This window comes from Urocampus carinirostris, chromosome 1 (genome assembly GCF_059441175.1).
Source record: "Urocampus carinirostris isolate Australia breed hairy pipefish chromosome 1, RoL_Ucar_1.0, whole genome shotgun sequence".
In the NCBI taxonomy this organism is placed as follows: Eukaryota; Metazoa; Chordata; class Actinopteri; order Syngnathiformes; family Syngnathidae; genus Urocampus; species Urocampus carinirostris.
Window position 1 is genome coordinate 16,095,801 of NC_142349.1, and position 112,483 is coordinate 16,208,283.

Consider the following 112,483-nt stretch of genomic DNA (forward strand, 5'->3'; position numbering starts at 1 on the left):
AATATGCTGCCACCTACTGGGATGAATGAATGTTACAGTTACTTAGATGATCAGTAGGGAACAAAGCAAATATATTGTACAATGGCTTATTATATTGTTTGCGAAGCTAAAATGGGGCAATTGCCGGCGACACACCAGCCGAGGTCCCACGGCACATTAGTGTGCTTTGACACACTAGTTGAAAAACACTGCTATGGTGTGCATGTGGGTGATCTGACTCATCTATCTGTCATATCCAAAGCCATTAAACAAGAGCCCGCTCATATCTGACAGCATGTGAAGTCATAGTTTACTTAGATTGAAGGGAAACATTGTTGTGTGAAGAAAATTTGGGACAAGAGCAAAGTTAAGATGAACTGAACGACCTACAAAACCAAAGAAAGGTTGAGAACAGAACTAACCCAAAAGGATACGAAATATAGTTGGAAATTTCCCAAACGCTTGTGGAATATTTGCATCTAATCTCCAAGGGTATTTTTGAAGAAACCCAACCAAAAGGCACGAAATGTCAACATTCCGAAAAGTCGTGTAGGAGTTAGGTACGTTTTGGTTGGTTGTCTTCAACTAAATCTAGACCCCGGGGTGGTTCCAGGTGCCCCTGATGGACTGCTGAGGTGCCGCGGACTTGTTATGAAAATAGCTCACCCAGCACTGGTGATTTACAGTAAAATGAATTTTTAGTGGTTGGTTGAGACTAGTTAACCCTACTTCCAATACTAAATCTGGTAATTAAATGGTAATTTTGGTTAAAAAAAAATTCACATGCCGACATTTCTTGTGTAAATACCATGTAAATTATAACTATAGCCTTATCCCCCTTGTTTTATAACCTTATCTTCTCTGTTCCTTTATCTTCTTGGCTCATACCTCACTGTAAAACTGGAGTGTCATGCCCAATTTCGTTGTCACAATATGTTAACCCATTTTGTAACAATGACAATAAAGGTATATTCTATTCTAACAACATAGCCATACCAGGATAACTTGCTATTTTAGAAATAATAGGTTCAAAAGGTTGGAGATCCCTGGTTTACAAGCTCAATTGATGTTGAAACATTTAAGAACAGTTCAAAAAAGAAGTCAGTGCTGGCACATAAGCTGGAATACAAAATTCCTTTATACAAAAATGTATTGTTATTTATTCAATATGTACATTATATTCCAGGCAACCAACGAGGAAAATCTGTTTTCCAACTAAATGGCAACAAACTGTGACATTCAATGGGGCTGTGACAATACACTCAGTCGACAGCCACTTTAGTTACACAAGTATAATCTAATGACTTTCACACAAGAGCTGCTCCCTCTTCTGCCATGCGAACAACATATGTAACGTTCTGTTTCTAATCTGTGGAATCTGTACAGTAATGAGCTTTCAGTTTACAGTTGTATCAACATGTTATCATATAGAATTGAGATTATTTTTCAATGTTCAAAAGCTCGGATTGAGACTACTTTTACATGGTATCATATACAGAGTTATCTCGTCCGATTGTCAAGGTTTACAACAAAGGGTATACATCCATCCATCCATCATCAGTAGGGTCGCGGGATTGCTGGAGCCCATCCCAGCCATCTTCGGGCAGTGGGCAGGGGACACCCTGCACTGGTTTCAAGCCACTCATAGGGCACACAGAGACTAACTCACTTGCTCATTCACACCTAGGGACAATTTGGGCCAGTTAAATAACCTGACATGCATGTTTTGGAATGTGAGAGGAAACCGGACTGCCTGGAGAACATGCAAACTCTAGACAAGAGGTTCGATCTCATGACCTCAGAACTGTGCCTCTGACCACTGCGCCGCCGTGCTGCCCTCACTCCACACAATGGAATACACAATGAAATACAATTCATTTTTCCTTATTTCATGGATTTTTATCAACTTATTCTTTTGTACACTCGGTATGATTATAGTTTAACTATAATTTTACAAGGAATATTGCATTTGGAACTATTACAAATACTTAAATGGGTTTTGTTAGTGTTTTTTGGGGATACTAAAGTCTACAGGCACCTGTTCAAATCAATTATTGTTTTGATTTAAAAACAAAAATTCTGCTATTTCCCCACTGTTTCAGCCAAATAATCGACATATAACATGTATGAGCAGGATTTAAGTAAAGAAATTCACAACACACATGCCACTTTAAAATGCCTCCTAGCAACCATAGATTCGGTTATGGTGTTATATTAATATTTTTCTTAATTCTCAAAATGTTACTTTTTTGTGCCGTCAGCAATTTTAAACTGTTCTATTCCTTCCACCGTATATAAGGCATCAAAGAAAAGTTTAATCCTATTTTCTTGGAAATACACTTACAAGACTTAACCTTTAAAAATCTAAATTGGGAAAAATATTCTAACACACGCGAGTGAAAGTGTCAGCCAATGAAAAGTATAAAAACTGGCGTTTCAATTTAGTATTTAAATACATTATAGAAGTACTGTAAACACTGTGTGTTAGCTTTTCTTCTTTGGAGTTAGAAACTCGAGAAAAGAATGAACACAATGGCTAAGGGCAAGATGTACGGTAACAGAAAGACTTCAAAACTAGTTTGACCTCTCTTTCCAGAGTTTTATTTGCTATTAGATTCAAAAACAGCACATCTCATATCAGGGTCCAATATTACAAGGAACTTGAATGATGACAAGGTAGTGCAAAGCTTTAAGAAATATATTAAGATTAAAAAGACAAAGAAACAGACAGTGAAAGTTAGGCCAGCCATAGTTGTTAAGACAGCTAGTGTAGCAACACTAAGCACAATGAGAACATATTTGGGGGCTTAACTGCAAAGTCAAGCTGGGTCACAACTCCGGACATGTGACTCGCTGTGTGCGGCTCTCGTGAACATAAGTCATCATCAATGTGTTCACTAATTAACCAAAGTGAAATACTTGGAATGAAATATGGAAAGGTTCCGCTTGAAATGAATGGAATAATAATTTAGAGGAAGGAATCATATTTACACTCTGAACCTCCTGACAAGATAACACATGATTGTGTGACGTTAGGACCGTGTTCCATTGTCTCAATTTTTAAATAATAGCAGTAATCATCACACTAATATTACAAATATTAAAGCAACCTACTGACTATAGTTTCAGTTTATACACCAATGAAACACACAATTTAAAAAAAAAAGGGTTTGGATTCGTCATTTTGATGGGGACACTGTTCTATTTGGTCCTCACTTAAAAAACTAAATTACAAAGGTGTATGTTAGGGCCACACTGATAAGAGAAGTTGCATTTTGCTAAACTTCTGACCTTGTTCTTTCTGCTCCTGCTTTAGCTTCAACCTAATGGATTAAGATTAAAGAGGAAAATCATGTTTAGCAGATTAAAACCTTTGCTTGTAAACAATTCAGTATATTTTCCAAGATAATCCATGATACATATTAAAGAAGATATTGTATGATACACCAAAATCCCACCACATCATATTGAATCTAAAAAATATGAATATTTTTGCCATGTATTCAACACACTTTTATCTAAAAATATTTTCTTAAGAGCACACTTTATATTGTCTTTCAGTATGGCCTGTAGTAATCTTCCATTGAAATCATGTGATTGCAGTATGATGTCTATTCTTCATTGAAAAAAAATAACACATTGTCATTCACATATGTAACTTGTGACCATAGAGTGTTTAAAACTAAGGCAACACGGTGTAACAGTGATCATCACATCTGGATCACAATTCTGAGGTTCTTTGTTGAAATCCTCATTCTGCCACCACTGTGTTGAGTTAGCTTAGCATGCCAGAAACATACTCCAGAAGACTCCATATTTTGACACATAATGAGTCCAACTTAAGAGGTAAATTTGACTTTCTCATCGTTCCAGTGTATTCACAAGCTTCATAATAACATATTTGGTTCCTATAATCTTAGTTCCGACATTTTCAACTATGGGTCAGCCTCACATCAGCCTCCTGTCAGGGAGCTCGGCCACGCGCCCTGTGCGCTGGTGGCGCACCTCCAGGTGTTTGCTTTGGACGCAGTCGAAGTGGCGCAGCAGCTCGTTGTAGTCCATTTGAGCGTGCGGGGCGCGCTGGCGCTCCAACTCACGTGCTTTGGCGTCTGTACGCTTGGACGCGTCCACTGTCCGCATGAGCTCTGGATTGGGCACACACTGAAGGCGGTGTGAAAGAAGCTGGAAGGCCTGGCTCTGGGGCAGAAGCATCAGCAGCCCATAGAGTGCCTTGATCAAATATGGATTGCTCTCCACGTCCAGCAGCTGAAGGCGGAGGTATGTAAAAATGGGGCTCTCAACCAGCTGCACGAGCTTGTCCACCTCCATCAGAAAGTCCACAGTCACCTCCAACCCGCCAAACTTCTGGATCAGGTCATAGGCGTGCTTGTAGTTCTGCGTGAGGAAGCACAGCGACACGGTGGCTACAGGGTTGTGACACCACGAGCGGTAGAGGCAGCAGAAGAGTGTGCGGCTCTCAGCCGTGCGCAGATCTTTCAGTTGGTTGCGCAACTGGAAGAGCTCAGCCGATGTGAGCAGGATGGTGTTGAGCGTTTGCACCATAGTCGAGGCGAACTTGAGGTCCTCTTCTTTAAGGAGGATGTCCGCCATGGAATGGAAGATGTTCTCGGCGTGGAGGAGCAGGCAGAGCTGGCGAATGATGAACGCTCCTCGACTTTCCAGGAGCTTTCTCTCCACACTGAAGCGTTTCAGGAGGTTAATCATGAACTTGTAAAAATAAGAGTTCATGCTGGGGGTGGAAGGGGAGGATTCAGAGCCGCTGGTCTTGCCAGCCTTGTCAGGAACCTTGAGAGCCGGTCTGCCTTCAACCCCGTCGCAGGTCAGCGACACATCAGTTTGTCCGGCAGGCGATGATGCGATCTCGGCCAGCACCTCCAGATCTTTGAGGATGACCTCGTCAGACTCATCGGAGAGAGTCTTGAGCAGCATGGGGAAGAGGCTGTCGGTGTGACGGAACATCTTGCGTGGCGTCTTGATGTAGAGGTGGTAGAGCCACCTGAGCACAGCGATGCGTGTCATCATACCTGTTGAGGAGTCATGGAGGTGGCGGTCCAGCACCTGTACAATACCATCCAAGTCTAGAGTTACCGGAGACTTGTCTGTGCTCGCCGGGGCAAAAAAGCTGATGTTGGTCAAGCCCATTGCTTCCTGCGAGGAACTTAGCACATCGCCAGAATCTAGTTTGTCCTCTTTGGACAGCGATTCACCATTTCCATTTCTCTCTTCCTCTTCCTCTTCCTCATCGTCATCCTCTGGGGTGACGAGCTTCATCAAGCTGTGGTTGCAAGCGCTCGCCGCCTCCTTGGTATTTTTTTTTCGGTCATCATAAGAGAGGCACGGCAGCACAGCGGTGAGGATCCCAGACGAGTAGGGCAGCACTGCACGGCCCGCCAGCTGGATGAACTCCCTCATCCACGTCATAGCAGTCAACTGGATGAGGTCGTTGGTCACTTTGCTCTCGTCGGCAACCTGGCAGTGGATAACCAGGATGTTGGCCATCTCTGCAAATTTCACGCTGGATGGTGTCTTTTTTATCTCCTTCAGAAACTCACCGAGCACAACCTCGCACGTTCGGCGGATCTCCTTGCTGTTGTCCCCCAGTATCTGGAAAAGGCCATCAAGGATTTCAGGGAGGTAATGCAGTAGGTTGATATCAGGTACAGACTCTAGGACATGGATCCAGGAGATGATGAACTGCCGAGCATACTGGTTATTGGAGTAAATACGCTCTCTTAACAGAGGAACGAACGCAACGAGATCAAACTTGTTGCTTTCAGTCACAATGTCCTTCAGGAGTCGGTCCAAAAGTTCCGAGCCGCTTTTGACATTGGGGTCTGGATCCGCAGCGAGCTTGCTCAGTCCGTCAAAAAGTAGGTTAAAGTGGGGCAGCACTGCACCCCTGGCCACCTTGACGATATTATACAGAGCCTCGCAGGCGTAGTAACGCAAGCGGCTGTCGGAATCGTTGAAACAAGTAAGCACCGGCTCAATGAGCTCCTTCAAATAAATACCCGAGTCCTTGCCGAGCGCGATGGAGCAGGCGGCCAGACCGATGAGTCCTCCTTTGCGGCTGTGCGGATGCTGAGACAAGGCAAACTCCGAGGCCAAGATCTGGATGACGTGACGGATTTGAGTAGAGTTGTTCTGAGCAACAAATTCGCGTACCAGCTTCTCGATTTCCAGGGCCGCCACTTTCCGCTTCTCGTACAGTTTATCATTGAGCGCCCGGACGATATTGGGCGTGAGCGGCGTAAAGTCCTTCTCCGTGTTCATGGTGGCGGCGAAGGTCCGAAAATAAGTATTTGTTCAATTATTTCTATTAAATGAGTGACGCCGGGAAAGAAACAATGCATTTAGAACGATCTGTCACGAGAAACGATCGGTCTGACAATCCAGGAAGCGGCAAGAAAATGCGACGCAGCTGACCGCTTACTTCCGGCGGAAAGAAATACGTCACGTTCGTGTTTAGCAAACACAGTTTATTTATTTACTACTTGTGATTTTATTCAACTGTTGATTTTAAATTATGATTGCAAGTGGGTATTTTTCTGCATGTGTTTTTGTTTTCTTCCATTATCCTCCTTTTCAAACTCCAGCGGTGGTAATGTGCTTTTGACAGCTTTTACTTGTCCTACCTGTCAATTAATACGTTTTCCCCGTATTGTATACGTTTTTCTGGATCATTTCAGAATCAAAAATCAAAATGTAGCCCTAATTATCTAAATGTTTTCAACACATGTTTTTGGGGTCAAATATTTTAGTCTAAGGCTGCTTTATTTTGAAGCGAGACTAAGTCTTTTATATGCGTATACACTTCCATACAAAAATTCCACTGCCTAATTTTGTCGTCAAATTTGTTTTATTTTTGATTAGATCTTTAAGTTTGATAAACATAACCTATGTCCAACTGATGTATAAGAAACATTGTGTAATATTTAGTGCCTCCTAGTGGTACAAATGACTTTCATTCAGTAAAAAAAATGATTTGGAAAATTACAATAAGTTAAATAACAATACTAAAATGCCAACAAATAGTATTAGTTTTAATGGGCTTCTGTTTGTAGAAAGCTTTATGGACAAAATCAATTGTTTTACTTCACATTAAAAAGCGATTAAAGATATTTCCTACCCGTAAATTTGCAGTGGTGAATGTAGAATTTAGCTATAATGATAATGAGATTTATCAAGAAAATTTTTCTTTTGGCTTTAATTCACACGTTTCGGAATCTTAAATGAAAGTCACAAGATCCTTTCAAAATAATTGGAACCCATTGTCGAACTTATAAGCTTTAGTCTAGAGTTATAGATTTCAGACAGGGAATTTTCACTATGGGGCAGTCTCAAAATAAATGCGTAACAGTTTTAGAGTTACCAGAACTAAATTCCTGCATTTAACATACAGTATACTTATTAAAGGATTTCTGACTTCATGGATCGGATTAGATTTCCGTTTTAGTAAATTCATCACTTCCGGTTTAAAACACGCAATGTTTCATTTTATTATTATTAATATAATTATTATTATTATTATTATTATTATTTACTATTAATGAGATGGGGGAGCAAGGCGGCGCAATAGTTAGCGTGTGTGCGGCACAGTTCTAAGGTCTCGGGAACCTTCTGTGTGGGTTCAAATCCAGCTACCGGACTTCCTGTGCGGAGTTTGTATGTTCTCCCCGTGCTTGCGTGGGTTTCCTTCGGGCACTCCGGTTTCCTCCCATATTCCAAAAAACATGCATTTCAGGTGAATTGGCCGGTCCAAATTGTCCCTAGGTGTGAATGAACGAGTGAGTTGTCTGTCCCTGTGTGCCTGCGATTGGCTGGCAACCAGTTCAGGGTGTCCCCTGCCCACTGCCCGATGATTGCTGGGATGGGCTCCAGCACCCCGCGACCCTACTCAGGATAAGCGGTGTAGCTGATGAGATGAGATTAATGAGATGGACAAATATAGGGGGCAATAAAATCCACTGCATTCTAATGTCAAAGGGTTAGCATGTATGGGGTCCTGTTTATTATTATTATTATTATTATTTTATTTCATTTCTACGTAATTCTGTAACAGTTATTGTTCTCTTGAAAATCAAAGCCCAGGTGTGTAATATTAGACCACTAGATGGCACTGTATTGTGTCATGCGAACAAAAACCAGTGCCAAATACAACAAAAGGCCAGACGAACATGGTGGTAATTTCTCTTAAGGGGCTCCAATGTGTAAAATAAAAACAAATGTCTTCCCCTTTGATTTTTATACAAATGAACACCGTTATGATAGTTAACTCATTCATTTTAAGTATCTAAAATCAATGTTTGTTATTTTAACTGGATTAAGGTTTTTGTAGTATTTCCCAATCTTAATTCTTGCAGTCTTCTTCCAGATACAGCAAGCTTGTAATCCTACCACAACAGGGCAAGGTTGAAGTTATCGACACAGGCATAGGTGCCGTCTTGCAGATTATTTTGAAAAAAATATGTGAAGCGATCTACATTTGTATTACCGGTACTGTATAACATAATGATATAATGTGTTAATAGTACCACATGCAAGTCTTACTGGAGTATTAGTCGCACCCCTGGCCAAACTATATAAAATATGGTATATATCCATCAATCCATCCATTATATGCACCACTTTTCCTCAGGGTCGCTGGGGTACTGGATCTCATCTCAGCTAATTCAGACAGTGGGCAGGGAACACCCTGAACTAGTTGCCAGCCAGTCGCAGGGGCACATCGAGATGGACAACTCACTCGTTCATTCACACCTAGGGACAATTAACCTGAAATGCATGTTTTTAGAATGTGGGAGGAAACCGACGTAAACACTGGGAGGTCATGCAAACTCCGCACAGGAAGGCTGGTATCTGGATTTAAACACATGACCCCAGAACTATGCAGTGGACACGCTAACCACTCATCTGCCGTGCCGCCCCATCCTACAGCCCATACACACACATTGTACGCGAGAGAGCCAACAAGCTCTCTTGGTGCGTCGTGTGATGGGAACAATTTGAGGAGAAGACCCAGTTCAAGGAACACAAATGCAAACTGGTCCACAAGTGACTTTGGTCTTCCAGGCGGGCCCTGTAGATGCACATGGTGCTGCTTACAGGGATAAACAATTTGTGTGCCACTTCTTCCGAGTGTGGTTCACGCAAAATGGCAATATGAAAACCCACCTTGTCCAGCTCGGACAGGCTCCAGCACACCCGAAACCCTGCTGAGGATAAGCGGTGCAGAAATTGGATGGATGGATAAATCCCAAGGGAATCAAACTAGGGTCGCAGCAGCGACAGTGCCAGATCCGGATGACACATGAAAAGGCATTAGGTCTTGTCTCATTACTTTTAGTACTAGGTATGTTAGAGAATGTGGAAAACAGAATTTAAAAAAAAAATCGGTATAAAATTTAGTTTCACTTTTTTTCAGCTCAAACCAAGCAAACTTTTTAAATTCGCTAGGCCATGCGTTTATGTCTTGCAGGACAACCAAATTACTTCCCACATTGCCTTTCTTTTCTCTCAGATCAGAATCTCGTGTGCTTCGTAAAACTTCGGCGACACATCTCTGTTTCGGCCTTTTCTGTACCATGGACCAGTTAAGTATATACTAATTGGCTCCTTGCAGCAGATGTCAGCCGCCACTTTTATATTCATTTTGGCTTATGGTGTTATCGGTGGTACTTGAAAATTCCTGTATTAGAGGTAAGATTTTAAGCCCAAGCCCGACCCGAGTCAGGTCTAAAATGTCAATCATTATGCTCAGGTCAGGTCAGGCTTCTCTTTGCCTTTTAATCATCGTCCACACGGCATTGGTCTTCTTCCTCTGCCTCTGTCACTTTAAGTGCCACGTTAGAATCTTAAGGACTTAAGGACAACCTCTGCAGACACATAAATACAAAAGATGTAAATGTTAATACAGTCTTGTTTAACTTTTTTGTTGCAAAACACAATCTTTAATTTATCATTAATCACCTCTACTCTTGAGTAGTTACAAACCTGACATTTTGGGTATGCTTCAACAAACAGTCCAACAAATCAGGTTTATCGGTCAGGCTCTGGCTGACACAGCCTTTAATAACCACGAGCCTGGGTCGGGCTGAATTCTTTTCAGGGATGATCCTGTATGGAGTCATGGGAGTCTCCCAAAAAATAAAACTGACTGGATTTTAGTATCTTGAATAACTGGCAGAAGTTGGACTTATTTTAGAGGCAAATTTTGTCCATATAAAAAACAGTTTCAAAAAATCTGAATATTGTGTTAAAGTTCTTAAATTTCTGTGATGCAATTAAAATAGTAAGGGAGTCATATACTCCAGATTGAATACAAATCAAATTATATAATGAGTGTCTTTATACTGCTGATTATGGATTATAGCCTACTAGTATACTTTCTATTATTTTGAAACGGATTATTTAAGTTCTCGCCTTAATCGACAATATTAAGACATTAAAAGACATGCAATATTTTGGTGATTTGTAATGAATCCATCCTTTTTGACATTTTTACAGCATGACAGAAAATAAAGGACTTCATCTCTAAATTCTAATTTTCTGAGAGAGTTGTGTAAGCATTGTTCCCCCCGGAAAACATGACAGGCCCAACTCTTAAAACAAATGTGTTCCCTATAAAAGAAAGAAATAATAAGCTACTGGTACTTTGCATAAGAATCGAACTCCAATTGGTTTCACTTATTGATAGAAAAAACACATTTGTGCGCCCAGTTGCCTTTAAACTCCTTGGTGAAGAAAGAAAACTGACATTTAAATGAAGTCGTGTCTTTCAGATGGAAAATTTGCTGGTTAATTGTTCAATGGTGAAATTAAATACATTTTCATATATGCATCTGTGTTTAAGTGCTTTAATCTGCACAATAGCCATCAGTCTCCATTTAACAAATAGATTAAATGAAGTATCCCTCAAAAATACAGTGCCAGTGTTCTTCATTTTGAAGAATTCCCTTTTTTTTAACTCCAAAGAACTTTTGTACACACTTTGTTGAACATTTTGGCCAGCTTAGACCCGTTACAGCATGCAAGTACAACACAGATCTATAATTTCATTTGGCAAACACAACGAGCAAAACGAGGACATTTTACAAGGTCTATTCCAAGACAAATTGTAAACACTGGCTTTGCTTCATAACAAAATGTTGTAATTTTCGTATAACATTTATGGACTGGATTAAGAACGGTAAAAATGAATAGCCACTAGCGCATTGAATCGTCCCGTCGATGATCCATGACATAGTAGTTTGCTACAATAAATCTCGAATACAGCTTCAGAAAATACAGTTTTTTCTCATTTCTATCAGATTGATTTGCTTAATGTGGTTCAATATTCCAAGATGGTTATTTGGAGGTTTTTATTTGCCATAAGAACAAGAATAATTTGACTGCACCAAATAATCAACTGTGTACATGTGAGTCAATATAATCAGTGCTTCTCTTTTTAAACTACTTAAATGAATCTCTTTCCATAATAATGTTGGCCCAGTAACTTAAAACCTTAGTACGTTATTGGAATATCAAACTCTAAGTTCTTGATAAGATTGATTTTTTCTTATGTTTTTCTTTTTGGTGAACGGGGTTCAAAAGACAATCATGATTAAGGCTAATGGCTTTTTTTTCATTGAGATGGATCTATTTAAAAATGTGGCCCTAATGTGTTTTAATTTTGAGTTATTCTAGTAGGCTCAACACTGTTTCAATATTAGTTATTCGGATTTCAGACCAATAATGGCAAATACATGCTTCAAGATGCTACAGATCACTGCCAAAAGAAGTAACAGTATAATAAATATAAGCAGGGAGCAACTCGAAGCACCCCGTAATTCAAAAGAAAGATATAAAACATGTACAAAGCACACAAGTCACATGATTGGCTAAGAGGAAAGGACACTGTGTGTAAAAATAAATGATAAAAGCCTACATTTCGTGCTGTGACGAGGTAGTTGAGGGTGTATGCTACACATTGGCACATCCAAATTATTCCGGCTTTAGCCAGACAAGAGCTTTTAGTCAGGGGTATAGCAACCAAGACACAGCATGACAGCATGCAACGCAAATGAGGTCATTATTTCAGTGAGGTATTTTCACCAAGCTCATAAACACACCAATACTAAACAGAAGATGACTTTACATGGATTGATTCCATGCACCTCAGCAGCAGATGGAGTAACGCAGTCAAAAGTGCTGTTGCGAAGAGGCAGAACATATCAAAATGCCAATCAAAGTAATTCATGAATTCATAAATTGTTTCTTATCCTGAAGCACTGATGGATGACTATTGTTATACCCACTATTGTTATACGGCACTCTCATTCTTGTATCTAGAATATGAAAAATTGGCAGCAGTTCTAGACAAGATGGCCATCTTCTTACATTGGTAAAGACATGTGGCGTCCTATGCTTCATTTATCCATCCATCCATCCATTATCTGCACCACTTATCCTCAGTAGGGTCGCAGGGGTGCTGGAGCCCATCCCAGCTATCTTCGTGCAGTGGGCAGGGGGCAGGGGGCACCGTGAACTGGTTGCCAGCCAGTCGCAAGGCACATAGAGACAGACAATTATCTTGCTCATTCACGCCTAGGGACAATTTGAACAGGCCAATAAACCTGACATGCATGTTTTTGGAATGTGGGAGGAAACCGGAGTCCCCGGAGAAAACCCACGCAAGCACGGGGAGAACATGCAAACTCCACACAGGAGGTTCGATCTCATGACCTCAGAACTGTGCCGCACACACGCTAACCACTGCTCCACTGTACTGCCCATGCTTCATTTATACTCCACAAAATTTTACACTGACATGTTCAAATTAGTGGGGGAAATACAGCACATAAACTGTATATACATAGATTTGACTTCCCCCTTCCTAAAGCAGTGTTTTTTAACTAATGTGCTGTGTGAAATTGCTCAATTTGATCAAAAAGGACACTGTTGTTCAGTATCTTTGCTTTCTTCTAGTGATTATATGCTCAAGAGGTAGGACATTTCATTTTGTTGATTAAGCTTTTTAAAATTTCACTGCAAATATAACAATACATGATATAGTAAAAGCCATGCACATCATTTTGCTGATTACCATTTTTTGGGTGAAATAAAAAAATAAGTTAGAACGTAGTAAAACTTTCTCTATTCGACTGGCTTATAGTTGTTGTTTTTCAGTGTTATTTTAGTTGTATTTGAAATGAAAAGAGCAGGTTCGAAATGAAGTCAAAATCCAAAATTGCGGAAAAGTAAGTTTAGGTGGTCTTCATGTGGGTGAAACACTGGTGGTGGTTTAAGCCATACTTGTAGGCGTAACATTTCCCACAATCCACACAGCTGTACGGTTTTTCTCCCGTGTGCGTCCGGAAGTGGATGTTCAGCGAGCTCTTCTGGGAGAAACTGCGCCCGCAGTTGGGGCAGCTGTAGGGTTTCTCCCCGGAGTGCACACGCTGGTGCAGTTTCAGATACGTCTTTTGCGCAAAGCGCTTGCCGCACAACGTGCAGCTGAACGGCTTTTCGCCAGAGTGGCGTCTCACGTGCACTTTGAGGCTGCTCAGGTAGTTGAACACTTTGCCACAGAAGAGACACTGGAAGTGCTTGCTTGGCCTCATGCTCTTGGCAGGCAGGAGAGCCAGCTGCTTGCCAACACCGCCGTGGATGTTGCCAGCGTAGTCGGCGTAATCGGCGACGGAGGGGACTTGAGTGCCGGCGGTTTCCAGCAACGTGCTCATCGCGGCGTCCTCGATCAGCTTGTCCATGATGTCGGGTTGCGTTCGCTGAGCTTGGCTGTCGGCCATCAGCGGGAAGCTGTTAAGGACCTCGGAGTGGATCTGGAGCTCGTTGACGGAGCGATGGATCTCTGCGTCCAGTAGCGCGACATCTGCACGATAAACAAACGATTCACTTACGCGAGACAATCAGGTAAGTAGGTTAAAGTTGGATGCATCATCCTAAACGTTCTGAAAACTTTTTAGAAAGTAGAACGTTAACCCTGGAAAACACACGGGTCATTATTTTCCAAAGAAGAAAAGGGTTTTTAGGTTCTCAAGAGTTAAAGGTGAGGTGCATCGTTTGAGGTGTCTTTAATAAAAGTTAAACATTAATTATCATCTCTTTTACTTATGTGTTAACAATTCCCAAGTATATTAAAATAGCCTTCATGCTTTTTTTTTTCTACCGCGTCTATCTGCTTTTATATTACCCAAACCAAAAGCTGGCCTCAAGAGGAATGGCGGAATGGTTAATGCTCCAAAAAAACGTCATACACTTTCCCAGGAGATTCTATTGTTTCTGTTTGTTAGCGTAGCATGAAAATGGTGAAAGTAAGAAGAGGCCTGCTAAAGAATAGTCCAAACCCCGAGAAAGATGAAAATATAGCATTTATTGTTGCACATGAAATCCGCGCATCATGAACGAGCTGACAGAGGCTGCAATGATGACACAAGCCATGCAATGGCGGCCACGAGTAAAAAAAGTTCCAAGGTCCATCCAGCTCCTTTAAATATTTCCTTGTATTTGTTAATGCCCAAAAGAGTTCAAATAGCCCTTGTGCTTTTTTTCCACCGTGTCTATCTACTTTTATCTTACTTTTGGCAAATCTGTTCACAACGGCACATATTAGATGGAATGAATGGGGGCAAGGCGTTTAAAAATGACGCCATGCTCATCCCTGTGTTCTTGTTTTTCTATTTGTTAGTGTAGCATAGCACACTGCATAGAGAAATACATGACCAAGTTTCAACAATAATGAAAAATGCCGAAAGTAAGAAGACGTTACTTTAGTTTATAATGACGCCATCACTCATAACCTGCCGTCAGGTCCGACTATCCTGGGAAATTATACATAAAATATACACACCTTATTTAAATTGTCTACAGAGCTTATCTTAATGCAAAGTTTTTGGGTTTGAACAAATGTATTGACACTAATAACAGCAAACAAATAATGTGAGGTTTGAACAACCCTTCTCGACAATCTTAACAGCAATCAAGCATATTCACACACACAGTTCAGTGATTATGAAATCTCAATTAGGAAAGGTGACTTACAAATTAAAAGTTTATTCCAATCGTCTTACCTGTGTTGATGTCATTGCCTACATTGCTTTAACTATACGCATCATAAACAAGCTTGACAGAGGCTACAATTATGACACAAGCCAGAAGATGGCAAAAGCGGGTAAAACAGTTCCAAATTCTGTCCAGCTCCTTTACGGACTTGCACTGTTACTTGTGTTTCTTACTTTTTGTCAGGAAAAAATGTTAAAACGTCATATCGTCACGTCATATTGTCAGATATAAAAAAATTGTGAATATGCTTGATGGCTGTGTTTTGCTGCTGTTGGTGTCGGTGGATTTGTTCAGACCGAGGACAATCGACTTTGGCCTGGACGGATCTATTGACACTAACAAAGATGTTATATAATGAAATTGTGAATATGTTTGATTTTCGAGAAGGTTTGTTCAAACCTCACTTTGTGTTTGCTGTTAAAAACGTAATATTGGAATATAATATTGTGAATGTGCTTAATTGCTGTTGAGATTGTCATGATTGTTTTCTGTTTTTAGTGTCAATAAATTTGTTCAAACCAAAAAAAAAAACTTTTTGATAAAGCTTTGCAGGAGACAAGTTATAGATGATGGTGAAACATAATAGTGATCTTTATAGAGTAATTTTCCAAAAATAATCATCCCGTGATGTGCAGGGTGTACAACACACAGTGAAGCAACGTAAAAGCAGATTTTGCTTCTTCTCAGTTTACCTTTCCTGTTTTCTGTGAGCCTCATCTGCTGCCCAAGCGGTTGACCATCATACGTTTCTTCCTTGACAAAGATGAGGTCAGGTTCTGTGTCGATTATATCTAATACCTGCCAAAATGTCCTCATAAGATTACATGGAAAAGACCTCCTGGAGCTAATGTGACAGTACCGCAACTAACCTGCATCCCCATACTGGTCATGGCAACGGGCTCTGTTGCCTCTTTCCTTAGATTGGGGGTCCTTTTATCCTCTCTCCACAGATCCATGCACCAATCCTTTCCAAAGACTCCGTCAATAGAGGGAGCAGTCACAGGCTGATGCTGTGACTGCTGATTGTCTGAAAACATTGAATGGATTGTCTTTGATGTCATTGATAGCAACGCAACCTGTTGCCTTCTGGTAGGCACTACAGGTTCCTTTAAATAAGGACTGAAAGGCTGAGAGACAGGATCTTCCCCAGGGCCATCACCACTTTAAACAAGCACGCAAAACTGAAAAAGATATGTTGCCAAATACATTGAGACATGACAACAGGTACTCATATCTTAGTTATCAACCTTTGGGAGAATTTTTGCAGCTACTCAATGTAATTGCACTACTTTTATCACAATATTGTTAAAATGTAGAGTATGACAAATTGACGCATGAAAGTGTCTTGGTAAGCTGCAAAATTATAATTGTAACGTCACAAAGGGTGATAAAATGTGGGTGGCATTCACATCGGATGCACTATTTAATCCTGCATGCATTATCTCAGTAGCCTAGATGGTAAGGCGCCCGCTTTGAGACTGGGAGGTCGGTGGTTCGCGCCCCGGCCGAGTCATTCCTAAGACTTAAAAAGTGGTCGGCGGCGCCCTCTGTTGGCTGCGGCTGCATCGGCTCGCTACAACGGGTCAGGTGCAATCGACATTTCGTTCTGTGTACATTGTTACACAGAATGACAATACAAGGAAATTATTATTATTATTATTTATTATATATATATATATATATATATATATTATATATATATATATATATATATATATATATATATATATCCAATTGCTTTCAGATTCAAAACATGGGACTAATCTCGAATCAAATTATTACTTAAATCTATGTCAAACAAAATAATCTAACAGTAGTGTCAATTGGTGCAGCTATCAGTTTACTAACTTAAAATAACAAATACAATACATTTAGAGTCATCATCACAGATCATCCATATAATTTAATCTCAACTTTTGCATCAAGAGTTCATATCTGTCAAGCTGTACGTTTTTGCCGTACAAAGTAGGTTTATTATGCATTTTAAGACGTCTACAATGTACAAGAAAATCTGTACGGAAAAACGCAAATTTGTCAATTATGGGTACCATCCGGTATACACAGACTATCACGAAACGGCAAATCAATCAAGTCAAATGAGTTCGCCGCGGTAGCCTCTATCTCTGAATCGTTTTTTCCGTTGCAAACGAAGCGAGCGGTTTGATGCTACTGTGCGCTTGCGTCTGCTGCCTGGGGATTTCCAATCAGGCATCATTCTGTGGTAGTTGTGTAGTGAAAGGAAGTCCGTCTCTTTTTAGAGAACCGGCTTATTCGGCTTAACTCATAAAAGAGAGCCGACTCTCAAACGGGTCACTTGCTACGAATTATGTTGTATAAAAAAAGTTAAGAAAAAAAAGGAAGTATAAAAGGAGAAAATGAAAAAGGACAGGTTTGTGGTTATCCCTATAATCAGTGTATTACCGACAATCATTTAATTCAGAAAATGAATTCATATTTTGAATAAGAAAATGTATTATTCTACTTAAGTATATTTGCATGTATTTTTTCCTTCTACAGTGAAGTTCCAAGCTACATAATTTTTGAACTTCATTCATGTCGAGCAACTCAGTGTCTTACAACAAAATATTTATTAACAATATATATGATATAACGAAACAGATGTACGACATAACATGTTAAACTACATAAATAAACACTTTTGAAAAATAAATATGGTGTAAGATTATTCTGTATTTTGTAAGGGAAATACGACAGTTTGTAAGGGCATGGAACCGTGGAGGTTGACAGGTATGAGAGTTACATTTCCTTTCCCCCCCCCATGTTTGTACTAATGACATGTATGATGACACCCTCGCTCTAATTTCCCTTGGAAAAACCTCGTGTCAATAAACGCGACCTACCCGCTTTATGAGCGTTTTGACCTTCGGGATTCCTACGGCCGATGTTGTTGACGTGGGCCGGGTAGTAGTGAGCCTCCCTGGCGGCCCTGAGCTGAAGCTCCAGGGAGTAGCATCTCTTCTTCAAGGCCTCGTTCTCGCTTTTGTGCAAGGAGATCTCACCGAGGAGGACAGACGAGCACTCGTCCGCCAAGTTTCCGATTTCCATCAATGCCGTCTTGGTTAGCTTCTCCAGGATGGCAGCTAGCTGCATCCGAAAACTCCTGTTAGTGGCGTCGCACATGATCTCGTTGTGGAATAAACGCAAAAAAATTGTTTTTTTTTTGGGCCTTGATTCGTCCAGCAAGTACTTAACGGGACCCGATACGCGAATGTTGGACCCGAGCTAGCTGCTAGCAGCTTTGCCCCGGTGCATTATGGGCATTAAAGGGCTTTTTCCGAGCTTTACATGAACGCAGCAGAAGAATGAAGTTTCTATCGGGCACCTTTGCGTTGCTTTAGGTCAGGTTGGTGTGGGTTTAGCGTTGAGCGCCCGTTCCGGGACTGGGAGGTCGCAGGTTCAAGCCTAACATTGGCAGCCATTGGCTCTCGGCATTAGAGGGTCGGTCAACTCATTGCTAGTCAATAAAAAAGAAAAATCAGATACAACCAATTGTGCTTCTACCTGTATTCAATTTCAGCCCCGTGGTGTAATATTTGATCACTAGATGGCACCGTATTATCACAGCAAGGCAGCAAGATGCCTGACAATCATGGCAAGGTCTCCTAGGTAAGAATACCACAACGTAAATATAAGTTTTCTCAACCTGTTTTTTTTTTTAAATAGAAATTATGATAAATCATGTATTTTTGCCTAGTATTTAAATCATTTTTTAATTAATTCGTTTTTTTAACCACTGGGAGGCACCTAATATCAGACACTGTCCCATTAAGTTAATGGCAAGATTGATATAAGCTATATTTCAAACGAGTAATGAACGAAACAGCAAAGGTTTACAGGGCAACACCAACAACAGGTCAATTGTGTTCTATTGTAAACAAGGCAGCTTTAATTATGTCAAAGTTTATACAAAAGTTAACCAATTATTCGTCATAAATATACAATCATTTGATTAAAAAACATTTAGGACAACAACACATCGTACAAACATCTAAAAATCACTATAAAAAGATATTGATAAAAATGGCAAAAACAAAGGGCTCCGACTAAAAATATAACAAAAATACAGTACTTGAATTAACATCAATTTAAATCAAGAAATTGCATTGTAACAGTGAGACAACAATACATAGTGAGAATATATAAATATGAACGAATAAGGACATCGGAATCAGTCATTAAATTGTCAATATTACTTTGTTAATCTCACATGGGGACACACAAATGCGTGCATTCATTTAGTGGATAATTTTAAAGTGTGTTCTCATCAGGAACTTACTAATATTTTCCCTTTTCACTGACTGGGATTTAATGATATTCCCCTGGCTATCTTAACTCAACAGCTTTGAAATGATGAAAACATAGGTACACCGGAACAAATTCAAGCAAAATGTTTGCATTGTACAATTTATGAAGAACCCGATTTCAGGCAGTCAATTTGTTGTAACAAAGTTGAATGACCAAGCATAAATCAAGACTTATCCATATACCCGTTGTATGTTGAGTATTTAATCACATTTGATGACTAACTTAATTAACAGATTAATGCACATGGTATAAAATTCCATGGCCAATTAAATAAAATATGTAACCGCACACCCATTTTCTTTTAGATTATTCATTTTGGGGATATCTCGTAAAAGTTTGTTTTGTATTTAAACAGCGTCTACTGTTTTTTAAAGCCCTCTTGTCTTTTAATGTCCGACTCTCTACTAGCTATGTAATTAGCTAGCTTTCCGAGACCACCAATGTACGGTTGAATTTTGAAATTGAATGGAGTTCCTGCGAATGATGGTGCCGGATGTCCTTTCTTGCTCGTGTAACTTGCGTCAACTTTCTTTAACTTGCAGAAACCGCTCGACCTTCATTTACCATTGGACAGAGAGAGAAAGAGAGGGAGAGAGAGAAAGAGAGGGAGAGAGATACCTGCGCTTCTAACGCTCGTGGAAATTTTACCTGATACTTATCAGAGTCCTAATTTGGAGACCTCTGATTCTTACCCACTGCACCAATCAGCATTCCAGCCAAGGAACTGAAAATTACATAAGACTGGCCACCATGTTTGCGGAGATCTGGTTTAGAAATGGCTTGCTTACACTAGTGCTAGGTGCACATAGTTGCCCGTTGGACTCGAAGTGCACCATGAGGTGTTTTTTCAGATTGCAGTTCTTGGTGAAGCCCTTGCCGCACTGGACGCACACATAAGGCTTTTCTCCTGTGTGCGTGCGCTTGTGCATGTCCATGGTGCACTTCTGAATGAAGCCCTTACCGCAAGTGGGACATCGGTACGGTTTCTCGCCGGTGTGCGTACGCTGGTGCGTGTACAAGTGGCCCTTTTGGGCATAGCGCTTTCCGCACAGCGTGCAACGGAAAGGCTTCTCCCCGGTGTGACTCCTCTGGTGGATCTCCAGCTGGCTGTAGCAGCGGAAACTCTTGCCGCACTGCGGGCATCCGAACCTCTTGGCGGCGGTGCTCCTCATGTGGTGCAGCTTGACATTCCGGAGCGAGTTTTGCAAAGAGTTGGCGGGCGACGTTTTGCCTGCCTCGTTGGTCACGTGTGCCACGGCGGGCGGGGCGTTCCACTGGGCTGGCCTCTTTTCAGGCGCTGGGAGGCTCGGGGGCGCGTTGAGGCTCACGAAGCAGTCGAGGTAGACGGGAAGATGGCATTCAGAGACAGGTTTGTGGCGCCGGCTAACATCTGGACATTTTTGGATGCCTGTTGGGACGATTTACATGTTAAGAGTGTATGTTTAAAAGAGACAATGGTGCGTTGTTGGCCTCAAATGAACTGCAACTCGCTTGAACCTTCCATCCATTATCTGCACCACTTATCCACAGTATCCTCAGTAGGGTCGCGGGGTTGCTGGAGCCCATCCCAGTTATCTTCGGGCAGTGGGCAGGGGACACCCTGAACTGGTTGCCAGCCAGTCGTAGGGTACACAGAGACAGAGGAGTGACACGTTCATTCACACCAAGGGAGAATTTGGACCGGCCACTTAACCTGACATCCATGTTTTTGGAATGTGGGAGGAAACCGGAGTGCCCAGAGGAAACCCACGCAAGCACGGTTAGAACATGCAAACTCCACACAGGAGGTTCAATCTCATGACCACAAAACTGCGCCGCCTTGCTGCCCTCCCTTGAACCTATTACACTTTAAAACATAATAAACCCTACTTTCCTGACAATGTACACACAAAAACCCCAAGTTGATCAGAAATTTGAACATGCGCCTCATATACGGACAAAAGTGGAAATGCGTTACCACCTTTGTGCAGTTATTGATCAGTCGATAAGTTATCGGCAACGGGGATTAGCCAGAAAGCAATGATTACAGCGCTGATTCCTAACCACTAAGCTTCCAAGTAGAGTGCCGTGAAAAAGTATTTGCCCGCTTTCTGAATTTTGCTTTTTTGGGATATTCATCACGAAAGGTTTCAGATCCTCAGCCCAATTTTAATATCACACAGAGACAACCCAAGGAAATACAAAATGCAGTTTTGAAATGTTGATTCTATTCATTAAGGTGCAAAACAAAATCTCGGTTTAGCTGGCCCTTATGTGCCACTACCTGTGTAAAATATAGACAAAATGAAGTAGGCTTGAAAATCTTAAGAACAAATGCCACAATCCAAAAAAATGGGAGACAAAGTGATTGAAACCAATCAGTGCAAAAAAAAAATCACAAGGCAATTTCCAAGGCTGTAGGGCACCAGTAAACTACTGTCAGAGCAATTATCCACAAATGGAGAAAACTGGGAATGTTGGCAAACCCTTCCTGGTTGACCAACAAAGATTATTCCAAGTGTGTTAAAGGTTCCTTCAAATTTCAAAAGAACCTCTTAAAGCATCCCAGGAACAGCAGGCCGTGCTGGCCTTAGTTAAGGTCAGTGTTCATGACTCCACCACAAGAAAGATATTGGCCCAAAAAAAAGGCATCCATTGGAGAGTTCACAGGCAAAAAAAAACACGGCTGACAAAAGAACACAAAGGGTCATCTCACGATTGCCAAAAAGCATCTTGATTATCCTCAAGACTTTTGGAGAAACATTCTGTAGACTAATGAGTCAAATATTGGGCTTTGTGGAAGGTCTGAAGCGCGTCACATCTGGCGTAAAAATGACACAGCATTTGACAAAAGGCACATGATGCCACCAGTGTGGCATGGTGGTTGCAATTTGATGGTCTAAGGCTGCTTTGATGACTCAGGACCAAGACAGCCTGCTGTGGTTGACAGAATATTGAATTTTGGTTTGTAAAAGATTCTGAAGGAGAACGTCCGGCCATTAGTTTGTGCCTTCAAACTCAAGAGCTCTTGGATTATGCAGTAGGACAATAATCCGAAACATACCAGCAATTCCAGCACTTATTGGCTCAAAAAAAAGGGGGTGGGGATTCCCTAGAGTGGCCATGTCAAAATCCAAGTTTAAATCCAATTGAGATGATGTGGCGTGACTTTAAACAGGCAGTTCATGTTAGAAAACCTTCCAATGTGGCAGATTTGAATTCTATTTGAAGAGAAGAGTGGGCCAAAATTCCTCCACACAATTGTGCAAGACTCATTATCAATTATTGTAAAACATTTGATTTCAGTTGTCGCTGCAAAAGGTGGCCCAACTTGAAACTAGGTTCAGGGGGCAATTACTTTTTCACATAATAGATAGGTATCAAAATTTCAAAACGGCATTTTAAATTTTCTTGGGTTGTTTCTGTGTGCCATTAAAATTGGTTTGAAGATCTGAAACCTTTGTAATAAATAAGCAAAAAACGCAAAAATCAGGAAGGGTGCAAATACTTTTTTACGACAGTGTACATGGATGGTTGTTAACAATTGGATAACTTTGGACGCGACAGGAATCGAACCATGATGGAGACATGGCGTATACGGTTCCCATCCACTAGACTAGGGGGCGGGAACCTATGGTTCACGGACCAGGTATGCCTCTCATAGGTTCATATGGCTTGGAGATAAAATTCCAAAAATAAAAATTATTTCCAAATGATTCCATTATCTATCAGCAAAGTCGAGTTTAAAGCATACATACTCAACATTACACCAGATGGTTTGGTCCTGTATTTAACGGGCACTGTCCCACTAGTTTACAGTCAAGGTGTCACACCAACAGACCCCATTTAATTGTACGTCGCTAAAGAAGCTTTTGCATGGAAGCTCACTGAACAATCCATATTATCTGTTGAGACACTTTATGATGAAACCCCACAGAAAGGACCCCAAAACAACAGCTAAGCACACAGAGCAATTTGGGTCAAAGAAAGGGTGGGAGGAGCTATGCACACAGTTCATGTACCCAATCTCTGCCCAGCACCGTCTGCACAGGGGGTAAATACGTCCTTGTCCTTGTTTGCAGTATTTTGGGACATTTTTACAAAAGAACTTACCACCTGGTTTTTAAACCATCATTTATGAAAAAAAAAAAAAGGTCAAAATCAGCTTCAACGATGTTAATTAACTGAAGGAGGGAGACAAGTTTAAAGTGAGATACAGTATTTTGATAGTATGGCAACAAAGCTATAGTATTATTCTTACTTCATAAATTTGAGTTAATCATCTAACGTCACACAGTGAAATAAAAGAGCTGAAAAACTTTGGAGATTCGGTTCAGCTGAATTTCATCTTCAAGTATATGATATGGCTCTGTGAAAACAAACAAAAAAAAATAAAATAAATAATAAATAAATAAAGTTTTGCTTTTCTGTCTCTTTAGGGCAAAAAAGGTTTCAGACCCCTACACTGGACCCATAGGGATACAGACCACACTCAGGAAGTCATTAGGTTTTATCTCATCATCACATTATTTAAGTCAGGGTAACATATCAGATGTGTTGAAGATAATTTACAGAAGCGGTTCCAACTCAGGTGGCACGGCAACTGAGTGTTTAGCACGGTTCTGAACATAACCAGCTACATGCCTTTCTGTGTGGAGCTTGCATGTTCTCCCCGTGCTTGCGTGGGTTTCCTCCGGGCACTTTGGTTTCCTTGCACAATCCAAAAACATGCATGTCAGGTTAATTGGCCGGTCCAAATTGTCATTAGGTGCAAATGAGCGAGTGAGTTGTCTGTCTCTGTGTGCCCTGTGACTGTCTGGTAACCAGTTCAGGGTGTCCCCTGCCCGAAGATAACTGACATGGGCTTCAGCACCCCCACGACCTTAATGAGAATAAGCAGTGCAAATAATGGATGGATTGATTCCAACTTACTGCTTTCGATTGCTCGTTCTTTCTCAATATCTTTGTTGTCTGCCTCTGTTGGCTCTTCTTTGATCGGCGCTGCAGGTACAGTCGGTAACTGAAATGTCTAAATTAAGAGACAATTACAAACAATTAACTGCAGCGCGGTAAGTCATTGGACACACAAACCTGAGGAGCGGGGTGCTGCTCATCTTGGATTGAAGTGCTCGTCTCAGGCGAGGAGCTGAAGTTCTCCCATGCCAATTCACTAAAGTGCAAGAGTTTGAGAGTCGATACAAAGCAACCACAGTTTACATTCACCTGTAGTAGAAGACGGCCTACCTGTTTGAGCCAGATATTGTCCTTTCATTGTCCAGCACCGCGCTCTCCAAACCTTCCCTGGCGTCCTGCGGTTTTCCACGTTGTGCCATGTGGAGCAAAGTCTCCATCAAATTCAGCTTCTCGGTTAGCGAAGCAATTTCGTTTCGTCCGCGTGTGATCTCAATTTTTAACATCTTAGACTCAATCTCCACTAACTTGCCGATTTCGGCCACGGCCGTTTTGCACAACACGTCCATGATGGATGCGAGCTGTGTCTGGAAGCAGAAGGCTGTCATTTTCAGTCAATTACACAACTAAACAGGAAAAGTAGTGTGTGTTGATAAAACGTAAACTGTTAATTTTTAATGTTAGCGTTTTTCTCTTTCGACCGACCCCCATCCAAGGAAGTTCACGAGATGTATGCATGACCGGAAGTCCTGCTGCCCCTTAGGGGCCGGAAAAGATATTACATGTGAACAAAATTGTCTTATTTTTGAATTAACTCTCTTTCTACAGTCCAATAATTTAAAGTGTACGTAATATTTCACTCCCAAACAAATATTTTTTTAAATATATTTAAGTGGAAACTACAAACAAACGTGTGATTTGCGACTGTAACCAAAAACTCACAAAAGTTTTTAAATATTATCTTATATTATTATCTGTCCCGATCCCATTTGTTATTGAGCTTATTTTCAAATATAAATACTTAAGGGACTTATATACTAATAGTTTATTTTTAATGACTGTCCAATGCTAGCCGCCCATGAAAAAAATTATAAATCATCTTGTTTTTCTTTCTTTAAATTTTCCAAAATATTTTATTATGTTCTTTATGTAGACACACTGACTATTTGTTCATATGGTACTCTAAATGCATCTTTTAACGCATTACCCTATTTGGTTTTGACTCGACAGTTGAAAATATATTATACATGCGTGGGTTACCTCCGGGCACTCCGGTTTCCTTCCACTTTCCAAAAATATGCATTTCAGGTGACTTGGCCCGTCCAAATTGCCCCTAGGTGTGAATGAGCGAATGAGTTGTCTGTCCCTGTGTGCCCTGCGACTGGCTGGCAACCAGTTCAGGGTGTCCCCTGCCCACTGCCCGGAGATGGCTGGGATGGGCTCCAGCCCCCCCGCGACCCTAATGAGGATAAGCGGTACGGCTAATGAGATGGATAAACTGTTTACTAAAAATGCCGTGTGAAACATGACTACTGTCACTTTTTTAAGTCAAAGACTCCGTTAACCACAATGCAGCGCGGTTTCAATCTGGAACGTGATTGGCTGATCAAATTCGTCCAGGAAATATTTTACATCCGCCGACTGAAAACCTTCGATCACTTTTGCGTTCATTGAGTGAGTAAATCGCATTTTCGAGCAAAAAGAAGGACTTTCAGCACTCAAGGCTTATTTTTTACTGTGAGGAACAAAATGTTTATTTAATTTTCTCTTTGTTTTGTACATTTGGATGTATGTGATTCGTACGCTTCTATTGCACACTTGTTTATAATGTTCTGTAAATGCTGTAGTTCCTGTACGATCAATTTGAATTCTGTTGGAGGGGGTATTTATCTTTGATCAGTGAAAGGTGGCCAAATAAAAATACATATATATTTTTTCCTAATTTAACGATACTTTTCAAAATGCTTTCTTCATTATGCTGTAAAATAATGACATCCACAACCAAACATCAAACTACATATTTTTGTCATCGTATTCCTTCAGTGTTAGGGGGATGTTCAAATAGAAAATGAGCATTTGAGTACTCAAATAATTAAAATGTCTTTTTTTAGCTTTCTTTTCAGTGTCATTGCGGAACACAGTCTTGCCTAAAATGAACTTTCACCATGATGACTTGCCAAACAAACGTTTGCTTACATAAACCATTGCACCATTTCCTCATTTTCCTCACACAGACCTGATGGCCCACAGAAGAATCGTGGTGTTTCCCACCTCGGAGGAACTTGGTCCTGCGCTGGCCCACTTGGTGACCTCTCGGGCGGAGCGGGCGCTGAAATCTCGGGGAAGGTTCACGTTGGGTCTCTCTGGAGGAAGCCTGGTGACTATGCTCAGCAAAGAGCTGCTTGCGGTGCCTGGTCTTGACTACAGCAACTGGGTGGTGGGCTTTTGTGATGAGAGAGTGGTCCCATTCGACAGTCCAGACAGCACCTATGGCCTTTACAAGGTGAGACAAATGTAGCAGATACGCTTTTAGGCAGAGGGAAGAAAAGCTACTGGACTAGTTCTAGCTTTGATGAGTGATACAATTAAATTAGGAAACACCAGAGTTCATTTTGAACAAAAACGACCATTCAACAAACAATGGACAAGATAATAGACCTCATTTAATACAAATGATGGTAATCAAACATTCTTATTTGGTTTTCGGTGCTGGATGAAATATCATAAATTTGAGTAATGATGGTTTACCAACACTGTTTCTATTTCAGTTTAATAGATAGATAGATAGATAGATAGATACTTTATTCATCCCCGAAGGGAAATTCACTTTTCCAGCAGCATCCCTAAGCTGAGAACAATCGAAAATAACTGAGAACAATCGAAAAATAACACGGGAGCTGCTGGAGTGGCTGCCATTCGTGACGGCGCCGGAGAAACGATTCAATTTGAATCATGTACAAACAAACAAACAATTGAATCATGTACAAGAAACGATTCAATCTGAATCATGTACAAACAAACAAACAATTGAATCATGTACAACAAACAAACAAAATATTTATGTTTCAATAAGTGGAGTGTTAATAAAATGGGGGGAAAATAATTTCTGATACTGATATAACCAGGTAAAACTAATTTTAAGTTACCTGTCCAAATGACTGGTCATCTACTAATTTCAGTGAGGAAATGTATTATTAGTCACAAAATTTATTTTTATGCAAAACAATATGATTTTAGAATCAACATCATTCTGTTTTCAAGTTAGAGCTTCAAGTCCTAACAACTGAAATGAATGAAGAAGATTCCTCAAAACAGCAAGGATAACACAATTCTGGCGTTCTCCAATTCATGCAATCCCAGATCTATGAGTGTCGTTGGTTTCTCAAAGTTCAGCAATCCACAGTCAAGCTCTAAGGAATAATCAAAATCCTACCGGAACCTTGATGTGAAACTTGTATGATGAGTCAGATAATTGTTGAATCTATGGTCGGGGTAGCTCGCCGCTCGGTCCACCAAGATTGCAATGAAAAATTTCCCCAGTAAAGAAAGAAACCTGATTAAAAATCGTCTAGATCTGTTTTTTCATCCATTGTGAATCACACTGTCACCGGTTGGAGTGGAAACAAAGAAAGGAAGACATTTGCTTTATCAAATCCAAGCAATGTCTAAAAACCAATTGCTATTAATAATTTCAGGTTCTGTCTGGTGTCTATGCTGGCATGCAATTTCTACCCACAGCAAGACAAAAGCCGGGCTATCGGTTCTTCCTATGTCAATGATGAATGAATGAACAAGAAACGTTGATGTCCTTTTTTTTTTACAAAACCTTATTGAAATGGTGAATAACAATTAAAACGATGTATTTTATTTGATAGGTTTATGATCGAATATTTTCTACAATGGGTTTTCTATCAAATTGTAACATTTTGTATAAATGCTCTGATTCAATTATTTCTATCTCTTTTTAACGGGTCTTGCACAAACATTTTCCAGATTGTATTTTGAGTTTAAGTCTTTGTCCTTTTCATTTTGCAGAAACATTTCTTTTCAAAGATCAACATCCCAGAGGACGCAATCTTATCCATTGATTTCTCTCTGCCTGTGAATGAGTGTGCCGAGGACTATTCCCGCAAACTTAAGAAGGTTGAATGTCCTTTCAAAAGAAAAATAATCATTTAAGGTAAAGAGATTTTACACATTTATTCGATTTCCACACAGGCTTTCCCTAATGAAGACATTCCCGTGTTTGATCTGCTACTTTTGGGCATGGGGCCTGACGGGCACACGTGTTCTCTCTTTCCTGGGCATCCTCTTTTAGAGGTGAGGACGGATTCAAGTCATGTTCATTTGTATAGCCCTTACTCACAAGGAGTCTCAAGGAGCTGCACAGACTACAGATTATTGCAAACTACAGACTATTATTACACCCACCTAAAACCTACAAAGTCAATATGTTTCCTTTTGAAAATGATAAATTATTCCAATTAAAAGAGGTACGTTAACAGTTTTTGGCTGCACTCTGTCACTAGGAGAGACAAAGGATTGTGGCTCCCATCAGCGACTCTCCCAAGCCACCCCCAGAACGTGTGACCATGACATTCCCTGTAGTGAATGCCGCCCGCTGTGCTACTTTTGTGTCCACCGGGGGGAGCAAAGCGCCTGTTTTGAAGGTAAATCACATGCTGTAATACATTTAAAGGGACAGTGTGTATTATTTAGAGCTTCCTAGAGGTAAAAAACTTTGAAATTATGAAGTTAAGTCATGTTTATTTGTATAGCCCTTAATCACAAGGAGTCTCAAAGGGCTGCAAGGATTATTGCAAACTATTGACTATTATTTCATTGTCCCCTGATCTGAAACTTACATGAGGGTTAGGAAAAACTCAAAAACCTCAACATGAGGAAAATGAAGAAACCTAGATAAGGGACTGCACATGAGGTAATCCCCCTTCCAGGATGACCAGGCTGCAATGGATGTTGCAATAACAAATAATACACAGATATTGTCAACATAAAATATAGGTTATTCATATGCAATAGAATAGAAGTGTGTTATAAGCTTAGATTTAAACATTTCCACTGAGGTTGCAGATCGAATCTCAGGGGGAAGAGCATTCCACAGCACCGGGACCCGAATGGAGAACGCTCTTGTCTGTCTCCGCTAAGGCGCATTTATTTTGACACAGAACTTCGCCCGCCTCTACCAAATTTAACCAATCAAACGTAGCAGCCTCGTCACGTGACCATATTCAACTTCAGCAGGGGGGAAAGTTGGAACTGAGTTAAAGAACAAACCGCACCATTTTTCTCAAGGTTTTAGTTTTTGGGTGGTACCCTGAGCAGCAAAATGTCAGACAAGCATGTCATGTCCCTCTAGGTGAGGCTCATGTTATGTAAAATAAATGCAAATTTGTCAATTTTAGATTTTTTTAGATTTTGCTCGTGATTCAAACCAGAGTGTTTTTTCTAATCAATTATGTCTTTTACCATTAGAATGTCGGAAAAAGACAGAATGTAAGGGACAAAGACGACAAAGTTGTAGTTCACTTACCTTTACATGCCATCGTTGTGTACACTGCTTTTTCTCAGTAAATTATTCATGGAGAATACTTACGACAAGACAAAGATCATAGTTAAAATACATATTTTATATGTTGTTTTGTTGTTTTTTTTGTGAATGCAATCATAGTTAAAATACATACCGTAAATTCCGGGCTATAAGCCGCTACTTTTTTCCCAAACGTTTAACCCTGCGGCTTATTCAGTGATGCGGCCAATTTATGTAATCTTTCTTGCAGCCGCCAGCGGCGCTCGAGTACAAAAGGTAAGATTTACACCGGTGGAATACATGCCCCGAGGAAGACTTCAATTTCTTAGCTTGTGCAAATTAGCGTAGACATATCCTTATCATGTAGATTGCAATAAGAAAGACACATGACACAGTTTTCAAGCCATAAGCAATCGAGCAGTCCGATGAAGAAGGATACAGAGCTACTGCACGTAAATTTTGCTTTGCAAGTGTGATGCTAGCGTGCTTCTGGATAAGGGAGCGTGGGATGACGTCCATGTGTCAAAGTCTCTTTCCCATATTAGGGAAGACGACTTTGATGATGTCAGTTATAAGGAGGAAGATGAGGACGGTTTACCGTGATTCCTACAAGCACCATTTTTTTTTTTTAACACACCGGCTTACTGTGTAGCGAGCGTGTTCCTAGTAGCGTTTTGCTACCCTGGGATGAAAGTTATAATATTATTATTAAAGCTTTGAAAACTCTCTCGGTGTACCGTCTTTCTTTGTAAATATGTGTAACCATGTATAATATGTATTTGCAACTGTATATTTTTGTAATGTATTTATTTTAGAGACTTATTCTGATATGTTTTCCACGGGCGAATCAAAAACTGGGGCTGATGGGAAGTGGAGTAAAGGTGAGACGTGTTTGTGGACGCAGCGGACAATAGTGGATATATATTTTTCCCACCCTTACATTAGGAAATATACTTTTTTTTCCCTTGGATTATTTTCAACGGGACCCGGACTCTGCAGGTCTGCATCAAACTTTAAGTACCGGTATCATTTTCCGTCTATTTTGCCGGCTGTGGTTTTGGACTGTGTACATTATATTCAGTTACAATCGCGGGTCGGGTTTTGGGTCAATTTTGTGATTGCGTTACATGTTTTAATGTGGGCGCATGCGGCTTATGTACAGGTGCGGCCTATATAAGTACAAAAGCGGTTATACTCTTAAAATGTGGTGGGTGCAGCTCATAATCAGGTGCGCTCTATAGTTCGGAATTTACGGTATCTTATATGTTTTTCTGCTTGTTATTGAACTCAATATTGTTGTTTTTTTAGTGAATGCAGTTTTTTCCACTAAAGGCGCTAAGTAATACTCACCGCAGCCCTTTTCATTTGATTATTGAGTATTTCCCTGCGTGAGCTGTCCACTAAGTGTCTGAAATCCTTCACCCAAGCCAAGCGCTAAGAAATCTTTTTGGGAGCTGCAAGTATTGCTGGGATGCAACATAACCCCATCTTTCATTGCAGGAGGTTCTGGAGAGAGGTGAGGGTCCACCGTTCCCGGCAGCTCGCGTCCGCCCGACGACAGGCGAGCTTTTATGGCTCATTGATGAGCCCGCTGCAGCTGCTCTAACGACGAAGGTGGAGAGGCTCGTCTCCAAAGACAAGATTTAAAATTTTCCGAAGAGGGAGACTGTACAATTAATTCATTCCCAAATTGAGAAGGAGAGAAGTTAAATGCTCTTAGCACTTACTGGAAGTCTGTAAATGTTTGTGTCCAAAGGCTTTGGAAAGTCGTCAGCTTTAGATTTATATATCTTTGTAAAATGGAAACATTAAACCAGAGAAAATAAACTCTTGCCAGTGTTTGCTTTTTGTTTAAATTGGGCTCCTAAAAACCACTATAGTTAACAATTACTGTCCTTTGAAAAATGTTTCAATTAATATTTGTTCTTCAAATTATAATGAAAGCCATATTGTGGTTTATTTGAAGGGCTGATTCAGTTGAAAACTAGCAGAAAGAACAGGGGTGGGCAAACTTGGATTCACGGGTCACATTCAGATTAAAAAAAATTGGCAGAAAAAGGTGGTTTGATTTTTTTCTTCTCTTTTTTTCTGTATCCACCAATAGTCTGCAATTCTATACCTCGGCAATACATGAAGAAACAAAGATAATGGATTCATATCAAATTATTCCAATACTCTCATCTCATTAGCCGTACCGCTTATCCTCATTAGGGTCGCGGGGGGGCTGGAGCCCATCCCAGCCATCTTTGGGCAGTGGGCAGGGGACACCCTGAACTGGTTGCCACCCAATCGCAGGGCACACAGGGACAGACAACTCATTCGCTCATTCACACTTAGGGACAATTTGGACCAGCCAATTCACCTGAAATGCATGTTTTTGGAATCTGGGAGGAAACCGGAGTGCCCGGAGGAAACCCACGCAAGCACGGGGAAAACATACAAACTCCGCACAGAATGTCTGGAGCTGGATTTGAACCCACAACAGGTTCCCATGACATGAACTGTGCCGCACAAGCGCTAACCACTGCGCCGCCGTGCTGCCCTATTCCAATACTGTCGCAGCTATTTCATTTTTGGCTGTTTTTTGTAGACATTCCATTCTTGAAAATAATAATAAAAGACAAAAACAGGGGATATGTTTTTTTACAATGGAAACAATACATTTTTTACATCTATAAATGGACAATTTAATCAAATTAGTTAAGAAACACATTTAAAATTAAAGCAAAGAAATACATGCTGTCTCTTTGTCCAGCATTACATTTAATGATTTGCAACGCGGCTATCTCAGAAGTGAGGGTTTTTTTCTTTTCATGAAATTTGATTTCTTGATGTTAAAAATCCCTGATGAATAAATCTAAGTGAAGAAAAATGAAGCCATTTTTTCTATATTGGGGACAAAAGGGAAAAGACTGGCACCAACTGAACAGATTTTTATTAGTATTTATTATAACCATTTTATACATATTGTCCTTTTTAACATTTGGCAGGCAAATAAAATAGTCTGATGGAACAAGAGGTTTCCCGCGGGCCTTAGTTTGCACACCCCTGAGCTAAAACAAACCTGTCAAATGACAGCTGTCGAACAGACAACCAAAAAGTCCATAAAAGGTGTATAATGACTACTATGGGGATTAAATTAGGCATGGTTTGGATCCAATGGAATATGTTTGGAATCTGCTTTGGTGGGGACATAACACATTTTTTAAGTGATCACATAATGATGGTGGGGACAAAACAATGATTCCTCGGATATTGGTGGGGACACAGCCCCTCTGAGCATGCCAAAACTACGCCCTTGATTTGGTCTAAATGCTATAATGTTCTTTTACTGATTGAAAATCTGTGTCATTGGCGGTTACTTATTTCCCAACTGTGGGAAAGCGGTGGGCAGATCAATTCAAATATGAATGTTATTGCTACTAAGCAAGTAATTGGATTGATACTATTTTCATGGGATCGGTACTTGGCTCCACCAATTTACTCAATGACAGGCAAGCAGGAAGCTGAGCGTGGTGTGAATTTTTTTTAGAAACAGTTCATGCCCAGTGGTGTGTGTGGTAAAGTGGTGTGCCACTACAACAACACAACACATTTGCATAAACACATGAAAAATGCTCGCCACCAATAAGCTGTAATCAAAAATGTCAACATGTTACTCATCCAGAAAAAAAACATGTACATTTATTGACACTTTGGCAACCCTGCGAATAAGAGACAATCCATATTGTATTTGCATGACTGACTTTATTATCAAAATAATGTGTAAAAGAAGATACTTGAATTGTCCTGTTGACACTATTTGTATTTTTGTTACATTTCTGCCTTTTTGGTTTTACTCTCCTAGCTTTGGTTCTGAAACAGTTGTAATAGATATATTTCTATTTTTCTACACTATTAAAGTTTGCAATGTACTGTTGTTACTTAATAAAATGAAACCTTTTTAGTGTCAAAAATCTTTGCCGTGTTTATCTTGATTATAAACCATACCTGTCAACCCCTTACGTTTTTGCCGTACAAAGTACATTTATTATGCATTTTAAGACGTGTACGACGTACAAGAAAATCTGTACAGAAAAACACTCATTTTTCAATTATGGGTACCATTTGGTTTACACCGACTATAATGAAGCGGCAAATCAATCAAGTAAAACCAGTTCGTCGCGGTAGCCTCTATCTCGATATCGTTTTTTTTTTGTTGCAAACAAAGCGAGCGGTTTGATGCTACTGTGCGCATGCGTCTGCCGCTGTAGTGCCTAATTTCGACTCCCCTGCAAAATCCTCCCCCCCTCGCGTGGACGCGCATTCTGCTGCGCCTCTGAATATAGCAATCGTATTCTATATAATAAGCTTATTAAAACAATAGCAGATGCCACAGGTCACACAAAACAAAAACAGACTCAGAGATAGTTTCTTCTCCAGAGCCATCACCACCCTTAATACACACCGCACAAAAGAACTGAAACTTTTGCAAACACACTACCTCATATAGATGTAAAATTGTATTCATGCCTATGCTCACTTTGCACAATGTTGCCTATTTTGTACTACCGCATATTGCACTAATACGATCCCAAAACTGAATGTAACACCCTACATGCCCACACTTTCCTGTCTAAATTATAACCTTTATCTTCTTTGTTTCCTTTTATCCTCACTGTAAAATGTGAAACTGGAGTGCCACGTCCAATTTTGTTGACATATATGTTCAACCCATTTTGTAACAATGGCAATAAAGGTATATTCTAACATTCTAACATTCTAAACTAGCAAAAAGGGAGGGGTTCAAGTACTCAGTGATCGTGGTATTTCAAAGCAAAACGTATCGTTATTGAAATAGTAATGATCGATACTAACTCTATTGACATGGATCGGATCGATACCAAAATTCCCAGTACAGTATAGCCCATCCTTTTGCGGGCTAATCCTCTCACCCGCCATACAAGCCCATCCCCTTTAAAGCGAAGCAGTCCTCCCCTTTAAAACCGAACTTTTCTGGTTGGCTACTCCAGTCTAGTATTTAGAATCTGTCTTTTCTTCCTCAAGCATTTAAAATGCACCCAAAGGAGACAGCCTAATCTGGACAGCACTTTGTTGGCTCCGCCGTCCACCGCTTGCGTTCCCATCTCCATCTAAGGACTCACCATGACCCGCGGCAACTTTTGGGCTTTGCTGTTGCTGTTGTGCAGCTTCTTCACAAGCACCCTGGGCTACTTCGCCGAGGAGCGCTGGAGCCCCGAATCTCCGCTTCTGGCTCCGCGGGTCGTCCTGGCCCTCATTTGCCGCAACTCGGAGCACTCCCTGCCATACGTCCTGGGATGTGTGGAGCGTCTCGACTACCCCAAAGAGCGCATCGCAGTATGGTGAGAGCGAGAGAGAGCGAAACCCCTCCTGGCTAGACTTTTCCCTGTCATCCTCCAACTTTCTCGTTCGATTGCTTCTGTATGGTCTCAAATTGATGAAGCATTCGTTTTTCATGCATCAAGTTGTGCTCTTGTGCAGCGTCTGTGTATGTGGTGAGCATGCAATGCATTGGTCTGTATACGTGGAGAGGTGGAGGGCGGGATTTTTATCTTTGGGGGTCCAATGATACACCGCCATCTTCTGTCATAGCAGAAGAAGAGCAACATATTATTATTGAGGATTGAAATGACGACATGATCAATGATATAGAAAGATTTCCAGGGGCAGCAAGGGTGGGCAGTGGCCACGCACAGACACGCTCTGCCCACCCAGAGAAAGTTGGACGCAATACTGACGGCAGTCTGGGCATCTCATATGCTGTCCCATGCATCTAATATTGTGTATGTCAGCAGACACTAGTGTGGACTCTCCTGTGTATTCAAGACACTCTCAGCTCAATCCCCTCGTAATGTTACCTAATATTACTATGTGACTGCGCCAATGTTGCCGCGCATGCTGCATGAATACATTTCATATTTTTGGTAAAACCTACGTCCTTTGCTTCTGTGACTCTCCGTCCAGTCACAAAAAAAAATGTCTTGGAACATGTTGTTTTCCGATCCTTACATATTTTCTGAGCAACTATCTTTGGAAACATTTCCAACATATTTCTGACTTTGTTCTATAGCAGGAGTGTCAAACTCAATTGCATGGATGGCCAAAACTCAAACCACACCTTTTGGTCGCGAACCGAACAGGATTAATATTGATTGAATACACGAAACTAGTATTATAAATATGAATTGAAAATAGACAAGAATATGATTCCAGAATAAACAAACTTAAAATAATTTAGTCTTTATGAAAAGATATGTCCTGTAAAACCTAAAATAAATCAAACTAAAATGGTGAAAATATAAATACAATTTGGGCTTTACACCCCAAATATTTTGTTTTAACATAAACATGATTTCAAAACAGACAGGAATGTTATTCCAGAATAAACAAACATAAACGATAAATTAGCTTAAACTTTGCTCTCCATAAAAATATCTCCTGTTAAAAGTATATAAATTTAAAATGAGAAAAAGATGGAAATATGAATAAAATGTGTGCTTTTCACTTTGGGATTTTGCGTATCCTCATGTTCTTCCTTAGCTCTTTAACTTTCTGTATCGTCTGCCCTGAATTCAATTTTTTTCCCGCTTACTCTGATGTTTAGTCTTGTGGTACAGTTTTACAGTGAATTCCTTAATAACGGCTACATTAGCTCCACAAAGAACACAGACGGGTTAACCGGCAACATCAGTTAACGATGTCACGAACCAGGACAGGAAACAGAAATGAGAACCCAGTCGCGTAACGTTACCCACAGTTTATTGGGGAGAGGAAGAATGAGCGCACACTCGATCCGGGGATCTATGGTCGCGGAAGTAGATGGAAATCAGAACTAAGGAGTGGTCAAAATCAAACAGAACGGGCCAAAAACAAAACAGGATCAAACCACAGGCAAAAACGAAGATTCACAGGACTTGGCATATCACACAGAGTCTAGCAGGAGTTTCGCAGACGCTCTGACACCAGGCGACTCACAAGACCTGTTCAAATAGTCCGGTAGCAATCTGTCAACGCGTTTCAGCTGGTGTCAATGGGCGGGGCCAATTGGATGCCGTGGCAACCGTGATAGGACCTGGCGCCACACGGCGGGGACTAATTGGGCGCCATGGCAACGATGACAAACGAATATTCAGCCTCTCCTCAGTTTTGAAAGGCTGCTTTTCGGATCAACTTGCTCAGCCATTGTGAAGGTTTACCATCTGCGTAATCCACTGCAAACATAAACGTCACCCTGCTTTTCTCCGTTAAGCCTTCCGTTACATCGTGCTGGATAGAGGTTCGTCTCTGCTCCCTGACACTAAAGACTTGCCATTAACGCACCTGTCTGTCTTGTTTTTCAGCCGGCGTCTTGTTTGTTAATAGTTTGAAAAGTGACTGTGCTCGTTATGCTACAGCTAACTCAATTGATGCGGGAACATTTGCAGGAAGTCCTGTGGCGGCAGCTGAAACGCTGGATTGTGTGATTTGTAGCTTTTATCAGGGTTTCATAGAGCCGGGCTATTATAGTTGATGGATATAAAACGATTTCATGGGCCGGATATTATTGCACGCAGGGCCAGATGTGCCCCGCGGGCTGTGATTTTGACACCTATAGTGTTTGAATGAATGAATGAATGAATGAGTGAAAACTTTATTCGAACATCAAAATAAAAACAATAACTCAACAACAAAATAATGCTACATAAAATGTTCGAAAACGGGTAGTAAGAAGCAAATGCTTATATTCTCTACCCCTTCATCTTCCCCACCAAATACACCAATGATATAACAACAATTGTAATGATATTAATAATAAAAGTTATGATATATGAATAGCAACAATAAGACAAAATTAACTAGACGCACTAGTCCCAATCTCCCGCACCATTCATACCCCACCCTCCTCATCTCTGTATTCCGCCAGGAATGTTTCTTTGTATCTAAACCTGAACAAGTGAATAGTTGGACACCGTATGATCTTGTCTTGCAATCCGTTCCAAAGCTTGACTCCGCACACAGACACACACATACTTTTCCTGGTGGTTCTCACCTTTGGGATTATGAATTCACTACAGCCCCTTGAGTTGTAATTTCCCTCTTTCCGAATGAATAATTGACTGCAGGAATAAAATGTTATTAAGATCTCGATATCCTACCCTGTGTATGGTTCTAATTGCACGTTTTTGGAGGATAAAAAGGGGCTATAGTGAACTTTTGTAATCATTGCCCCAGACTTCTGCACAATATGTTAAATATGGCAGAACTAGAGAACAAAATAATAAGTACAATGCATTATAATTTAAAAGAAATTTGGCTTTATTAATCATTGAAAGGCCTTTAGATACCTTAATTTGTATGTGTCTGATGTGTGTTTTCCAAATTAATTTATTGTCTGTTATGACCCCTAAAAACTTAATTTCTGAAACAGTTTATATTGCAGCACCATCCATTTTCACTTCTGAATCTTGACTTGCCTTGCGATTACCAAAGAATATTACTTGGTTTTATTTAAATTCAAAGATAATTTATTTATATCCATCCATACTTGTAGGTTAATTACAGGTTACTAAATCCATATAATTATAATTTGAATAGAAAATGTTAGTGTCGTCTGCAAATTATATAATTTCAATAGTTTTGGAACATTAAAAATATCGTTAATATATAAATTAAATAACTTTGGACCCAGGATAGAACCTCGTGGTACTCCACAACAGATGTCCAAGTATTCAGATGAGAACTCTCCCATTTTTATATATTGAATTGAATTGAATTGAGTTTACTTTTATTTTCATTCTTTGTAACCATGCACACAGAACGAAATGTCCATACACCTGACCCGTACAGTTAAACTGAAGCGAGGGACCGATGCAGCCGCAGCCAAAGCGGGCGCAGCCATTTTAGTCATTAGGTGACCAAACCCCCCAATTCTAACCCTTAATGCCGTGCGCCAAGCAGGGAGGCAATGAGTACCAATGTTGTAAGTCTTAGGTATGACTCGGCCGAGGCTTGAACCAGCGACCTCCCAGTCTCAGAGCGGGCGCCCTACCATCTATGGTATATTGCTTCCTCCCGTCAAATAACTTTGAATCCATTGCAAAGCCACTCCCCTGATGCCATATCTTTCCATTTTTTTAATAGTATATTATGATTAATTAAAGTTATAATTTCCCTCTTTCCGAATGAATAATTCACAGATGTTTTCTGGCACTATGTTTTTGTTGACCTTAAATAGCAATTGTGCAGTGAAAAAATTTACTAGATCATCTAATTTTAATAATTTGGACTGCAGGAATATGATATTAGTATGATCTCGATATCCTACCCTGTGTATGGTTCTAATCACACGTTTTTGGAGGATAAAAAGGGGCTGTAGTGCACTTTTATAATTATTGCCCCAGACTTAAGCGATCATTGGAATTCCATTTCTGTCAAACTGAACTGAAAGTGTGGCTCAGAACAAGGTCCTCTGTTTCTCTGCTACGAGTTTACCAACATGCCGCAACAGCCCACCCGCACCTAAATCCCGAAGAAGTATGCTAGTCACACAGCAGCTTCACCTAATGTGGCGCCTTTCATGTGGGGCGAGCTGTTAATTGCCTGAAGTGCTGACAGCTGCGTGGTGTTGTAAACTTACACTCACTCGGGGAAAAAACCCTTCATTTGTTGGAAACGAATGTCTACATTTGGGACGCAAGCCAGGATATTAAAAGGTCCTCATGGTGCAGCACCGACAAGGTTTTGGACAAACATTTATGGAAGCAGAGTCTGGTGTCATGTTTGAGGACCTTTCATCGGCTTACCAGGTGGCTGCTACAGTGTTCTCGAGCACTTGTGAGAAATATGTCTCATTCCGCACTGTCTGAAGCATGTCCATGTGAGGAGGAGGGCGGGGGTCCGGGGGGGAATACCAATGCTGCAGCTGATGGTCGACCCGCAAGACAACTCTTGAGTTCTTGTGTATGTTGGTGCTTTGTAAAAACCAATGCAAGCAAAGAAGTTGAATGACCATTAAAATGTCTCCGTAAATCTCCTTTATTAGTGGGAATCCTGAGAGTCAAACTTCTCGACCTCCCACCCATGAAACATTTCAACCATGTCGCAAGAAAAACCCCTTTCGTGCTGAACATGTTTCCCGGCAACGCGAAATAGCAGGGACGGGTTGTCGAGGTGTCCATACAGTGGCCCGAGATTAATTTGTTCCTGGATCAAGTTCGTTTCTAGAATTCCTCATATTCTCCACATAATAATGAACTGAAAACCAGTCAATTCGTTCCTGGCCTGCCAAAATCATTCAAGTTAAGAACAGAATAGAATAGAATATACCTTTATTGTCATTGTTACAAAATGGGTTGAACATATTGTGACAATGAAATTGGACGTGGCACTCCAGTTTCACAAGTTTTTCTCCGGAGGGGGGTGAGGGACATACAGAGATGGCCGGATCCAACTAGGTGGGGGGAGGGGGGAAGCTTTGTACGCATGTTTGATGTTACTGTACGCACATTTCTGTGTTTTTTCCCCTGGTTGCTCTGTCCACGTATTGAATGAATTTGGGAAGTACAGTCCTTAAGCATGCATGATTAAAGTCGCCTGCGACGATAAAAGCTCCATCAGGGTGTGCAAGCTGCTGTTTATTGTAGCAGTGGGCAGGAGATTTAGTGCTATGCTAACGTTAGCATCTGGTGGAACGTAAACAGCAATCACAATGACCACAGTTAGCCCTTTAGGTAGATAGAAGGGTCCACACGATACTGCTAGAAACTCTATATCGAGTGAGCAGTGTGTGTCAATGATTCGGCTGTTATTGCAGCGCATAGTCCCCCACCTCTGATTTTACCGGAGTCTCTGTCTCGGTCGTGCCGGTGTAGCGTGCGTCCTGCTAGTTGGACTGCGGCTTTGGGGAAACCAAGACTCCGTGATGACAAAAATACTGCCATTTCGGACGAAGCTGTTGGTGGCGATCCGCCGCTCAAATTCACTAATTTTGTGGACGATGGATCTGGCGTTAGTCAGGAACATGCTCGAAAGCGCTGGTCTGTTGTGGTAGCCTTCTTAGCGTAGGCCCGACCGGCAGCCTCGCTTTTACTTTTGCTCCCTGCGCCGTCCCTGTCGTTGTCGGCAGCCAGATCACCCAGGTCCCGGTGTTCTCTGTATGTATGTATATATATATATATATATATATATATATATACTGTATATATACCTCGGGATGTTGTGGATGTTATTGTGGTCGTGAAAGGAGTCGAAGGGAAAATATGACGGATAAAAGAACACTACAAACAAAAAGACGAACTGGAGAGCCTGAAGCCGCTGCACTCGCCCGCGCGGCGTCTTGACTTAATCTTAGCCCTAAATAACAGTGGCGGACCGGGCAGTTTACGCCTTCAGCTCCTGTCTGAATTAAGGATGGACACACGACACATAAAGCCTGTCTTTTAGAACTGTTGGGAATTTTATATTAAAATGTATTGTTTACCAAAATTGTTTGAATAAGTTATCTGACTCCATTAACCAAACACAGCCTACATTCACCTAACAATTTACGCGCGCTAGCTTCTTGATGGAATAGATGAACAAGAGAAAGACGACATTTTCACACGGGGGCAGATTTAATTTCCTTAGCAATTTAACTAAGTGTACTCCATCGAAAATGGCAGAATTAGTCGAATAAGTGTCGTTGGAGTCTCTGGGAAGCCTCTCTGAAATCCTCTAGCCTTCCCCTCTCGGCCCACGTCTCTCCGCAAGATGGTGTGCCGGCTCCTCCCATGGGCGTGCCAATGAAGCCCAACCTGGGCGTCGCTATGTCTGGAAAACTCAAAAACAACACCGAGCGTTTCTACGTCATCAGGTCCTTGTTCTCAAAACATCGCCTGCCGTCCTTCGTCAGAGTCCTATTATCAACAGAACTAGACAAAGAATTCTGCATACGGAACGGCGCGACCTGTCATTGAGCTATAGCCTACTCGGTGAAAATCTTCATTGCACTCGATAAATGTAACTTGTATTCAATCTTATAAAATCCTTTATAGTCAAATGTATGAAATCTTTCGGAACGTAATCTAAGTTTAACCAGACTGTAATAACATTTTTGGCACGATGGTTTGAGAAATTCAGACGGGGTCGGACTAGTGCTCGGTCTTAAGACCTTACCTCTGGGCTGAAATTGGCGGACAAAACCTTTCCCCTCCGACCTGTTGCCATTAAATCAAAACAAAAGTATGTCTACCTTACTTAACAGCTGTTGGCGTGATCAATTTAGTGGATTACCACTCTAAAGTTAGTCATAGTTTGTGAAACCGGTGACATTTTCGAACTGGTTGGCTAAACCAACCGCTTTCCGGAAGACTAATATCATAGGACACGGCCTTCAGGATTTTTTGTGAAGGCTTTCAGGTAGATTTTTGAGCCTAGCAACAACACATGGCTGAAATGTGATTGGTTAAAATCTTAATATGAAATTATACAAGAAGCAATGAAAGGAAGTGGCCAGACAATTTGGAATTATTCTAAGGTATGGAAGGACAAAATATAATTAACATCTCATGATTCAGATATTTTCTAGACAAGCAGAGAAGGCCTTGCAGGCCCTTACATTTTCCTGATCACTAAAACACATTAAAATACTCAATGGACATACAAATAGGGTCATGAATTTGGTGGCATTCATGAAATGAAATGTAAGTTTATTATGAGCAGTTACCTCATGAAGGAAGTCAGTGGTTGCTTACGGAGGTGCACGAGGGGTGGTAGAGGAGTGAGGGAGCACAAGAGAGACTGTTGATATGTAAGGAATGCGATTGAAAAAAAACAAAAGCGCGCAGGTTCAGGTCCGTATGGCGGGAAATGCATGCGTTAACTGGGACGAGCTTGATGCTGGCTGTGAGCGGTCTCGAGCACTCGGCCCTCTAGTGGTTGCGTCTGGAAATTCTTAGAACTCGGATTTTCTCTCATTTGTCGGGCTCAATAGACTTCTCCTATCGTGAAATTTTCGTCATTAGAGTAGCTTGTATGTAGTTAAGGTGTTGCCTCTACCCATTTCTGTAGGGTGACAAGTAGCTGTTTTAAAGGAACGGCGTGGGAACTAGGATCGTTTGGTTATTCCTATGAATCTGGTGAAAAAAGTAGTCGCGCATATCACTCCTCTTTTCAATTTGAGGCTCCTTTCTGTCACATACACTTCTGCATTGTAGTTTGCCCGTCTTCCACAATAAGTTTGATGTGGTCGCATTGGGGCCCCGCTAAATGCTCTTTCAAATTCAATGTTCCCAAGTTTGGTGTTCTGTGCTCCCGTTCTTGAGGCTGCCAAGGTCTTTCACAAAGAGGTAACTCTCAGGGTTCTAACTCACTCTTTCTTTCACTCTTTTTCTTTCACTCTTTCTTTCTTTTATTCTTTCTTTCACTCTTTCACCCTTTTACTCTTTTCCTTTTTATTTTATTCTTTCATCCTTTACTCATTCAATCTTTCATTTACTCTTTCTTTTACTCATTTACTCTTTCTTTTACTCTTTCTTTTATTCACTCTTGCTTTCACTCTTTTTCTTGACTATGTATTTCCTTTTTCTTTCACTCTTTCATTGTATATTTTATTCTTTCACCCTTTTACTCTATCCCTTTTTCTTTTATTCTTTGCTGGCGCTGCTATCGGTTTGTTAGTGTGTAAAAGGGTAAAGTGTGAAGCACATTGCCAAGCGCTTTGGGAGGTCTTCATTGACTTGAAAAAGTGCTATATAAATGCAGACCATTTACATTTCGTCTTTTCTTTTGCTTTTTCACTCTTTCATTTACTCTTTCTTTTACTCTTTCATCCTTTCATTTACACCTTCTTTTACTCTTTTGTTCACTCTTTCTTTTATTCACTCTTTGTTTCATTTTTTTTCTTTAGTATTTCTTTCTTTTTTTCTTTCAGTCTTTCACTCTCTCATTGTTTTTTTACTCTTTCACCTTTTACTCTCCCCCTTTCCCTTTTATTTTTTCACCTTTTCTTTCACTTGTTCACTCTTTCATTTACTCTTTCACCCTCCCATTTACTCTGGCTTCTACTCTTTCACTCTTTCACACTTTCTTTTCCTCTTTTGTTCACTCATTTTAATTCACTCTTTATTTCACTCTTTTTCTTTGCTATTTCTTTCTTTTTTTCTCTCAATCTTTCACTCTTTCATTGTTTCTTTTACTCTTTCAGCCTTTTAGTATCTCCCTTTTCTTTTATTCTTTCACCTTTTAATTTACTCTTTCACTCTTTCATTTACTCTTTCACCATTTTATTTAATTGTTCACTCTTTCACACTTTCTTATACTCTTTTTTTCCACTCCATTTCTGACACTTTCTCACACTTTTTCTTTCATCTATCTTTCAGTCTTTCTCTTTTCACCGTTTTTTTTCTTTTTCCACCTTCTCCCTTACTCTATTTGTCTCTCTTATCGTGTAGAATTTGGAAGAGATTAGTATTCGCAGATGAGCGGAAAATAGCGCTTATACCCTTAGGGTGGGAAAAAAAAATACCACTATTTGAATGTTGAAAGCTCAGCGTTCGTTTCAATGCTGTCATGCATAAACATGTTTTGGGAATTTTGTGTGTTCGGAAAAGGACACATTTCAGCCTGTAACAAACTGAAAATGCTGATTCGTGCTTTCGGTGGCAGCGTTAGATGCACCGTTAGAAATATCCTAAACCAGTAATTAAAATTCGATATCAAACATCCTTTTTCATGGCGCTATCCTGTAGTCAGTTTCTTAATCCTTCAGTTACGAGATTGGTTGTATAGCCTCGTTGGCGCAGTAGGCAGCGCGTCAGTCTCATAATCTGAAGGTCGTGAGTTCGAGCCTCACACGGGGCATTTCCTTTTGCTCCTCTTCACTTTTTTTGAGCGTGTGGTCGTTCGCTGTTTTTTTCGCTGGAACGTTAAAGCCCCAGTGTGTAATGTTTGACCAATAGATGGCACTGTATTGTCAAACGAAAATCAGTGCCATGTGCAGAACGATGCCAGACAAACATGGCGGCAACTTCTAGGTAGGGATTCCAAATGTAATTCAATGATTTAAAAAAAAAAAAAGAATTAACATCGGTATGATGGTTCATGTATTGTTGCCTAGTATTCAAATCAATGCCGCTTTGACTTTATTTTTTCTAAAATTGTACCACTAGGTGGCACTAGATATGACACACTGTCCCTTTAAAGTGAGCAAAATGAGGTCAGCCTGGAAGTCATCCCTTTTATGCATTTCTGATTCTAATTTGCTCATGTGTAGAGTCACTGTGGTCTGAAAAGTTCTCATCTTAAGAGATAATTATCACACAAATAAAAAAATAAAAAAATTCAAACCCTGATCACCTGAGGCCACAAAAAAAGTTTAAATCTGGTGAAAAAAATAACAACTGTACTTTAAGTTTAGAATTTTAAGCTCTCCAAGTGGATTTTCAGTTTTAGTTTTTATTTTCAGGGTTCGTGTAGGTGCTTAAAATCCTTAAAAATTCTTAAATTTAATGTAAACTGAAAGTGCTTGGATTTTAGGGGAATTGCTTGTAAATGCTTGAAATTCTTGCCATGTTTCATGAGTCAGCTTAGAAATAAGGCCGAAACGGCTTTCTGGTGGCCTCGCTTTGCGTTGTTTTTCTTCTTTCCTCGAGAATAAACAATCACATTCACCAAACATTCATTACCCATCGCTCTTCCCAACCTGACACCAAACCTTAAGCCCACAGCAGAACAAGGGGTGAGTTACTGTGACATGCAACCCTTCATCAGCAGAGAGGGCCAACAGCATACACTGGTTTACCCCCTCCGCATCAGTCATTCTTAACTATCCTTCGCCATTCACTTCTATCCCTGGCACTCACTCTTGCATCTATTACATTAACCGACCTCACATGCAGAACACGTTTCACCCCATCCATCCAACCTTATTCAGGCTTTCCTCAGCCTTAAAACCTTTAGTACTTAAAAATGAATCCCATCTTTTTAAAAATGGCCAAATTGAGACAAATCTGATGTTTACAGAAAATACAAATACATTATTTTTTTAAATCCACATCATGCAGAGAGACAATAAAAAACCATTGGTTCGCCATGCATTATTTTCAAGCTTAAATGTTATTATGTAACTTTAGATCAGGGGTGGGCAAACTCTTTGAGTCGCGGGCCGCATTGGCTTAAACATTTTTTGAAAGGGCCAGAAGGAGAAAAAAATGTTGATTTCATTTTTTGTATACAGCGATACAGTCTCGAATACAAACCTCAGCAATACCTGAGTGTAGCTCCTATGCTGTTAGACAGAGGAAAGAAAAGCTACTGGGCTGGTTCTAGGTTTGAGGAGTGGTAATATCTATTTTGTTAAATATGTTTAATTTGGGGCAGCATGGCGGGGCAGTGGTTAGCGCGTGTGCGGCACAGTTCTGAGGTCATGAGATCGAACCTTCATGTGTGGAGTTTGCATGTCCTCCCCGTGGGTTGCGTGGGTTCCAAAAACATGCATGTCAGGTCAATTGGCCGGTCCAAATTGTCCCTAGGTGTGAATGAGCGAGTGAGTTGTCTATCCCTGTGTGCCCTGCGACTGGCTGGCAACCAGTTGAGGGTGTCCCCTGCCCACTGCCCAAGACAGCTGGGATGGGCTCCAGCACCCCCGCGACCTTACTGAAGATAAGCGGTGCAGATAATGGATGGATGGATGTTTTATTTATTTTTCAGTTTGATAGACGGTCATCTACTCTATTTTCGTTGTCAACCTATTTTTAGTAGCAAAATTTACGTTTATCTGCACTGATAGGGTTTAGAATTAACAATCAATCTATTTTGTGTCAGAATAAGTTACACAGTAATACACTTTGAATTTCAATGACTATTAAATAAGCAAAGAAAACACAATTCCAATGTTTTACAGTTCAGGGGATCCCAAATGCATGGGTGAAGAAGAAGAAAATAATAGAAAAATAAATAATAATAATAATAAAAAGTAAAAAAAAAATATATATATATATATATTTTTATATTTATTTCGCAGATTTTCACTTTTCGCGGGTGGTTTTGGTACCCATTAACTGGGTCTAAAAAATAATAATACAATTTAAAGAAAAAAAAATGTCTTCGGGCAGTGGGCAGGGGACACCCTCAACTGGTTGCCAGCCAGTCGCAGGGCTCATAGACAGACAACTCACTCCTTCATTCAAACCTAGGGACAATTCCGACCGGCCAATTAACCCAACATTTATGTTTTTGGAATGTGGGAGGAACAAGCTGGAGATGAACCCTGGATCTTTGCACTGTGGGGCTGCCACGCTCACCACTCAGCTGCCGTGCTTCTCTATTCACAAAGATTTTCATTTTTGGCTTTGAATCTGTTTAACCAGAGCCCTAGGCATAAATGAGTTAAGCGACTGCTTAGGGCCTCGCAACCTCTAGGGAGCCCTCAAGAGTGGTTAACCTTTTTTGGTGCCATCATGGTCATCAAATATAGTGCTTCAAAACAGGGACCTCATATTATATTTTGCTTTCATTCTGAAATTAAAACAATAGTATAGGATTACTACAAAAATACTACTAAAGCGATACTGTATTACAAAATACTACTACAGAATTATTTACTCCAAAATACTACAAAAAGACAACTACAGTAGTTTTACAAAAAAGAAATATGACAACAATGCTACTAGATAGATAGATAGATAGATAGATAGATAGATACTTTGTTCATCCCCGAAGGGAAATTCACATTTCCAGCAGCATCCCTGAGCTGAGAACAATCGAGAACAATCGAAAATAACACGGGAGCTGCTGGAGTGGCTGCCATTCGTGACGGCGCCGGAAGAAAAGATTCAATTTGAATCATGTACAAACAAACAAACAATTGAATCATGTACAAACAAACAAACAAACAAAATATTCACTATGGAAATACTACAAAAATTCTACAAAATACTACTAAAATACTGCTTTGGAAATACATCAATTATACTTCTACTAAAATACTAAAAAATACTAATACATAATACTATAATATAAAAACAACTAAAGAAATTTTACTACTACAAACTTGCACAATACTGCAAGTTACACATATAGTGATACTACAAATGTTCTCCGATGAAATTATCACAAAAATAAAACTACAGTTACACTGTACTACAAATATACTACAGGGTACTTCTGATATACAGCAAACATTATTACGTATATAGAAATACTACAAAATACAACAGATATAGTACACAAAAACACCCTACTGTAGTATTATACAGATATAATACTACAGTAATACTACAAAAATACTATAATCATAAAACTACTGTAATAATACAAATATATACTGCGAAAATACTACAGATATACAACAAGAATCTACTTTCGAAATACAACAAAAGTACTACAAAAATACAGAAAATATACTACCATGGAAATACTACGTAAAAATTACTTAAGAAATACTACAAAAATAGTAAAAAAAAACAAAAAACTATAGTAACACTACAAAAGACTACAGAACTTCAATAAAAATCAGACTTCATTAATACTAGGACATGGAATGAGTTCTAGTAGGTATGCAAATGATCAAGTTATAGGAATCCCCAAATCTAATTTTTCTTAGGGCCCCATGAAGGCTTGGGCCGGTCCTGTGTTTAACTGTTGTGTGAATGTAATTTTACACCTGGACCAACTCACCATTCTATACAAACTCAACTCTGCCCTCTAAAGCAAGAGAGCATTTGGCTTGCATTTAAAAAAAATCACAACTTTTGATAAATATGATATAGAGATGCGCTCCTTTTTTTGACATACTCAGAAGTTTAAGAAGGGCCCTATGTTTGACATGCCTCTTCTAAACATAGTACTTTACTTTTTTTGTGTTAAGTGAACACTTTTGGTCTATTCCATATTTGGCGTTTTGTTGTTACAGCAGAGCATTTCGATCCTATAAAACCTTGTTTGCATTTTGTTCCATTTCGACAGGGTAGCAACCGATCATAACGAGGACAACACCACAGCCATCCTTCGTGAATGGCTCGTCAGGGTACAGAATCTTTACCATTACGTGGAGTGGAGGCCCAAGGAGGAGCCCAGGTCTGTGGCCTGCTAAGGTTTTTGAAATGAAGTGAGAACCGGAAAGACAAGCTTCGGATTTCTGTTGCAGTCACTACGAGGGCGACGAAGGTCCCAAGGAGTGGCCAGAATCCCGTTACGACCACGTTATGAAGCTGCGACAAGTTGCGCTGGAGTCGGCCCGTGAGATGTGGGCTGACTATTTCATGGTAGGTGGACTGAAGGAAGTCACAGTTGGCAGTTATTCCAACCAATGGCATTTTTCATCTTGTAAAGAAATATCAACTTCAATTTTTTTCAAGGCCACAGCATGCTTGGTCATGTTAAAGCCCAATTCAATACCACAATGTATGTATCTTATAATTAAGGCAATATCTCTTCTTGCCTGGTATTTTGGACAGGGTTCCCGCTGATACCTGGATAGTCTTAAAAGGCATCAAATTTTTTATTCTAAAAATAAGGCCTTCGATGGGATTAAAATGTCTTAAATTAAATTTTCAAAAGTCTTGAAAATTTGAACACATGTTTATTAACAGATTAACATGATGCCCTAGGGGTGCTTGTAGCAGAGTGGATGACGTCACGCTAGTCCAAAAGCGTGACGTCATCCACTCCCCCCAAAAACACTCATAACAATTGTTAACAGCAGAGTAATGAAGTGATAGTGTCTTCCAAAGGTAGCCCCCCCAAGAGGTCTTTTTTACATATTGCCATATTTCAGGCTTCAAACTTATAGTTGGAAACAATTTAAAACTTTGCTAAGAATCAACAACTTGTGGTACGCAACTGTGATTTTAGATTGTGCTAACAAAATAAACATTTTTTTTTTTAAAGTACACAATGCAAAAATGTTGGCCCCTTTTGAGTTAATACTATGGTCTATCCCGTTTTGCTGCGATTACAGCCACAAGTCTTTTCGGGTATGTCTCTAAGTAGTTTTGAGCAAAATAAAGCGCGGCTTCGAAGTTTGCGTTGAGTATTATTCGGCGTAAAAAAGAAGCCACATCTCGATGCATGTGTCGGTGACGTAGGGTCACATGAACGAGAAAATGAAGCCTCGTTTTTGGCCAAGCTTGGCGAGCCGATTGGGTCACTTGACCGGGTTTGATCGATTGTTCGCTTTTGCTGATGTGTCACGCCAGCAGAGAGAGGGCTAAATGTGGTGCAAATGCAGAGCGAGTGGTGATGGGAATTCCGAGTCTTTTTAGAGAACTGTATCTGTTGGCTCGGCTCACTAAAAAGAGCTTTGCTTTCAACTCACAAGCAGTTCTTAAGTTTATTCTTTTTTCTTTGATCATATAGAACCACTTCACGGTTCACAGATCCCTTAACCACATGGGTTGTCGCGGCACACTGAGAACAGCCTTCTCCACTGTTGCGCTTGCATGAGTCTGATCTTTCATTTGACTGTAATGTTCTTGCCCCTCCAGATGGGTTTATTTCTAGAGAGTGCGTCTGTGGTTTGAGCTATTCTGGCCATGATATCTGGTTCTGACCCCTGACCCCTCTTGTGATATGACAGCTCCAAGGTATTTCAATTTGTGGACAGGTTCTAGCTCTCTGTACATATTTTGTACTTCCGCATGGTGGCCCGTAAAGCGGCTTGCCATACTCTTTAAATCATCACCTTCTTGAAATCAACATAAATGTGATAGAGGTTTCTCTGGTGTTGTTGAAACTTCTCACATAGGATGCGTATATTAAAAATCTGTTCTGTGGTGCTCCCTGAAACCTGCCTGTTCTACGGCTAGGATGTTTTCACCCAGTCAACTCAGTAGGATCTTTAGCATTACTTTACTTTCATAGCTGGTGAGACTGATTGTCCTATAGTTGAAAGTTTCCTTCTTTTGGTAGCATAATTACTAGCGATTTTTTTCCATGCAGATGGCCACTGTCATGTTTGCCAGATCTTTCTGCAAATCTTTGTCTATAGTTTGCTCACCACCATTTTGTATAAGTTCTGTAGGGATGTTGTCAATTGCTGGAGAATTTCGGTTGTTCATTGAGTGAATTGCTACTTCTACTTGTTCTCTGAGGATAGGGAAGCCATTACTTTCCCCTAGGCTGGAATTGTTAAAGACCTCAGGGTATATTACCAATTATTATGGAAAAGAAAGAAACAAGAGACAAAAAAAGAAAACAAGAAGATAAAGAAGATTAAAAAAGACAGGGAAAAAAAAGAAGAAATGACAGATTTTTGCAGCAGAGGTCAGTAAGAAATAAATGAAACACAGAGTGACAAATGTCTACCAAAGGTTCATTGGTCCATGAGGTTTCACTTTGCTCGTCACCACCTATAAGTTTGGCACATCTTGAAACAAAAATGTTCTTATACTTCCTTACAAAACAGCTCAAGTTCCTCAACTATTTCTCCCTAGGCACTGTATTGATTTGTCTGAAAAAGGACTACAAAATGATTGAGAAAATTACTGATAATAACCTTAACCTTGCACAAGCGTAATAAAGTCCAATCAATTTATTTTCGCTTCTGACACAGTTTGTATGAAAAGACATTCAACATAAAAAAATCCAAGCATCCACTCTGGTGCCTTTTTGTAGTCCAATAATAGTTACCGGATAAGTACAGGGACTTATTTAGCACTGGAAATCATATTGAAATGGAGCCTGTCATATTTGACTGCCGCGTTTAGCTTCTGGTGTGGTTCTTCCCCGTCATCTCCTCGCACTGGCACAATAATGAGCTTCTGTGAAACTTTCTATTTGTACACAAGCCTCGCCCACTCCCTGCAGTTTAAGTTTGGGCTTTAATTTAGCAGAATGCAGCATTGAGAAATCCACTTTGAGCATTTTGTACAACCAAAAATGTTCTGAAACACTCCTTAAAAAGTTTTTTTCCTAGTCAACTGCAAACCAAGCATTTATTGGTGCATGCGAACAAAACTAGCATGGTTTTCACTATGAGTAACAGATGAAGGAATACAAACCAAGCAGTATATTTCAATTAGTATAGTATACTGAGTGAGCATGTTTGTATACTTACAGAGCATACTGCCTGCATAGCAGCAGGAGAAGCACTATAAAACCATGTGTGTGATCATCTCATTAGCTGCACCGCTTATCTTCAGTAGGGTCACGGGGGTGCTGGAGCCCATCCCAGCAATCATTGGGTAGTGGGCAGGGGACACCCTGAACTGGTTGCCAGCTAATCGCAGGGCACACAGGGACAGACAACTCCCTCGCTCATTCACACCTAGGGACAATTTGGACCTGCCAATCCACCTGAAATGCATGTCTTTGGAATGTGGGAGGAGTGACCGGAGGAAACCTACGCAAGCACGGGGAGAACATACAAACTCCGCACAGGAAGTCCGGTAGCTGGATTCCAACCCAAACAGGAGGTTCCCAAGACCTTAGAACTGTGCCGCACACGCGCTAACCACTGCGCCGCCGTTCTGCCCTGTGTGTGATCATGGCAGCAAAAATGTTTGACCATTTTGCAGGTAGTGGACTGCGACAACCTGCTTACCAACCCAAAAGTCCTTTTGAACCTGATGAGCGAGAATAAGACCGTCATTGCTCCCATGCTGGATTCCCGTGCAGCCTATTCCAACTTTTGGTGTGGGATGACCAGCCAGGTTAGCACTTGCTACTTTAAATGTTGATAACAACGACGAATGAGTACAAAAGCACGTTTTGGTTTTTCTTTAGGGATACTACAAGCGCACCCCGGCATACATGCCCATAAGGAAGCGGGTGCGGAAAGGTTGTTTTGCAGTACCTATGGTTCACTCCACCTTTCTGATTGACCTACGGAAGGAGGCGTCCAGGGAGCTGGCTTTTCACCCGCCGCATCCGGAATACAATTGGGCTTTTGATGATATCATCATATTTGCCTACTCGGCACGGAGGGCAGGTGAAAACCGAGAGAAACTTACACAATCATTTTATGAGTACGGGTTCATTTTGGAAGAAGTGCCTGGGGAAAGGGAGGTCTGGGCTTCCGCGTTGAGGCTGCTGCCCCTGCGACCTGACCCCGGATAAGCGGAAAATAATGGTTGGATGGATGGGTTCATTATTTTCCTATAATGCGCCTTTTATTCTGTCATTTTATTTGGTACAACAGCTTTATATATTGTGTGATAGTGGCAGTTGTGTACAATTATTTAAAATAATCTGGAGATGATACTCAATAAATGAATACGCCCAACCTACGAACAAGTTAGGTTCCGGACGATTGCTGGTAAGTTGAATTTGTCCGTAAGTTGCTTCAGTGCTATATTTTGTATGTTTACAGTTTATATAATTATGTTTAAGGCTTGTATACGTAACCTGTATTGTTTTGTACTAAAAATATACATTTCACAAAATAATATGCTCTGTAAAGATAAATAAAGTTGAGTTTAACTTACTTTTGGAAGATGCGCTTCAAGAGGTCTTTCTACGTGGTAAAAAGTGGCTGAAAAAAAGCGTTCAAATCATTTTCTCAACCGTATCAAGCTCTCTTATTCCACTCTATTCACACCTAGGGAAAATTTGGACCGGTCGACTAACCTGATATGCATGTTTTTTGTATGTGGGAGGAAACCGGAGTGCCCGGAGGAAACCCACGCAAGCATGGGGAGAACATGCAAACTCCACACAGGAAGGTTCGATCTCATGACCTCAGAACTGTTCCGCACACGCGCTAACCACTGTTCCACCGTGTTGCCCTGCATGAGATATTAAACAATAAAAATGTCAAAGTTCTTAGCGGGCTGGAGATAGTGTAGGCATAGAATGTTAGGTCTGCATGAATGATGTCAGAAGGGCGACGAACGTCACGAGAGTTGGTGCAAGAGTGTAGGGGAGCGCAAGAGTTTATTTTTGGAGAGAGTTCGGTGTCTTTACAATAAACGGATGCTGACGGTTGTCGCTCTCCAAAGAGACCGTAAGTGTTTCTGAGTATTTTTTTCATTAACAAGGAGCAACCCATTACCCACACAAAACGACACGCTACCTTGGTGGCATTGGTGGGATTACGAGCTGGTGAAGGAGATATGTTTACACACGAACTAGGAAGAGGAAGCGGATTTCTTCCTTGGGTGGATGCTGGGTGACCTGTCACAGCGCCACACGCCGGTAGAGGCGGGAAGAAGCACTACAGTAATGTCCTGTACTCGGAAAAAGGTGCACACAATACAAAATCTAACTTACAGCAATGTTTTTCGACATCCCGGAAAAAAAATGTTCATATCTACCGTTTTGCGTAAGTCGAATGGTTGTAAGTAGGGGAGCGTCTGTAGATGTATATGACAGTTTAGCCTTAGACAAAAAATAATGAAATATCAAAAATCCACAGTAATTGACACCAACAATGAAAGCATTTAAGCAAAATGAATAGTTCACCCCCAAAAATGATTTTCAATATACAATTCCATTAAAGAAAATTCTTATAAATAAATGACAGAACGTTGTTTGTTAATTTGACTTTGTGTTTTTATTTCCTGGTCTTAGATTGGCTACAAAAAGGCAACAGACACTGTTCATAGCCACTACTGTGAGTAGGATACCTTAGAAAAAGGCTGGTGTCAACACCAGTGTTGATGCTTGGATTGAGTCATTTATGTTCAGTACGCAAATCTAAACATCAATGCTGTATTTCATTAACTAACTACACAGACAGTGAAATATTGAATGATGATAAGTGTTTTTAATATCATCTTTAAAATTATATTAATGTTTATAAAGGCCTAAAAAAGTTAGTAGAAATTCTGCAGTAATTGGCCTTTTGAAGTAATGACTATGTAACTTTTTAATTTTATTTACAATATCATTGCATTATTAAGAATCAAAAACACTTATATTTAAACACCTGTACAGATAAGAGAACAAATAATAATGTGATTAAAAACATTGGAATAATGTTAAAAAAATACCACCGATAAGTGTTGTTAGATTCACATTCGTCAGGATCTTTGTTCTAAACTCATTAAATGTTATATAAGCTATAAATAAACCAAGAGTGAAGTGAGTGTTTTCGGAAAAATGTTTGGTTGTCTGCAACTCAACATAGACAAAAAGTGTACTTGTAATAATATGCTTATAGTACCCCATGAACGCCCTTGTGGTTACATATGGTCAGAGGTTTTAGCACCACATGCTGTTATATAAACTATACATTTAAGTGGAATGTTTTTATATTCTTAAGTCCCTCATGAAGATAACGATTGTTTTTCCTTTTTCCAAGCCAACAAAATTATCTCTTTACGCGAAAAGCGGCTGCCTTGATTGTTTCACGCTGAATGTGTCCGGCATTCTGTAAATCGACAGACGTGCAGATGTTCCTGTGCAACCGAGAGGCGTACGGCTACATCCCTGTGCCGCTGCGTTCTCACAATACCTTGCAAGACGAGGCTGAGAGTTTCATGCATTGCCTGCTGGAGTTGAATGGTGAGCGATCAAATTGTTCTTGCTGCTCTAGCGTCGCAACGCCATCAACTAACTGGAGCGCTGTCTGTCTTGCTAGTGCGACAAGCGCCCGTCTTACCGTCCCAATACATTCCCGCCCCCACCAAACAACAAGACAAAATGGGTTTTGACGAAGTAAGAAAGATAACGATCTATCTATCCATCTATCTGTCTGTCTATCTGTCTGTCGATGTATGTATCTCTATCCATCCAGCTATTACTTACTCACTTACTTACCGGTAAATTACAAGTAGCGCTACTTGTGGGGCCATGTAGGTCTTCATGATCAACCTCCGGAGGCGGACAGACCGCAGGGAGCGCATGCTGAGAACTCTCTACGAACAGGAGATTGACTGCAAAGTCATCGAGGCCGTTGATGGAAAGTGAGTGCAGTTAAATATTGTAATCATAATCTATGCCAGTGTTTCCCAACCCTTTTTGAGCCAAGTAATGAAATGAAATGATCTGCATTTATATAGCGCTTTTCAAGTCAATGAAGACTTCCCAAAGCGCTTTACAATGTGCTTCACATTTACCCATTCACACACACTCACACACCAATAGTGGCCGTGCAGCCATGCAAGGCGCCAACTTGCTTATTGGGGGCATTAGGGGTTCAGTGTCTTACCCAAGGACACTCCGACATGTAACCCAAGACGAGCGCTCTACCTCCTGAGCTAATGCTGCCTCGAGACACACCTTTTCCAACAACAAAATTTCAAAGCACAATATTTTCTAACATTTTTATTCCCGGCATCACTTTCATAGTTTTAAGGCCTAAACTATCACCACAGTATTAAGATTTTTTTGTTCACAGTTGGTGAGGAAAAAATAAGGTTATTAAGTTTGGATAAAAAATGTTTCTGTAATATGGGATTTTACCATATTTTTACCTTTTTTTTTATAATTTCATTTTGTGTTTTTTTTTCTAAAAAAAAAAATAGCACGCATATTCAAAATAGGTTATTAAGTAAACTAAAGATCATGAGTACCGGTGTACATAAAAAGAAAAAAAATAATAGTAATTTGCTACCATCTACTGACATGGATGAATCTTACATTTGGCTGATCAGTGGAAGAAAAAAAAAATTAAATAATGGCATACGTTTTTGCTAACATTATACATATATATATATATATATATATATATATATATATATATACCACAGCCATATCCCCTAGTGGGAGGTGGCTAGAGTCACTTCTGACTCTTTTTGGGAGATTGATTCAGAGGAGGGGATTCCAAGCCCCCTCGCTCAACCCGTTGGGAGTCATTAGGTGACCAAACCCCCCAATTCCAACCCCTAATGCTGAACGCCATGCAGGGAGGCAACGGGTACCAATGTTTAAGTCTTAGGGGCCGGTCACACAGACATTTGCGGCTGAATCACGGCTAAAATTTTGCGGGTTTTTTTTGCCCGTGGTTGCCCGGGATGGAAAATGCGCAAAATTTGACAACCCGCCGTTCGTCTGTGGTATGGCCGGAAAAAAGACGCCGGCGACTGTTCCGCTTCCTCATCGCGTCATTTCTGCGTCATTTTCTCGTGTGGACCACGGGTATAAAAGCTCCCGAGCCGGTGTTGTGCCCAAATCCGACTCCTACGCAACACAACCACCCCCCCACACCCTCGCGTGAACGCGCATTCTGCTGCGATCGCTTTTGACCTTTTCATCCGCGTTAACAAACGCATTTTGTAGAATACGATCGCACTTTATTGTTTAAATAAACGCGTTATATAGACTAGGATCTCCCAATTATTATAATTAGCTTGCTTTATTGTTTTAATAAGCGTTTAATATAGAATACGATCGCTTCTGATGAAAGCGCAGCAGAATGCGCGTTCACGCGAGGGGAGAAGGATTTACCGTTCGATTACGTTCACAACAAAAATAAATACGGAATGGATCATGTTGTATTACATTCCCAACGAATGCAAGACGATGTGGATTTGGTTATATGTTCGCCATTACATTCCCTATAAGTGAGATAAAACGAGGTAAAACTGGTTGGAGAAGCGACGAAATGCAAATCTCGGCAGGGATGTATTTCTCGGGCTGTAGAATTCATAAACGCTCTAGACACAGTCCCGTGAATATCAAGATTTCAAGCTCTGGCATCATATGTAATTTATCATCTTGAAAAAGAAATGTCAAGAAATAGATATGGGTTAAGACGAGAACACTACGCTGAAGGGGAGGGTTTATTGAGGGTAATTGTTTTATCTATTTTGCTAATTATCGATCAGTTCATAACACGTTACAAAGCTTAGGAGCCGGGACTCTTACTCTCGGCCAAAAGGGGTTTTTAAGGGTTATTGTTCTATCTTCGTTATTCATTATCCATTATCCGTTATCGGTCAGTTCATAATACGCTACAAAGCCTAGGAGCCGGGACACTTACTCTCAGCCAAATGGCCAAGCTAAGGTCCTAGCCCTAAAGCCTTGCTGCGATCATTGCGAATGCACCGTTCCCGGAGGTACTGCAATACTGGGCCGATGCATGGAGTGGACAGAGCAAGCTCTTATTCCATCTCCGAAATGCAAAAATCAAAGATCATGGCCAAAAGGGGTTTGGGGTTTTTAAGGGTTATTGATCTATCTTCGTTATTCATTATCCATTATCCGTTATCGGTCAGTTCATAATACGCTGCAAAGCCAAGGAGCCGGGACACTTACTCTCAGCCAAAAGGCCAAGCTAAGGTCCTAGCCCTAAAGCCTTGCTGCGATCATTGCGAATGCACAGTCAAAAACTATAGAAATGATCCCTAAGAGTAAAGGGGTTTTTAAGGGTTATTGTTCTATCTTCGTTATTCATTATCCATTATCCGTTATCGGTCAGTTCATAATACGCTACAAAGCCTAGGAGCCGGGACACTTACTCTCAGCCAAAAGGCCAAGCTAAGGTCCTAGCCCTAAAGTCTTGCTGCGATCATTGCGAATGCACCGTTCCCGGAGGTACTGCAATACCGGGCCGATGCGTGGAGTGGACAGAGCAAGCTCTTAAAGGGGTTTTTAAGGGTTATTGTTCTATCTTCGTTATTCATTATCCATTATCCGTTATCGGTCAGTTCATAATACGCTACAAAGCCTAGGAGCCGGGACACTTACTCTCAGCCAAAAGGCCAAGCTAAGGTCCTAGCCCTAAAGCCTTGCTGCGATCATTGCGAATGCACCGTTCCCGGAGGTACTGCAATACCGGGCCGATGCGTGGACAGAGCAAGCTCTTATTCCATCTCCGGAATGCAAAAATCAAAGATCATGGCAAAGGCCAAGCTAAGGACTAAAGGCCAAGCTAAGGACCTAGCATCAAAGCCTTGCTACGACCATTGATAATGCACCGAAAGATTTATTCGAAATGAAGAGAAACTACGCTGACGGTGATCCATGTTCACCCCCTTGACGTCACGAGCACAATGGTGTGCTCGGCAAATCGCGCTGTATATACGCGGAGAAAGGCGTTTGACTGTCACACGCGTAACACGCTAATTTCACGTAATAACACCGCGATACAGGCGCAGAACATGCTATTACCATGCTCCGCCCACGATTACCCGCTGAAATTTCCCGTCCTACCCATGTGTAACTACGCCCTGGCCGCGGCCAGAGCACGTCGTTCCGCGTCATTTCCGCGTCATTACCTCGTGTTGACCACGTGTGCGGCACGCGGTTTAACACGTGCTCAAACTTTTGAGCAGCTCAAAAGTTTTGAACGCGGCCAACCACGTGAAAATTTCCGACCGCGAGTAAAGCACTGCTCTATCTCGTCTATATGGCGGTCTCAAAACGTCCAACAACGCTCAACGACATCTGCTTCACGGCCAGAAGTTTACGGCCGCGGTCCAGCCTCAGTCCCAGTGGCTGAGCGCAGAGTGGCATCCAGGTGTCCAAGAGCTTGTTCTGTCCACTCCACGCATCGGCCCGGTATTGCAGTACCTCCGGTTATTGATCTATCTTCGTTATTCATTATCCATTATCCGTTATCGGTCAGTTCATAATACGCTACAAAGCCTAGGAGCCGGGACACTTACTCTCAGCCAAAAGGCCAAGCTAAGGTCCTAGCCCTAAAGCCTTGCTGCGATCATTGCGAATGCACCGTTCCCGGAGGTACTGCAATACCGGGCCGATGCGTGGAGTGGACAGAGCAAGCTCATATTCCATCTCCGAAATGCAAAAATCAAAGATAGTGACTTCATAGAGAGCCAGATTAAGGTCCTAGCATTAAAGCCTTGCTGTAGGCCAAATTAAGGCCAAGCTAAGGACCTAGCATCACGGCCAAAAAGGCCAAGCTAAGGACCTAGCATCAAAAGGCCAAATTAAGGGGGTTTTTGGGGTTTTTAAGGGTTATTGATCTATCTTCGTTATTCATTATCCATTATCCGTAATCGGTCAGTTCATAATACGCTACAAAGCCAAGGAGCCGGGACTCTTACTCTCAGCCAAAAGGCTAAGCTAAGGTCCTAGCCCTAAAGCCTTGCTGCGATCATTGCGAATGCACCGTTCCCGGAGGTACTGCAATACCGGGCCGATGCGTGGAGTGGACAGAGCAAGCTCTTATTCCATCTCCAAAATGCAAAAATGAGCTCTCAAGCATAAGGCCAAAAGGCCAAGCTAAGGACCTAGCAAAAGGCCAAATTAAGGGGGGGGGGGTTTTAAGGGTTATTGTTCTATCTTCGTTATTCATTATCCATTATCCGTTATCGGTCAGTTCATAATACGCTACAAAGCCTAGGAGCCGGGACACTTACTCTCAGCAAAAAGGCCAAGCTAAGGTCCTAGCCCTAAAGCCTTGCTGCGATCATTGCGAATGCACCGTTCCCGGAGGTACTGCAATACCGGGCCGATGCGTGGAGTGGACAGAGCAAGCTCTTATTCCATCTCCGAAATGCAAAAATCAAAGATCATGGCAAGAGGTACGGCCAAAAGGCCAAGCTAGCCCTGCCAGCAGCTGACGGTGTCATCATTTACTAAATAAATAGTAGACAATTTTAGAGGGGTTTGGGGTTTTTAAGGGTTATTGATCTATCTTCGTTATTCATTATCCATTATCCGTTATTGGTCAGTTCATAATACGCTACAAAGCCTAGGAGCCGGGACACTTACTCTCAGCCAAAAGGCCAATACCCAGTCCAAAACAACAGCCGGCAAATTGAATGTAAAATGATACCGGTACTTAAGATATGACGCAGACCTGCAGAGTCCCGGTCCCGTTGAAAATAATCCAAGGGGAAAAAAATGTATATTTCCAAAGGTAAGGGTGGGGAAAAATATATATCCATTATTGTCCGCTGAGTCCACAAACACGTCTCACCTTTACTCCACTTCCCATCAGCCCCCGTTGTATTCGCCCCTTCTTTTTCATTCGCCCGTGGAAAACATATCAGAATAAGTCCTTAAAATAAATACATTACAAAAATATACAGTTGCAAATACATATCATACATGGTTACACATATTTACAAAGAAAGACGGTACACCAAGAGAGTTTTCAAAGCTTTAATAATAATATTATAACTTTCATCCCAGACCGTGTCTGTGAAAGGTAGCAAAACGCTACTAGGAACACGCTCGCTTCACAAAGAAACGGGTCTGATAAAAAAAAAAATACGGTTCTTGTAAAAATCATGGTAAACCGTGCTCATCTTCCTCCTTATAACTGACATCTTTAAAGTCGTTCTCCCCAGTATGGGAAAGAGAGTTTGTCATGTAGACGTCGTTCTACGCTTTTTTATTCAAAAACACGCTAGCAGCACACTCGCATATATTCCACCGGTCTAAATCTTACCTTTTGTACTCGAGCGCCATCTTACCTCTTGTACTCAAGCGTCGCTGGCGGCTGTTAGAAAAAATACATAATTTGGCCACATCACTGAATAAGCCGCAGGGTTGAACATTTGGGAAAAAAGCAGCGGCTTATAGTCCGGAATTTACGGTACAAGTCGAAACGTACAGTGAAAGCAAAGATGCAACTATTCCTGGGGTATTATACAATAATGAATCAAAATCATCTCAGGGTTTGAAAAAACTTTCTTGAGGGGACATATGTGGGTTTTGAATTTACATATGTGGTTTATAGTCTGGCTCAGTCTTATTCCTCTTGCCCTTGTCTGCCTGAAGGGCTTTGAATATGAGCAATGTCCAGGCGATGGGCATCCAAATGCTTCCCGGCTACAGTGACCCATATCATGGCCGCCCGCTGACCAAAGGAGAGTTGGGGTGCTTCCTTTCGCACTATAACATCTGGAAAGAGGTCAGAAAATGATGACATAATAAATTTCCTAAACAGTCTAATTTGTATTTGTAGTGTGCATGTGTTTTTTGCAGATATCCTTAATGATAATATAATTGCAATAACTACAGTATTATTTACCTAGGATTTTGAGTATGATCTCGAATAACAAAAACAACATAATTCTGATCAGATTTCAGACCGCAGCCTGCTGACCTCCCTGGTGATCGAAGACGACTTGCGCTTCGAGATTTTCTTCAAGCGGCGCCTGATGTACCTGATGAAAGAAATCGAGGACGAAGGACTTGACTGGGATCTCATGTGAGCAATCGTTGATTCCACTCCCGCAGGCAAAAACAAAACGAAGTTCTGTCCTCTCGCCCCTCTCTCTGCAGCTACATCGGCCGCAAGCGGATGCAGGTGGACCACCCAGAGAAAGCGGTCCCCAACATCCATAATCTGGTGGAATCAGACTATTCCTACTGGACTCTGGGTTACATGATATCCTTGCAAGGGGCACAGAAGCTGTTAAGAGCCGAGCCTTTGAAGAGGGTGCTTCCCGTGGACGAGTTTCTTCCTATCATGTTCAATAAACATCCAGTGTAAGAGTTTTGCACCTTTAATGGAAAAAAACATTAGCTAAAGCTTTGAGGTTTAGGCAGGTTGGGAACAGTTTTGGCTCAGAGTTTGTTGTGGACATTATTTACAGTATTAAATCCAATTTCTCGAAGCATGATGTTTGTTTTGGCCTAAACCTCGTCTGGTTTGTTTTAGACATGTCCAAAAAAGATCTAGAATTAGGGTGTGCTTAGCTCATACAACATGAACCAAATTTGGTCCAAAAGTAGTTGTTATGTTAACCTCACCTATATTGTGGTCCAAATTTAGGTCCAAATAAGTCATCTTTTCAATGTCTTCAAGAATACAATCTGACAATATGTTACAACCGAGTAAGTGTATGTAGAATGTATTTACGGTCAGCTCTGAGATATGGTTGCTGATTGTTCATAAGTTCTCCTCCATTCTTTATCAAAGCTATGATTCCTCCAGATCAGATTTTTTTTGTCTACAAGAGTGCGCAGTAACACTAAAAATAAATCCCTCGGGTAAATATGTGTCACTTAAAGCTTGCAAAAAGTATATGGAAGTCTCATTAAATAATTATATATTATGAGTAAGAGTCCTGAAAACAAAATAATGATCAACTCAACACCAGCCTCAAAGGTAGTAATGTGGTAGTACTGCACTCCCGTCATAGATAAGTTGTTAGGCGAATATTTGGTTTTCTCTCAGATCCAAATGTATTGATGCATTAAAAATGTTAACTGATTTATTTTAACAGTTGAGTCAATGCAGATTTACACCTGAACCAAATCACCACACAAATCAAACTAAACACTGCACTGTAGCGGCTGGAGAAGGCATCTGGTTTGCATTTCTGTATAAAAAATACTAAATTTTGATACAAAATGACCTAGAGACTCGCTTCATTTTATGTCATACTCAGAGATTTTTGGCGCGCCAGGTAAAAATCATCCAACGGGCTGGCCTACGGACTGTATGTTTGACATGCCTGCATAAAAGCTTTTATTTTGACTGCGCACATTGAGATGTGACTTCCTCTCCCTCAGGTCTGATTACATGGAGCAGTTTGAGACGCGAGACCTGAAAGCATTCTCAGTGGAGCCCCTCTTAGTGTTCCCAACCCACTACACAGGCGACTCGGGCTACATTAGCGACACGGAGACGTCCACTGTCTGGAACAATGAAAAAATCCACACCGACTGGGACCGGGGACGCTCGGGAAAAACACGCCAGCAGGGGCAACTCAGCAACGAAGCTCAGAACTCGGATGTGCTTCACTCGCCGCTGGACAGCACGGCGCGGGACGAACTGTGAGACACACCCCGTCTTGATGCACCAAAAGAAATACCATTTGGGGGGGTTATTATGAAATTATTATGTGACACTTTATGCTTAGGAATCATGACGGGAGGATGTAAAAATGTTGAAAGTGTTCTGCCAGGCTCATTGGAAAGGCACTAGACTTGCCAAACGGGATGGCATTTGCAGTCGCCAGCGTGTGTCTGTCATACAGAAAAAAACAATGTCCCCCTCACCCTGATGTCCTAAAATGACGTTAACACTGTGAATCAAGATGCCAGCCAACTAATTGCTTTGACATGTTTGCTTGCCTTCCTCCTGAGTCCCAACTCTCAGAGACTGAATCCAGAAAGAAACGCAAACGTAGCACTTGGTATGTTCCGACATGCAGTCATGAAAATATAAAATCAAAACTATTTCAAATGTGTATATTTATTCAGTGTGAAGATATTTTCCATTTAAATTCACAAATGTTGGATTTTATTACCGTAAATTCCGGACTATAGAGTGCATATGATTATAAGCCGCACCCACCACATTTTAAGAGGACAGCCGCTTTTGTACTTACACAAGCCGCACCTGCATATAAGCCGCATGCGCCCACATTAAAACATGTAACATAATCACAAAATTAAGCCAAACCTTACTTTGAGTCCTGCAATTTTAACTGAACATATAGTACGCAGTTCTAAAATCACAGCCGGCAAAATAACGGAAAATACCGGTAGTTAACATTGGTTGCAGGCCTGCAGAGTCAGGGTCCCGTTAAAGGTAATCCAAGGAAAAAAAGTGTATATTTCCAAAGGTAAAGGTGGGGAAAATATATATCCACTATTGTCTGCCGTGTCCACAAACACTCACCTTCACCGGTCCTCACTCCCAGTCATCCGCCGCGTGTTACGCCCCTTCTTTTTAATTGGTTAGTGCAAGACTTATCAGAATAAGTGTCCAAAATAAATACAAATAAATACATTACAAAAATATACAGTTGCAAATACATATTATACATGGTTACACATACTGTATTTACAAAGAAAGACGGTACACCGAGAGAGTTTTCAAAGCTTTAATAATAATATAACTTTCATCCCAAACCGTGTCTGTGAAGGGTAGCAAAACGCTACTAGCAACACGCTCGCAGCACAGTGAAAAAAATGAAATGATCTGCATTTATATAGCGCTTTTCAAGTCAAGACTTCCCAAAGCGCTTTACATTGTGCTTCACATTTCCCAATAGCGGCCGTGCAGCCATGTAAGGCGCTAACCTAACCTGTTTATTGGGGACATTAGGGGTTCAGTGTCTTACCCAAGGACACTTCGACATGTAACACAGGGTTGAAGGTTTGGTAGCGGCTTATAGTCCGGAATTTATGGTATTCAAAATCACTAAATTATCACGCCTTTCATATATTTACAGGGTTCCTATCGCTAAAGGCCAGTTTGACTGACAGTATACACCAGTGGCGCACACAGACAGTCAGGCCCACCCAACACACAAAGCCCTCCCTAACCTGCTCCTAACCTGCTTCCCGTGATAGCAATTGCTGCGTGCTGTCTACTTAAAACACATGCATGATACGTTGAGATCAATGACAATAAAGACAATTCAATTCAAAATCCGCGAAGCTGTGAATCAGCGATAACCGAACCACGAAGTAGCGAGGGATTACTATAATACAATTAGTGTAGCGTATTCTGCCGTCCACAGATGGAGAGTGATGCACACAATTTTCCTGCCTCATGCATAGAAGGAGGGAATAGTGAGACCATGGATTCCTATTTGGCTTCTAGTATGGTTTTCAATATTAAACAATGCAATTGTTGAAAGGTGACAGCTAATCAAGTGCAACCAGCCAGTAATGTTTGATTATTACCTTTCTTTAGCCTTTATTTAAAAAAGTAGGATTGCATATCTATCAATGCTCGCAAAGAAGCATATACGGTGTCTGTATGTTGTCACCAATCACTCAAATGTGTCATTCCACATATCATTAGGAAGGTTAAACTCTTAGGATTTAAGAAATTCCAACCATTTCTTAAATTCTATTTTCTTTTTCAATTGCAACTGTGTGGACAGCAAAGTAAGAATTTTATTGTGCAGGGAAACGTGGTTCCTTATTGTGCACATGACAATAAACAATTTGAATTAAATTGAAAAATACACTCATCATAGAAACATCAAGATCAGTCTGAAAGATACTGGGAAAATATGAAGCCGGGTTAGCTCACCAAAGTCGTCTTGCAGTCATCACGTTCAACAATAATACGCAACCATGGTCCTCTTACATCTGTGAGTGTTGTAAATCCAACCGTTTAAAATTTTTTATATACTGAAAAACACGCAACGATGCAAATAAAATGAAAAAAAATCCCCTGAGAAGCATCTGCGTCGATGGACGTTGCTTGTTGCTAGCTGTTTGTTTAGCCACATAATTCCTGTTTACAAATACAGACTACAGTAGTAAAAAATGTTTTCTCAGGGATGTAGAGCAACCAAACGTGTGACTCACATCTCTTTGGGCCAATTGCAAGCTGCGTTTTGCCCCGCTTAGCCTCTGCGAGCCTGAAAATTTATTTGAAGGACCCGCCTCCTTTACCTCTGAATACCTTTAGCCAATACTGACTGGTTCAAATGATGATTGGCACATTGGTTAGGAAATGAAACGCCGGTATATATATCCAAGCATACACCGCGGACTATTTCTCCTACGGGAAGAAAATCTAGTCGGCAGCTGCTTGCCTTAGTTTTGAGACCTTGAGACTCAATATTGATTCACATGTAAGGCGCATGGTCAGCTTTTTGGAAAAAAAAAAAAAAACGGTGCGCCTTATAGTCGTGAAAATTTGGTATTAGTAAAGGTAAGATGATAAGATTCTGAGCGTTATATTTTCAACAGTTTGTATACTACAGTAGGAGCCTGTTCTGGGTTCTTCTATTCTTAGTCCCCCTCCACTCTGCCAACGAATGGATGAATTCGCTGTAAATTCATTGTAAATCTGACTTTGCCTCACCAGATACAAACCTCGCCCAATTCACGGCTGCCACCTATGCAATTTCCCTTTCGCCACCTCATTGCAGGGCAGGGGCTTGTTGACATTGCTGCTGACTAGACGAACCGCCCACAAAGCATTTACAGATGCACATCAAACACTCGCAGGCAGCAATGTCATCTTATGATTAAACAGCCGCGATGACTTGATTTGAAGGCTCTGTAAATAAGAAGGGACGTACCGTAACATTTTCATCATGTTCTTTTTTGACATCTCGGTTCGTCGGCGCATGCTCCATTTTTCCTGCTGCAGATTCATCCACTGATATTGGAGCTTCCCAAACGCTCGGAAACCATGACAAAATAAACAAAGACGGTTTTGATAGAAATGTAATGCTTTGATCTTTCTGAGCACATGTGCACTTGATGGCCGTCTGTGAAGTTTTAATGTCACGCGAGGCACTTGTGTGTAATTATTTGCAGAAATTAACAGCCAATGGAGATGCTGAGGCATCCACCTTAAATCTGCACGGTGCGCTTATTAAATGTCACAGTAAAACTCACTTGGTGGCCCAAGTAGCAATTGACACCATTTTTTGTGTGTTTTGCTTTATTTTAAAACTGACAAGATAACATGTTTTCCTTTCTTGTTGTGATTGAGTAAATCATTTTGTTCACTTTGTTATCTGCATCTTTCTTTTGTTTTCTCAGTTGAGAGTATTGTGCATTGTTTTTTTTTCTAATCCCGACCTAATTGTATGCTTTCCAATTTTGAATAAAGATCAGAATATTCCTTTTTTGTCATACTGTTGTTTGAAATATCCTACAATAATTTTTCCCCTTTTTTATGAATATTTTTAAAAATATATTCACTCGTGATTTGTTATCATAGTTATATGTTGATGTTGGTATTTTTAAAGTAAGTGAAATTATCGTTTTCATTTGAATATATCTCTTTTTGTTTTTTATTTAGCCAATGTTCATTTTACCTCTGAATAGACGTTGGTCCCGGGGACTCGCATGCTCAAAAATCTATGGGTTCCAACAGAGATCTATGGGTCCCTAAAATGTAATGTTATCGAGGTTGAAATTGTAAATCGGCAGCAAATATATAATATAAATCTATATATTCATTCAGTTTTAATCATCACAGTTTATTGGTAATACAAATCAGTTATCACTTCAAGATTTTTCAGTTCACAACAATATTGTACATTATACGAAATAATATTGCTGAAATAATTATGTTAATCTATATTTTCATTCAGTTTTAATCAACACAGTTAATTGGTAATACAAAGCAGTCATACTTGCCTCTCTCTTCCTGCAGCAACGGAATTTCCATAGCTAATTTGTGCTTTTCATTGTCGTTGTGTTGATCCAATGTGCTTTTCTGAAAGTTCGTATTGCGAAATGATTTATGCGATCCAGTTTTTTTGTCACGCTGGGTACACGCATCACAGAACATGTAGCCTCCATTATCATCATCCTCATAGCGTAACCAGGAATATAATTTAATCCATTTTGGCAGAAAAGTCCTTTTCTTGCGAGGAGTACTCTTGTGTTTATTTTCTTCCGTCGAATCGTTTGCTTCAAACACACGTGTTTTCCTTGCTTCCGCGATCTTCCAAAGAATTTCTCCGCCGTTTTTTCGTGCCAGAATTATTGCCGCTGTTATCAATTTCTGCATTATGTTTCGACTTATTAGGGACACTGAAGAAATTACCAATTTTGTGTTGATTTTCACCTAATACTAACTGTTTTTTCGGAGGTATACTTAACGTTCACCTTCACTCGACGACAACCACCACAACAAGGACGTAATCTCGAAGCAACAAGATCTCGTTTGCCGAGATGGGCGTGCAGACGAAAACTCGAACCGCGAGACCAAAACAACAATGGCGAATCTGCCTGATGAAAAGTTTGGAGTGCGGTAAATCTTTGTTAAAAAAAAATAATCGGGTAATAATGACAATTTTGTGTCAAAAAAGTTGCGTCCTGTTGGGGTCACGTTGATTTGACACTATGCGTCCCCAGCAAAAATGATGCGTCTAGGACGCAGGGACGCGGGCAAATGAGAATACTGTTTAGCCGAGCCAAAGGTGGGGCAGCACGGCAGCGCAGTAGTTAGCGCATGTGCGGCACAGTTCTGAGGTCATGAGATCGAACTTTCGTGTGTGGAGTTTGCCTGTTCTCCCCATGCTTGTGTGGGTTTCCTCCCACATTCCAAAAACATGCATGTCAGGTTAATTGGCGGTCCAATTTCCCTGGGTGTGAATGAGAAAGTGAGTTGTCTGTCTCCGTGTGCCCTGCGACTGACTGGGGACCAGTTCACGGTGTCACCTGCCCACTGCCTGAAGATAGCTGAGATGGGCTCCAGCACCCCTGCGGCCCTACTGAGCATAAGAGGTGCAGATAATCAATGAATAAATGAGTCAAAAGGTAATGTTGACTTAATTACATTCTATAAAGATGTCAGAACCAGAACAGGATTAGGACCCAATCGCGTGACGTTCTCACACAAGCCTTTATTTTACGAGAAATGGGGAGTCATGCACGTTAGGTAGCCGGTCTGGCATGGAAAGACAGGAAGCCAGAGTCCCACGAGACCGATTCCAATTGCCAGAGTTGATATCGAACAGATGGGGTCGATACCGGATAGGAAGTGACAGACAGGATAGATAACGAATCAGGATATCGAAAATTAACAGGAGAAACTAGACAGGAACAAAAACTAGAGAAACTAACAAACAGGACAAAAACAGACAGAAACAAAACTGGGACCCAAAATCAAACAAGACAAAAATAAACGGGAACTATACCGGACTGGAGATATGACAGGAAAACAGGACCGAGTCGGAACCCACGTCTTGTGGGGCAGAATTTTGTTTGACGGGCTGACAAAAAAGCAAAAGAGCGCTGAGCTTAATATAGACAGAAATCCAATCTCTCAATGAGCCGCAGCTGGCGCCCCACGGGCGGGGCCAATTGGGCACCATGGCAACTGTGACACACACAGGCGGGGCCAATTTGGCACCATGGCAACCGTGACACACACAGGCGGGGCCAATTGGCCACCGTGACAACCATGACAAAAAAAATCAATGATTATTTTAATGTATATTTACAAACAATGAAATATTTCTTTCATTTAAAAGATTGCCTTATTTTTTTTCAATTGGGCTAAATTTTGATTAGGATGTTGTTGGTGGTTTTACTGAATAAGTGTGTCGTATGTTATGGTATTCTTCTATATATTTATTTTATTTCATGTCTTTAAACTTGGTACAAAGTTGTATTTCACTCCTTTTATTAATTTTTTGAACCAAACATCTTCTTTTCTTTTTCAAAAATCCTGACCATATCATATTTTCAGTTTTTCTTAAATATCATTCAATCTTGCTCACAATTTTCATAATTTTTAAATTTCCAACATTTGTTTTCCTTTTAGGTGCATATATTTCAACCTCAGCCTTTTTCTTCCTTTACTAATGATTGTAATTCCCCTTATTAAGCGATAGGAAACCTTACAAACACAACACGGCAGCTACAGTATGTCACAATGTGAGAACCCCCCTCACATTTCTGCAAGATTTCATCATAATGTTTAAATGAGCAACACAGACGAAACATCACTCCGACACAATAAAAGGTAGTCTGTGTAAGCTTATATAGCAGTGTAAATGTATTCTTCCTCCTCAAAAAAACTCATAATATAGCAACTGTTAGGTAAAAACCTCGTAACTAAAGTGAGTACACCTTAGAGTAAAAGTTCCTAAAGTTCAATAGTTAGTGTAACCAATATGATTTTGCGGAACCACCTAACTCCTCCAGGCCATAGATTTCACCAGAGCCTCACAGATTGCCACTTGAATGCTATCCCACCACTCCATGACAGAGCTAGGGGATATTTAAAATCTTGTGCTTCTCTACCTTTTGCTTGAGGATCCCCCAAACATTACTTTGGTTCTAGATCTGGAGAAATGCCTGGCCAGTCCAGCCCCTTTAAAATAGCCCTGTTCATCTTGTATTTAGGATCATTGTCAGGCTGGAACATTGCCTTGCAACCCAGTTTCTGGAGGGAGGGGATCGTTCCTTGCTCCATTATTTCATCTTACATGCTTGAGTTTGGGTTGTCATCAATGAAATGCAACTACCCAACTTAAGCTGCACTCATGCAGCCCCAAACCACACAAATATGTTTGTACTCCTCACTTGGTTGCCACCACACATGCTTCACGCCAAATAAATGAATCTCTGTCTCACCAGATCTTTCCAGTAAGCCATGGCCTTTGTTTACATACCTATTTTTATTGTGTTTGAGCGGTGTTTCTTCAGTGATGTTCTATTAAACATTATAATCCCTGCAGTAATGTAGTGTGATAAGAGTGTACTCGCTTTTGTGACATACTGTGACAGACTATGTAGAGTACTGTGACAATATCTGCCATCTAGGGTGACGTTGTCGTCTGCTATCAGTGACAGAGACAATCTGAATTAGACCTGAAATGGACGAGACAAAATCAGTCTCACAAAACCAACGCGGCATACACAGTTCTAAATGATCGAAAAACTTATCAAATACAGCGAAAACGCTTAAGGTGACAGGTATGCAAGTAAACACATTTAGTTGACAGAATGTTTTTGTATGATTATTAAAAGGACAGTGTGTATTATTTGACCACCAGTGTTGCTGTATTGTGTATTGCAACCTAAAAAGAGTGGTAAAAAGTATAAGGAAGAATGCAAACCACTGAGACTCAAAGTGACCCAACTGCAACATTTTTATTCTTCATATAAATGCAAATTTCTCAACCTAAAAGTATTTTAAAAATTGCACTCTTGTATGATCGTTAATATATTTTTGCCAATTACTTAGATCTTTTTTTTTTCATTGAATCAAGTTGTTTACCATTAGGGGGTGCTAAATAAAATACATTAAGGGTTTCCAACTTTTTTCAAGCTGAGAGCTAATTTTTGTTACTAATCGGCGCAAAGGTTACCCAGTTTGATATGCTTTTCTAAAATAACTAGGTGTTATGTTGTCACCATGTTGTCGTTTGATTGGTTGGTTGGTTGGTTGGTTGGTCTGTTAGTTGGTTGGTTGTATCCCACTAGCGTCGTAGGGGCACCACTTTCTGTGGTGTGTCTTGGGCAAGTACAGCCTGGTGGCGCCCATTCCTCTCCTTGCCGACATATGTTCCCACCCGGTCTCGAACCGGGGGAGCTTTCATGTGTAAGGCGAATGTGCTTATTACTACTAAAAATCACTATGACCTAGCACTAGTGAGCTATTTTCAGAGCAGTTCCACGAGCTTGTCTGCTGTCCTTAAGGGAACATCGTGGTGCCCGTGATCACCACGTTGGAAATGCCTGACATACACTGTCCCTTTTTTTTTTATATTCAACAATGTCACGGCCCGGGGTTCCCTTAACCACCTGTGCTGTTGGGACACCACTTCCTGTGGTGTGTTTTGGCCAAGTACAGCCTTGCTGTTTTTTCGGCGGTGGAGTATGCTCCCCCACATGAAACATATACAAACGGTTTCTGTGGCCAGTAGCTTTTGACAATCTATTACTGAACATTTAGTGTTTGGATTCCACAAAGGTGCAAACATCAAAAGCATCATCACCATTATTCCCATTTCACTGTGTCGCTCAAATCATTATGATTATTAACTACATAGTAGTAGAACGTTTCACCCTTTGATCTGTGCTAATTACCTGTTAAATGGCCAAACTGAGTAAACATGAATTAGCATAATAACGGATGGCTATATTTTGTACCATTGAATCTCAGTGTTTAATGGAGGTGGGGCCTCGAACCGCACTTCCTCTTCCTTTTACAGCAACAGGCCAAGCTTCACTTTGCAAAGAGAGGACGATGCATTTGAGGAGCGCGTAGAATCGCCATCCCCGTGAACCTTTTCAGGTAGTCTTCCATCCTGTAAGACATGATTGCAAAGGACATCTGACTTGTGAATAGCGAAAGGTTGGAGGTCGACAACCAACCCCCCCAACCCGCTTCCTCAGGTGTAGGAGATGGAAGAAGACCAGCATACTGCTCAGGAGGCCACTCAGGGTGCAGGTAAGCATCAAAATGATTTTTTTTTTTTCGATTTTGAATGCAAACCAATGATACAATTTGCAGTACTGTATGGTTTGAATTCTTATATTATTTTCTTTTCTTTGCGCTGCCCTCTGCAACATCCTCTTTGTCAACGCTGAGCTGACTTCCTGAAAATGACGTTGGGCTGAGGAAATGCTGTTTAATCATTATGAACAACTCTTGGTGTCTTTTAAGTCACATGCTGCTCAGACATATTTTGTTCTTATACAATCTATTTTACTTTTTTATTTTATTTTGCCCCTTCATTTACCAACTTGTCTGTCAATGTTTTTGCTAGACTTTGTTCAGTGTGTCTCTCCAACCACTGAGGATAAATGCAATAAATAATAAATAAAATAATAATAAAATAGATACAATACTTTCAAGGGACATTGTGGATTGTTTAGCGCCTCCTAATTGTAAAGAAAAACCTTAGGCTATCCATTTATATGAAGTTATTAAAAAAAGCTTAATTGACAAGTTAAATAGCACGCGTTAAAGTTTGATCACCAATTCCCAACACTATCACAAAATTGGATAGACTAGTGTATTTCACTATATAAGTACTTAAATTAAACATGAAGTCCTCCCACATTCCAAAAGAGCTTTATCACATTATACACATTATAAGTATCTAGGACTTTGCTGTAGTGTAAATTAGCCAACTTTTGTGAATAACCAAGCCATGGCTTTTGAGGAACACATTTTTTGGCCCAAAAAAGTGAAATGACTACATAATATGAAAAAAAATTCGGTAAATTGTGTCACTATAACGTTTTTTTTTTGCTTTTGTTTGGCTTTTTTTGTTCTAAATACTGGTAGTTGTTTTAATGAGTGGACTGCCCTCCGTACATGATTTTTCTATTGGCTTTGGCTTTGCATAGAAGAAGAAATAGTGTACATAATGTCTCCTCAAAAAAATAAACAATTAAACACAAAACAAATAAATCAACAAAAGGGTACATTTAAAAGCGCATTTACAACTATATATACTATATTTACAGCTAACTAGCACCGGGTTGAAGACCACTGGTTTAGATGAACTGAATGTGCAATTTTATACCCAAGCATAAGATTAACATTACTAGTCCTCCGTCCTTTTTTGCCTTTTAACATTTTCAATGTTTCATATCAGATGTCATCAAAACTGAGCAGAAATGTGAAATTAAGCGATACAGCGAGATCTTCAGAGACTTTGATAACCTAGAGTTATCTTTCATCCCCAAGTAAGTGTTAGTTTTCCATTGCTTCACTGAGATGTTTGTTTTTTACATTTATCGATTGTTCATGCTGTAAATTTAGCAGTAAGATCATAAGCAAAGCCCGAGCCCACCAGGAGCCTGAGCCCGAGCTCGACCCAAAATTCAGCCAAAACCAAGCTCTTTCTGTCGAGTTCTTACGAATAAAATTTTTAAATTCTGGTTTGTTTTGGCTAGGCCCCTCAAATCGAGTCAATAAGTCGGGCCGAGTCGGGTCGGCCTTTAATATCTACAGCCCCAGGTCGGGTTGGGCTCGATTTTTTTTATTTTTTAGGCCCGATCTTACTACCTTGTACATTCCATTCTGTAATTACAATAGTTATAACATTTATGTTGGCTTACCCTCATTCAAATGCTAAATATTTATGACAGGCCATCACACAACAAAATCCCAGAATCAATCATTTGAGGATATTAGGCCAATTATCTGAAAATGTTTTAGTTTTTTTAGACGAGAAGTAAAAATAACCAAATTAAATTTTGTTGGATCACAAACATATTCACACAGTGTGTATTATTTAGCGCCTTCTAAAGGTAAAACAAACTTCATTAACAAAAAAACATCAACAAAATTGATTTGAATAATAAGCAAAAATACATGAACTATCATATAAACGGGCATTTTTTAAATACTCATAGGTCAAGAAATTAGCGTGCATTTTACATAACATGAGCCCCACATAAAGGGAGCCAACATAATTGTATGCCATCTTACTGCTACTGGTACCCAAAAACCTCAAAAAGGCTGGACAAAAAAATGAGAGGATCCCTGTGCTTTAGCTCTTGTTTCCAGTTGTACTACACCAGTGCCTCTCGATTATTTTCTGTCACGCCCCCTCTCCTCTAACGCACCAGGATGGATCTTTTTTTTTGAGTGATCACATAATAATGGTGAAGACAAAACAAAGATGTTGGTAGCACGTCACCATGCCAAATATACGTCTTTCGCCACATATTATAAGCATTTTGTCAGCATAATTGCGTTATAATGTAAATACATTTTTACAAAGCAAGCACAACAGTCTTTGCTTTTCTCCCTCCAAGGTCGGAGTGAAGTGCTAGGCAGGAGAGTTTTGTTTGTCTTTTTACACCGTCTCTCTTCACCTGTCTCCACAACTTAAATTTATTTTTTGTTAAGAACATGCCACACTTTGTGTCTACACTTAGACAAAACACTCTACCACTGAGAACACCAGTGCCCCCTAGTGTAGTGGAGGTGCAATGTCACTTTATTGGAGGAAAGTAAAAAAAAAAGTTCCTCCATGTCAAACGCGCCCGTGCCCCCCTTGCATCACAGCCCCCTAGGGGGGCCCGCCCCACTGTTTGAGAACCACTGCACGACACTGAGGGTGTCAAACATATGGCCCGCAGGCCGGATTAGGCCAGCCAACAGATTTAATCCGGCCCCCAAAACATTGCTGGGAGAAACACTAGAAGAAGAAAAAAAACACTGTAACTGTATGCTGACTAACATTTATCAACCGGAGAACATTTGAGGGATCCGTTATTTGACTCAAAATGGAAGTCAAACACGCGCTGTTTAAACTAAACTAACCTTTTTGTCCCCAGCGATTCAAAATTGTCAACTTCCACCAGGGCTAAAAAATTAAATAGTAGCAACTGGGTGTCTTTGCAGAAGTTTAAAGAAGCTTTAGCTCCTTTAAAAGACAAATATAATGGCCCAGCATTGCCTGGCTTGGCATTGCCAGATATTCTACTTAAGTGAGGTTTGTTGGGGCCATGGTTTGTTGAAAAAGCTCCAGGGAGACACTAGGGAGTGCCAAAGAGCAGTATGACCACATGCAGCTCCAGAGGCGCTTGTACACGAAAGCAGATGTTTATCGATTTTGTTTCTATTCATTGGAGGTGCCTTGACAATAAACTAATTTAAAGACCAAAGAAATTCTCACAAAAATCTGTCCAGCCATTATGGAGCCTATAAACCACATACGAACACACATACACGCACACACGCAAATGGGATTTCTATAACTATCCAGATATGAAGTCCAACAGCAAATTTTACAAATTCAGGTCAAAACTTTGATTAAAATCATAGATTAAAATCAGAAAAAGATGTTTAAATCATTACAACAATAATTAAGGTCGTTTACACGTAAATTACTATCGGTGCGCTATCTTAGTCACTTTCCTGTTTGCATGAGTTTCTCAGAGTTTGATTAACTGTTGTGTAAATGAATAGAAATGTTGTTTTGCTTTTTTATTTTTAAAACAAATGCACAGTTAATATGACACTACAAGACATTAAATCTTTATGAAGGAAAGAAAAAAACCTTGATCGTGTACATGATTATTGTACTATAATTGTGAGCCTCCAAAAGATCCCCAACCCTACAACTAAGGCAGACTTTATGTGCCTTTTATTTACTAGTTGGGCCCCATTAAAAGTGCATTTTCTGTACAAAGTCTAAATCTGATTATTGTGGAAGATATGTTCTTTTTGTCTGATTTTTTACGGCACACTTTAAGTCACGTTTGTTTGTATTGCCCATTTTCACAAGGAGTCTCAAAGGGCAGCAGAGACCACAAATTATTGCAAACCACAAACTATTATTACACCACCCCTGATCTAAAACCTACACGAGGGCAAGGAAAAACTCAAAAACCTCAACATGAGGAAGATGAAGAAATCTTGAGAAGGGGTCGCACATGAGGTAATCCCCCTTCCAGGATGACCAGGCTGCAATAGATGTTGCAATAACAAATAATACACAGATATTGTCAACATGAAATATAGGTCATTCATAAGCTATAGAATAGAAGAGTGTTTTTTAAGCCTGGATTTAAACAGTTCCACTGAGGTTGCAGATACATACTTTTTAAACTAATACCAGAACAAATGGTTCCATGTTTGTGTTCTGTCATTGAAGTGTGTAAAATTGAATTCATTCAAAAATAGTTTTAATCACTACCCTCAGTGAGGATGATGCAAATGCTGGGTCCTTTTTAAAAAAATGTAATTATTGACTGGGGAAGCTCTTGCACAGTAAAGCTTTAATTAGAGAAAAACAAAGAATAAATGCTCCTTAGAATAAGTAAAGCTTTGTGGTTATTAGCCCAGTACTCTACATGCTTTGTCCCCTAATGTCAATAGTACATGGAACATATGAGTTAAAGCAGGGGCCGGCAACCCGTGGCTCAGAAGCTGCATGCTATTTGGTGACTCCCTGGCGCTTTTCCAAACATGTTTTCACAAATTTAAAAAGATGGGTAGGGGAAAATATTTTTATTTTAATATAGTTTCTGTAAGAGGACAAAAAAGATACAAACACTTTAAACATTTTCCAATGCTGTAAAAATGTGTAGAGTAAATAAATCATTTCAACTAGAAGTGTAACTGTAAGGCGAGAGGGAAGATCAGCTTATACGAATTCACGGGTGGGAAGTGACAAGTTTGACTGCCGCTCTCTCACTGGTATTGGATTGTAAAAAGATGGGATACAGGTTGTCACCTCAAATGCTTCAAAGTCATATATTGTGACGTAAAGTCATGGGTCTTAGGCTTTAACTCCTGACTGGTAAATGCAAAACTCTGGAACATCTCTCCTTCACTTGTTTTCCACTTTTTTCCGCATTCCCTGTGATAAAAGAGATCTGCCTTTTAAGGGGCAAGGTCATAAGCCAGGCAGGTGGCTGTTTTAAACAAACCGGTGTGTGATCGGCCAAGGGCGGTCCATGGTAAAAGCAGAAATATGACTGCACAAAAATCAAACTTAAACTGAAATAATGTATTTTTCTTCTACTTTACCTTTCAAAAGATTCCAATTATATTTTTATAAATAATGCATTCTGCGTTTTTTTTTTGCACTCTTTGTGTTGCCCACATAAGGGATGCTCTAAGCACCATGCATTTTGTTGTTGTTTTTGTCAAATCCTCTTTCAACATTTTGGGGTGAAGGCTCCTGTGTTAAAGGTGTGTGTAATGTGGGCAGGACTAGAGGTAAGATCCGGCCTAAAAACTTCAGCCCGACCCGACCCAAGTCACAGGTATCTAAACCCAAACCCGCCCAAACGCGACGGGTTAACTTGATTTGATTAGCAAGCCTGAAATAAACCCGAAGCTTTAATTTGCTGCCAAAGTAAACACGAAGCTTACTCTGGCCATGCGCACTTCGGCACCGAATTGGGCGTTCCGGCTGAACTACGCACCGTGGAGTTTACTTGAAGTGAAACTAAATAAAATGGCACTGAAAACAAAATCAAATTATGCAGATTACAGGCAGCAAATAGTGAAAGATTTGGCCAAAAAGCAGAAGGAAAGTTTGTAAAGCTTATTAGCTATTGGCAAGAAGCAGAAATTACGTCTGACGAGGGGCAGGTGTTAGGAGGAAGCCGCGCAGCTTTTATCCCAACACCAAGGAGGAAAATTTATTAGGATTCAGTGATTTTGGGTTAAACTGGTTTGGTAAGCATTTTCTTTATCTAAACAATTACTTGAGTAAAAGTAAGTGCGTGCTGTGTAGATCCTCCACGAAAAAAAAAAAAAAATGAGGGAGAAGCCCGACAGGCCCAAAATGCGGGCTGGGTCCAGGTCGGGTTTGGGCCCAGGCCCAAGATCTTATCTCTAGGCAGGACTATTTCTGATTGGGAAGCTGTGACTTAATAATACCCAAACGATGCCTCAAATATTTTGTTACCACAGGTATTTTTCAAGTATTTATTTATCTGCTTACTGTCCTTATTTTAACCCTAAATAATCCTGCATGTTTGAATTCTGTTCAGTGAAAAGGACGGGTTGATGTCTGACAATGAATGCATCACTGTGGAGAAAGGCGAACTTATTGTAAGCACTTTGCATTTTACCTGTGAATTGATTGTTTACATTGAACTAATAATCAAACTCAAATTGACAGTATAGTGCAGCAGAATGTAACTCAAATGCAACTCAAATCGCAAAGTTTGCAATTTGGGAAGAAAAAGTTTTTATGAATTTTTTTGTACGATTAATGTCTAATTTGTTTACACGCTATCTAGATAAATTCAGTTGACCACTTTTAAAATTGCAATTAATTCATGCAATCCTTGTGTGAATTTTAGGGCTTTAAAGTGAAAATATTCTTGGTCATAGTTTTTAATTTCTGTAGATTATTATACCACCCTACAGTTGTAATTTGATGGTTGTGTTTACACTTGTGATGCTGAGCAATAAACAATATAAGAATTTGTCTAGATGATAAATGTTCTGCATTTATATAGCGCTTTTCAAGTTACTGAAGACCTCCCAAAGTGCTTCACACTTACCCATTCACACACACACTCACACACCGATAGCCGCGTCAACATGCAAGGCAACTACCTGCTTATCAGGGGCATTTGGGATTCAGTGTCTTGCCCGAGGACACTTCAACAATTAACACGGCAGACCCAGGAATTGAACTTGTGACTTCCTGATCACAAGACAAGTGCTTTAACTCCTGAGTTACTGCCGCCCAAATGCATCATAGTAACGTCACAGTTAAGTGTGTGTTAAATAGAAAACAGCCCATGCTTGTTTTTTTCTATCACATTGTTTTTAAAACTTTAATTCAGTTAATGTAGATGCAACGATAGGTTCTCTTAAAAGGGCATTGTTTGATATTTCACCACTAGATGTCACTGTATTGTGTAAAGCAACCGAAAACAAGTTGTACACTGTGCAAGGAAGAACACAAACTACAAAGACTCAAACTGCCCAAACTGCAGGATTTTTCTCTCATTTTTTCCAAGCCATTTACAAGGTTTTAAGTTTTTGAGCTTACTCATAGCAACAATTTGGAGGACAATATTGTTAGCTCTCTATAGATGAGCCTCGTTTTAAAATGTTACCAGTTTCTTAACCTCATCTCATCTCATCTCATTATCCGTACCGCTTATCCTCATTAGGGTCGCGGGGGGGCTGGAGCCCATCCCAGCCATCTCCGGGCAGTGTATATATATATATATATATATATATATATATATATATATATATATATATATATATATATATATATATATATATATACCAGTATATTTATATACCACAGCCATATCCACTAGTGGCTAGAGTCACTTCTGATGCCCATCCCAGCCATATCCGGGCAGTAGGCAGGGGACACCCTGAACTGGTTGCCAGCCAATCGCAGGGCTTATTTAACGCTTATTTAAAAAAAATACTCATAAATGCACTCATAAATGATAGTTAGGTCAAGTTAAGTCATGTTTATTTGTATGAATTTCAATCACACGGTGTCTCAAAGGGCTGCACAGACCATAAAGTATTGCAAACTACAGACGATTATTACCCCATCTCTGATCTAAAACCTACATTAAGGCAAAGAAAAACACGAAAAACTCAACACGAGGAAATGGATGTTGCAATATCAAAAAATACAGATATCGTCAACATGAAATCTAGGTCATTCATAAGCTATAGAAAAGAAGTGTGTTTAAGGCCTGGCTTTAAACAGTTCCACCTAAGTTGCAGATTTAATCTCAGGGGGTAGAGCATTCCACAACATTGGGGATCGAACGAAGAACGCTCTCGAACCTGCCGATCTCTTCTTGGCTCTTGGGATCACTAGTAGACCAGCATTTTCAGAGCGAAGGCTCCGGACCGGAACAGAAGGGGGAATTAAATCTGAAAGGGAGCAAGTCCATGCATGATTTTGTATAATACCAGCTGAACCTAAAAATCACATCTTAAGCTAACAGGGAGCCAATGCAGCTTAGCTAAAATCGGGGTAATGTGATCAAACTTTCTTGTCTTGGTTAAAAGCCTCGCTGCAGCATTTTGTACCAGCTGAAGACTATTAATTTTGGACTTAGGGAGACCTGAGAGTAGCACATTATAGTAATCGAGACAGGAGTTAACAAACGCATAAATTATGATCTCCGCATCGGACTGGGACAGTTAATGTGTGGGGTTTTTTTTATTATTATCATTATTCAAAACACTTTTTATGAAGTGTTCTTTACCACTAGGAGGTGCTAAATAACACACAATGACCCCTTGGGGAAAATAAACGCTGGATTCAAGTCACGCCATTTTACTGACAGACTGACTAGCTATCTAGCTGCTTCCTATGGTTTCAAATTAGCAATTGAATATAAATTTGGCCTTAATGCAACATATTCCAAACAGTGGCAGTTGATTCATAAGATCATCAGCCAATATTTTATTATTCTATTCATTTATCTTAAACAGTCGAGCTTATTATTCAAGACCCGTAGATTTATATTTGATCCAAGAAAGTCTTGGAGTGAACACTAAGACAAACAGTTTTGGCAGTGGTGCGCCATTCATTTCACACCTAGGCCTTCAGTGATGACCTACTTAGTACAGCTTGAACAAATATTCTTCCAAAAACTGTCATTTATGGCATCACGATTTGATCAAATCCTACACAGAAGCACACGTATGCACGACTGGGAGGCACATCGCCTTCGTCTTGTACAACACTGGCTATTTTCTAGAGTATTTAAGTATTAATAAAGCTAATTCAGCAATTAAAATGTATCACTACACATAATAATGCAAACATTTAAAATCAAGAGAATTGAAAAGAAATTGTTCTCAAAGTATGACCTCTTCACGAAATCTTGCTTTTCTTAAAAGTCTGTCTTAAAATGGCTTTGCAAGTATATCTGCAACCAAAATGTTGTTGTCATCCCCTTCAGCCATTGTGGGTTACAATTGTTATCATGTCACATATAGATTTACAAAAAGTTATAATGTAGCTTGGTTAAACTACATAATTCTGCCTACGCTTAACTCAAGTGAGTATTCAAGCACAAGACGTGTAGATGTCCCTTCTTCTTCAAGTTTCATGGCGGTTGGCATCTTTTTGGTGCACCGTGCCCCCCTGACACGTTCAACATGGGGCTTTCTAGCTGGCCTTACTGTCGCCAACTGGGAATCTTATTGGCTATTGCAACTATTAGCTACAAGTGCCATTCACCTGCAGTGCTCAGAGGCTAGCACTGTTTATTCAGAAAGCCTCGGGCAGATTTCATCTAGGCTGATGACACAGGCTAGCTGAATACTTAGACCTAATACTACTGTAACTAGATGGTTTAAATACATAATGAAAAGTACATTTGTAGAATAATTTTAAAAATGTAAACACTTTGGAAAAAAATATTTAAAATGGATTTGACCTTTGTTACAATTATGATAATGATGTCCAGTGAAGGCCTTGCCCACCACTGAAATTTAGGGGCCGGTCACACAGACATTTGCGGCTGAATCACGGCCAGAAATTTCTGCCTTTGAGGCGGACGCTATTGGATGCATTGAGATCGCCATTCAGACGAGATACAGCGGTGCTTAACACGAGGTCGGAAATTCGCGCGCGGGTGGCAGCGCGAAAGAGTTTTGCGCTGCTCAATTCTTCAGAGCGCGGGGTACACAACCTTTCACGAGCGTATCGAGGCTGAACCACGGCCAGAAATTTCTGGCCGTGAAGCAGATGCTGTTGGGCGCTGTTGGACGTTTTGAGACCACCATATAGACAAGATAGAGCAGTGCTTTACTCGCGGTCGGAATTTTTCACGTGGTTGGCCGCGCTCAAAACTTTTTGAGCACGTGTTAAACCGCGTGCCGCACACGTGGTCAACACGAGGTAATGACGCGGAAATGACGCGGAACGACGTGGAACGACGTGCTCTGGCCGCGGCCAGGGCGTGGTTACACATGGGTAGGTCGGGAAATTTCAGCGGGTAATCGTGGGTGGAGCATGGTAATAGCATGTTCTGCGCCTGTATCGCGGTGTTATTACGTGAAATTAGCGTGTTACGCGTGTGACGGTCAAACGCCTTTCTCCGCGTAAAAACAGCGCGAATGCCGAGCACACGTCAGTTGTGCTCGTGACGTCAAGGGGGTGAACATGGATCCCCGTCAGCGTAGTGACCTCGTCTTAATCCATTTTTATTTCTTGACATTTCTTTTCAAGATAATAAAATAAAAATGATGCCATAGCTTGAAATCTTGATCTTCACGGGACTGTGTCTTGTGCGGTTATGATTTCTACAGCCCGGTGCCGAGATTTGCATCCCCTCGCTACTACAACCACTTTGACCTCGTTTTATCTCACTTTTAGGCAATGTAATGGCGAACATATAACCAAAACCACTTCGTCTTGCATTTGTTGGAAATGTAATACAACTTAAACCATTCCGTCTTTGTTTTTGTTGTGAACGTAATCGAACGGTAAATCCTCCCCCCCTCGCGTGAACGCGCATTCTGCTGCGCTTCCAACGAAAGCGATCGTATTCTATATAAAACGCTTATTAAAACTATAAAGCGAGCTAATTATAACAATTGGGAGATCCTAGTCTATATAACGCGTTTATTTAGACAATAAAGCGCGATCGTATTCTACAAATTGCGTTTGTTAACGCGGATGCAAAAGTCACCAATGTCAATGTACGCTTCCCACAAAAGCGATCTCAGCAGAATGCGCGTTCACGCGAGGGGGTGGGGGGGTGGATGTGTTGCGTAGGAGTCGGATTTGGGCACAACACCGGCTCGGGAGCTTTTATACCCGTGGTCCACACGAGAAAATGACGCAGAAATGACGCGATGAGGAAGCGGAACAGTCGCCCGCGTGTTTTGCGGGCATACCACCGATGAACAGCGGGTTGGCCAATTTTGCGCATTTTCCATCGCGGGCAACCACGGGCTAAAAAAAAAACGCAAAATTTTAGCCGTGATTCAGCCGCAAATGTCTGTGTGACCGGCCCCTTAGGGTAATTAATGAAGCTACCATTAATCACATTTTTGTTATATTTTTGGGAATATTTATTTTGTTTTCTTAAAATTATGTCTTTAGGAATACTGTGCAACGATTGATGGTGATGGGAACTCATTGGGTAAGCCTCTTTTTTTTTACTGCTAATAGGTAGTTTCTTACCTTAATTTTCTCATTACAACATCAAACCATATTTTAGTCTCGTTTCCTGTGTCTTGTTTCAATCCACTATTTGGTCTTGGTTTGTAATTGACGTGTACTAACAAGATTAGGATGAAGATTAGGCTGGTGGCAGCTGTCCTCCTTCACCCCGGCGAGGTGTTAGGCCCGTAAACACAAACAGAAAGCCAAAAACAGCAAGACCAGAACGGAAAGTTTTGGTCGCTGAGTGATGAAAGAGGAGGTTAGGGGGTGCGGCGAGTGATTCTTTAGATTTAGTAGGAGTGAGTGAACGCCACGTAGTTGCTAGGAGGCGAGTGCGTGACAACTTTTATCTCCAAACCACGTCTCACTGCTGGGTTTCTTTTTGTGGTTGAGTTCTGACTCCGGGTGTTTCATCCATCTGCACCACCAACAGTGCTTCGGTTTCCTTCCAAGTGTGTTTTGAATCACTGACCTTTGCCCTGCTAAAAATACGTTTCTGTGGATTTTTTTCAAGTGCTTTCAGAGCAAATGATCTCTGGGGGCCTTGTGTGTGTTCCCTTCTCCCATTGGTCAGGATTAATTACCTATCAGTTCTGTTTACTGCTCTGTTCAAACTGTTACTGGGCAGGTGGCCAAATTGGAAAGCTTGTACAATCCAAGTGCACTCCAGATAATCCTCCATCTTTCTGACAGACAGGACGCAGCACAAATCTACTTGAACATCGACCGCTAAAGGAGACTTCAAACTGAGTGGGCACTTTTTTAAAGACTTGTCAGGCAAACTTGGATGGAACATATGAGTTAAAGCAGGGACCGGAAATGTGTTCAGATGTCAGGATTGTCCTTGTAGTTGTATTATTAGCTGAGGAGGAACCAATAAGGATTTGTGCGGGTAGATGCAGGTTAGGACTGTGGGTTAGTGGTTTCTGCGTCAACGCCCACTTAACTTATTTTCAAAACACTCCCGGGATTTTGTCACCTGCGACATGCAAAATGCTTATTTGCCAGAGCAGCATGGCCACACCTTCAAGAAACTCTTCATCTATTTCTTCATTTGAGGCCTTCCATGCATTTTAGTGTGTTTCCACACTTATACAAAAAAAGAGTGCAGTTTTTCTTGTTTTTCTGAGCCACCGCCATGCTGATGTACTCCTTCCCAGCTCACGAGGCCGACTTGGCACTCTGCCGCTGCGAGGATGGCGTGGAAACGGCACTGCGGTATGCCAAAATGTGGTGCCGCTACGCCAAAGACCTCCTAGCCTGGATGGAGAAGAAACTCAGCTTGGGTGAGTGCATGGGAGGCAATTGACACCAATGCAGACAAATGTGTTAGGACTTCTGACTGTGCTGTTTGTTACTATTTGACAAATTCATTAAAAATGTACTGTTAAAGAATTGGGGGTCGCTTGGAAATGTTCGTATTTTGAATGAAAAGCGCTGTTTTTTTTTTCAATGAAGATAACATGGAATTAATTAGAAATGCACCCCTCCATTGCTAACGTGGTAAATAACTCTTAAAGCTGCTCTTATTTGTTTTTTAATGCAATATCACCAGTTCCTGCAACCAGCACTCCAGTGTTCTAAAAGTACATTGTATATGCTAATTGCATTAGAAGGCTAATGGATGATTGGAAAACCCTTGAGCAATGATGTTAGAGCTGTGGAAAACGGTTGGTTATAGAAGTTATAAAATTAACCTTCTTTTGAGATAGTCAGGTTTCTAGAGCATCACATTTGTAGGTCTTATTAAACTTTTCAGAATGGCTGGAAAAAGAGAACTCCGTGAGACTCGACAGTCTATTCTTGTTCAAAGAAATGCGGGATATTCCATGCAGGAATTTCCCCCAAAAAATGAACATTTACATTGGTGTGTACTACTTCCTTCAGAAAACAGCACAAACAGGAGGAAACAAAAGAGTGTAAAGACCAAGCAAGAGGACAAGTACTGTAGAGTATCTAGTTTAAGAAATAGATGTCTTACAGGCCCTCAACGAGCAGTTTCTTTAAATTGTATCCGCAAAACACCAGTGACAATATTTACAGTGAAGAGGAAAACATGAAATGTGCCCTTCAAAGAAAAAGCCATGAGACTGAGTCTGACACTGGCCAATAAAGGGAGGAGATTGATATGGCCAAAAGAACTCAGACATTGGACACCTTATTTGATAAATAAAAGTGCGACTTTTTCCTGGAAAACACTAAATTGTCTGGGTGGCCACAAACGTTTGAACAGTAGTGTAGTTTTTTACTTGCATATACATTGAATATGCATGTAAAATAGTTATTGTATTCATTCATTATCTGCACCACTTATCCTCAGTAGGGTCGCGGGGGTGCTGGAGCCCATCCCAGCTATCTTCGGGCAGTGGGCAGGGGACACCCTGAACTGGTTGCCAGCCAATCGCAGGGCACACAGAGACAGACCATTCACTCGCTTATCCACACCTAGGGACAATTTGGATCGGCCAATTAACCTGACATGCATGTTTTTGGAATGTGGGAGGAAAATGGAGTGCCCAGCGGAAACCCACATAAGCACAGGAAGAACATGCAAACTCCACACAGGAAGGTTCGATCTCATGACCTCAGAACTGTGCCGTACACACGCTAACCAGTGATGAAAGAGGAGGTTAGGGGGTACACACATACATATATATTCATACATACATATATATATATATATATATATATATATCATATATATATATATATACTGGACTGTCTCAGAAAATTAGAATATTGTGATAAAGTTCTTTATTTTCTGTAATGCAATTAAAAAAACAAAAATGTCATACATTCTGGATTCATTACACATCAACTGAACTATTTCAAGCCTTTTATTATTTTAATATTGCTGAATTTGGCTTACAGCTTAAGAAAACTCAAAAATCCTATCTCAAAATATTAGAATATCATGAAAAAGTATACAAGTAGGCTATTCAACTAATCACCTGAATCATCTAATTAACTCGAAACACCTTGCGAGGTTTCCTGAGCCTTAAAAACACTCAGCTTGGTTCAGTAAACTAAATCACAAGTATGGGGAAGACTGCTGATCTGACTGCTGTCCAGAGGACCATCATTGATACCCTCCATCAGGAGGGTAAGACACAAAAAGAAATTTCTCAAAGAGCAGGCTGTTCACAGAGTGCAGTTTCAAAGCATATCCACAAAAAGTCTGTTGGAAGGGAAAAACGTGGCCGGAAATGCTGCACAACCAAGAGAGATGACCGCAGCCTTAACAAAATTGTGAAGAAGAGCCGCTTCCAGAATTTGGGGGAGCTTCAAAGACAGTGGGCTGAAGCTGGAGTCCAGGTATCAAAAGCCACAGTTCACAGACGTGTCCGGGAAATGGGCTACAATAGCCGTATTCCCATGGTCAAGCCACTTCTGAACTCAAGACAACGGAAGAAGCGTCTGACTTGGGCTATGGAGAAGAAGCACTGGACAGTTGCAGAGTGGTCCAAAGTCCTCTTTTCAGACGAAAGCAAGTTTTGCATTTCATTTGGAAGTCAAGGCGCCAGAGTCTGGAGAAAGGCTGGAGAGGAGCAAAATCCAAGTTGCTTGAAATCCAGTGTGAAGTTCCCACAGTCAGCAATAGTTTGGGGAGCCATGTCAGCTGCTGGTGTTGGTCCACTGTGTTTCATCAAGTCCAGAGTAAATGCAACTGTGTACCAAGAGATTTTAGAGCACTACATGCTTCCATCTGCTGAAAAGCTCTATGGAGATGAGGATTTCATTTTCCAGCATGATCTGGCACCTGCCCACAGTGCCAAAACCACCAGTTACTGGTGCACTGACCATGGCATCACTGTCCTTGATTGGCCTGCTAATTCCCCTGACCTGAACCCCATCGAGAATTTGTGGGGTATAGTTAAGAAGAAGATGAAAGACACCAGACCTACAAATGCAAATGAGCTGAAGGCCGCTATCGAAGCATCAATAACACCTCAGCAATGCCACAGGCTGATTGCCTCCATGCCACGCCGGATTGATGCAGTAATCCGTGCAAAAGGATTCCCAACCAAGTACTGAGTGCATCAATGGACATTTTCAAATGTTTGATTTAGTTTTGCTGTTATAAAATTATTTTTTTACTTGGTCTGAGGAAGTATTCTAATATTTTGAGATAGGATTTTTGAGTTTTCTTAAGCTGTAGGCCAAATTCAGCAATATTAAAATAATAAAAGGCTTGAAATAGTTCAGTTGATGTGTAATGAATCCAGAATGTATGACATTTTTGTTTTTTTAATTGCATTACAGAAAATAAAGAACTTTATCACAATATTCTAATTTTCGGAGACAGTCCAGTATATATACATCATCATTCGTCATCTATCTTCCAAGGCCTTACTTGTATTTAAATTGATTTCAAAGCATCTGGCAAGTTGTTCTGAGTAATGTTTGATAGCTCTCCTACTAACAATCGGACCCCCCAAAACTTGGTAAAGGCACATGTATGGATCCAGCTCTTGTGTTAAATTTGATCTTATTATGACCACAATGCAAAAGATTTGACATCCTTTTTATATCAAGTTCAAGGAACTGCTAACTGGATGGTTCACACGCACAAAGGATTAGCAAAGGGGGATTAGCATTCAGTAGGCTGCGACTGAGTGGTGGCATGTTGCCTTCAGAGAACAGGCTCAGATGCTGAGCAGGCAGTGTGGCTTGTTTTGTTATTTTTATCAACATAGAGGCAAAATTAGAAGCTAGGACTCTTTGTGTTGTTAAAATTAAACCGGAAGCCTTTTTTTTCCTTCAGAGAAAACTATTGTAATCCATTAATATTTCAATCTATACATCTAGTCCTCCTCTTATTTCTACAACTAATAGGATACTACTACTATTACTATTTAATGGTGTTGTAAAACTGTATAACGAAACTCTAAAGTCCTATACATGGCCAAACAATTTTAAACCAACAAAAAAAATCTTGTAACAAGGTATTTTCTTCAATTTTATACCTTTTTTCATAAATTGCCAATGTGCTATTGCGATGTCACACAATGCTAAATACTTGCGTGAATCTGCATTCATTTTGCCATGAATGTTACTCCTGAATCAACTTCAATGTGTTAATAATTGTGCACTTTTGTTAAAAAATCTATGGTTCCCCCAAAGGTCTTATTTGAATGATGTTCAATTATATTTGATGTTTTTAGCAACAGTAATGCAGCTTTTCTATAAATGGCTTTTTTACAATAGTTCATCACTGTACAAGGGCCAATACCAAAAATCAAGGTTTATGTGTGTGTGTGTGTATGTGTGTGCTTGTGTTTCATGCTCCCTAGCCATCCGAAAATTGACATACATACACAAAGCCCTCCGTGTGTATCTCCTGCTTTACTCAATGAATGAATGTTTGATATTACCAACATCAGTATGCTGATTTGACAAGTCTTAAACTACTTCTAACTCATATTGAGTCGCTGTTGAATTATGCACAGCACTTTTATGTACCTATTTTTAACAGGACAACTACAGATTTTTTTTGTTTTTTACAGAACAAGAATTTGCCAAGACCGTCATGAAGACATCTGAAGCTGCAAAAGCGAGTTTGGCGGGGCAGGTAACTGAATTCATGCCAATATGATTGATTCTGAACATGTTTTTTTCTTTGTTGGGTCATGGAAAAACAATCAAAAGTTGTTGTGACTTGTGTAGGATTTGATGCCACTGCACTATATCTACACCATGGCTCTTGAACAAGACCTGAAAAACAGTATGAACTCTCGAAAGACTTCTGACCTCTTGCAGAACCGTTGTTACCAGGTAGGGTTCACATACCGACAGTTCCGCTCGAGGTTGGCGTTTTTCAGTTGTTAATCGTCTATCTCTTCGGTAAAAGGCCTTGGCCGCCAAGAGGAACGAGATTGATAAGTGGCGGCGGGAATTCAAGGAGCAGTGGACGAAAGAGAAGAGGAAAATGGTAAGTGACCTTGGCTGAGTGTCTATTTGTAGCAAAAATACTCATTCAAACATCTGTGTAAGATGCATAACATTGGTTGTCATTGATTTGGAATTGTGTGGCCCCGATAACTGAGGACCATTTATGTTACATGTCACAGGACAGACAATTGCCGTTCACAATCCGACAGTCCTGTACTTTGAAATGGGTTTTATAAACTGGATCAGCATTTTAGCCCATATGCTACTCTTTGCCTTCTTCAGAATGACGCGGTGACAGCTCTGAAAAAGTCTCAGCAGCAATACTTTCAGCGCTGCGATGAGCTGGAGAAGGCTAAAGCTATCACAATTAGAAGCGTGGACGACCCGGGTGGCCTCAAAACTCTAGAAAAGAGAAGGAAATCCAAGGATGAAGCCCAGATCAAGGTTGGAGCAGTCATCATGAACAGTCTTTTGAAAAACCCTCACCCTAATGTAGTATATTTCCCGCTCAAGGTAACAGAGTCCGAGCTACTTTACAGGCAGTGCATACACGATGCCAAGATCCACCAGGAGGAACTAGTGAAGGTCAAAGAGAGAATTATCTCTCACACCCGCAAGCTCATTTGTCAGGGAGACACAGTGCTCAAGCAGGTCAGCGCCACCATGTTCTCCAACATGCATTTCGCTCTTACGTCATCTCCAGTCGTACTCCAGGTCACAGTCAACATGTTCTACTATCAGCGGCAGCAGACCGAACCGGTTCCCCTTGGGTATCATAACCTGGAGCTAACCTGCCGATCCCTTGAGCCTGGCGAGCCCTACTTGGTGTATGTACGAAGCAGGCAGCGCCAGGAGACTCCTCTACACGTCTTCTCCTTCCAGGAGTATGCGCCTCAGGGAAAACGGTAAGAAACTCGTTTTGTTGCCAATCAGAATCTACCAAAAATGTACTGTTTGAATATTGTCAGACTGTAAATTCTGTTATGATTTTTAGGAACAAGCGGAAAACAAGCAACCCCCTCAGCTCTGTGCAGGACTCCTCCCCTCACATGGATGACAGTCCCTACAGGAAACCCAGTGATTCCAGCAAGTCTCCAATGCATCCATAAGCATTTCCTCAACTCCATTTGAATAACGAGTCAATCATGTGTCTGTCTACTGCCCATTAGGAAAATTCGGCTTTAGCGACAGCGAGAGCGTCGGCGGCAGTTTGGAATCCCTTTCCAGTCCAGGTAATCGTAGTGCTTCATTATCATTTATGCCCAGCGATGTAAAAACATGAATAAAGAACTTTTGTTCTTATAATGATCCAAACACGGCAGCTCAATGTCACAGGAAAGTTCACAAAACGTACAACACCCTGGCAGATGACTTAGATGACCGCGGCGTGGCGTCTGAATCGGGTTTGTGACTTCACATTTATGTTCTTTGAAACAATACAAGCCAAAAAAATCACATTATCACATTGGCATGTTTTTTTGCAGATTTAATGTATTATCGTTCTTTTTTTTATTTTTAACTATAACTTTAACTTTTCTTTAGTAAGTGAAATAAAGATATCATTAAAGGGACAGTGTGTATTATTTGACCATTAGATGTCACCGTATGGCATAGAGCAACTGGAAACGAACGCTTAAAAGTATAGGGAACAATACAAACTACAGAGACTGAAAGTGACCAAACCAAACCATTTTACTTCTCATTATTTTGCCCAGCCTATTTGAGGGTTTTGGGTAGAAGCAGCAAGATGGATGACAACATGTCAGCTCCCTTTAGGTAAGCCTCAAAATATGTATCATGAATACACATTTTTCGACCTGTGATTATTATAGAGTAAGCACGTTTGTTAGATAGTTTATGTATTGCTTAATGTTTGAATCAATATTGTTTTTTTTCAACGAATATATTTTTACACCTAGAAGGACCTAAGTAATACACACTGTCCCTTAAAATTATTATCCATCCATCCATTTATTATCTGCAACGCTTATCCCCAGTAGGGTCGCGGGGGTGCTGGAGTCCATCCCAGTCATCTTCGGGCAGTGGGCAGGGGACCCCTGAACTGGTTGCCGGCCAGTCACAGGACACCCAGAGACAGATAACTTCACACGCTCGTTAATGGCTTGGGACAATTTGGACCGGGCAATGCATCTGAATTGCATGTTTTTGGAATGTGGGAGGAAACCGTAGTGCCCGGAGGACCCCCACGCAGGCACGGGGACAACATGCATACCTAACACGAAATGAAATGAAATGAAATGATCTGCATTTATATAGCGCTTTTCAAGTCAATGACTTCCCAAAGCGCTTTACAATGTGCTCCACATTTCCCAATAGCGGCCTTGCAGCCATGTAAGGCGCTAACCTGCTTATTGGGGGTATTAGGGGTTCAGTGTCTTACCCAAGGACACTTCGACATGTAACACGGACGAGCCGGGATTCGAACTTGGATCCCCTGATCCTGAGACGAGCGCTCTACCTCCTGAGCTACTGCCGCCCCTAACACGAGAAATCTGCGGTAGCTGGACTTGAACCTTGAACCTCCGCGCTAACCACCCGGTCGCCGTGCCACCCCTTAAAATTAACAACATTATCTTATTTGGTGGAAAATGTTTCAAATTTTATGAGTTATTAAATTTGGAAAATAATACCAAATCCCAACAAAATGTTTGACTTTTTTCAATTATTTACTATTTTGGTGAATTATGTATAATTTTCTTTAGTAAAAACATGGGAAAAACTCTGAGTCGTGTTGGAGGGCAAGAGAAAGGCAGACAAAGGATGATTTAATTGAATTTAGGTATTTGAGTAATTTCTATGATAGATTTGTACATTTGGATACTTACTGTATATAAATCTAGATTAATTATTGCCATTTACACTGCTACACCCATACACAAATGTCATAATGCCACTCATTTCAAATCATAATCATATGAATTAGAGTTTTATTTTTAAATATTTGCCTCTTGTCCACTTTTTCTCTAGAGTGCCTTGATCAGGTCAAAGTTCGCAACCCATCCCGGGCGGCTTTAACTCACCGACTCAGGAAATTGAAGAGCAAGATGGTGAAATGCAAGCAGTGCGACAACTACATTTATGTCAACGGCGTGCAATGCGAGGAGGTGTGCGTCCCTCTCGCATCAGAGATACGTTTGAAAAGTTTCGCATGGTGGTTTGATTCAAATATGCCTTTGTCAGTGCGGTCTCGGCTGGCACAGGAAGTGCATGGACGTGTGTCAGTTGGAGTGCCACAACCACAAAGGAACAGTCTTTGGCGTGTCGCTGTCGCTGTTGCTGCGGGACACGCCGGATGACATCCCGTTCGTGGTACGACGATGCACCGCTGAAATCGAGAGTCGTGCACTCTCCTTGCAGGTATCTTTTCAAAACGTAACCAAAAAAAAAACTGTTCCCCAAGGTCTCATTAAAACTCTTTCAGTGCCAGCCATTTCCCTGAAAGAGAATTTACCAGCGCCTAACAATTTTAAGTATTTTGCCTCATTATTCAAGGCCTACAGAAAATGTGTATTGGTACTGTATAAACACAACCGTATGAAACATTGAACCCTCATCTTTCACCAGATACAAAAATTGTTATCTACTTTTGCAGTTTTTCAGTAATCCGCTGTACAAAATAAGTTGGCTTTGGAAAAATCACATGTTTTTGTGGAACAATCTTTATCTTTTAAGATACCACTTGCCTTTATGATTTTTGCGGCCTGATGATGTCCTTCTCCTTCCAATCATGTCAACACAATTTAGAGGGACTCCTTGTTGTCACAAGTCAAGTCAGGGCGTAAAAATGTTCTTAGGCACAGGCTGTTCTGGAATGAGTGTCCCAAAACTCTAAGTGAATCTGATTGCAGGTCGCAAAACGGTTAATGCAAATATCCGTCAATCAGTCATTGGCTCTCCAATGCTTCAACTTTTGCTGCCTTTGGTGCTCTCTTTTAAGAATACATTACTAGATGTATCTCAGAATAAGTGGTCATCAAGAGTGATCAGATTGTATTTAGCAGATTTTAAATTGAATCAAACCATCTCCCATTCTCAAAGTAATGTACTGATGTTTTGTTCTTCTACTCCTTTTGTCAGAGACATGGAGGATAGATATGGCAAGCACTGCTCAGCCGTAGCTGAAAAATGGCCAGAGGTCACATGATAGAAACATCATTCTGTGTAATACTACTAGGTGCTTTTTGTCAATAAAACTGATTATGACAAATATTTATGATAGAATTGTCAGGGCTTTACAAATATTTTTGGGACAAATTTAATCCTAATGAATCGCTAGTGTTTGCCTCATAGAAGGGTTGCCTAGCCATTTTAAATGTTGTCAACACACGTTTGATAATAATCGAGGACAATTCCAAAGCTGTCAATGTTTTAGAGTTGGGAACAGATGTTGTTTTATGCTTGGCCATTGTGCAGACTTTCTCCACAATTCAGTTGAATGTTACAATAGTTCCTTCAGGACAAGTGTTGAAGGGTATTGCGGACATGAACATATGCAGTTACAAGCATAAAATGGACAAATGGGTCTAAAGACTTGCAATGAAAAACCAAATGCCAGATTCACTGATGCATCAAAATTATATTATCTTAAGGTTTTCGTAACAAATCTTCTTCTCCAATGTAAGCTTTTCAATTTCCAAATGTGATGTGTTTTTACAGAATAGAACTTTATGGCTGTTTTTTCTGAAGAGATTTAAAAATAGTTCTCTACTCCATTTGGGTTTCATGTTCATAGCCTTTGTCCGACAGCTGTTTTCCCCCTGTGGTTGCAATTACCTGACTGAGGAGTCTAATTTTTTCAAAAATATTCGCAATCTTTGGAACATGCAGTATTAAAATTATTTGGGAATATTTGGTACATGTTTTGAATGAGGAATTCAGACAGAAACTAAAACCTTTTCCTCAGAGATATCATGCTGATAAGAATTTTACACAGAATGGTGTCACTTCTTCCAAGGACAGAAGTTTTAGAGTCCAGTTTTTTTTAATTCAGAAAAAAAGGCTTCCCTGCCAATTAATGGCCAGTTTTAATCAGTACGGTATCTGACTGGCTTGATTTTCACAAAAGATGCAAAAGGACCTTTTATTCCAATCATAAAAGGTACTTGACGGCACATGATGTTCGAGGCAAAAAACAACCTCTGGCACGCCCTGACAGATTTGTGCCATCAATGGCACCGAAGTGTTACATTTTTAAACACTCAATTCTAGTTTTTCTGATCTTTCCTGCCAGGGTGTGTATCGGGTGAGTGGGTCAAAGCCTCGTGTCCAGAAGCTCTGCCAGGCCTTAGAAGATTTTAAAGAGGATGTGGACCTCTCAGAAGTGTCCCCGCATGACATAACCTGCATTCTTAAGCACTTCTTCAAGGAGGTAAAGCTCGCACGCCACTGGAAAGAATTTCAATTATTTTTCCTTAGACCATACTTTTTCCATTTAGCTTCCAGAACCCCTGCTGACCTTGGAGCTCTACAATGAGTTCATATCAGTGGGGAGAAGCATCCACCACGTGGGCGGGTGGGACTCGACCCAAAACACTAAAGAGTTTGTGGACCTTGTTTGTAACCTACAGCAGCTCCTGCAGAAACTCCCTCTCTGTCATTACAACACTTTGCAGCACCTTGTGCTACATCTGCATAAGTAAGTTTGACTACAGAGACCATGTGACATCAACTTCATGCAATATTTGATTATGATTTTAACTACTCTAGCATGTTGGCAACACCTCGTTTCCTTGCAGGGTTTCCAGAAACAACGAAAACAAAATGTCCTCCAACAATTTAGGCATTGTCTTCGGGCCGACTCTACTGCGCCCTCCTGTTTGCACAGACCAGCCTGTGGTGGCCCTGCAGGAAAACACCTACCAGGCCTTATTGGTAGATTTCCTCATTTCGCACCATGGCAAAATATTTTCCATACACCAGACAGCTGGACTCCCAAGTCCTCCTCCGGCCCCCACGGGCCCACTTCCTGAAACCCCTCCCAGACGTGATCGTCCGCCTGATGTGGACTTTGAGACCATACCGCAACAAGGAACATCATCTCGGGAGCGCCCTTACTCACTAGAAGTAAGTAGATTTCAATTTGATCTTCAATTTACAGCTGGACCTCTAAATCTAAATTCAATATTTCTTTAAAAGAGTCACATTACAGCATATTGTTAAGATTAGGGGTCAAACTCATTACCTCCTCTTTCACCTATCGAATTATTATCGTTCATCTTTCCCTTTCCCCTCCAGCTTTTTTGGTGAGGGCAAGAAATCACTTCCTCTACGAATTTGGAACTTACTTCCTGGTTACCAGGTTATCTTCGAGCTGTGTTAATGGTGACGTAACATATACAACAAGTGTTCATTTCTCGAAATAGTAACATTTTAACTGGTTACAACGATAACCTGTGGTGTTTAACTTTAAAAGACATAAAAGAGTGCTGCGCTTTTCGCCTTATTCTTCATGACATCTACAGCAACCACCTCTCGTAAGCCTCTGTTCTTTTGTTTGTCTTTCAGTTTCCTCTGTTGGGATTTACGTTCAATAACAAAACACAACATAAACACATATAATTGGTCCATTCCCTTTAACTATTGCTTCCAGCTGGTCAATAATAACGAGAGGTCATGGTCAGAGAGATGTTAGGGGGCTCCCGACCTGACTTGGTGAAAGGGTCTTGTGTCCCTCACTCCTCCACTTCACTCTACACTTTTCTGTGGGTTTGCATGTAGTTTTGACCCTCCGTTCCCAACTTTGTTTTACTCTCCATAAAACATCAGCAACAATATAATTTAAATTTTTTTTTAAAGCATATTCAGTCATAAGCTCCTTATAATCTTCATTACAAATTACTTTAGCTTGCGGCAATACCCCCTCTAGTAAATTTCTGATGTAACAGCACACAAGAAATCCATGAAAGGCAAAAACAGAGCTCATTCTTTGGAAGTAAGAAACTGTCACTTAAAAACTACATTGTTTTTAAATTTAAATCATCTTTTTAAGATGAAAAATTAGTCAATGGCAGCACGGCGGCGCAGTGGTTAGCGCTTGTGCGGCACAGTTCATGTCATGGGAACCTGTCGTGGGTTCAAATCCAGCTCCAGACTTCCTGTGCGGAGTTTGTATGTTCTCCCCGTGCTTGCGTGGGTTTCCTCCGGGCACTCCGGTTTCCTCCCACGTTCCAAAAACATGCATTTCAGGTGAATTGGCCGGTCCAGATTGTCCCTAGGTGTGAATGAGCGAATGAGTTGTCTGTCCCTGTGTGCCCTGCGATTGGCTGGCAACCAATTCAGGGTGTCCCCTGCCCACTGCCCACTGCCCACTGCCCGGAGATGGCTGGGATGGGCTCCGTACGATGTCACTCAAATGCATCGTTCCAAATATCATTCGGAAGGTTAAAGTCTTGGGATTCAAGAAATGCCAACCATTCCTTAATATCTATTTTCTTTTTCGCTCGCAACTTTACTGTGCATATGACAATAAACACTTGGAATTGAGTTTAATTTAAAAATAGACACTCCATTCCATCCATTATCTGCACCGCTTATCACAGAAACATCGAGTTCAGTCTGAAACAAGATACAGGGACAATATAAAATCCGGAGTAGCTCACCGAAGTTGTTGTGTTCATAATAATGTGCAGCCAATGTCCTCTTATATCCGTGAGGGTAGTAAAACCAGGAGAATACAATATTTACAAATACAGAATAGAACAAAATGCTTTCTCTATGCCGTCAGCCACATGCTATACACATTCATCTTTTTCGGCCAATTGCGGCTTTGTTTCGCCGTTTAAGCCAATGCCAGCCTGTAAATGATAAAAAGGATCCGCCCCTTGACTTCCGAATAACTTTAGCCAATAGTGATCGATTCAACTGATGATTGACACATCTTTTTCGGCCAATTGCAGGCTTTGTTTGCCGTTCAAGCCAAAGCCAACCTGTAAATGATGAAAAGGATCCGCCCCTTGACCTCCGAATAACTTTAGCCAATAGTGATCGATTCAAATGATGATTGACACATTGGTTAGCCAATGAAACGCCGGTAAATAAATCCCAGCATACACCGCGTACTACTTGGCGTTCGGGGGAAAATCTAGTCGGCGGCTGCAAGTTAGTTGGAAAACTTTGCAATTTTAAAATTGATCCATAAATAAGGCGCACTGTACTATAAGGCGCATGGTCAGCTTTTGAAAAAAATAAAGGCTTTTTGGTGCGCCTTATAGTGCGGAAAATACGGTAATTTCTCTTACCTAATAGGAAATGTACGCTGCAGACCCGTGCATTTTTATGAGTACCTCGGTCCAATCTTCTCGCTTTAATGCCTTTAACCACAGTTCTTTTTTACTTTGATCAGGAGTGTCCGCTGGGATGCTGTAAAACTTCAATTTACGATCACTAACGATTTTTTTCTTTGATTCTGCCACACAAACCTACAACATGACAACATTTCAATACTAAACTAGCGAAAAACCCAAGCTTGGTTTACTCAGTGTTTTGACCAGCCCGGAGTATTAATTTGACTCCAGGTTTGACTGTGATGTCACATAGGCTATAAAAGGTCTATTGGCTGAGGCTAAAGGATTTAATAAAGTCTACATAGTTTTGCCAAATAAATAAACAAAATCAAATAAAAGAATTGCAAGATAAATAAGATAGGACATTATAATGATCAAAAATTTGATCTACAGTTAAGGATATAAATATTTGAATACAAACCTGTTGATATTGTAAACATTTGCTTAAAGCTCAGAACAGATTTCAATTTAAATGGTAAATGGTCTGCATTTATATAGCGCTTTTCAAGTCAATGAAGACCTCCCAAAGCGCTTTACAATGTACTTCACACTTACCCATTCACACACACACTCACACACCAATATCGGCCACGCAGCCATGCAAGGCGCCGACCTGCTTATTGGGGGCATTGGGGATTCAGTGTCTTTCCCAAGGACACTTCGACATATTTAACAGCTGAGTTAAGCGAATCTAGTCGAATTTAACATCCTGTAGGCAGTCCACTCAACCTGTGTCATTCCGACAGAGCGAAAGAATGAAGAGAGAGTCGAGCGAAGGTTATATATCTGACAAGTCTTCATCCAATGAGGCAGTGGACCAGCTCAGCCCCAAAGCTAATAACAGAGCAGGTAGGCGAAACTAGAGCCATAGAACAGTCATCTGAGTTTAGTGGTCTTCTAGACATTGTTTATTCAATGAACTTCAATTAACTGGTATTAGTTTAGTTGCCAATTGTAGTTTGCAGTTCTGCTCGCCAATTCCTTTTTTTTTTTTAGTTTGGGGCTTTTTGTGGTCAACTAAGACCTCTTTCCTCCAGTCTCCTTCTCTGTTTGATTGCTTTGATTTTCAGTTCTTCTTTTGGGCTCTTTCTCAAACACTGAACTGCACTCTGAAAAACAGATGGGATACACAAAAATCTGAGAATCAACCCTGCTTCTTGCGTTGTTTAACACAAACATGTGTTTGTTTTTTTCAAAGGGACCACTAAAAAGATTGTGCCCAGTTTTTTTGCTTGTTTTCTGGGGGGTACCTTTAGCAGTAAAACGGCAGAAAACCATGGCAGCTTCCTCTTGGTGATGCTCATGCTATGTATAAAAATAAAAGCATATTTCTCGACCTATCAGAATTTTTTTTTAATTGACATTTTTATAAAAGTACATGTATTTTTGCTTATTGATTAACATTATATTGGTTTTGCTATAATGAAAGCACTTTTTTACTAAAAGGTGCTAAATTGTACAAACTGTTTCTTGAAATCTGTTTTAGACGCCCAAAAATTTAAAAAAGATTGCTTTTAACTTTTTGAAATCGTGTTGTTATAACGTAAAAAGAGAGCGAGAGGGAATCTAACATCTCTCTTTGTATACAAAAATGCACTCCAAAAATCAGTTGTTTTATTAATTGTCCAAATTTGGTTGATATTCCACAAAACAGCAAGCACCAAAAATAAAATGACTGGGATAAGGGCCCGGTCAAACAGCCGCTTGCGGCTGAATCACGGCCAGAAATTTCTGCCTGTGAGGCGGACGCTATTGGACGCTTTGAGATCGCCATACAGACGAGATACAGCAGTGCTTAACACGCGGTCGGAAATTCACGCGCGGGTGGCAGTGCGAAAAAGTTTTGCGGTGCTCAATACTTTAAAGCACGGGTACACAGCCTTTCACGGGCGTATCGAGGCTGAATCAGGCCGGTAATTTCTGGCCATGAAGCAGACGCTGTTGGGCGCTGTTGGACGCTTTGAGACCGCCATATAGACGAGATACAGCAGTGCTTTACTCGCGGTCGGAAATTCACACGCGGTTGGCCGCGCGATAAAATTTTGAGCTGCTCAAAACTTTGAGCACGTGTTAACCGCGGGCGGCACACGAGGTAATGACGCGGAACGACGTGCTCTGGCCGCGGCCAGGGCGTGGTTACACATGGGTAGGACGGGAAATTTCAGCGGGTAATCGTGGGTGGAGCATGGTAATAGCATGTTCTGCGCCTGTATCGCGGTGTTATCACGTGAAATTAGCGTGTTACGCGTGTGACGGTCAAACGCCTTTCTCCGCGTATATACAGCGCGATTTGCCGAGCACACGTCAGTTGTGCTCGAGACGTCAAGGGGTGGACATGGATCCCCGTCACCGTAGTGACCTCGTCTTAATCCATTTTTATTGCTTGACATTTATTTTTATTTCATAACAAGATAATAAAATAAAAATGAAAAACTATTACAATAATAACATATTGGCTTCTTCGGTGCCACAGCTTGAAATCTTGATCTTCACGGGACTGTGTCTTGAGCGGTTATGATTTCTACAGCCGGGTGTTATGCCGAGAAATTTTTTTCGGGTTGAGTTTATGGAGGTCTTCTAGTTGCTGTGAGTAGTTGATCAGCGGTATCCAGATTTCAGCTGCTGGGAAGGTGGCCTTGGTGTTTTTTACCATCATCTGGAGTTGTTTCACCGCTGTCTTCTTAGTCTCGAGTCGGATTTGGGCACAACACCGGCTCGGGAGCTTTTATACCCGTGGTCCACACGAGAAAATGACGCGGAAATGACGCGATGAGGAAGCGGAACAGTCGCCGGCGTCTGTTTTGCGGGCATACCACCGATGAACAGCGGGTTGGCCAATTTTGCGCATTTTCCATCGCGGGCAACCACGGGCAAAAAAAAATTGCAAAATTTTACCCGCATAAGGACGCAAACGGCTGTGTGACCGGGCCCTAACCAAGAATATTGACTTATTCTATACAGATTCCAGAAAGTTTGTTCAAAATGATCTAGTTTTTTTTGAGTTGGTCCATTTTGACAAAGTATGTTTTATTTTTACCGGTTTTAGGAGTGTGCAATAGATATTTCTTAACCACGTAAACAGCATCTGGGCAACCCGAGTAAAAACGGCCATGCTGAATGGGTGTAAAATTACCTCATTGTTACAGTGATTGACATTCAAAATAGGGCAATCAAAGTTCTAGTTTGGCTGTCATTAAACCGGGCTAAGTTATAACAAGAACTGATCACTAATGTACACACATTAGTTATCAGTATTAGAAACATTATACCTAAAAAGAAACAAAATTTGCATTTTATTTCCCATTTCAATAACAGGGATAGGGTTAGGGTTAAGGTTAGGGTTAAGGTTAGGGTTTTTTCATGATAAACTATAAATACTTAGGTCAGTATTAGAAACATTATACATAAAAAGTAACAAAATTTGCATTTTATTTTTTTTGGGCCATTTCAATTACAGGGATATGGTTAGGGTGAGGGTTAGGGTTAGGGTTGGGGTTTGGGTTAGGATTTTTTCATGATAAACTATAAATTCTTAGGCCAGTATTAGAAATATTATACATAAAAAGAAACACAATTTGCATTTTTTTTTTGGCCATTTCAATTACAGGGATATGGTTAGGGTTGGGGTTTGGGTTAAGATTTTTTCATGATAAACTATAAATTCTTAGGCCAGTATTGAAACATTATACATAAAAAGAGACAAAATTTGAATTTTTCTTTTTTTTTTTTGCCCGTTTCAATTACAGTGATATGGTTGGGGTTAGGGTTACGGTTGGGGTTAAGGTTAGGGTTTTTTCATGATAAACTATAAATATTTATACCATTATTAGAAAATTGATACATAAAAAGACACAAAATTTGCATTTTTTATTTTTTTTGCCCATTCCAATTTCAGGGTTATGGTTAGGGTTAGGGTTAGGGTTAAGGTTAGAGTTTTTTCATGATAAACTATAAATACTTAGACCAGTATTAGAAAATTTAAACATAAAAAGACACAAAATGTTAAATATTATTTTTCTTTCTTTTTTTGCCCGTTCCAATTACAGGGTTAGGGTTTTTTCATGAGAAACTATAAATACCTAGGCCAGCATTAAAAACATTATACATTTAAAAAAAAATTGCATATTTTTTTTTTGCCCATTTCAATTACAGGGATAGGGTAAGGGTTAGGGTTAGGGTTAGGTTAGGAAGCAATCTTACTTTCTCAAGGTCCCCCAAAAAAATTTTTGGGAGGTCCTTGGGAAACCAAGTTTCTGCACTGGCCATCCAGGAAACTGGAGCGTTTCTCACCTGCGTTCGTTTAGTCCATCTGGGAAAAGAGTGTTAAGTTTTTCTATCCAGTGTCTTTCTGCCTTGCGTCTTTCCCTTTGTGTCCAATTGCTGTTTGTTTGCAGGCCCCATATTTCTAAAGCCTGTAGTCCATGTTGAATGAAGTGGGCGACAAGATGTGTATTATTTTGTCTAATATTTCTAATGTTGTAAATGTGTTGTGCTAATCTACATCTGATAGAATTTCCTGTCTCTCCTATATATTTAATGTCACAGTGTTTACACTTTATGACATATATACAGTTTTCCGTAGTAGGTGTGATTGTTTGTTTAATTAGGTAGTTTGTGTTGGTGACGGTGTTCCTAACTGTGGTGGCTTGTTTGTAGAATGTGGGGCCCTGCGTTTGTGTTATGTTGATTTCCGGTAATTTACTTTTTACTAAGTAGTCTTTTAGGTTTTTGTTTCTTTTAAAGGCTGAGATGATTTTGTAATCTTGGATTATGTCTGTGTTCTTTAGTGTCTGGTTTATATTTTGTCTAATTTTTCTATTAGCATTTTGGCTAAATTCTGAGTAGGTACTTATTAGGGGGATAATTTTCTGTGTGTCCCGTTGCCCTGTGGTTAAAAATGTTTTACGGACTTGCCTGAGGAAAGATCTAGAGTATCCTCTCGGTCTCAGTGCCTTGAACAGGGTTTGAGTAGCCTTTACAAAGTCCGTATTTTGTGAGCAGTTTCTGTGGAATCTGAGCAACTGTGATTTTATTAAGCCCCTATAGGTGTGTTTTGGATGTAGGCTGTTTTTGTGTAAGAGTGCATGTGTGTCTGTGTCTTTGAACAAGGCCTTAGTGTCTAAAGTTTGTGTTCGGGTGAATGAGGGTCCCTTGTAAGTGGTTGTGTCTAGAAAATCTATCTGATGGTCATTTGTGGAATGTTTGACTTTAATTGTATTATGGTGTGTGTTGAGGATTTGTAGGAATTGGTGGAATTCCTCTATATTATGTGTCCATGTTCCCCAAATGTCATCCAAGTATCTAAAGTAATTGGTGGGTAGTTTGTCGCATTTTTCAAAAGCTGTCTCCTCCCAATGTGCCATGTAGATGTTAGCATAGGCAGGTGCAATTTTTTTGCCCATGGCTGTACCACTGATCTGTAAGTAGAATTCCTTGTTGAATTCAAAGTCGATCCTAGTGAGGTTAATTTCTAGGAGTTTTATTAGTTCTGTGTCCGGGTATTTTTCCATCCAGCGCTTTACTGCTGTTAACCCTGCGACTGTATTTATGTTTGTGTAGAGGCTATCTATGTCAATGGTGAACAAGATAGTGTCCTGCGTTATTTTAATCTGTTTTATTTTGTTTACGAAGTCATATGTATCTTTAATGTAGCTATTATGTTTTGTGGATAGTGGAGTTAGGAAGTGGTCTATGTATTCAGCGATCCTGTGGGATTCACTGTTGCAATCTGAGACAATTGGTCTTCCTGCTGGCACTTCATATGGTATAGTCCACGATAATGGCGGTTTGTGGATTTTAGGTAGCAGGTAAAATCTACGGGGCCTGGCTTCTTCTTCTCCCATTAGGTAGCGGCTTTGTTTTTTGTTAATATATTTATTTTCTAATAGTGATTGTATGATATCTTCTAATTTCTGGGCTGTTTCTGGGTATATTGGTTTTATTAATTTCTTATAATGTGTTGTGTTATTTAATTGTCTGTGTGCTTCAAATATGTATTGTGTTCTGTCTAGGATAACTATTGCACTACCCTTGTCCGCTGGTTTGATAACGATTTGTTTGTTGTTAGCTAATTGAAAAAGGGCTTCACATTCTCCTCTGCTAAGGTTATCTTTGTCTCTGTGAGACTGCGGGTTTAGTGTGTTAATTGGGCTTTGGTTATCCTCAATCACTTGTGTTATTATGTTAGGGATTTGGTTGTTCCTTGGTTCCCAATCAGATTTTGGTATGAAATGTTTTTGTTCTGAATCTTCTGACCTGTTGAAGAAGGCTGCTAATTTAAGCTTTCGGTGGAATTCTTGGATTTCTCCTCTCAGAATTTCCTTTTGTTTCTTACGAATATTTACCGTGGGGACGAACGATAAGCCCTTTTCTAGTAGACTAATCTGATTTTGTGTAGGTGTGAAGTTCTGAGCTAGTAGAATGATGTTCTTATACCCCTCCCTATTTGGGTTTGTGGGGGTGTTTAGTTTAAATTGTGTAGCCAGTGTTTTAACATCTTGTCTGCTGTCTTACCTGTCCAGTGGATTCCGTCCTCGGTGGTGTGGAAGTCCCGTTCTGGGAGTTTTGGTAGGCATGGCATGTTCCTGGAGATGTGGTCGTTGATTTCCTCCAGGTTGAGTTTATGGAGGTCTTCTAGTTGCTGTGAGTAGTTGATCAGCGGTATCCAGATTTCAGCTGCTGGGAAGGTGGCCTTGGTGTTTTTTACCATCATCTGGAGTTGTTTCACCGCTGTCTTCTTAGGTTGTTGCTCCCTGTTGTTTATTCCAACCGACAGAATGACCCTCTGTACCTTGTAATTTCGTGGAGTTTTTTCTTGAAGATGTGCCATGTGGTAAAACGTTGCTCCGGGGTAGCTGTCGATCTGGAAGTCCTCTCTGGAGTAAGATTCTATCCTCGAGAGATTGGAATCTCCCAAGATTATATTTGGTTTGACGGCTGTAAGTGTCCATTGTTGAATTTTCCGGGGTGTTCTGGGATGTCTGTTTGGGGGAAAGGGGCTGTGGCTGGGGTTGGGTGTAGTGTTTGGGCTTAGGGTTGTAATTGGGTTAGGGTTATAATTAGAGTTGGGGTTTGGGGTTAGGGTTGTAATCGGGTTAGGGTTAGAATTAGAGTTAGGGTTAGGGTTTAGGGTTGTAATTGGGTTAGAGTTAGAATTAAAGTTAGGGTTTGGGGTTAGGGTTGTAATCGGGTTAGGGTTAGAATTAGAGTTAGGGTTAGGGTTTGGTTTCGGGTCCGGGTTTGGGTTCGGGCAAGGGTTTGGGTTTGGATTTGGGTTAAGGTTAGGTCTGGGGTCCGGGTCCCGGTCAGGGTTATCTCTGGAGACAGGATTGGAGGTTCGCTTGGGCCTCTGTGGTCTTTGTGGAAGTGGCTTGGGACCTCTGTCGTCCTGTCGTCCAGAGGTTTCTTCTCCCCTTCCATTTTCCTGTCTCGGTGGTGTTCCCTGTGGTTCAGGGGGCCCCGTGGGACTCCCTGCCGTCCTCGTCCCCTTGGGCTTGGGTGTCTCCCGAGGGGGACCGCAGGATCTGTCTTAAGGAGAGATAGTGTGGTTAAAATTCTTTGAACTTACCTGGTCCTGGTTCCGAGTTGTTGGTGTTCTTTTTGGTCTAGGGAGCCCCCTGGGACTTCCTGTTGTCCTCGTCCCTTCGCGTTCGTTTGTCTCACTCAGTTAGGGTTAGGGTTAGGGTTAGGGTTAGGGTTAGGGTTAGGGTTAGGGTTAGGGTTAGGGTTAAGGTTAAGGTTAAGGTTAGGTTTTTTTCATGATAAACTATAAATGTTTAGACTGGTATTAGAAACATTATACATAAAAAGACACAAAATTTGCAATTTCCTTTTTTTTCCCCATTCCAATTACAGGGTTAGGGTTAGGGTTTTTTCATGATAAACTATAAATATTTAGACTAGTATTAGAAACATTATACATAAAAAGACACAAAATTTGCAATTTACTTTTTTTTTTTTTTTGCCCATTCCAATTACAGCGTTTGCCCAGCATCTCCAAAGGGTGCATTGAAAGTGAGATTTTTTTCTTTGGCATCCAGTAACAATACTTGGTAAATTGTAAAGTCAAACAACAACACCTTGCACAGTCCTTTTTTATTTGAACATCTGACATCATCAGTAGACCCGTCACAACATCTGGCAAACCCATCCATTATGGCCGACCGTTTATCGCACGAAAACTATCAATTGGTGTTCTGAATGTTGCTTGACTTGAGTCAAGAAACCAAGATGTGTTTTTTTTCTCTTCCTTGTGTCCCAGTCCTGGCTCTGAGCGGGGCCCTGAACCAGAATCATCACGATCCCAGGCTGGACTTTATCTCCGACAGGCCGTACTACCGCTTTACCAGGCAGCCTGTCAAGTACCACCGCCATCACCAAACAAGAGGCCGAGCCGCCGGCCGGAGCTGCGACTCGCAACCGCCTGCACTGTTTTCAGGGGAACCCCCGGGAAGCGCGGACAGCAGTCGCAGTCCGTCCCCGCACCTTGCCCAACACGGTTGTCCCCGAAGCGCAGACGGCACCCGCACGCCTCATCGGGTCACAGAGGACGTTCCGCCTCTCAGTCCGAGGGACCTGGTCCAGTACATGCTCGGACTGGAGCCGACAGCCTCCGCCACGGCCGGCTTTAGCGGTGCACAGAGGAAGGCGGTATGCCATTCGCCGAAGGCCCTTCATGTTGATCAACACTTCACCTCACCGGCGCAGAAGATTCTGTCCGGACTGAAGCTGAGGAGAAGCCAATCAGGAAAAGAGGAACAACTTTTTGTGTGAAGAAACAATGTTGACTCAGGCAAGCTATTGACTTGAATGTACAGGCGGACAATTTTGGGCCCTCATTTGAATGAATGAATGAATGAATGAATGAATGAAAACTTTATTCGAACATCAAAATAAAAACAGAAAAAAAACAATAACGCAACAACAAAATAATGCCACATAATATGTTCGAAATGGGTAGTTACTACCTACCCCTTCATCTTCCCTACCACATTTACCAATGTTATAACAACAAATGTAATGATAATAATAATAACAGTTATGATATAAGAATAGCAACAATAAAACAAAGTTAACTTGACGCACTATTCCCAATTTCCCGCACCACTCATACCCCATTTTCTTCATCTCTGTATTTCGCCAGGAATGTTTTTTTGTATCTTAACCTGAACATGTGAATAGTTGGACATTGATTGATCTCGTCTTGTAAATTGTTCCAAAGTTTGACTGCACATACAGACACACACATACTTTTCCTGGTAGTTCTCACCTTTGGGATTATGAATTCACTCCAGCCCCCTAAGTTATAATTTTCCTCTTTCCAAATGAATCATTTATGGATGTTTTCTGGCACTATGTTTTTGTTGACCTTAAATAGCAGTTGTGCAGTGAAAATTTGTACTAAATCATCTTATTTTAATAATTTGGACTGCAGGAATAAAATATTAGTATGATCTCGATATCCTACCCATTTGAAACCTTTTGTGATGGGAATTCCGACTCTTTTTAGAAAACCAGCACTTTCGGCTCCCAGACGATGCTTCGGGTTTCCAACACAGCTCTGCAACCTTTAATGTACCACGGACTGGTGTATTTTCTGACAATAGTTTCGCAGGCCAGCCCAAAGGCAGCATTAACCAAACTTGTACTTTTCCCAAAACACTAATAAGAACGAAAACTATAACATTTATGATAATAACATTGATAATAATAATGAGCCTAAATCTACTGTGTGGTAATTCTGAAAATGTAGGTGTCTTAATAAACACCAAAATCACTTTCGTTCATTTTCCAAACGGCTTATCCTAACGAGGGTAGCAGAGCTGCTGAGCCCATCTTTCCCATGTTTTTGAAAAGTGGGAGGAAACCACTGTGTCAGAGGACACAGGGAGAACATGCAAATTACAAGCAACCTGGGACTTCTCTGAACTGTGCGGCGGACGGGCTAATAGTGACACACTCTGGTCGCCATTGTAACGCAAAATGGCCCCAGTAAAATGAAAACTCATCGGATCAACAAGCCCCGCGATTAGCTTGTTGGTGGTACATGGTCGCTCTGGTGTTCTTGACTGCATTCTCCAACTCTGTTGCCAAACGTTTTCCCAGTAGCGACAAATTTGTTTACAATGTCCTAGCATAAGATAGTTGACCGTCTTCCACGCTGATTGTCTTTAGGTGCAAAAGTTTGGTTTAATTCATACTTCACTGTATGTCCGCATACCTGTCAACCTGTACGTTTTTGCCGTACAAAGTACGTTTATTATGCATTTTAAGACATAAGAAAATCTGTACGGAAAAACACAAATTTGTCAAGGATGGGTTCCATCCGGTACACACCGACCATCACGAAACGGCAAATCAAGTCAAACGTTGTTCGCCGCGGTGGCCTCTATCTCGGTATCGTTTCTTTTCGTTGCAAACGAAGCGAGCGGTTTGATGCTACTGTGCGCATGCGTCTGCCGCCTGGGGATTTCCCATCATGCATCATTCCATGGTAGTTATGTAGTGAAAGGAAGTCTGTCTCTTTTTAGAGAACCGGCTTTTTCGGCTCAACTCATTAAAGAGAGCCGGCTCTCAAACGGCTCACTTGCTTTAATGCATTATATTACGAATTATTATTTTGTATAAAGAAGTTAAGAAAAAAAAGGAAGTATAAAAGGAGAAAATGAAAAAAGACTGGTTTGTGGTTATCCCTTTAATAAGTATATGACCAACAATAATTTAATGCAGAAAATGAATTCATATTTTGAATAAGAAAATTCTACTTAATTATATTTGCATGTATTTTTTCCTTCTACAGTGAACGTCCAAGCTACTTAATTTTTGAACATTTTTTATAATAAACCTCATTCATGTCGAGCAACTCAGGATCTCACAACAAAATGTCAATTAACAATATATATGATACAACGAAACACATGTACAATATAACATGTTAAACTACATAAATAAACACGTTTGGAAAAAAAAATATGGTGTAAGATTATTTTGTATTTTGTAAGAAAAATACAACAGTTTGTAAGGGCATGGAGCCCTGGAGCTTCACAGGTATATGTTCGGCAGGCAGAAATCCTTGTTTCCAACCAGACAGTTGCACCACCTGGCAGAGAACCAACGATTTTAATTCAAACGTACCACCAAAAAGCTTGTAAAACGACAATAGGTAAAATAATAGTGGAAATTAATTTTATTTTTGTGTGGTTTGGTACAAAACTACCCGTGGCGCGGTACCGGACTGCGGCCTGGTGGTTCTCGACCTCTGGTGCACGGTTCTCAGGTGATTGGAGGTTGTTGGTTGAGCTGGCGCTAAGTGAAATTTTTGTCTTGCAAATAATACATTGTGTTCCAGAGCCTTTGATATAATTTGAAATAAAATTAATAAGACTCCAAATTTGGCTCCTTTTCCTGTTTTACTGTTTTTTTTGTGCTCCACGCGATCTATCTTCTTGAAGTGCTCCTGTGTTAACTGTGTGTACATTGTGCTGCACCGCTACTCTCTGCTCTTTGGAAGCCCATGGGGATCACATTTCAATAAATAAAACACAGACACAGGGAGTCACAAATGACACCACACATAACAACCAATCGCTTGGGCCTTTAAGAGAAAAGCGGTAAAGAAAGAGAGAACAAGAGAAAAAAAAGAAAAACGCGGAAAAAGACAGTGTCATGATGTCAGTGGTGGATCCAAATGCTGAGAAGCCTGAGTGCCCCTGGGTTTATCAACAAGCGAGAGAGGGAGAGAAAGAGATAAAGAGAGAGAGAGAGAGAGAGAGAGAGAGAGAGAGAGAGAGAGAGAGGGAGAGAGAGAGAGAGAGAGAGAGAGCAAGAGAGAGAGAAAGAGAGAGAGAGAGAGAAGGGGAGGGAGAGGAGAGCTAGAGAGAGAAAGAGAGAGGGGGGAAGAGAGAGAGGGAGACAGAGAAGCAGACAGACAGAGAGAGAGAGAGACAAACGGGGAGAGAGGGGGGAGAGAGAGGAGAGAGGGAGAGAGACAGAGAAAGAGGGAGAGAGATAGAGAGAGGGGGAGAGAGAGCTAGAGAGACAGGAGGGGCGAGAGGAAGAGAGAGAAAGAAAGAGAGGGGGGGTAAAGAGAGCTGGAGAGACAGGGGGGGCGAGAGGAAGAGAGAGAAAGAAAGAGAGGGGGGTAAAGAGAGAGTGGGAGACAGAGAGACAGAGACACAGAGAGAGAGAGAGAGACAGAGAGAGAGAGAGAAACACAGAGAGAGAGAGAGAGAGACGGAGAGAGACAGAGAGGTGGGGGAGAGGGAGGGACGGAGGGAGGGAGAGAAGGGGGGAGGGAAAGAGGGAGAGGGAGGGAGAGAGAGAGACAGAGAGAGGAGAGGGAGAGGGGTGGGAGAGAGAGAGGGAGGAAGGAAGGAAGGAAGGAAGGTAGGAAGGAAGGAAGGAAGGAAGGAAGGAAGGAAGGAAGGAAGGAAGGAAGGAAGGAAGGAAGGAAGGAAGGAAGGAAGGAAGGAAGGAAGGAAGGAAGAAAAGAAGGAAGGAAGGAAGGCAGGCAGGAAGGAAGGAAAGATGGAAAAAGAAAAGGAAAAAGAGAGTGCGAGGCAAACAATAGAAAGGGGGACAACGAGGAACACGAGAGCGAGTAAGTAAAAAGAAATGCAGAAAAAGATTGAATGATAGAGATAGGGAGAGAGGGGAGAAGAGAGACAGAGAAAAGAGACAGAGAGAACGTCAGAAAGAGGGAGGATCAGCTAGAAAGAGAGAACGAGTAATATTGAAAGAAAGAGAAAGAATGAGAGCGGAAGAGAGAAAAATAAAAAGAGATTGCTATTTTTCTGCACCACCCTGCTTTTGGCACAAGATGGTGCTGTGCTCGCACACCTCACCGACCTCAAAATACAAACGCTTGTTATCGACTTCTGAACTCTCGTTTCGTCGTTTTTGTTTTAACTTCATTCATTCAAAACAATATGCAAAACAAATGATCTACAACTTTTAAAGACTTCCCATCAAAATAGACGAGATGAACATTATACGATGTGTTTATGTGCCTACACCCTTTTTTATCGTATGACTTATTATTACATCAAACCGTTCCAAGCTTCCATCACTTTAGTATTCCATATCTTAAAAGCGACCGTCTATAATACTTGGCCAGTAGATGTCACTGTATTATGTAATGCAAGTACAATTATGGAGACTCAATATGACCAAACTACACAATTTTTTTTGATTAATGTTTGCCCGAGCATTTTGCAAAGAATTAAGACTAAAGAAAGGAAAATATATTTGTTAAAAGGAAGAAAAAATAGAGGATAAAAAATAACAAAAAAAAAACTACAGAAAAACATCAGGGAAAAAAGACAGTTTTTTATTTTTGGAGTACCGCCAATGGTGTGGGTGACCCTTATCTTATGTCAAATAAGTACAAATTTCTTAACCCACGATGATTGTTCGTGTATTTTTGTTTATTATTCAAATCGATGTTGTATTTTAGAGGTACAGTGTGTAGTATTTGACCACTACATGGAAGAATACAAACTACGGAGACTCAAAGTGAGCAAAACACAACAATGTTTTCCTCCACTTTTGCTTATAGCCCTTCACAAAGAAAGTTTAAAAGTATAAGAAAAGGGGAAATAAATAAAAAGAAAGAAGGAACAAAGTGAAAAAAGAGAGGAAAATAAAAAAAAACTTAAAAAAAACGATATGGAAAAGGGGAAAAGAAGAAGGGAGAGATATGGAAAAAGGAGAAAAGAAAAGGGGGAAAGAAAGAAAATTATAAAGAAGAGAAAAAAGGCCAGGGGGAAGAAAGGAAAAAGCTAAGAGCAAAAAATAAGTAAGGGAGGGGGATGGAATAAAAGAAAGAGAAAGAAATAAAAAAGAAAATGAACAATAATTAAAAAAAAAACAATACTTAAATTGAGCTGAAATTATTTTGAAGTGGAACACGTTCTAAACGTTTTCTGTTTTTTGGGGGGAAAAAAAAAACACTAAATAGTCAAGTCAAGTCAAGTCATTTATTTTGTATAGCCCTAAATCACGAAGAGTCTCAAAGGGCTTCACAGATTGTTACACTATATTACACAGACTATTTTCAACCGACAAGAGGAGTAGGTTATTCGTATGCAATAGAGTAGAGGTGAGTTTTAAGTTTAGATTTAAACATTTCCACTGAGGTTGCAGATCGGATCTCAGGGGGAAGAGCATTCCACAGCACCGGTGCCCGGATGGAGAACGCTCTCGAACCAGCAAATACAGTGGGACCTCGCTACTTCGTGGTTCCACGTTTGCGGGTTCAGAGCTTCACGGGTCTAAAAAAAAATAATAATGAAATAAAATAATTTTAAAAATAATTTTATTTTTCTAAGCATTTTTGAAAGGGCGTCGCCACTTCGTGGTTCCACGTTCGCGGGTTTATCCCCTGATCTAAAACCTTCATTAGGGCAAGGAAAAACTAAAAACCTCAATATGAGGGGAATTAAGAAACCTTGTGAAAGGGTCCGCACAAGAGGTAATTCCCCTTCCAGGATGACCAATAACAAATAATACACAGATATTGTCAACATGAAATATAGGTTATTCATACGCTATAGAGTAGAAGAGTGTTTTAAGCCTAGATTAAAAGTTAAAGTTAAAAAAAAATACACTATTAACTGCTTGTTCATATATTATTTTTGCGTATTATTTAAATCAATATTTTTTTCCCACACACTTGATTTTTT

The 112,483-nt window shown here is 40.6% G+C and overlaps 6 protein-coding genes, 1 non-coding gene and 5 pseudogenes across 9 annotated transcripts; 4 read left to right on the forward strand and 8 right to left on the reverse strand.

The window, feature by feature from the left end:
- Positions 1-2,557: 2,557 nt before the first annotated feature.
- Positions 2,558-6,425, reverse strand: vac14 (vac14 homolog (S. cerevisiae)). Its single transcript, XM_088328550.1, has one exon. The coding sequence runs from the start codon at positions 6,271-6,273 to the stop codon at positions 3,928-3,930; it is 2,346 nt and encodes a 781-aa protein (XP_088184676.1). The 5' UTR covers positions 6,274-6,425; the 3' UTR covers positions 2,558-3,927.
- Positions 6,426-10,836: 4,411 nt separating this feature from the next.
- On the reverse strand, positions 10,837-18,449 carry LOC148373706 (uncharacterized). Its single transcript, XM_088328586.1, has 4 exons — positions 17,922-18,449; positions 15,930-16,087; positions 15,753-15,858; positions 10,837-13,870 (listed from the first exon to the last, which is right to left on the reverse strand). Exons 1-4 carry the CDS (start codon positions 18,199-18,201, stop codon positions 13,245-13,247), a joined length of 1,170 nt encoding a protein of 389 aa, XP_088184712.1. The 5' UTR covers positions 18,202-18,449; the 3' UTR covers positions 10,837-13,244.
- A 502-nt stretch (positions 18,450-18,951) lies between these two features.
- On the reverse strand, positions 18,952-25,019 carry LOC148373707 (uncharacterized). Of its 2 annotated transcripts, XM_088328564.1 has the most exons (5): positions 24,610-25,019; positions 24,457-24,535; positions 24,298-24,394; positions 24,010-24,075; positions 18,952-20,794 (listed from the first exon to the last, which is right to left on the reverse strand). In XM_088328564.1, exons 1-5 carry the CDS (start codon positions 24,882-24,884, stop codon positions 20,118-20,120), a joined length of 1,194 nt encoding a protein of 397 aa, XP_088184690.1. In that variant the 5' UTR covers positions 24,885-25,019; the 3' UTR covers positions 18,952-20,117. The 2 variants fall into 2 exon arrangements, with proteins under 2 accessions (XP_088184690.1, XP_088184698.1); XM_088328572.1 differs by lacking the exon at positions 24,010-24,075.
- Positions 25,020-25,856: 837 nt separating this feature from the next.
- On the forward strand, positions 25,857-31,663 carry pgls (6-phosphogluconolactonase). Of its 2 annotated transcripts, none has more exons than XM_088328598.1 (6): positions 25,857-25,950; positions 26,511-26,779; positions 28,312-28,419; positions 28,495-28,596; positions 28,806-28,946; positions 31,325-31,663. In XM_088328598.1, exons 2-6 carry the CDS (start codon positions 26,516-26,518, stop codon positions 31,469-31,471), a joined length of 762 nt encoding a protein of 253 aa, XP_088184724.1. In that variant the 5' UTR covers positions 25,857-25,950; positions 26,511-26,515; the 3' UTR covers positions 31,472-31,663. The 2 variants fall into 2 exon arrangements, with proteins under 2 accessions (XP_088184724.1, XP_088184732.1); XM_088328606.1 differs by having other exon boundaries at positions 25,903-26,013.
- Positions 31,664-34,832: 3,169 nt separating this feature from the next.
- On the forward strand, positions 34,833-67,157 carry colgalt1a (collagen beta(1-O)galactosyltransferase 1a). Its single transcript, XM_088328618.1, has 12 exons — positions 34,833-35,187; positions 48,767-48,877; positions 48,948-49,065; positions 52,318-52,452; positions 52,526-52,730; positions 55,127-55,246; positions 55,323-55,399; positions 55,541-55,647; positions 61,379-61,511; positions 61,684-61,811; positions 61,886-62,092; positions 63,122-67,157. Exons 1-12 carry the CDS (start codon positions 34,970-34,972, stop codon positions 63,387-63,389), a joined length of 1,827 nt encoding a protein of 608 aa, XP_088184744.1. The 5' UTR covers positions 34,833-34,969; the 3' UTR covers positions 63,390-67,157.
- trnam-cau (transfer RNA methionine (anticodon CAU)) lies at positions 44,590-44,662 on the forward strand. The gene has a single exon. It is a non-coding gene; the product is annotated as a tRNA-Met (tRNA).
- On the reverse strand, positions 57,720-57,966 carry LOC148373711 (U2 spliceosomal RNA; annotated as a pseudogene).
- LOC148373712 (U2 spliceosomal RNA) lies at positions 58,427-58,564 on the reverse strand (annotated as a pseudogene).
- Positions 59,347-59,520, reverse strand: LOC148373713 (U2 spliceosomal RNA; annotated as a pseudogene).
- Positions 59,749-59,876, reverse strand: LOC148373714 (U2 spliceosomal RNA; annotated as a pseudogene).
- On the reverse strand, positions 60,064-60,197 carry LOC148373715 (U2 spliceosomal RNA; annotated as a pseudogene).
- Positions 67,158-72,321: 5,164 nt separating the features above from the next.
- Positions 72,322-107,260, forward strand: gmip (GEM interacting protein). Its single transcript, XM_088320593.1, has 21 exons — positions 72,322-72,452; positions 73,609-73,699; positions 78,476-78,536; positions 83,545-83,584; positions 84,768-84,893; positions 89,115-89,179; positions 89,275-89,382; positions 89,459-89,539; positions 89,782-89,943; positions 90,013-90,150; positions 90,214-90,404; positions 90,494-90,585; positions 90,669-90,731; positions 90,822-90,902; positions 92,488-92,624; positions 92,701-92,877; positions 94,751-94,888; positions 94,956-95,155; positions 95,256-95,583; positions 98,549-98,651; positions 106,063-107,260. Exons 1-21 carry the CDS (start codon positions 72,407-72,409, stop codon positions 106,572-106,574), a joined length of 2,940 nt encoding a protein of 979 aa, XP_088176719.1. The 5' UTR covers positions 72,322-72,406; the 3' UTR covers positions 106,575-107,260.
- Positions 107,261-112,483: the final 5,223 nt, after the last annotated feature.

Coding starts and splice junctions, on each gene's coding strand:
- vac14 (XM_088328550.1), bottom strand. CDS start 6,273: ATGAACACGGAGAAGGACTTTACGCCGCTCACGCCCAATATCGTCCGG.
- LOC148373706 (XM_088328586.1), bottom strand. CDS start 18,201: ATGTGCGACGCCACTAACAGGAGTTTTCGGATGCAGCTAGCTGCCATC. Junction 16,088..17,921: donor TCAAAACGCTCATAAAGCGG/GTAGGTCGCGTT, acceptor CAATGTTTTCAG/ACAATCAGCAGTCACAGCAT. Junction 13,871..15,752: donor GCTCACAGAAAACAGGAAAG/GTAAACTGAGAA, acceptor TTTATCGTGCAG/ATGTCGCGCTACTGGACGCA.
- LOC148373707 (XM_088328564.1), bottom strand. CDS start 24,884: ATGACAGCCTTCTGCTTCCAGACACAGCTCGCATCCATCATGGACGTG. Junction 24,395..24,456: donor AGCAGCACCCCGCTCCTCAG/GTTTGTGTGTCC, acceptor CTCTTAATTTAG/ACATTTCAGTTACCGACTGT. Junction 20,795..24,009: donor TGCAAGCTCCACACAGAAAG/GCATGTAGCTGG, acceptor TCGTCCCAACAG/GCATCCAAAAATGTCCAGAT.
- pgls (XM_088328598.1), top strand. CDS start 26,516: ATGGCCCACAGAAGAATCGTGGTGTTTCCCACCTCGGAGGAACTTGGT. Junction 26,780..28,311: donor GCACCTATGGCCTTTACAAG/GTGAGACAAATG, acceptor TTCATTTTGCAG/AAACATTTCTTTTCAAAGAT. Junction 28,597..28,805: donor CTGGGCATCCTCTTTTAGAG/GTGAGGACGGAT, acceptor CTCTGTCACTAG/GAGAGACAAAGGATTGTGGC.
- colgalt1a (XM_088328618.1), top strand. CDS start 34,970: ATGACCCGCGGCAACTTTTGGGCTTTGCTGTTGCTGTTGTGCAGCTTC. Junction 52,453..52,525: donor GGTGTGGGATGACCAGCCAG/GTTAGCACTTGC, acceptor GTTTTTCTTTAG/GGATACTACAAGCGCACCCC. Junction 55,247..55,322: donor TTGCCTGCTGGAGTTGAATG/GTGAGCGATCAA, acceptor CTGTCTTGCTAG/TGCGACAAGCGCCCGTCTTA.
- gmip (XM_088320593.1), top strand. CDS start 72,407: ATGGAAGAAGACCAGCATACTGCTCAGGAGGCCACTCAGGGTGCAG. Junction 72,453..73,608: donor GGAGGCCACTCAGGGTGCAG/GTAAGCATCAAA, acceptor GTTTCATATCAG/ATGTCATCAAAACTGAGCAG. Junction 92,625..92,700: donor ACGGCGTGCAATGCGAGGAG/GTGTGCGTCCCT, acceptor TGCCTTTGTCAG/TGCGGTCTCGGCTGGCACAG.